General features: G+C 47.6%; 2 protein-coding genes, 1 long non-coding RNA gene and 2 pseudogenes across 3 annotated transcripts in view; 3 read left to right on the forward strand and 2 right to left on the reverse strand.

Moving 5' to 3' along the window:
• Nucleotides 1–14603: 14603 nt before the first annotated feature.
• Nucleotides 14604–15946, forward strand: LOC119403387 (uncharacterized; annotated as a pseudogene).
• Nucleotides 15947–16260: 314 nt separating this feature from the next.
• On the forward strand, nt 16261–20017 carry LOC119402903 (uncharacterized; annotated as a pseudogene).
• A 29319-nt stretch (nt 20018–49336) lies between these two features.
• On the reverse strand, nt 49337–112392 carry LOC119402216 (apoptosis-stimulating of p53 protein 1). The gene is made up of 13 exons (XM_037669347.2): nt 111967–112392; nt 107718–107949; nt 105571–105761; nt 100328–100729; nt 94578–94643; nt 88472–88524; nt 87925–88072; nt 79990–80071; nt 76021–76172; nt 72361–72494; nt 70152–70318; nt 56545–56762; nt 49337–49553 (listed from the first exon to the last, which is right to left on the reverse strand). The coding sequence occupies exons 1-13, from the start codon at nt 111973–111975 to the stop codon at nt 49509–49511; spliced, it is 1899 nt and encodes a 632-aa protein (XP_037525275.1). The 5' UTR covers nt 111976–112392; the 3' UTR covers nt 49337–49508.
• A 23989-nt stretch (nt 112393–136381) lies between these two features.
• On the forward strand, nt 136382–138627 carry LOC125759471 (uncharacterized protein K02A2.6-like). Its single transcript, XM_049418308.1, has 2 exons — nt 136382–138373; nt 138592–138627. The coding sequence occupies exons 1-2, from the start codon at nt 136511–136513 to the stop codon at nt 138625–138627; spliced, it is 1899 nt and encodes a 632-aa protein (XP_049274265.1). The 5' UTR covers nt 136382–136510.
• A 2885-nt stretch (nt 138628–141512) lies between these two features.
• The window catches only part of LOC119402218 (uncharacterized), a 3858-nt gene continuing 1191 nt past the window's right edge, over nt 141513–144179 (reverse strand). The window contains exons 2-3 of the long non-coding RNA XR_007417110.1: nt 142951–142989; nt 141513–141528 (exon numbers count right to left, since the gene is read on the reverse strand). This is a non-coding gene — a long non-coding RNA (uncharacterized LOC119402218). The remainder of the gene's footprint in view (nt 141529–142950; nt 142990–144179) is intronic.

The following is a 144179-nucleotide window of genomic DNA, read 5'->3' on the forward strand; positions in this document are numbered from 1 at the left end:
GGTACTGCAAGTTTTGAAAATAATTTCGCATTTCGCGCTTTGTTCTGCTGACCGCTTGCTGGCAGATAACAGCTGCACAGAACCTACACTAATTACCTTGAATAACGCCCTTATTTTAGAAATCGGGGAAACGAGACCACTCACAAACACGCACAGACTCCTTAGGTGTTAGCGCTTATTTGATTTGTCAGTTCACCGAAGGTTCAAAAGGAAGTCAGTGAAAAGCGAAGCGTGATACAAAATGAAATAAATGAATCTACACGTGAAGAGACATTCGATACAGCCGAGATCCATAACCACCTTGAACTACCAGATAGTTAATCGCCTATTTATTAAATAAAAGGTGACTGCGGCAAGAGCTTGAAAGTCTGCGACAACTTCACCACTAATAAAAATTTGTGTGTTACAAATCCATCATTTCTTTGCGCGAATCGAGCGGCGAAGGGCAAATGAAAAACGGGTGTTAAGCTGACGCACTACCACGCGAGAAGAGGTTCTTGATGGAAAAAGGAAAATAGAAAGGTGGGGGAGTGACACAGTAACTGTCTCTCAGTCGAGGACACCACAACCGCGTCACTTTAGGGGAAGGGGGGTAAAAGGGAAGGAGGAGAAGATGGTGGGAGGAAAGGGAAGGTCAACTACCACGCGAGAAAAGAACAAAACAGCACACGCAAGTGCTGACAACATCGCTAAGGGCGAGAACTTAACCAACCTACTTCGAAGCGCACAATAAAGCCCACCACATCGGTATTCACAAACTAACAAATTTTAAAAAATTACGCGGTAATGTAGACAATAATTAACGCAGCACACATTTCACTTACGAAAAACACGGAAAGTAACATGCGACGAAGGAAAAAATGCCAGGCCTGCGCGGAAAGCGCAGCACAGTCACAGCGAAAGCTGGAAGAGCGGCATTTCTAGAGCCCGTTGTAAACTCTCTTGGGGCTACTAATACAAGTACACTAGCGAGGTACCCACTACGCCATAAATCACAATATTTGTGAAATTGGGAAGCACCTACAACGCCATTATTCGTCATTGTGCGCAGAAGCGAGGTTCCAGCTACACATATGTAAGGCATTATGTGCACTTTGTTTACGTGACGACTGATGACAATGAAGAATGGTGGCTCAGCCCTTTGTAATGGGTTGGAAGCTTTAAACGGCTCACCAGTTACGTAATTCGCATTGGGTGACGCCCGGTCGCTATTTAACTCTCCCACCATGCAATATAACATACATTGACGTGAGAAAGAGAGACAGAGAGAGGGGGGAAGAACTTTATTGAGACCCTGAGGAAATGGATGATGGGCTCATAGGCTTCCTTGGCAACCAATGCAAGTGCACTTGCGAGGAACCCACTACGCTATAAATCATAATTTCTGTGAGGTGGGGAAGCAGCCAATATGCCATTTTTCGTCATTCAACGGAGAGCCATGGTACCCGCTAAAATCATGTAAGGCATTATGCGCACTTTGTTGGTGTTGTGCCTGATGACGATAAAGAATTATTGCAGAGCCCCTTGTAGTGGGTTGGAAGCATCCAACAGCCCACTCGTTGTGCATTTCGCATTGTGTGACGCCTGGTTACAAAATTCGCGTTGTGTGGTGCGTGGTTTTTATTTCACTCTTCTACCACACTAAATTACATATGTTAATGTGGTTCCTTCTGGACATGAAGCCAGTATAGCTTCGTTTTGCAAGGCAGTTCTAAGCACCGGCATGGCTCTGTGGTACAGCACTGGGCTCCCAAGCAGAGGGCCCAGGTTCGAACCTCGTTCCACACTGGAAATTTTTTCTTATTTCGTTTTTTTTTCTTATTTCGAGCGATAGTGGTTACGGACACCGGCGGCGGCGGCGGCGGACAACTACGCCACCAAAAACGGCCGTTGAAATGATCTCATAACAGCTTTCGCTGTAAAAACGACTTACTGAACGCGATACGAACGCAAAAATCCGGCGGAAAGTTTGCGAGTTGTCAGAACACATCGGCGCTCATCTGCGGATCGCTCTTCAAAAGTCAAAACAGTCAGGTTCGATGAAGAACAGGGCAGCTGCCTTCTCACTGTGGCATCGCCGTCGAATCTCGGTATCCGTAGAATCGTGGCATCCTGTCTCGGTATCCGACTCCGTTTTTTCCCGATGACTCTCGACTGAATACTGAGGGGCGGGCGCCCGCCGATGCCGGGAGCCCGAACGAGGGAAAGTAACCGCCAGTGACTGAAAAAGAATAGCCGCCTGGCAGAAGGGGCCGAAGCGCGTACGCATCTTCCGAGGTGCCATCGTCTCCCGCCATCTCCCTCACCCCCCTCCCCCTCGTTTTCAAAGGCATTCAAAGCGTCACCCGTTTGAACCGTCGTGGGCGGAGCAGCCGTCAAGTGACAAGTGTTTTATGACCAGCGACCACCGCGCTGCCCCACTGCCGCGAGGAGAGGATGTGAAATTCCTGAGCAAAACATGGCGCCGCGCTGCTCCTCCGGCCTCCCGATCACCGAGAACATTTATTCAAAGCGAACACGTCTGGTTCTGTGAAGCGTTGAAAGTGCAAACATAACTCATCGATCATTTAAAGATACCGCGGGCGATACCGTAGTCTTGGACAGCACGTCGCTGTAGCGCGCACACGAAGTTATAATCCTGTAATCCAACCAGTCGTGTAGCAAACACGAAAATACATGGCGTGGTTGAAGTCACATCAAATGATTTCATTGTTTGCCGCTAATAAAGCCGTGAGAATAATTTCGGTGCGTGTGCGATGCGCAGAAGGCGCACCAGCGCAGAAGCCCATTGCGAAGCAGACGACTTCTATTCTACTCCATTAACTCATCTACGCTATATACAGCTTCAATCAATGTAAAAGCAGGGTTTTTTTTGGTTGTTTTTATACAGTTGCGATGTATACGCTGGCTGTATCACACAATTAACGTTAACTTTCAACAAGCATTGCAAAGTGAGATTCTGTTTTGTGTTTCCTTTCTCATAGATGTATTTCCAACAGCGCGCAAAACTCAGTTGAGAACTTGGTACTTAGTTTACATTGCTCAACACCTGAAAAACGAATTTTGTCCAACTATTCAGCATATATTGTGTGCCACACTAAATGCCAACTTAAAAATCAAGACCCTGTGTGCGCCATTATTCCCTTTCTTATACATTGGAATTTGCAGTTTTGTTCGTTGGCTGACAACGATGGACTGTTTTTGCCATCTTTATACAGTAAAAGCTCGTTAATTCCACACTTATTAATTCGGAAAGTCGGATAATTAGGACGCGTTCTCTGGTCCCTGCAAGCATGTTTATTGTTTAACGGCATCACACTCTCGTTAATTCGGCCATGTCTGTCCGCAACCCGGTTAATTCGGACGAACCTCTTAGTAGGGTGGGGGGCGCTGCGACGAACATTTGCCCCCCCCCTAATGGGGAACCCTGCGCACGCCTATGGTGATAAGTAACCAGAAATCTTCTTTGAGGTGCGCTGGATGCCGGACAAAGTGATTTTCATAATAGCGTGCGTGCATGTGGTGGCTCGATTCGGGCTAAGCTTCACTCAGTGATGGTAAAAGGGGAAAAAACATTGTTGCCGATATATCATGCATATGCTTGCCAGTGTTTAAGACATTGGAGCGACAACGTGTAAGTCTGGACAATATTGTCCGGCGCGTAGCATTGGCCGTCCAATATTGTTTAACCAGTCAGATTGACTGGACAATATATCCGATCTACTGCCATTACTTAACCAATATTGTTTTACCAACGGATAAGCTGGCCCAATATTGCCATCCATACGGCCTGGTTCTGCCAATATCGTATGTACATCGGCAACCATGGGCCGTTGTTGCCAACCTCAAAGAATGGCACGACCAAAATTGTCACATCCAAAATCATGACACGATCAAATTGGCACGACCAAAATCATGACATGCATGTCATGGTTTTCATGTTACCACTTGTTATTCATGTTCTTGATACAGTCACATTGCGCAATACCAATTTTGGTGTATATCAACCAAGCGAAACGGCCGCGAGTGCGTCATGAGCGTGGCATGTAAATTATGTCGTGCATGACACGCGTGTCATGATTTTCATGTTACCACCTCTAATTCACGTTCGTCATAGAGTCACGTCGCGCAATACCAATTTTGGTGTATTTCAAGCCAGCGAAACGGCCGCGAATGCACCATGAGCGTGGCATGTAAATCATGACATACATGACATGCATGTCATGATTTTCATGTTGCCACCTGTTATTCACGTTCTTCATACAGTCACATCGCGCAATACCAATTTTGGTGTACATCAACCTAGCAAAACGGCCGCGAGTGCGTCATGAGCGTGGCATGTAAATCATGACGTGCATGACACGCGTGTCATGATTTTCATGTTACCACTTGTCAGTTATGTTCGTCATGTCGAAATGTCTCGTCATACCAGCTTTCGTATATATCAATTCATTTAAACGGCCGCGAGCGCCCCTAGACCATTTCATGTAAATCATGCCGCACATGACATGTGTGTCATGATTTGCACGTTAGGACCTGTCATTATGTTCGCCATGAACTCTTGTCACGTCATACCAGTTTTGGCTTATGTGAAATTAACGGAATGGCCGCAAGAGCCCCAAGGCCGTGGAATGTAAATCATGGTGTTCATGACATGCATGTGATGATTTTCATGTTATTTATTTATTATTTATTTATTTATTTATTTATTTATTAGTATACCCTCAAGACCCAGAGGGTGTTACAGAGGGGGTGGGTACAATATGAGCGTGGCAAAAATAATAACAGCGAAGGAAATACAACAAATATCAATAGTTAAAAAAGAGAAAAAACAACAACAAAAAATCACAGCATATCCACGGAGTGAATGATGATGAGTGGGCGAAGCTGCGGAGGTTCATCGGTAAACCGTGAATCTTCCGTGAATTCTGCCCAGGACATCATCACCGACGTGAGATCGGGCGCGCTTATACTAAAGGTTCGATGAGTTATGACGACTTGCAGCTCACTTTAATTTTACATGTACGCTGTGAATTTTCATTGTTTAGAAAACCATTGCTTTAGAAAAATCTGGCGTCTTTCGTTAAGCAGCTGGCGTCTTTTCGTTTTGCTTTAGAAACATCTGGCGTTCTTTCGTTTTGCTTTTACAAAACATCTGGCGTCTTTCGTTGGTTTATTTCATCAATCAACGGCGTTTTGAACAAAATTTTTATTCTTTAATCACGCATAGGAGAAATCTCACCAGGCACTACCTTGGAGGTAAACAATGACTGCTAATGGGAATGAGAGACAGAAGAAGTCGGCTTTTAGCTAACACTTACACTTCTACTTCTCCTAACGTTTCCTACTGGAACATGCCAATGGCTGCTAATGGGGAATGAGAGACAGAAGAATTCGGCTTTTAGTTAACGCGCACGCTGCGATTTTTTATTGTTCAACAACGCACAGGAAAAATCTCCCACCGGCACCACCTTGGAGGTCAAAGCGTAAGACTTGTTACGGACTACGACTACTACTACTACTACGACGACGACGATTACGAGGGACGAACGGGTGCCGCCTTAAGGAGCTTCGCCCCTAAAAGAAAACGAAAAACAATAGTGTGCAGTTACACCATAATATGTCTCGACACTGCGGACTTGAACAGCCCTTGGTCCTTAGTGGCAGCAATAGAGGGGGGAAGGCGGTTCCAGTCCCTGCTCGTTTTCGGAAGATTGCAAAAAATGGTTTGTGCGGCAGAAACGAATGGCTACTTTATTCGGGTGGTCAACACGGGATGAGAGGTAAGCAGGTCCTGAGATTAATTCCTCTCGAAGTACTTGATTATGAAAGAAAATTTTATGAAAGAGTGACAGACGGAAAATTGTTCTTCTAGTGACGAGATCACGGAGTTGAAGAGTAGATTTCATTAAGGTCACAATGGCAGTACGAGCATAGTGGTTATGAATGAAGATCGGTTTTGGACAGCTTCTAAGGCTTCAATTAATGTTGATTGGTTTGGGTCCCATATCGCAGACGCGTACTCGAGTTTTGGTCGGACTATTGTTTGGTAAAGCTGTAATTTAAGGTGTGATGGTGCTTGGCGAAAGTTTCTGCGGAGGTAACCAAGAGAACGGTTAGCGTTGTTGATAATGTAGGCAATGTGAGAATGCCACGATAGGTCATTTGTTATGTAAACGCCAAGGTATTTGTAGCTGCTAACCTGCTCTAATCTAGTTCCATTTAATGTGTAGTCGAAAAGTTTCGGAGTGATGGAAGAACATGTGATGGTCATGCTTTTACACTTAGTAACGTTAAGGTTCATCTGCCACGTATTGCACCAGTCAGAGACGCGATTAAGATCACCTTGAAGAAGTAAGTTGTCATCTTCGTTAGTTATTCTGCGGTACAAAACGCAGTCGTCTGCGAATAGTTTTATAGAGGACTTAATGTTACTTGCTAGGTCATTTATGTAAACTAAAAAGAGTAAAGGACCTAAAACTAAACCTTGCGGCACGCCAGATCTTACTGCACAGGGGTTTGAGGAACAAATATTAGCGGTGACATACTGAGTGCGGTTAGTAAGAAAGCATTCAATCCATTTCAGAGTGTTGGGGTCGATATTCAGTGTGCTAAGCTTAAGTAGTAGTAATTGGTGTGAAACTTTATCAAAGGCTTTCGCGAAATCTAAAAAAAATGCAATCAACCAGTATTTTGTTATCTAGTGCTGAGATGACGTCATGTGTAAAAGATAGAAGCTGAGTTTCGCACGAATGATGCTTACGAAATCCGTGTTGGAACTTGCTGAAGAATGCGTTGGTTTCTAGAAATGCCATGAGATTAGAGTAGATTATGTGCTCGAGCATCTTACAGGGAATGCTTGTTAAAGAAATTGGTCGGTAGTTCAGAGGAGAGTGTTGGTTTCCGGATTTAAAGACGGGAATAACCTTCCCCACCTTCCAGTCAGTTGGCAAAGTGCCACACTGGAGAGACTGTTTAAAAATGTGCGACAATACAATGGAACAGTACACTTCAGTGTTCTTCAGAAATTTCGCGTTTATCTCATCAGTGCCACAGGCAGAAGACAGCTTAAGTCGCCGGATTAAGTTAATAATTCCTTCAAATTCTATAGTTATGTAATCCATTGGAAAAAACCCGCTGCGATATACCTGCGGCACTGAAACAGCACATGAATCTGAAAAACATTGCGAAAAGACGTTGTTAAGAACAGAACAGCACTCTTCGTTGCGCATCGCGCGGCCATTGGAATCAGTAAGTGATATGACGGTTTGTTTTATTGGGTTGACAGTTTTCCAAAATTTCGACGGGTTAGAAGACAACAACAAAGGAAGCGTAGTGTTGAAATATTCATGCCTGGCATTTTTGATGAAAAAGCGATACCCGGAAAGAGCTTCGCGATAAGCCTGCCAGCGAAAAACACTGCTGTCGAGCTTAGCCGAGCGGAAGAGGCGTTTTTTCCTATTAAGAAGCCTTTTCAGGTTTGCTGTGAATCATAGCGATCGCTGCTTTTTTGATATAACGTGAAGCGGCACATGCCTGTCGACCAATGAGGCAATTTTGTCTCTAAAACGACACCAATTTCGCTCGACTGATCGGTCAGAAAAACTAGGCATATAGCTATCAATAAACTGTTCAAGTTCCGTATTTATTGCAGCATAGTCCCCTTTTTTGTAGTTTCTTATGGTCTTGGTAACCTTAGTTCGGGGTGAAATGTCAATATTTAAAGTAAATTGCAAGCAGCAGTGGTTACTAACACCAGGAAAACAAGTCACTGAGTTCACTAAGTTTGTTGTCGTAGTCAGGATTAAATCCAGTACATTAGCAGACGTAACGGCTCTTCTTGTTGGTTCGGTGACCATTTCAGTTAAATTGAAATCTAAACATAGATTAACGAATGATTTATTCTCCGCTGTCGCCTCTGTGAGAGTAGGACTGGTACCTGACCAATCAATTTTAGGAAAGTTAAAGTCTCCCAAAAGGAACAGGTGAGAATGCGGAAATTGTACAACTAGTGAATTCAACACGTCATGCAGTTCGTTACAAAAGTCAGGCGCCGCGTTGGGCGGCCTATAGCACACACAAAATAGAGCACTCTGATGGTGTAAAGGGATATTTGCACAAACAAGTTCTAAGCAAGAATTCACCGGTATCATGTGTGACTCCAGGTTATCGGCTACCGCTATAAGAACACCTCCCCCTTTTCCGCTACTACGATCACAGCGATAGATGGTGTACTTTTTGTCGCAGTCAAATAGTTCACTACTGCCTACATCGGAAGAAAGCCATGTTTCGGTGAGCGCCACGACGTCAGCGCAGCACGAGTCAATGACAGCCGATAAAGTGTCTCGCTTATTAATTATGCTTCTGGCATTTGATAGTAGAAAGGATGTGCCAGCCAGAGCAGGGGTCACAAGACTCCTAACATTTGATGTTCGGGCTAAGATAAGCAAGGGCCTCTACCTGCAGACGTAGAAGCAGACGAAGAATCGTTCCCACTTTCGTCTCTGTCGGATTCCACTACGCAGATGCTATCGGTTGTTCGCGAGTACACGAAGCACTTTTTGTTTATATATAGTCTGTTGTAACGTACTGAAAACTGCTGTTTGCTAGATTTTCCATATTCCAAAAGTTTTTTACGCACACTTCTCGTAGTCGCACAGAAGTCTTCGTTAACCGATACGCCACAAGCTTTGAGTTTGGCTCTAGCGAACAAGATGCTCGCGCGTAGCTTGGAAGATGCGAATTTAATTATGACGGGTCGGCATTTTTCTGGCGCTTACTTCCTTAACCTGTGCGCGCGAGATATGCGTTCGTCATCGTCACCCAGGTTTAGCTTTAACTCTGTATTAAGGATATTGCATACTTTTTTTCACACTGGGTCCATGTTTCGGCTGCAGTGTCTTCAATGCCGTGTAATATCAGATTATCGCGGCGGGAACGATCTTCTAGTTCGTTGAGACGTTCGCTCAACGCTGCCAGTTTTGGCGCTACGCCCACACTCGCGTTTTCACCGCTCAAGCGTATACTGTCCTCTACCAGGGAAAGTCTGCTGTGAATGTCGCAAATTTTTTCTTCAAGTGAACTGTGCGCTTCCTTGACGGCGTTAAGCGAATCCATAACCTCGCAGTGCTTCGTGTCAACGTTTTTATGAAGGGATTTTATCAAAGAAAGAAGTTCTTTGTGCTCTTTGCTTGTTTCCTCCTTCAGCGGCCCAGGATTCAATTCCACATCACCCGCTAGAAACAATAACCCCGCTATATGTACACAGGCGTCCACTGTTAAAGGGAACATCGGAGCGTGTGGCGGCAGCTCGGCGCCACCGCCGGCCAGCGGCTGCAACGAGTTTCGCGCAGGCGCAGTGCGCGCTGTGAGTCGTGCTCTTTCGTCGTCTGCTTCCGCGCTGCGAATCGTCGCGAAGCGAACCGCTGACGCGACGAAAGAGCACCGGGCACGGTGCTCACTGCGTCTGCGCGAACCTCGTTGCAGCCGACGGCCGGCGGTGGCGCCGAGCTGCCGCCACACGCTCCGATGTTCCCTTTAACAGTGGACGCCTGTGTACACATTCGCAACAAAGAGAGAACAACACTTGTGGGCATGGAAGTACTAGCAAACTATCGCTGGACCTTTTACAGTACAACGGAACGGGACAACCCACCTGCACGATAAAGCAGAATGGTGATTGAGGCGGCTGTATCACTGCGGTACTTCCACGCCCACTGAACGGAGGCAGAGGTTTCCAGGTGCTTAAGAGGCGCTCCTGTGATGCGTACGGCGATGTGGAAGACAAGGCTGGTGTGAGCACATGCAGGGATTCTTGAAGAACGGAAGCAGAAGCTTTGCAAGACGCCGAGGGCAACGGAAGCAGTCCGGCGAGAGACGAGCTGTCACATTGGGGCGGTGGTTGCACGGCACTTGCGCTGTTTTGCTGGTTGCACGTCAAGGCGGTTATCAAAACCTGCACGATAAAGCAGAATGGCGATTGAGGCGGCTGCATCACTGCGGTACTTCCACGCCCACCGCCGTGGGCGTGGAAGTCCAGGCATGACCAGGTATTTATGTTCGTAATACGGTCATGTTATTCCATACCAATTTTGGTATACATCCGATTAACGAAACGGCCAGGAGAGCACAAAGTCGTAGGCGGCTAGATAGATAGATAGATAGATAGATAGATAGATAGATAGATAGATAGATAGATAGATAGATAGATAGATAGATAGATAGATAGATAGATAGATAGATAGATAGATAGATAGATAGATAGATAGATAGATAGATAGATAGATAGATACGCTCAAACTCGCAGAAGTTCGCTAAGAAATGCTTCGCATTTAAAAAAAATTGGCCGTGTATCTGCGTGCTTCGCTGCAAAGAGGCGCTGCGTGAGATATGGACGCCATCTGGCAATACGTCGGGAAACATGAGTGCTGTGTTGCGGGCTGGTAGTCCCGGCGCAGCGGCAGGCGAAGACCGGCGGTGACCAACGCGACCGGTGGGGACGCCGGCCAGCCCGAACACTGTTTGGCGCGATGCTCCGAAGGAGAAGAAACGTCCGCACTCAACGAGTACTCTCCACAAACTCTCTTATTTACACGTCGCCAGGGTAAAACAGGAATGCCAGAGCGGCGCCCCCTGTCATTCGTACAATGGAATTGAACCGAAACCGAAACACAACATGAGCTTGTGCAGAGGGCACGGACGAAGACAAGTTTCAGAGCAGTCGCATTTTCAGCGCAGCTTAAGAAACTAGGGTCTTTAAAATTGCGTATCTATGTATTTTCTATTAAAGGAACACACCACCTAATACTTACCTAATGATGTTGCGCCTCAGATATGCGTAATGTTTACTTTTTGATCGATAACGTTCACAAGTATGAACAACCGTACCAGTTCAAGATGGGTGGGCGGTAAGCAACTGGTTCAACTTTGGCCCGGTGGCTGAATCGGGTGACGTGCCGACAAACAGAAAGACAGACCAAAATTTCTGCGTTTAAGTTCCCCAATAAAGACGGTCCTCTTTAAAACGCCAGGCCTGCGCTGAAGCCGCAGCATAGTCACAGCGAAAGCTGGAAGAGCAGCGTTTCTAGAGCCCGTTGTACGCTCTCTTAGGGCTACTAACACAAGTACACTACCAAGGTACCCACTACGCCATAAATCACAATTTTTGTGAAGTTGGGAAGCACCTACTAAGCCATTATTCGTCATTCTGCGGAGAAGGGAGGCACCAGCTACACGTGTGTAAGGCATTATGTGCACTTTGTTGACGCGACGACTGATGACGATGAAGAATTATAGCTCAGCCCTTTTTAATGGGTTGGAAGCTTTAAATGGCCCACCAGTTATGCAATTTGCATTGGGTGACGCCTGGTCGCTATTTCCCTCTCCCGCCATGCTGTATAACGTACGTTGACGTGGGAGAGAGGGGGGGGGGGGGGAGAAGAACTTTACTGAGTCCCCGAGGAAATGGATCATGCGCTTATGGGCATCCTGGGAAAACAATACAAGTGCACTTGCGAGAAACCCAGTACGCTATAAATCATTGTAATTTTTGAGAAGTAGGGAAGCAGGCGCTACGCCATTTTTCGTCATTCTACAGAGAGCCGTGGTACCTACTAAACGCATGTAAGGTATAATGTGCACTTCGTTGACGCTGTGCCTGATGACGATGAAGAATTATCGCTGAGCCCTTTGTAATGGGTTGGAGCATTCAACAACCTACTCATTGCGCCATTCGCATTGTGTGACTCCTGGTTAAAGAATTCGCGTTGTGCGACGCTTGCTGCTTATTTTACTCTTCTACCACGCTATGCTGCATATGTTAATGTGGTTCTTTCCCGACATGAAGCCTGTATAGCGCCTTTCTGCAAAGCAGTTTCAAGCACTGGCATTGCTCAGACGTTGAATACTGGGCTCCCAATCAGAGGGCCCAAGTTCGAACCTCGTTCCATCCTGGAATTTTTTTATTTCGTTTTTTTTTCTTATTTCGAGCGATAGTGGTTACGAACACCGGCGGCGGCGGCGGCGGACAACTACGGCGCCAAAAACGGCCGGTGAAATGATCTCACAACAGCTTTCGCTGTAAAAGACGTGGGCATCCCTTATACGCTGCATCTACAGTGCCGATGACACATCGCAGTTTCCAGCACTTGCTTTTTCAGATTTCGTGAGCGAGAAACGCTATTTTCGAAGCCTGCTTTCTACATAAAACCTTTAGTGGCATCTTCTCTTCCAACATACTATACTATTATTGGTCTGTACGCACGGCCACATTTTGGCTGTGAAATCATTATTAGGACTCAGCCGAGGCCCAGAGGAGCACACGCTCCGGTGGCTGCGAGGAAGTACAAGATTGCCGCGCGCACATACTTCTTTATTTTGACATGATCGTGTTTCAGCCATAAAAAAAATGTTGCCATCGCTGGGCGCCGCAATTTTTTGGAAACTTCTCGATTGTTTTCCACGATTCCAATAAGACTGCACGCACGATACGAGTGGTCGAGTTCAGATAACGCGAGCCTTAGTGATAACGCTAAAATTTTCGTTCATGCGCACATGGAAGGCGACGCGTCACGCAGACTATCAGATCACCTAAGGCTGACGAGTGCGTTCGACGCAGTCAGTTCCTTGCGATTCTTATTCGCTTATATAGTGAGGGTTACTTGATTTTCTGGGCACTAGTTCGCCCAATGAATAGTTTCATCTTTAACAGTCTGAGTGCTACCTTCTTTGCGTCAAAACCACGTGACAATACAGTTCCTGATAAAAATATCTAGCAACACTCGATATAGAAACCTCTATGTAGCCACTGCGGAGAGTTCACTGCGGAGATCAACGCAGTTACTTTGCTGTGCTACATCGTTGACGGCATGTTGCGTAATTGCGGTTATCAAATGATGCGGACTTTATGCCCTGATCCAAACATTCTAGGAATATAAATGTTATGTACGATATTGAAGTGTAGCTTTCCTCACCTATACGTTTGCATTCGGAGTTATGTCTAACCAGCCTAACCGTGACCAGCCACTTAATGTCCACTATAGCAGCTGAACGGACGTAGCGAGGACAAACGGAGACGACGAGAAGGAACGTAGGCGTTGCTGAGCTTTTACTGAATATAAAGGGTGTTTCTTCTAGAATTGACATATTTCATTGGACTGCAGTTTTGTTACAAAGTATCCCATTTAATACGGTTTCTGGCAAAACGATCAGGAAGGATGAAAATTTAATGGGCAATTCCGTTTCTTGATGTGCAAGGCCGAAAAATGAAGAATAAATAAGAAATAACGAAACCAGCGAAATGCTATACAAAAAGGAACGGTTGGGCCTATAAAATGTTGTGAAAAACGCAGTACCATGCAGTTTACCAAGCGTGACTAGTAAAGGTTTGTAAAGGCTATAGAGGTTACAAATTTTTATAATTCCTTACTCTACAGCAAAATTGACCACCCTCCTGGCGTAGGGATCACCAAACTCGCAGCTCCATTTGGCGAAAGCCCTACGCAACGTGTCGACACTTACGTTTTGCAATTTGCCTAGGAATGGTGACCTTTAATTCCTCCAGTATCCGTAGCTTATCGCGATAGACACGACCCTCAAGAAAATTGCACAAGAACTCTGAGCACGATAGATCTCGTGACCTCGGAGGCCCCGAACTTGTGGAAATTATGCGGTTTTCGATAGTTCTTGTTTATTTTTCTTTCTCTGCGCTGCACATATGAAAACGGTACGAGGCATTAAATTTCCACGCATCCTTAATGTTTTGCTACTACTCGCAATAAAATCGGATAATTTGTAACAAAACTACAGCCGAACTAAATAGGTCACTTTAAAAATCACCCTATATAATTTAAAAATTTGCTGAAAACTGCAGCAACACCGCTGGTCTCAGTGCTGAGAAAAGCTACAGTCCCACAATACTGTGATCCGTAAACTGCGTATGTACAGGAATGGTTGAGGCTTCCCAGCCCGCACTGCCATAGAGTTTCATTTTGATAGCGGCCTGGATACTTTTGACCAACCCTGTACGTTGTTTCACATAGCAAATGCTGTGTATCGTCTTAGATTTCCAGAACAAAAAAAAGCTTACATTTATCTGCTAATTCAGCCCCATATGACGTCACACTTTCTTTAAGCGTAAACGCTGACAAAATACATCAAGCTATCTTTGTAGAAAAGAATGCTTGCTTCTAAGCCAAAAGTTCACAGTTGCTGCTCGAGTTACGCCGTCCCTCTCCCCAGACATCCCTTCCTGCTCCTTGGAGGGCGCTGCGATCGCCGAGGCGAGCAGACGTGTTTGCATCGGCTCCGCCGTTGCTGACCAATTACGCAGTGCCAATTACCTCGAACCAAAATTTTTTCCTCCACCAATGTGTTCGTGATGACGAGAGGCATCGACTGATACCAGCTGACCCCTGAGGTACGCTTTTTTTGTCAAATTTCGGGACTTCTTCCACCGCCGCCGTGCGAAGGACTGCTAGGCCTAGGCGTGCTCCGCGGGCGCTAGGCCTGGCACCGTCGCGCCGGTCGCCGTCTGCCGCACTGCTCGGTGGCGGCCGCTCGTCAGCTCTGAGATGGAGGCGTCCGCTCGGACAACAGTGATCGTAGACAACGAAATGTGCGTTCAAGTTCAAGGAGAAGAAATAACACCAGAGGAGTACCACAACGAGACCGGATGGGGATGGACGCTTGCGGGGGAGCGTATGTCGAGGCTGCGCCGGCGGGCCCCCGCCAGTGGCATGCCCGACGGATGCGGCGGGAGTCAAGCAAGACCGAAATCGAAATTCAACAAAAACGTGAGAGCCTCGGTCATCAAGGCCGCACGCATGCCAGCCATGCCGCTGGAAGAGAGCAAGATAGTCGTCAGACCCAGAGGGGGACTGGACATCGTCAAGACCGGCACCACCGCCGTCGCCACGGCCATACTCGCCGCGGCCAAGATCACGAGCGAGGAAAGCGCTGCGGACACCATCTGCCCCAACACGCAACAGAATATTATGGTCGTCAGTACACCGAACGAAAACAGCGCGCAAGGTACGCTACAATCCAGGAAATCTCTATCCAAGGCAAACTCTACGAAGTCAGCGCATATCGCACGGCACCTCACGACACCGTAAAAGGCGTCATCAAAGGCATCCCCACCGACGCAAACGCCGAAGAGCTCGATAGAAATGTTGTCAACGAAAGGAACCCACTAGCAGTGGGCGCAAAGAGGATCGGCAGCACGACCTCCGCGTTCGTGGTGTTCCAGGGACCCAAGGTACCGAACTTCGTCCGATACGGAGTCACCCTGATACCTTGCCACCTCTACAGGAAACAGATCGACGTTTGCCACCAGTGCGGCCGAGTGGGACACCGTAAGGACGTGTGCCCGACACCCACAACCAAGACGTGCCTGGCCTGCGGGCTCGCGAACCCCAAGGAAGACCATAGCTGTACCCCAAAATGTAAGCTGTGCGGGGGCGAACACTCGACCGGAGACCGAACGTGCAAGGCAAAATACAAGATGCCTTACGTTGTGCGCAAGCGACAGTGGGTACGGCGACAGGCCAAACTCCAGCTGCTGCGGGAAAGCGATTTCCCGCCACTCAACAAGCCGTCAGCTGTGCAAAAGTCAAGGACTCCATCGAAGAATCGCGCGCCAAAATCCAGAGACAGCAGCAAGAAAAGGTCACCATCACATGAGCGAGTAGGCTGGGTCGACGCAGCGAAAGGGAACAATACAAGGAGCGCGCAGAAAATCACGGAAGCCACGAAGAAAGACGATATGAACAAGGTGCGAGAAGCCAACGAGACCTTAAGGCAAGAAAACGCGGCGCTGCGAACAACCATTAACAACCTCTCAAGAGAGATTGCTGAGATCCATAAGCTGCTGCTATGCAACAACGAGTCTCCACAGAGACCCACGCCAAGCTCAAGAGAGACAGAGGAAACAAGCACGAAGAACTAGGAGGCAGCCGTAGAGGAACCGGCACAGAAGAAGCGAGCCATCGAGGCCCCACGCAAGCAAAAAGAAAACGACCGCAACGACAACCTCGAAGCCAAATTCGAAGCGAGATTCACCAAACTCGTAGAGCTACTCACGGCAAACATCGCAGCAGTGACAGCAATGAAACAAACAGTGGATAACTACCAAGCCCAGAACATAAACAGATTCGCCTACATCGAAAGGACCCTACAGCCGATCGTGAGCCACCCGACGTTTGCGCCCATCTTCGCGCTACATCCACCCAACCAAGGAACCGCATACGCGCCAACGCAATTATGGCCGCCAACGCAGCAGCAGCAACAGGCGTAACAGTGTGGCAGTGGAACTGTCGCGGCTTCGGAAGGAAGAAGGCAGTCACCCAGCAGCACATTGCACGCGCCGCGCGCAAGCCGGACGTGATACTACTACAAGAGACACTCACTGACGCACCGTCACTCCCCGGCTACAGAGTGCACAAGGGCCCACCCGACGGCAGAGGCCTGTGCACCCTGGTCAGGAAGGGACTCACGTTCGTCGAACACGAGCTCCACAACACTATCAAGATCGAGCACACACTCACCGAAATCATCCCGGGCCAGAAGAGAAAAGGAAGCATATTTCTGCTCAACGTCTACAGCAACCCATCGAAAAGAGAGATTCAAGACACTACTGCACAGAGCCAGCACCGCGGCGGGCCGCAACACGCTGATCGCGTGCGGTGACTTCAACGCGATGAACCCAGCCTGAGGCTACAACAAGCACACAGCAAAGGGCCGCGACCTGTACCAAGACGCCACGGAACTCGAGTTCACCCTCATCACGGACCCGACGCATCCGACGAGAATCGGTAACTCCGTGTCCCGCGACACCACTCCGGACCTCACGTTCGTCAAGAACGACGTCCGGGGGGGGGGCGCGATCACCTGGAGAAACACGGGGGCCGACCTTGGCAGTGACCACACTATCGTGGAAATCAGCGTACCGGAACACAACGACACCAGCAACAGAACACACAGATGGATAGACTGGGATGCCTTCCGACACACCAGAAACCAGAGGGAAGACGGTGACGACGAGATCGAAGACATCAACTCGTGGACGGCCGAAATCACGAAGAACGTACGCGACGCGATGAAAGAAATTAAAACGGACGCGGAGATAGACAAAGTAGACAGCTGGCTAGCGCATCTCATCGAGGCCAAACAATCGATACTCAATCGATGGAAGAAACAACGGCTCAACCGCAGACTCAGAAAGCAGGTGGCGGAGCTCAACCGAGCGATCGAAGATCACTGCCGCGTGCTATGCGCGCAACAGTGGAACGAGATCTGCAACGCAGCAGACGGGCAGATGCACAGCGGGAAGACGTGGAAACTGCTGCGTCATCTCCTCGACGAAACCAAGAACAAGTCACACCAAAGGGACAGACTCGAAAAGCTCATACATAGGGCGGTCTCGGTACACGGCGCCGATGAAGTCACCAGGCGTATCAACGACAAATACCTGCCAACTACAACCACCGAACAACACGCGCCGTACGGCGGCCAACCCAACGCGAACCTCGATCGCGATACTGACGTCGAGGAAGTCCGCGCGGCCCCGCACGGCCTCAACAGCCAGTCGGCGGCCGGCCCGGACCTCGTCACGAACAAGGCGCTGAAGAACCTCGACGACGGCTCCATTGAGAACCTAGCAAAGTACTTCAACAAGTGCTGGAAAGCGGGCGAGCTGCCGAAGCAGTGGAAGACAGCCAAGACCATTCTGATTCCCAAGCCGGCGAAGCCACCGGACACGGACAACCTCCGGCCCATCTCGCTCACGTCCTGCGTGGGCAAGGTGCTGGAGCACGTCCTGCTCAACAGGTGGCAAGATTACCTGGAACGAGAAGGGCTGTACCCGGCCACGGTAATCGGCTTCAGACAGCACCTGAGCACGCAGGACGCGATGCTGCAGCTCAAATACCAAATCATCGACGGCGATGGCAGCGCCCGCGACAACAAGGCAATGCTGGGGCTCGACCTGCAGAGCGCCTTCGACAAGGTGAAACACGCGGCGATCCTGTCCCAAATCTCAAATCTCAACATGTGTGAAAGATCCTACAACTACATTAAGGACTTCCTCACGGACAGGACCGCCGAGCTGCGAGCAGGCGACCTACAGACGCAAGAGAAGAAGCTCGGGAGCACTGGCACACCGCAGGGGTCGGTCATCTCGCCGATGCTGTTCAACCTGGTAATGATCGGAGTGGCAGAGAAGCTCGCGGATGTCGAACACGTCAGGCACACCGTCTACGCGGACGACATGACGCTGTGGATGACCGGTGGCAGCGACGCCCACATTGAGTGCGCGCTGCAAACCGCCATCCACGCGATAGAAGACCGGTTGGAGGGCACCGGACTGATATGTTCGCCGAGCAAATCGGAGCTCCTAATACTCCCACCTACCAACAACGTCAGAGGCAAGACCAAAAAACGCGAATACGGGGAAAAGATCCGAATCATAACCAAATCCGGCAACGTTATCCCAGAGGTCGGTAAAATCAGGATCCTAGGCATGGTCATCGAGAAGCACGGAAGAAACAGCGACATCGTCGCCCGTCTTACGGCGAAGGCGGCCAACGCGACGCGACTCCTCAAACGAGTCACGTCCCGGAAAGCAGGCATGAGAGAGGAGAGCCTATCAGGCTCGTACAATCCTTTATCATCAGCCACGTCACTTACGTCGCAGCCTACCACAGATGGCTGCAACACGAACGCAACAAAATCAATGCCATCATCTGAAGAGCGTACAAAACGGCGTTGGGCCTGTTTGAGTCCACGAGCACGACCCGCCTCTTACAACTCGGGATACACAACACGCTCGAAGAAATAGCCGTAGCACAACGGAGCGCTCAACTGGAGCGGCTGTCCACGACCAACGCCGGGAGGAAAATACTGGATGACCTGGGAATAGGACACTCGAGCGAAGCGGAGACGAAGCTCCCCGTCCCCAAAGAGGTCCGACGCCGGACCAGAACCGACCCCATACCCAAGAACATGAATCGCGACTACAACAAGGGAAGAAGAGCGGCGAGGGCCAAGGCTCTCATCGACCTCCACGCCAACGACGAGCACGCGCGATATGTGGACGCGGCCGAATACCAACAGAACGCTGTCGCAGCGGTCGTCATCGAGGCGTCGACCGGCGCAACAAGGACGGCAGCGAGCGTGAAAAGCATTGGAGCGGAACAAGCGGAGGAGGTGGCCATCGCCCTGGCCATCATCGACCCAGACTGCCACACTGTGCTAAGTGACTCGAGACAGGCGGTGCGAAACTTCGCCAAAGGCCAAGTATGTAGAGAGGCCGAACGAGTAATGCGTGCGGCCAAACTGCAAGACAGAAAAGTGAGAATTAAGTGATTCCCGGCGCACGCGGGTGACGCGTCGGAACGCAGTGCCTAGGGTGCCTTGATGCGCGTTTTACTAGCAATGCCAACCAGAACGAGACGGCACACGCAGCGGCGCGAGCGCTAACTAACCGCGCCCCGGCGACAGACCGTCCGACGTGGTTCGGAGCCAAGGACCGCATGACGGACTATAACGACATCACAAAAGCCTACCGCATGGCTCGCAGGACTTTCCCACTCCCGCACCCGCGGTTGAGTCGAGCGGAGGCGGTACTATTGAGACAGCTCCAGACCGGATTGCTACCGAGTCCGGGACTGATGCATCTCATGTACCCCGAGACATACCCGACCGACAAGTGCAAGGTCTACCGGAGGGAGACGGCGGATCACACGCACATCTTGTGGGACTGCATCAAACACCCAGAGGAAGCGAGATCAAGAACGATCCCGTCGCGGCTCGAGGAAGCCGCGAAGAGCTACGACCAGGATCAACAGCTCTGGGCCGTCCAGCAGGTCCTCGAGGCGCTCGAAAGGCAGGGACCCAGCGAGCCGGCAACGGCGAGCGGAGACCCGCGCCGAGTAACGGCAACCCCGAAGACGACGTAGGCCCTCGTCGGGGCGCGCGAGCGCCCAACTGCAGGCACAAATAAAGTTTGTTCCAATCCAAACCAATTCCTGCTCCTTCGCACAGCAAATGAAGGGCGGGGCGTTTCCTTCTGCTTGAAGAGCAATCGACGGCAGGCTTCGCACGCCGGTTGATGATATTCCGTGTGACGGAGATGGCCAGCTTGTTTCCCCTCTGCTTTAGCCATGTTCCTTGCCAACGCTCGCGAGCTTTTACTCGCGGGTAGAACATACAATGCGCGGAGCGATGTTATCGATTTAGAGTTTATACGGAACGTGACGGCGACGGTGAAAATCTGTCCTGAGTGTCCATACAATTGCTAACGCAATAAAAAATATACAAAAAATTGGCCGCGTATCTGCGTGCTTCGCTGCAAATGTCGTCTAAAGACGATAGAAGAGGGGCTGCGTGAGATATGGACGCAATCTGGCAATACGTCGGGAAACATGAGTGCTGTGTTGCGGGCTGGTAGTCCCGGCGCAGCAGCAGGCCAAGAGCGACGGTGACCAACGCGACCGGCGGGGACGCCAACCAGCCCGAACACGCGGTTTGACGCGAAGCGCTGAAGCAGAAGAAACGACCGCACTAAACGAGTACTCTCCACCCACTTTTTTATTTACACGTCGCCTGGGTAAAATAGGAATGCCAGAGCGGCGCCCCATGGCATTCGTACAGTGCAATACAGAACCGTAACCGAAACACAACAATGAGCTCGTGCAGAGGGCACGGAGGAAGGCAAGTTTCAGCGCAGTCGCATTTTCAGCGCAGCTTAAGAAAGTAGGGTCTTTAGAATTACGTATGTATGCATTTTCTATTAAAGGAACACACCACCTAATACTTACCTAGTGATGTTGCGCCTCAGATATGCGTAATGTTTGCTTTTTGATCGACAATGTACACAAGTATCAACCTAGTCAGCTGTTCAAGATGGCTGGCCCTTGGGCAAGTGGTTCAACTTTGGCCGTGTGGCTGAATCGAGTGACGTGCCGACAAACAGAAAGACAGACAGACCAAAATTTCTGCGTTTAGGTATCCCAAGAAAGACTATCGTCTTTAAAAACAGTCGAAGCGGGCTCGCCTTTTAGATGCGAAGTATCTTAAAGGAGACCTGCAACACCTTTCTTTGTTATATTGGAATAGTCCCATTATTGACGTATGACTCTTCACGAGCCATATGCCGCAAAAATTTTTCGAATCCGTCAAGTCTAAGTGGTGTTACCAAATTATAGAGATCACGTTCCGCAGCTTTCTCTCTCAACTGAACGCAGCGAGCGCGCGGAAAGCTGCGCGCGGCGTGAAGGGAGGGAGGGAGGGCGGAGGTGCGAGGAGGCGACGTCAGCGCCGGCGGCATTTTTTTTCATTTTTTTCTCTCTGGCGTCTCGGCGCAACCACGTGGTCTGTGCCGCCACTTCCGGTCGGCTTGCGTCGTTCTCGTCGAGCGGAGTCGATCGCGCTGTGTATCGCGCGTGCTTGAAAACTGCGCGTCGGTTTGGTAATGTTGGGTGTGCACCTCGAACGCCGTAGTGTTTTCATCGCTCTGCCAACCATGGAAGCAAACGTGCGCGCTCGTTTGGAACGAATGACAGCTGAGGTCGGTTTCGGCCCATACTCCGATACACCGCCTCGTAAGACGGCACTGGCAGACGACCCCGAAGCGCCGCCATTACCGGACGCCAGCATTGTTATCGGAGACACGCTGCGCCCGTGCCTCGGTCGGTCGTGAGAACGTGCCGACGATGCAGTTCTCAGCTGACGAGGCAACACTCGAACGGCTGCCACTCTCAACGGCAACCGGCGATGGTCAAAAGCACAGAAATATTCACGTTTTCGGCACTGCGCATGGCGAAGAAAACGGAAACAACGCAACTACGAGCAGACGAGCTGTCGATGTGACCGGAAGTGCTAACATTAATGTTTGTTCGGTGTTTTTAACGCGATAACATAATATAAACATACATATTATCTACTTATTGAACTCAAAATTAACAACGAAAGTAATAATGAGGGTGTTATCGTGATTATAACATCAGCCAATGGTGGAACTGCCGACAATCGCGTCATATTTTGCGGACTAATACATCATTTGTCGAGAGAAGAGGGAGCGATTTTCAGCTGACTTTGAGAATTTATTGTAAATTCCAGGCCGTGCGCATCGCTATAATATTTCGCTCGCGTGTTCTTGGGAGCCTCGACTACCGATCGGCAGCGCTTTTTGAGCATGCTCGAAAAGTGTTGCAGGGCCCCTTTAAGACGGAGCTCAATCCGGTGGTGGTGATGGTGGTGGTGTGCGGCGTGACCACCCTTACTGCGCATGCGCATACCCTCTCCACACACCTCCTCTCCACTCACCCTCTCCCCTTCCCCTCTCCACTTTCCCTCCCCTCTCCACTTTCCCTCTCCCCCCTCTTCTCTCCCCCTTTCCACTCTTCCTCTGAAACGCGGGCTAGACATGCCGAAATTCTCTCCTGCGCAACGCCGCGATGAGCTCGAGCGCATGCGCGTCCCCTCCCCTTCTCTCTCCTCTCCTACGCTGCCCCCCTCTCGCCCGCCTGTCGACCGCGTTCCCCGCTCGCCCTGTGAGAATTAACGGCCAGGCTAGATGGAAGATACGACGCGCGTAGCATCCCTCTTCGCGTTCCACGACGCGAGGTCGGTAGCATGCCCAACGAACGCCAACGGAACGCCATCGTGCAAGTGCTCCGGCTTCGCATCGCCTCATGGTCCCCTTTAGCGGGAGATGGTTTTCCTGAAGAGCTTCATCGTCTCCGCTGTAAAGAGTGTGTCCGTTGGAAGAATCATATATCAGGCGCCTTTTCTATTGGTTTCGTTCGCGCCTTCAATACCCTTCTTACAGGGGACATCTCCTCGCCACTTATTTCTTCATAAAGCACGCGTATAATGTCAGCACTACGCCTTGAACCTATAATGATTTCGTGCTTGTAGGCTACAGTCTGTTATCTCTGCATGCGCGGTCGCAAACGCAAAAAATGGAGCGACATCAGTTATTCGCGTACGATAGTCGTGCGAGAGAAGCAAGAGCGGGTGGGTGGCTGCATAGCAAATCAGTATGGGAGACAATTCAAAACTGTTATTTCTCGTATACGGACCAGTGGAGAGTATGTACCCTGATGATGTCACGTGAATCACTGTTCTGGCATCACGAAGTGCACCGAAAGACAAGACACGCCAAGAGAGAATAACGCGCTCGTTGTTTTTGTTTTTTGTTGTATTTTCGGAGGTTGTTAGGGGCCCTTTATAAAAACAGGGCATGCAAACACGGACACAGGAGAGTAGTCAAGACACCAGAAACGCCGCTAACAACTGAAAAATCACACAGCGGCGGAACCGAAGGTAGACACAAATATTTATCTGCGCATTCCCACGTAAGAGGCCATACCTATCAATCAAGTTCGAGTAGTGGTCCGAGTAGCTATTCCGAGTCGAGTAGTAGTCCGAGTAGTCCGAGTAGTGGTTCGAGTAGTGGAGTAGTGGTTCGAGTAGCTATTCTCGATGCGTTCATCCAAAGGAGATGTCCACAGTCCATTTCGGCAGAGCGCATTCAGTGATTCGAAAAAGCGGTCAGCCGTGATGTCTACTCGCTCTTGACCACGTTGCCGCACCGAACCCGCCAGCACATTCCTAGCGTAAGAACAGAGTGGACGAAATGCACAGAAACAGGAACTTTTCAAGTCTGAATTTGCATATGAATGTGTCCCAGATGTTTGAGAACGATGCAGGGAATGCGTACCAACCTTACAGCAAAAATGGAATCTCTGAGGGCTGCGTTCGTTGCATTGAAGCGCATTCTGTCCCTATCATTTGTGTCGAGAGTGTTTAAAAGCCTCGTGATGTCATGATGGCGCTGCAGAACAAGAACCGGAAACTGCAGGGGGTGCGCTTCTCACCGAGCTCCCGCTATTCAGTGGCCGCTGAAATGGACAGTTCGTTGCATGGACACATCGAGAAGAGCTCCTCCGGTGAAGTGCTGTATTTTATTTCCAGATTCTCCATTCGAATTAAAGACTAACGGCGGCGCGCCGCAGTTATTGCGCGGCGGCGGCGCGAGCGGCGTGACCAAAAACAGGCGGCGGCCGCGGCGGCGGCACGGGGCGGCGGCGAACACCTCTACTTCGTAATGAGCAATGCCACCAAAATGCTGTGTACAGTTGTGCAGACATAGTGTGGGTACTGCCGACACTCAACTCAACAAGCAGGTACCCGAGATGTTCTCCCATCAAGTATTCCCCGGTCCTTTCACTTCGCACAAAGATCACAGGCCGTGCGAACGTGGAGCAATAGCGAACGCACCGAGGACCATCTAAAGTCTTGACATCAGTGAGATCCATGATCGTCGTACTGTTCCTCACAGATGACAACAAACCATCGCAGTCGCCGTTTCATTTCTAACCTGCATCACAGCCTCCAGGAATCGACGCTTTTCTTCGCGCTTCACAAGAGTTCAGAAGCTCTCGCGTTCGTGCCATCAACGCCTTACAACATCACGAAGATTTCCTTCTTCAGCTAGACGGTTCTGGTGAGATTCCAATGGCCGCGGATGATGATGATGATGAAACGAACTTTATTTGGTCCTGGAGAACCGCGATCAGACAACCTCCGAAAGGGGGTCCGCCGCAGTTGCTGGCCGCGCCCCCGCCAGTATTAGAAGACCGTGGCCCTCCACCCGTTCGCAGGCCTCCTGGACTGCGGACAGCTGGACCGAGAGCTCGCGGCTTTTAAGAGCCCTCTCCCAGTCCTCTTCTGTGCTGAACTTTGCGCTAGATTCCGTCGCTGTCTGCGCCTCACACTGTTCACTTCTTCCTCTATGTTCTGTTGGCTTCATTGCCGACTTCCGCAGAGAAAAACTTCAAGAATTTAAGCCTTCGAGCATTCTCTGCTCGCTACTTTTTCATTTGGTTCATTGTTCGAAGCCGGAGTTCACCCTATGAAGCGATTACCCTTGATTCATATGCACATTTGTCTCAGCTAGAGAAGAGCAGTGGGATGTAGGGTAAAAACACCGCGAAAAAAAATGTTCCCAACCCCTCAAACAGAAACTTAACAAGTCAAACTTAACAATGCCCTGCGATGGAGAACTACAGGGCGTAACAACGGGCATTTTCGTACACATCCTCCACATGTATAGAGCCTCCGAGGCCGGGTTTTAGCCCGCCAAACGGGGTCGAGTAGCGCAATGCCCAAGCCACTCGACCACACAAGCGGTTGGTGATGTAGGGTTTTGGGCCCTTATATGCCCGTTGGTGCTGAAAAGTAAAGAAGAAGAAGTTGATGACAATGATGAATTTGATAAAAACGAAGCACAGATGAAGAAATTGATAGTGACGATGCTAAAGAAGTTGGAAATGAATTCATGGCCAATCCCCCAGAGTGGGTATGAGCCATGGAACAGGTTAAAACAACATATGTAGCTGTTTTGTTAATTTTTTCATTGTTTCTCGCAGTACTTGTTTGGCAAGTGCATATTGTGCAGTTCAGACTAGCAGGATGCTCTTTTCTTCAACAGGGCCAGGGGCATTCTTCTAGTCCGCTTCCATTACTCCGCAGTTGTTGCCAGTTGATCCTTTCTTGTGCAACGGCATCTCATCTGTTCCTCTGGCTCTCGTTCCTACCTGTGACGGCATCATTCGGATGAAGAACCCAAAAGCGATCCAGACGGCATTGCATCGGCGATGGCCCATTTACAGAGCATAACAGAGGACTGCCAGTTCGGCAGAGGGTGTATATATACTCTGCTTTTCCCCATACCAGTCTTGGTTGCGAGATCGTGTAATAATAATAATATCTGGGGTTTAATGTCCCGAAACCACGATATGATTATGAGGGACGCCGTAGTGGACGACTCCGGAAATTTAGACCACCTGGGTTTCTTTAACGTGCTCTTAAATTTAGGTACACGGGCCTCAAGCATTTTCGCCTCCATCTAAAATGCAGCCGACGCGGCCGTGATTCAATCCCGCGACCTTCGGGTAAGCAGTCGAGTGCCATAACGACTAGACCACCACGGCGGGGCGTTGCGAGATCTAAAGTGCTCGATGTTCGCATCCAGCTCGCTAAGCGCGTTCATTCCACCACATTTAGCATGCACCAAAGGTCTAGTCCGTGGTGTCGACGTCAACATGACAACATCTGAAATACTATAATTGTTTTCTTCCTGTTTTCTCCGCTCCGTGCATTTCCGCCAACGCAGCTTGCGTTTTACCCAGTGCTCAAGCTCTGCTGATCCTCCGAACGCAAGAGCAGCCTACCCAGCGCAGCTTGGTAACCCAGTGTCTTGGATCCCCATTTCTAAAACTCTCTAATGGAGAATCAGATGCTCTTAGATATTTCTTTTTCTGTTAAACTGCGACGCGTAGAGTGACTCCCCGCATCTCTTACCACACGGGGGCGTCTGGTGTAAGGCGTGCCCGGCGTTCTTTGTCTTTTTTTTCTTCCACATCACGAGTGGGTACACGCGTCTGAAGGGCAGATTTCAAGTTGAAAGAGAATTAGGAGCGTCACATGATACAGAGAGAGAGAGAGTACAACTTTATTAAGAGTCCAGTGCAGACGCTTAAGTTTCCCCGCGCCACCCGGCTACTCCCACGTTGGGAACGGTACGTCTGGCCTAACGGCCATGTCGCGAATGCACTGGACGACCAGGATTTGGTCCTGTAGGTTTGGGCTGCGCAAAAGGGCATCCCACTCGGCCTTGCCGTAAGTCGGGGCAAGCGACCCGCACTCCCAAAGCATGTGAGCTAATGTAGCGGCCTGCCCGCATGCGGTGCAGGCGGCGTCGGGGAATTTGTGTGGATATATTTCATTTAAGTGTGCTAAGGATGGGTACGAATGGGTTTGAAGTAAGCGCAACGCGCGTGATAGAAAACACGCTCAAGCTCCCCCGAGGTTTGCGTACCACCAGTGGTAAATGGTGTATATAAATAGCTCGCTGTTATTTCGCCGGCGCACAGTTCACGAAAATATCTATATAATGCCATATTAGATGTGTTGTTTCCTGCACCTTTGTACCACTCACTATATGTTGGATTGCCTGGACACGACGTGCTTGTGCGTGTGAAGAAAATACCAACATCCAAGACATTCTTCTACAAAGTGCATACACAGACGCTGCCTGTGAAGACCTGGTTAAGAAGCAAAGGCATCTTTGTATCTTCAGTTAATTGTCGCCTCTGTGAAGTTCCGGAAACTATAGAACATTGCTTCATCAGCTGTAAAGACGCCATACTCTTTTGGGACGTTCTACAAAGAACTTCTAAAAAACAACTCGATTTAAATTCGTATAGCATACGTTATCTCACGCCACCCAAAAGCCATTCTATGCCTGTTGACATGCTATTACTAATGGGTATGCACAGTTTATAGAAAACTCGCATGTTAGACAGGCATGCGGAACCCATGGTATCATCGCGGTTGCATTTCATTCAAATGGCTCTTCAGCTAATAGACTTTTATCAACAATTAGAGTTTCAACCGGACTGGTATCCACTCTTCATGAAATGTATAGCTTTAATACCCTTTTAGGACTTCTGTGTAACGCTTGTACGCTGGTAGAGGCCGCCTTGAGTATTTTGTTCTCTATGTATGCTAATTACACACATTTGTAATAAATACCATGAAAGAAAAAAAAAAGCATGGGGCACGGTTGAGTTGCCTAATGCAGCAGGCTGGGGAGCGAGTGGTCGATGGTTCGAATCCCCGATCAGGTGCTTCGGAATTTCTTTTCTTCTGCTTTATTGTTCTTATATATATTATTGTTATTGTTTATATATGTATATATATATATATATATATATATATATATATATATATATATATATATATATATATATATATATATATATACGTACATATACATATCCAGGGCATGACAGCGACGGCAACAATCAGCCGAGAGTGTCCATATAATTGGTGTCGCAATAAAATCCGCCGAGAGTGTCCATATATTAATATAACTAACGAGCTACATCCCCAATTGCCAGGACATGCAAGGATATGTTTATGCAGATGACATTCTATTCATCACGGCTGATAGTGATATTTATTCTCTACAGGGGCGTAGCCAGAAATTTTTTCGGGGGGAGTTCAACCATACATTATGTATATTCGTGCGTGCGTTTGTATGGGTGCGTGTATATATACCTAAGCAAAACTGAAAAATTTCGGGGGGGGGGGGGTTTGAACCCCCCAACCCCCCCCCCCTTGGCTACGCCCCTGATTCTCTATATGAGAAATTACAAATATGCTACAAGTATGCTAGTAGCCAAGGGGGGGGGTTTGAACCCCCCAACCCCCCCCCCCTTGGCTACGCCCCTGATTCTCTATATGAGAAATTACAAATATGCTACAAGTATGCTAGAGGTATGGCTACAGACACTTTGCATGTCCTCAAATGTAGATAAAAGCGCACTGTTAATATTTCCTGACAGATCCCATCTCAAATTCAGTATTTTAGAAAAAAGAGCTTGTTCCACAGGTTTAGTCACTTAAATAATTGGGAATCATTTATAATGGGACACTAAACTGGACTGCACACATGGAGAGTATTGCATCTAAGGCTCAACGTGCCTTAGGCATATTACGCAGACTGAGCAACATACGATATGGACTACGTAGGGACACACCGGGGATGGTATATGAAATGTACATGCGTCCTATATTAGAATTTGCATCCTTATTGTTCTCAGGTGGCCCTCCTTACAGACTTAAGCTTCTGGTTACGCTGGAGCGAGAAGTCTTGCGATAGTGCCTAGGGCTTCCTAGGTTTGTAGCAATCAATGTTCTGTATCAGGACGCGTGCTTGCCTACATTGCCTCGTCTATTCCGCATTCTGACGGTGCAGTCATAGCATCTTTGTTCAGAAGCAACTAGACAGTCTAAATGTGAAAACTCGAGATGTGCCTGCAGCAAATGTCTAAAATCAGAACCTTAAGATAGAATACGATGAGATTTTCCCCTCTAAGCCTAAATTTCAATCATCCAAGGTGTTCAATAGCCGGCTGCAATATTATCTTGCACACGTGGAAACAAATAATATAGTTGCCACAAATTCTTCAGTAATAGGCGAAAAGGCAGGCGTAGCTATTTACTCCCCTTCGCTTGGTTGGCCATTTTGATTAAGACTACCAGACTTCACCCCCGTTTTGAACGCCCATTGTGCAATAACACTGCCAGACTCCCTGTCAGTTTGTACACTTACAGCTTCATCAACATCAATTGCCTTAAAGACGCTTCTTACGCTAGTTCCTCCACAGTTAAAGCTCTTGAAATTATTATGGATACCTGGCCGCTATGGATTAGAATTAAATGGAATGGCCGACTCACTAGGGCGAGCTGCATTGAATATGGTCAAATACTTTCGGTCCTCTCTGCTGTGACGAGCATAGCTGCGATTAGGTATAGCAAATTTTCACTTCGTGCAGACGCCATTAAATCAATAACACCATGCACAGGATTTTGTCATTTAAAATTGCTGCAGAAAATCCAGTAGTGTCAAACTAGACAACTGCAAGTAATATTAACTAGACTACGATGCCGCGTGCTCCCGTTGAATCTTTTTGCACAAAGGGCTGGTCTGGGGCCCCTCTCTCAGTTTGTTAGAGATTGAATTAATAAAGTACTATTTTTTATCGTGGCGCCGCTATTTATTACTAAGAAAAAGACTTCTTGAAAATCCATGTGCTAACGTGGGGTTAAACTTAACAGTAGATACTATTCTCGCATTCGGCGATTCGGCTCTGGGCTTGAGCCACAGGAATATTTTTGGTGCACTTTATGCTTTCCTTCACGCAAAGAAAAACGAATGCGACTTTAAATTCCCACTTGTATACGTATTCCTACTGTAGCAATGCATCAATAGCAAAAAAAAAAAAATGAATCAATACAAAAGAAACACACGTTCGGTTACACTTTCATTTCATTATTCTTATTTCTCGTCAGGATTAGCAGTCTGGTCTGAATGTACAAATAAATATTGCACTATTTCTTTTATATGTTTGCTTTTCTTTCGTCTTTAATCATTAGTTGTTATTATTCATATTTAAAAATTCATATTAGGAATTCTTGGCCGATTCCTCAGTGTGGGTATGAGCCATATGTAAGGGCATAACAACAACAGCAATATGTTGAAAGAAAGTGGGGTAGGTGAGACACTTGACGCTGCTGCTGCTGCTGATCTTGATGAAGAAGCAGAATGAAAAAACGCCAGGCCTGCGCTGAAACCGCAGCACAGTCACAGCGAAAGCTGGAAGAGCGGCGCTTCTAGAGCCCGTTAAGCTCTCTTGGGGCTACAGTACAAGTACACTAGAAAGGTACCCACTACGCCATAAATCACAATTTTTGTGAAGTTGGGAAGCACCTGCTAAGCCATTATTCGTCATTCTGCGGAGAAGCAAGGCACCAGCTGCACGTCTGTAAGGCATTATGTGCACTTTGTTGACGCGACGACTGATGATGATGAAGAATTATGGCTCAGCCCATTGTAATGGGTTGGAATCTTTAAACGGCCCACCAGTTATGTAATTTGCAGTGGGTGACGCCCGGTCGCTATTTCCCTCTCCCGTCATGCTGTATAACATACGTTGACGTGGGAGAGAGACGGGGGTGGGGCGAAAAACTTTACTGAGACCCCGAGGAAATGGATCATGCGCTTATGGGCTTCCTTGGCAACCAATACAAGTGCACTTGCGAGGAACCCACTACGCTATAAATCATTCTAATTTTACTGAGACCACGAGGAAGTGGATCATGCGCTTATGGGCTTCCTTGGCAACCAATACAAGCGCACTTGCGAGGAACCCACTACGCTATAAATCGTAATTTTTGAGAAGTAGGGCAGCAGGCACTGCGCCATTTTTCGTCATTCTACGGAGAGCGTTGGTTCCTGCTAAACCCATGTAAGGCATTATGCTGTGCCTGATGACGATGAAGAATTATGACAGAGTCCTTGGTAATGGGTTGGAAGCATTCAGCAATCTACTCGTTGCGCAATTCGCATTGTGTGACGCCTGGCTACAGAATTCGCATTGTGCGACACTTGGTGCTTATTTTTCTCTTCTACCACGCTATATTGCATATGCTAATGTGGTTCCTTCCCGACATGAAGCCTGTATATGACCTTTTTGCAGAGCAGTTTCAAGCACCGGCATGGCTCAGAGGTTGAATACTGGGCTCCCACGCAGAGGGCCCAGGTTCGAACCCTGTTCCATCCTGGAATTTTTTTTCGTTTTTTTTTCCTTATTTCGAACGATACTGGTTACGGACACCGGCGGCGGCGGCGGACAACTACGGCACCAAAAACGGCCGGTGAAATGATCTCATAACAGCTTTCGCTGTAAAACAAGTTGATCAAACCGAAGAACAAGAAACAAAAAGAGGAGGACAAGGAATATGTAGATGTTGTTGAGCAGGGGGAGGAGCCACTTCCGCGTTCCTGGGTCGCCTAATAGTAACTATTCTTTTATTTTCTTATTTGTTTGGTACTTTGATGAGTACTTCATCTGGCGCGCATATTGTCGCATGTGTCCTAGCGGATGTAAGCCACAAATGCTTCAAGGTGAAATGGTTAACTAACCAGGCTAGTGTTCCCGAGCAGGTTGGTAATATTCACGAACCGCTGTCCGGAGCCTGCAGCAACATGGGTCAAATCAAGCAAAGAAAGCGCTGCGGCGATGTCTCGCCCGCCGGGCTGTCTGGACAAATCAATGACATCGCAACCGAGTGATTTCACGACATCGTATTCACTATGACTATAGCAGGCTCCGGAAGATGTCCTGTGAGTGCACGCCTCTCAGCAGTTCAAAGACATCTCGAGTGTTTCGATGATCACTCTGAACAGCGGGCTACGACCTTTGAGCTGTCATACGACCTGCTTGCGCAGTTATCCAGCTGCCATACACTAGACCAGGCACGTGCGAGGATATCTGGCGAAGTCTTATTGATTTATAACGGCACCTCGCGGACTTAGTGCACCTAACCGCAGCACTTGATGAAGCAAGCTTCTCAAAACGTAAACTGACAGCACATTCCACCGCGTGCATGTCATTATAGGTCATACAGGGCTGACAGTCGCAAACTTCGGAAGCATGTCTTGGCGTACTTCAGCCGTGCGTATCTGTAAAAACCACCATTTAGCTGTGGTATATCCCATTCTGGCGCGAAGTATGATCGACTGCCTACAAGTGTGTCAAATTCGCCCAAGAGAATTCCCAAAAACAAGTTAATACATTCCACGAAATAAAATGAAGCAGTAGGTTGTTCTGCGCGAGTTTTAATAATTACATAGTTGGCTTGAGATTAAATATTCTCTAGTCACTCATGTTCTGTATCTTTAGAATAAAATAATTAAATTGTAGGCTCGAAATGCGCACGCAGATGTTTTACGGTGCATACAATTAGAGCAATGAAACATAATAGTTCTGATGTTGGCCTTGAAACGCGGCATGTCGACCCAGCCATCTGACATTGTAGTGGCGTCAACAAAAGGGTCAATTTCAGTCATGCCCAGAAGATTGAGCTTAAGGAAAGAAAAAGTTGTTATGCAGAAGGTACAATTCACGCTATTCTCAACGTATCTTGCTCCGCCATGGCCACTAGTCCATAGAACTGGCAAAAACAATGTGTCCACATATCTGGACGTTCCGCCTCAAGGGAATATTGCAGGAAAACTGGGTGAATGACTGATTACAAGCCGGTTTTGTGGGCGTCTTCAGCACAATGTACCTTAAAAACTTATAGTGTAAGTGTACGGCGGAGTCATTGTCGTATTATAACATGTCTCTCACCGTCATGCTGAGTCTGTCAATGGTCCGGCCAGTCGATGGTGTAAACATCATAGCGGTGGCTGCTGCAGTGTGCAACGAGGCACTGGACTGGGCTGGGAAAACTTTGTTCTGCAGGCGAATATTGTGCAATGCCTGGAATGATCGCACAATCTCACGACGAAACTCACTCATCACTACATCGCTCGATTCTGTTCTCTACCACACGGACACTAAAAATGCACGATGCGGCGCGGATACGCGAGAGCACTGGTGCACACAGCAGTCCACTCTTAGAGGTAACATCGGTGCGAGTGGCGGCAAGTCGGCGCCAAAGCCGGCTGGCGGCTGGAATGAGTATCGCGCAGGCGCAATACGCGCCGTGAGGGCGGCTCTTTTCGTCTTCCGCTACCGTTTGCTGCCTGCTGAGCGCTTCGAATCGTCGTGAAGCGAACTGTTTGCGCTATGAAACAGCACCGCGTACGGTGCTCAGTGCGCCTGCGCGAAACTCGTTGGAGCCGCCGGCGCCTGTGGCATCGGAGCGCGTAGCGCCGAGCGGCCGCTACGCACTCCGATGTTCCTTTAACAGTGGACCGCTATGCGTATTGGTGACGTCGTGCATTCTCGTGCATTCTTCATTAAGAACCATTTACATCACTTTCCTCGGCCCGTGGTGCCGATCAGTGTCCTGCTTCACGAGCGCTACCAGAACAGTGTCGCAGGCGTGCGTCCATACGCCCACGAAAAACAATTTTCACTCACAACCAAGGACGCCGACATCATCATTTCTGCGAAATGAGCTCTTTAATGCTGTCGCGTTAAAATGTTAGCACAGCTTGCGCTAAGTCGACGAATCTATTTCTCTCTTTCTCTCAGTCTCTTTCTTTCCCTTTTTATCTCTGTGTGCACTCGGTTTCTCTGCTCATTTCCCACCTCCTACTGTCACTTCCCTTTCCCACCCCTTTGCTATACTATGTAATATAAAGCTATGCTACGCTATGCTAGCGTGCCTGGATAGCCGACTGCTTACGACGCTCGCCTTCGGATCACGGGGACGCGGGTTCAAGTCCAGCCTCCGCAAAAACATTTAGCGCCAAGAATTTCTCTTTGTCTCTATCTATCTTTCTCTCTCTCTCTCTCTGTGTACTCGTTCTCTTGCTTATCAGAATTATTGCATCTCAGGCCGGAAAAATCAGCGCACGTGTTCTGGGACCGAAGCAGAGGAGGAAGGGGATGACGAAGAAGACAAAGAAAGTGCGTGCCGGTTCATGACGATGATAGTTTTCTATCTACGACACATGGACTACATGGACCATAACAGCTCTGCTGCAATATAGTGCTTGAGGGCATTAGATTTATTACGTCGTATTTTATATCAGTTCTATATGCGACAACGACCGCATTGAACAATTGTCCGCGAGATCGAGCGGAGTCGCCGCCTAGCGGCTTCCGGCTGAACCGCGCCTAGTGTGGATTGCTCCGTGCGTCGTCTGCTAGCCCCGTTGTGTTTGCATGTGCGCGTACGTCGTGTAGATCCTCAAAACGCGGTTTGTTTACGTTAGTGCAACTTTAACCTCTCGTACGTATGCCTAACACGATGTAAAGAAGCATTTGGCTTTGATCGGCTGTATATAAATACATAAATACGGCTGTATGTAACACGATGTAAAGAAGCATTTGGCTTTGATCGGCTGTATAAGTAGTTAATTCAGTCGCGCTATACAGCGGTGCGTAGTAGGTGGAACACAAGCTAAACATGTACAAATAAAACAACAAGAAAACGTCACCCATTGCGAAAACGCCGACTGTCGCCGAAGGCGAGCAACCCGTTCGTTGGCAGAATGCGCTTCTCTCACAAGTAATTGTAACGTTCGGCGCGCTTCCCGCATTAATTCGGGAATGAAAAGTGCACATATTACCACAAAGTTGCAGTCAACGCATTTTGTTTGCCGGAAATCGGGTCGCATCACTCACAACGAAGCGCTGTTGTGCACGTTTGTATACGCGCCGACAACCGCCTATCCACACTAGCGCGACGACGGTGCTGCCACCTGTAGCTCAATCTCGCGGCGAATAGCGAAAGCATCGGATCACAGCGTCGGAAATTTGCAGGCGTATTTTGTGCCACGCAATGTTGTGCGTCTTCGATGAAGTCACTATGGCAGCAAGATGAAACTAAAATTCACAGAAATAATACCTGGTTCTATCCCGGCTTTACGCTTCCTAACGTTATCCAAGCCCAATTAAGTGCACCGTTCAGGTAGTTATGTCAGTATTGCGTAGGCAATACTTCGAACTGTGGACTGCACTGAACAAGAAATTTGTCGATATAATGGATCAGCCTGAGGCTTCAGTTCCGAGATTTTCTTGATATACACCGTTATCAACTCGACCAGAAGAGCTGCAATCCAGAATACGTCGCAGCACCCTACCTTGACATGAAGGCTCAACGCATTCATATGGATCATGAAACTTCTTAAAGAGTCGGGACTTTTTATCTGACGTGTATGTTTTCTTATACACGCACCGGAAGCACAATATCAGTGGAATCAGTGCATACCACACACGAGTCTGCTATTGGCTCTTTGATTTCGACGACTCAAGGAAGCGTTTGTATAGCACGCTCGTCACCAAAAATATGTCCTTGTTGTACTCGATGCCACCTAAATACAGCGTAAAATTGTGCAGGCATAGTGTGGTCAATGCGGACAGTGCACTCAACAAGCGGCTACCCCGGATGTTCTCCCATCTCAATTATTTGACGGTCCTTTCACTTCGCACAAGGATGACAGGCTGTGCGAACGTGGAACAATAGCGAACGCACGGAGGACTATCTAAAATTTTGACATAAATGAGATCCATGATCGTCCTCCTGTTCCTCAAAGATCACAACATACCGTCGCAGTTGACGTTCCGTTTCCAACCTGCATCACAGCCTCCAGAAATCGACGCTTTTCTTCGCGCTTCACAAGACTTCGGGAGCTCCTCGCGTTCGTGCCAACAACGCCTTACAACATCACGAAGATTTCCTCCTTCGGCTATACCGTTCTGTAGAGATTCCAATGGGCGTGGTTATTTCGTCGCTGTTGGGGCCTCACATTGTTCATTTCTTCCTCTACGTTCTACTGGCTCCACTGGTGACTTCCGTGGCATAAAAGTTGAAGAATTTAAGCCTTCGAGCATTTTTCACTCACTAACTTTTCATTTGATTCATTATTCAAAGCCAGAGTTCACCCTATGAAGCGATTACCCTTGATTCACATGAATGGTTGGCTCAGGGAGAGTGGAGCAGTGGGATGTAGGGTAAAAACACCGCGAAAAAAAAATGTTCCCAACCCGTCAAACAGAAACTTAACAAGTCAAACTTAACAATGCCCTGCGATGGAGGACTACAGGGCGTAACAACGGGCATTTTCGTATACATCCTCCACATGTATACAGCCTCCGAGGCCGGGTTTTAGCCCGCCAAATGGGGTCGAGCAGCGCAATGCCCAAGCCACTCGACCACCCCGGTGGTTGGTGATGTAGGGTTTTTGGGCCCTTATATCTTTGTTGGTACAGAAAGGTGACGACGACGACGAAGACGAAGTTGATGAAAAAGTAGACGAAGTTGGTAATGATGATGATGATGATGACGAATTTGGTGAAAAAGAAGCAAACACTAAGAATTTGATTATGACTACGCTAAAGCAGTCGATGATTAATCTGTTGATGAAAAAGGGGCTGATGTTGAAGGAAAGAGGTATATGCTGCAGATGATGATGATGGAGATGTAGAAGAAGAAAAGTTGAGAAAAACGAATTAGAAAGGAAGAAGAAATAAGGAAGAGAAGCTGAAGGAACCTGTAGACGTTGTTGAGCACGGGGTGGCTCAACTTTCGCAGTCCGGGGTCGCTTACTAGTCCTTTTTTTTTCATTTTCTAAGTACGTTTACTTGATTATTTTATCTAGCCTGCATATTATCGAATATTATGTAGCGGGTATAAGCCACAAATGTCGCAAGGTAAAAGTGTGAACCAACCAGGCTAGTGTCTAACAAACATTGTAACCTCTTATTCGATCAGCGAAAAGGGAGCGCGGGAACGGACAACGGACGAAGTACCAACTAGTCCACCTATCAATTATTTGCACTGTAACCTCTATTAGCATTTAAAAATCTCTCATTATATGATACGCCCGACTCTTGGCCGATCCCCGTAAGCGGGTAGGTGCCAATCATCCCAGGAGCATCATCATCATTTGGTGTTTGCGGCCACAGTGGTCACATTGACGAACCACTACGGAGAGCGTTAGGCAATATCAGTGACTTCACGCACAGGAAGCGCTGCCCGTAAGAGTTCGCCCGCTGGCCCGTATCGACCAATTGGCGACAACGCAACCAAGCCCATCCATGGGCACTACATTCACAACGACTCAGAGAAGACAAGCTTGATGGGGCCTTAGGCATTCACGCCTTCCCGAAGATGTCCTGTAATCGCACGCCTTTCAGGAATTCGTCTACATGCCAGGAGATTCGTTTGCCGCTGTCGTCAACACGTGGACTAGCTACGCAACCGCTGTGCAACCACTGCGCACCGGGAGCTTCGTAGGGTCTGTTTGCAGTACTCCAACTGTCAGGCAGTAGGCCGGGCATGTCCGAGGATCTCTGGCGAAGCCTTATTGGCTCATAACGGCACTTCGCATCTAACAGCGGTTCTTCATCACGAACCTTTTCAACGGGTAAACTGTCGCCCAGTTCCTGTGCCTGCCCGTCAATATACGTCCTACAGGAGCGACAATCGCCAACATCCGATGCATGGTTCGGCGCACTTTCAACTGAAGTGCGTATATGTACAGTCAACCACAAAAGTTTACGGACCACGCGAGCGCGTGGCCAAGAGCCTCTTCGCGACATTTCCGCTACGTCAGCGGCGATCGACAGCAGCGCAGCGCCCGAGACGCATCCCTCCCTTAATCGGTGGTCTGTCTGTTTTCTGACTGGGCACAAATATTTTTCGCCTTTCACTTTTTCACGAGACGCGCTCTTTGGCAGCCGCGGTCTATCAGTATAACTGTTATCAGTCGCTATCTTTCTCACAAAGTGATACCTACCCAACGGCACGCCGTGATAGCTTCGATCCTGCTGTCAAAGTAGAAGTGTGACGGTCATACTGCAGATAAGCGCTTTGCGTGAAAACTGCGAACTAACAATGCGCTTCGTGGCAGCGGAAAATTGAAAAGCCAGTCAGTAACAATAAGACCCATTTCCGGCCCAGCGCTGCGGTCGGCGGTAGATGGCGCGCCGCTAGGTGGCGCGGACAAGCAGTTTGGCACGCGCTCGCGTGGTCCGCAAACTTTTGTGGTTGACTGTACAAACGCACTTGGCGAAGAAATCGCTATGTCAAGCTTAGCGGCTTCACTCAGTGGTACATTGCAGGAAGACAGCGTGAATGACTGCTGGTATAGGCTAATTTTGTCGACACCGCCAGACGATGGAAGCTTATAATGTGTGCGCACGCCGTAGTCATTGACATATTATGACATGTCCCTCATCGTCATGCATGATCTACCCATGGTCCGGCCTGTCGATGGGATGAGGGACATGTCGGTAGCACGTCAGCAGTGCGTGACGAGGCAAATATTGCGCAAAGGTTGGAATGATCGCGCTAGCTCGCGAAGAAACACTCGCTGTCCACCACGTCACGCGACGACCCTGTACGCCACCATCTCGACGCATAAAACCACGACGCAGCACGAATGTACAAGAAGTGTACTACATCGCCACCGCAGTGCGTACTCCTGTGGCTCCGTGATCGGTATAGCACTTTCGTGACCGCACCTATTCCCATCGATAGTATGTTATCGATGACTTCAAGTTCAAGTTTTGGCACTCTCTTAGCGGTTCTGGACAGCTAACGCAATACAAAGGGTAAAATGACATGTTTTGTATCAGTTTTGTTTGCGAGTTTTCTTTTTCCACCGCGCGGAGATTTTTAAAGCTCGTTCGCAGTCGGGTAGGTGAGCGCTCGTTGTTTCAGACTTCGCGTCGACGTCGCTCGTGGGTGCTCCACAGAAACGGCGAATTTCGACGGATTCCGATAATGTGAGCGGGAATCTCTGGATGATGGTAGCAGCACAGACACGGAAGACGATTTCGATTCGCCAGGCTTCAGTACGGACGGCGAAAGTGCGTCAAACCTCCCCGGAACATCAGCAGCTATCCGCCGGTAAGTTTCGTCTTCTCCTTGGGTCATTTTATCGCTGCCGCGCGTCGATGTAAACGTATCCGGTGCGTACTAAAAATAACAGCTCTTATCTGCAAGGTGTCAACTTCATTCGGGTGGGGGCATTTGGCGCCGGCTGCAGAAAGAGCGCAGTTCTCTCCGCGAAGACGGCGCGGAGTGGACTTTGACTCAACGTTCCGGTGTGCTTAGCGGCGGCGTATTTGTGCTGTTTTTCACCGCAGAAGTCGTCAGAGAGATATGCAACCACACAGATAAGTATGCGTGGATGCATACTTTCGAAAGCCAACATGCAGTGAGAGGGACGGATCCATGGAGGGAGGTTACTGAAGAGAAGATGAGCAAGTTCATCGCACTCCATGTGTACATGTAATACTTGAAGTCCCGCGCTTGCATTGGTGTTGGTGTCGGCGACACATGAATTTCCAGGCCTTCGCCCACCGTCAGTAATGTCACGGATAAGGTTCAAGGCTTCTTGAGTGTCTCTGATCTGAATAAGACGACCGTCGCATCCCACGAGAAGCTTTACCACGTGTCTTCTCTATTGCAACAAACACATGAACGATTCTTCTACGCTATTTTTTAACCCCTTCGGAATCTTCAGTGGATGAAAAAATGATGAAATCCGAAGGTCGGTATGGTATTCGGCAGTATATGAGGGAGAAAGAGGTCAAATGAGGGTACAATTACGGATTTTTGCAGGTTTGGAGCCAGGCTACACTGTTCATTTTAACGAATACACAGAAAAATTGAAAAATACCAGAACTGCAAACTATGTTAGGAAAGTTGAACATACAAAAAAATTTTTTTTTCCGGAAGATGTGCAGCCAGCCTTTGTTTCACCGCGTCGAGAAGCTGCATCGCGCGGTGGCATGATGGGCACTAGTGCCTATATTCTTGTATTTATGTAAAGAATCTTTGTACTTACAGGGCTTAAATTTCCACTATTATTCTACGAGGGCTTTGCGTTCAAAACGTATATTTCGATTTTTTTCTAATGTTTATACCCTTTGCATAGTAGCACTGATGTTTTTATGAATCTTTTTTTCTTCCTGATGCATTTTTTGATAATTTTTTATTATATTAGAAATAAATCCGTTGTTTGGAATTAATACTGTTGGAAAGACCAATTCTTCCTCTATCATTTCATACCCTACACTTAGCATCAATTATTTTCTGTGGCAGGAAAGAAAAAACATTTCCTCGACTAACCAAAAACAACCGATTTTTCCGCGGTCACAAACGTGTTAGGCAGAACCGTTCACGTCACTTGCGTCTGCCCATGGTGACGATAAATGTCCGAGCATCACGCTTCACTAGTGCTAGCGAAAGTTTCAGAGCCATTCTTCCATACGCCAACGAAACAGAACGACGTTCTCAGCGTAATATTAGTGTCATATACTGGGAGGCTGCTAGTAGTTCGTTGGTCGGAAATTTCCTTATTGTCGCCCGTGGACACAAAACATCGATAGTTCATTAGCGCGCTGAATCGCCGAAAATGTAAAAAAAAGGCCTTAGACATAAAACAAGCATGATCCGAGGTCAGAGACAGCAAGACATTCTAGGATACGTGGTTAAGGTTTAACTATGTCTGTGAGGTACAGAAGATATCACGTGAGCGCGCGAGCTCTGCGCCCACCTCATCCTTGCGGCGTTCATGTGAGCAGCAGCCATGGCAGCAGCGTAGTAGGTCTTTAGTATGTCCCCAGAAATAGAAAAAAAAACGAAAAATAAAATGGGGAGGCCCGTTGCACATATGTATGCCGGGCTTAAAGCCAAACAAATAATAAAAGATGGGGGAAATATCCCCAAGAGAACTCTCGAGAATAAAATCCAATTGGTAAAAAAAACATAGTAGGAGGGTAAAGGGCCGTTGAGGCCAAGCGCATTGCAGGCGCTGGGGAGGAGGAGGGAAATGCCAGATGCGCCGTGCGTGTAACTTTCTGGAAATGGCAGCACCACGCTCGCAGTGCGCAAGCGCACCATGTACGTCGCCGCGTAGTCTCGGAGCTTCATTCCACATCGCTATGGGCCCAACTAGGGTTCAACTACACTCTCAATCAGGTCCCGCTTAAAGGCCAACTCCGGCGATTTTTTGAGGTCGATGAATCTCAATGAAATTCGCTGGGTACGTTCATTTGCACGTTTCCGTCGTTTATGTCAAATTACAGGCTTGAGACATGCGCAGATTGTTTGCAAATGAATTTTAAAGATTGTCTGCAAACGCCCTCCTGGCTTCCCACAATTATTGGCAACATTGCGTCTGTGACGTCAGTATTGGGAAGGCGGCGGAAGTGACGCAGCCGAGGGCACCGCTAACTTCGGCGCTTCGGCCGCTACAGCGAGCGTCTGCTGTGCACAAGGCGACAGACAGCGTTGGTTTGGCCGGCGCTTCGCTGGTCGTCCCGGCTATCACAGTTTTCATACTCGGCGCCAGCGTGATCGGCATGCCTTGCACGACTTCCGGTTCGTTCGTAACAACATCTACGTCATACGTAGACAGCACACTCGGTTGGGTTTCGGTGTTGCGCTTTTTTGCTTATTTAAAATTATTCTCCACTTTGCCGAGTATTTCTGCTATCGGGCCCGTAACAGGAGCGTCTCAGGAACATAAAAACACCATTACTTTGACATGGCCAAAAAATCGCCGGAGTTGGCCTTTAAAGTGCTAGATATAGACAGGAAACCGGACATTTTTCGACTGGTTTCGTGGATATAGCCAGCATTCAACCAGGACCTGATTGAGAGTGCAGGGTCGCTATAAGTCCAATTTCATGTTTTTGCTTTATTCACGAAAATACGACTAATAGACCTCTTTCAAGCACACGAGCGCCACCAACGGGCGCGCAAGCGCTCATGGGAAATGTGTGTACGCCGCAGCAGCCGCCGCGACGGGCGCGTGGGCCTCGCGCTGTAGCTGTCCGCTTGCGCCGTGCCAGGACTTCTTAGACGCAGTGAATTTCGCAAGGTGCAACATGTTACTGCGCAATTCAGTCCCGAACTTCAGCGTTTAGCTGCGACGGTCTCTCGACGATGTCTATATCTGTCCCACTGTTGGACCAGTTGAGCGGCTCAGAAGCATCACCTTTTATTTATTCATTTATTTTTTGGCGCCAGTGCGCCTTACGGCATAAAAAAAAAGCTCGGTTGCCTATGAAGTGCAGGAGCGGTCTCTGATTCGCGGATGCATTTGGAATCAACGTCCATCGTCCATCGACACTGTCGACGAGTACAGTGTGAGGTTCTGATATTTAAAGAGTACACTAAAAAAGTCACAGTTTCGCCGCAAGGGCGAAGCAATGAATGCGATAGCAAGAAATTAATGCTATACGAAGTGAGGCTCGCCAATGGATACTCTCAGTTTGAACAGCGTTCCTGTTGCAAAGGCGGCCGAAGCAGCGAAGGAAACTAGCGTGCTTCAACTGTCGAGCTGTGACGCTTGATAGTTCGCGCTCATCTTCTGTTTGTTCGTTTAGCGGCGTCCCTTCAGCTCGAGTGACTTTCGTACGCTCGGTAACATGAGCGCGGACATCACGGTGAAAGCGTGAAACATTCCTCTTCCCCTCACCGCGAGAAAACCGCGCGAGCAGACAACGGAAGGGCAACGTTCTCGCTGCGCAAATATAAGAAGCGAGCGAGCTCGACGACGACTTTTAAATGCGCCCGTCGCGCTGCTAGCGCCATCTCGCTGGTAATGAAGAAACGCTTATTATTGTCTGCCGTCTCTGAGTCCGTCCAGCGGTAAAGGGTATGTATATAACGCTCGCCGTTAGATACGTGGAGGGTCTGCGTTTCGTGGCGTAGTGGATAGCGCCACTCGCTGCGGAGCAAGAGGTCCCTGGTTCGACTCCGCGCGTCGGAAGCATTCTTCTGAAGTATTTTTCTTTGGGGCTTCTATATACATACTTATACATATACGGTGCATGACGGCGGCGACGGCGACGGCAAAATCCAGCCGAGACTGTCCATATAATTGCTATCGCAATAAAAGTGTAGTCGGAATTTGGGGAAATGCGATACATTCATTGCGTCGCTCGCACCCTATATGTAGGGAACGATAAGTGTCTACTAACCTTCGTTGGTGCTATAACTACACGTTGGAATAATACTTAGAACGAAAAAAAAAAAAAAGAGCAGTACAAGGAAGCAAATGCACAAACCAGCGCTCACACACAACTGAAAGTTTATTGCACGCGTGAAAAAAAGCATATATACAAAAATGGGAGTGCGTCGCGCGTGTCATAAAGAGGCACAAGAAGTCAAACAACCAAGGCGCGTGCTTACAGTAGATTAATAAAGTTGAATTCCTTGTCTTGTAACGACTGAGCAGGTTGACTGACACAAAGTGTGGCGTTATTTGTGACATGATATGCCTCCGAAATTTCTCGCGTTGTCCAATTAGGTTGATGGCACAAATTTACTGTGCTTTCGAAGATGGGATTACAATTTCATGACTGACATAGCGATGCGAGATGAGACGGCTCCATTCAATGAATTTCGATGCTCGCTGAGGCGCGTATTAATACGTCGACCAGTCTGGCCGATGGACATGTGGACACAAGAGAAATTTGCGGTTAACTCCTACACAATCTACAAAACAATTGGCGTGTCCCTTATCGCATTTTTCTTTGCCCACCACAGACCCGTGCGACCTTAATGCGATTAAGCTTATTTGGGGCGGCAAACACAACCTTCACCAACACATCGCTTCCCTACATTCCTCAGGCCGTGCAACTTCTTATACATCAGAAGCGTGAAAAGTTGGGCCGGTTGGTTCATGTTCATATTTAGGTGCGAGGAAACCAGCGAAACTCAAAAACAAGGACGAAGAAGAAGGCACATTCAAGCACACACCATCGCCGGACTTACAACCAAATTTATTGACGCATCCACGTATATTTATACACCTCTTCCCGCGCACGCGCTACAACATGAAGCCTATCATCCACCCGCTAATCAGTCACACCCTGAAAGAAACAGCCACTCTTTTTCTGTGATATGCACAGAAGGTTCGCTAATACACACGTGTCCAGTCTTTTCGATATAGTACGCCTCAAGCAGTTCGCGTTCAAGCTTTGATTTACCCCTGCCTAGAATGCAGGTCTGGCGATACAAAGGCTCGCAACCGTTACAATCCTTCACATGCACCGCTAAGTTGCTCCCTGTGCCCGATCGCACAAAATAAGAATGCTCTGCTGTGCGTAATCATGACATCACAACTCCTCGTTTAACAATATTCGAATGCGCCGACGCGAAATTAAACACCGATGTCGCTGAACGCGGGCTATAGTCCTCGTGCGCTCAGTTGATGGCGCCACCGCTCTCCCGAGTGCGCAGCGCCAATGCGGCCACTTCGCGCATTTTGTCCCTGTTCTCCTCCCGGCGCGTACCTCGAAGTTGTGTGTGGCAAACGTTGATGCGTGAAAATGTGAACGCAAAACAAGCCCTGCTTGCTTTTTTGCGGCTACGGACGGATAGCAAACGTTCAGGAATACTTCAAACAAAGTAGTTCGCTTCGGCGTGGCGACTTGTACGCCGCTAATCACGTTTACTGCGTGAGGTAAGAACTCCAAGTGCCGTCGGTCCGTCGAAAATATTCGGAAAATGCGTCGCACAAATAAAAAGCGTGGAGTACGACGAGCGTTTAGAAGCGAGTAAACTTTTTTCTTGGCGTACGATAGAGAATACTTCTTATCGGCAGCCTCGCGCGTCGCTTGTCCTGTGACCGGCGCGCATTAGCAGAAAGCGGGGATAGTTGAAATGACATATTAGCAACGATAAAAAGATAGAGACCGCATGAAGTTCCCGTCTTTTAGTTTTCTAGCGTTGTTGGTACGTCAAACACTTTGCTAAATTATATTTTTGAACATGTGCAACTGTGTTTTTTGTCTAGGTCGTGCGATCATGAAGCCGATCCTGAGGCCCCTCAGATACAGTCGTGCACAGCCGACAAATTGGGCACTGCAGAGGAGTGTCTTGCGCCGCAATCGTTGCCACAAATCTCCATTCGGGCGAACAGTAAATAAGAGGATCAAGGGAACCAACAATGTGTCAATATTACCTGGGGCAGTAGCGCAGGCAGAACTTTTTTTTTCGGTGGGGGTTAAATCATACTTTATGTATCTTCGTCCGTGCGCGTTTCAATGTGTGCGTGTATACATAATATACATACACATGCAAAATTTAAAAAAAATTCGTGAGTAAGGGCGAGGAAGGGTGTCAATAGCCAGTGACTTGGATAGAAATCGAAAGAAACTGTGCCAAGACAGGACCAGTTTGCTTATCGGGCGCGCCGAACGGCTGCGATCCAACGTTTTTGCCGATCAGCCTCGTACGAATTCCATGGAAAATGATAAAATTGCACCTTCAGCAGTTTCCCGGCCATGTTCTCGTAGCTGTTATGACATGCGAACTCGCAAGAGCAGATAGAAGTCGACTTTTTTCGCCGCGTAAACAAGCTTGCGCTGCTAGGGGTCATTGCCAACCTGCTGCGGCCAAGCGCGGCGGTACGGGGGGAACAGGGACATTTTGCCAGCAGCCGCCGCAGTGGCGCTGCATATCCGATTTGAAACAGCAGCGCACGAACGTGCTCCGCAGTGAAACTTAAAAGCATGTATCAAGAAACTGCAAATTATCAGAGCAAGCTTAATCTCGCAAGTGAATTCCAGTCCCATATCCTTTTTTCTTTAAGCACGTTTAGAATGTGCTCACTTCTTTGTACAGCAATAATCATCTGTATACCTGAACACTGTAACAACTCTCTACAGTTTGGTTAATTAAACCCGATCACGAGCCGCTATGGCATTAAATGCCATAGTGGCTTGTGAACAAGTAATCATTGAATAAATACGAATTCTGTGTTCCAGCTCACATTGCTCACGATAGCACATTTTGACTGCATGTATCGGCACATTATAACTCGCATGCTCGCATGATAACTCCAATTTTAGCTTGTGCGATGCTGCCATCATTAAATGAAGGAACAGCATCCAATGTTGCAATCCTTAAAACTCTGAAGCCTAAACAAAGCCAGGAAAGACTCTGTGACGCAACGCTGATTATCTGAACACTTGCACCGCACAGTTTACACGCGGATTTCTGTCTAATTGCATCACAAATAATATTCTTGTCCATTAGATCATATCCGTTGTCACCCTGCACGCGATTCGCCTCGAAGGACGCTGAAAAGACTGAGACGTTTGACGATGAAGAGCTTGCTGGTGGAGGCTCGGCACCTCAGTACGTCGCTAGCATTTATTGGCATTTACGAGAAAACTATATTGGTTGCCGCGAAATGTACGCTTGCTGAAGACCTTCTTTACCCTGTCAGCATCTCAACTTATCGACAGGCACGACAGACACAAGGTGTAGTGAAGCTAGGAGCTGAAAGTCTTCAAACAGGCGTACTCCGAAGAACCAGTGCGAATAACAAGGCGCACAGCGTCTTCGGACTGCCTTAGAAGTTACCCGACAATTTATTACATGCAGCTAACTCAGGACAGGCATTTTGGCTTTCGTACACGAAGCTCGAGCCTTTTCTGAAAAATGGAGCGTAAGCACGGAGGCTTGTCCTGGGATGCGTGTTCATTCACCACTTGCTTTGGCAAAACTGGTATTCAGCCACAAAAAAGAGTTTATAAAAAGCACGAATGTGGAAAGTCTGCACAAAGGGACGCACTTCCGAAATTGCAAAGAAAAAATTTGATCTCTTTTTTATTTTGCCCTATTATGTGCCTTTAACTACTTGCCGGTAAAACACGCACTAACTCCACGAAAACACAAGAAGCGACTGGAAAATTCTTCAATCGACTTTGGGAAACAGAAAAAGCCCAAACCTGCAGGCAACTCTGGCACACTGGATTGTTGCCACCATCATCATCGACGCTGAGTGACGAAGAGTGACAGACAGTTCCACGCCATGAAAACCGTTGGTCAGCAAAGCTGTAGGTTCACGAGTGTAGGTGAGCATAGACTAAAAGAGCTCAGTCCCATTTCAACTTTTCAAGCATCACAGTGATGGAAGCAACGTTTTACTTTTCGGAGCAGAAAAAAATTGGCGAAGCTTGCACTAAGCTGCACAAGGCTTGAAACAGCGAAACTGGACTATTCTGAAGACTAATCTTGTTGCTTCTAGGTTGTTTCTAGGCCTCAGCTAGGTGATGCAGGTTGTTCCTAGGTCATATTGCTAGGCTTTAGCTAGGTGATGCTAGGTTGTTTCTACGTTGATTTTCAGCCCAGGGACGTTCGAGTTAAACCACAGACAGTCACAGACACAGCACGGATGTCCAAGCTCCAGAGACAAAAACTCGTGCTGAAACCAAGTGTTCGCACCTCTCATAGATCTACGGGCACGTCGTCGTTGGCCTTCCATCGCTTCGGGGTCTTCTCACAGCCGCCGTTGCCTTTCCCGTTCTCTCGTATACTCTCGTACGTACTCGGGGTCTTCGGCTCGCCGCCATCACTTAGCAGCCATTTGTTATTAAGCTAACTGTTGCCTTCTTCAATTTTAGCAGACCAGTAATGAGTAGTGGGATTTTACCCAGTTTCTGAGGCACATTTGTTGGTCTAACTTTTGCCTTCATTTTTAGCAGACCAGCGGAGAGTAGTGGGATTTACCCAATTTCTATAGCACATACCAGTTTATGATGATGATAGTTTTTGGTTCGTCGGACAAGGAACGATTTGCTAAATAACTTTGCTATTAAAAGCGCTGTTTTGCAAAAGCCATAAGCATTTTCGGAGCAGGAAAAATGGTAGTTTGGAGCAGCTATTCGGTGTTTTAGGAGTAGATGGTAAAATATGTCATACAGGTCTTCGAGTTAAAAGCATTGCCGAAGTGTCTCATAAATAATATTTATTACGAAAATATTTCATAATAATCATCAATGTAAATTGCAGGAATCAACAATTGGTTGGTTATCGAATGCACTGTGAAATGAGCTATACACTTAAGGTAGCAGTACTTATGGCAGAAATGAGATCAAACCGGTAAAGCCGAGTACCACATTATAGATGTAAGCACAGACACATATAACTGTTACCAAAGCAGCAGTTGATAAAACAGTGCGAGATCAAAGCAATCTCGGTCATTTTCACATTTCACCAAAATAGCTTGCATGTCAAGTTGAAAAAGAAAAAGAAACGGCTAAATTGGCTATATGCTTGATATGCAAGTTCTTGGTGTCTAAATGAGATCAGAGCCATTAAAGCCGCATACCAGGATTATAGCATACAGATTCCTTTCGGCTTCGTTAGGGCTAGTGAGTTGGCCACACAGTTAATGTTCCTCGTCCTCATTTTCTCAGTGACGTTTTGGAGAAGGTTTGGAGCAGTTACTAACAAAAATCACAGTTCGGAGCAGCATTTCTCTTTTGGAGCAGTTTAGAGCAATTGGAGCAGCATTTTCATCATTGCATCATCATCATTTAGCATCGTCATCATTTTACTTATTTATTTATTCATTCCCCCCCCCCCCCTCCAGTCACGTGACCTGCATAACCGCTGGGAGGCGCAGGCTCGACGAAGAACAGCTCCGCTGATAGAATTATGGATCAGGAGCAAACACTCAAGCTGGGGCTGACTTGTGCAGCCACTCAGGGTGCGGATACCAACACTGTCAAAAAGTACAGTGCAGTGGAGCCAGCTAACAGAGCAGTGTGCATAACGTTGATTCCTCCAGTGTGTGCGATGCACGGAACATTTCTTGCTTCATTTTATTGCTGCCTAAGGAGCACTGACACGATTTTGACACATCCCAAAAGGGACATTTTTCATTTCCATTGAGTGCACATCAACGCTCTCCACACACCGGAGCCACACAACACGTATAAAATATTTTACTTTGATTTAATGTTTTCTTCACCTAGCGTCTGCAAGCCAGCCCCACTGCAATGGACATTATCACGACAAGTCAACACAGTTCACTGGGTTTGTGAAATCTGTGTCCTGCATGCAGCCTAAATCGCAGGTATCGCTGTCAGAGTCTCTGGACGACAGTTCACTCTTCATCGATTACGTGAACCAGGTGCAACTGACAGCAAAGTGACAGCTGTTGCTAGTATGTCGCGAGTTGAAGTCTTCCCGTGATGTCAGACTTGTGTTGACACGTCACTGCGATGCAGCCCCCTCTATACCGAAACTGAAATTGCTGTTTTAAGGTAGCGGTATTAAAGATATAGTATTCAATGCATTCGCGAGAACTACGACACTCTTTCCAGGGTTCTCGACACCCGTGCTTTTATTTAAAGCAACAACCCAAGAATATTTAAAATTCGTGTCAGTACTCCTTTAAGGTTCGATGCAGGCAGGACTAGCTTGATTCACATTTGTTCAGAAAAACACAACACAGCAGATAAGTGAATTCATGCTCACACTTTATTGCGCTTGCATCCTGGTCCCTGTTTATACTGTTCCACGAGTGGCTACAATGCACACTCTGCTGCTTCAGCGGGTCCCAACACTTGTGTCCACAACAAGGTGCGACAAAGGCACACTGTTGTTAAAGGCAGAATACTTTTTTGGCGTGGAAACTAATGGCGAGTAGCTCACTCCTCTGGACTTGGACGGCACGGCTGCACTCTCGGGTAAAGCTGCACACAACAAAGAGAAACGAAAACGCGAGGGTTCAGAACTCAACAAACATAAGCTCTGGCCATGCGCCTCAAGACCACACGCAAAAAAACAAAATATCAGCCAGTTCCACACCATCAGACAGGGAAGCTGTAAACACGCGAGTGTGTGTGATTGGCTAGCGAGATCATGTGATGTCGTTGATTGGGCAAAGCCTGTGGGCTCAGGTAATGGTGCTTCAGCAAACGCCTCGAGTCTAGTGATGCAGAACTATCGATCGTACTATCGATACTATCGATAGCCGAGTCACTATCGAGCTATCGATGGTAAAAAATACTATTGACAGCACTATCAATAGCAAATTCGATGGTACTATCGATAGGATAAAATGAACAGCGCAAACTCATTGCAGAATAAACTTGGTTCCCTGCACGTCAGGGTCAATGTACGGGGCAGATTTTGCGCACCCCCCCCCCCCTTCTGTGCACGCCTATGGGCACAGGGTAGACTAAGACAGCATCACTGTAAAAAATTTTTACTCGTCCTATCTCTGTAGTTCCATGCAATGAAGTTAAACCTTTCAATTCATGTGAAAACTTCACTTGCTTGAACTAACAACTGAACGAAGTACAGGTAATTTCACGACTGTTTGTCAGTGGTCTCTGTGTGCAGGACATGAGCTGAATTGGAGACTCAAAGGTGGAACCATATCTGCTTGTGCTAAACCCGCAATTTATTTTTCCAAAGCATGACCTATAAATGAGCCGGGCATGTCACTACATGTTAAAAGTGCAGATGATGCTATGAATGATATGTAGAAAGCTGTGGACATCCTACACACGTATCATTCAAAAGTCTGTACCAATTAGTAAGCTCTGCTTCATCATTGATTGGTTGTGCCTTTGGCGTCACTCCCTTTGTCACCACAGCTTTATTACCTCCAAGACACACACTCAAAAGACTTGGTCTAAGCGCTGCCCACCCATTAGGCACTCTAGCACCTTTCAAACTGTTAACACTAGCACTCAAATAATACCAAGCACCATGTATTCAAAATACAATCTTGGATTACATTTTCTTTTAAGGAAATGTTTTGCCTTGAAAGTGCATGGTGGTGGGAGAATTCTGGAAGTAGAAGAGGGTGGACCTTACACAAGTAAATATGGTAATAAAACTTCATAGATGAGGTCTTCTCTAGCTCAGGCTTTCTGCAGATCAGAAGAACTCTCTTTCTTTTCATACGTATATCTATGCAGTGAGTTGTACGGCCAGGGTTAAGGATGCATGTGAATACTGCCACACGTGCCTATTTCTTGACAACTATGTGATCGGCCTTCACACGCAAAAAAAATTAAAGCCAGTTCTATGCCTGTGTAATCTGAGTAAACAGAGGAGCTGGGAAGCAAGCAAACAAGCAAGAACTTATTGGTTATTGATCGATAACGTATTGATTAGCTATCGATTGGCTATCACGTGGTGCACTAAACCTCGTTAACCCGGATCTCATGGGACCGGCCAAAATGTCTGAGTTAACCGAATTCCGGATTATCTAATGGACCATGAAAACAAAAGGAAAATGTACTAGGCACAGACAAACCTTTATTTCATGAAAAGCTGCATTATTTTTGTCTGCCTCGTCGTCGGAATTTGTGCTAGAACGATCTTCTTCAACCCCATCAGGTGGTGGTGCGCACGCTCACTGACGCGAGAACCGACACAGAACTCCTTGAGGACAGCAAGGGCTTCGGCGGCCTCTTCCACGGTGCGATGTCGCGTCGGCTCATCTTGAGTGTCATCATCGGAACAGTGATTTTGATCCTCTCCAAGCACTTCCGATAATATGTCATCATCAGTCAACAGACCGGCAACGGCAACATCATCGTCTATAGCGACGTTGTCTACAAGCTGGACGCCACAAGGAAGGAGAGACTCAAAAAATGTGTCATTCACCTCCGGGTGGTGACTAGCGCCACCTAGCTACTTCACCTTCATTCACTATCATCATGATTGCTGAAGTTGTTCATTCGGTTTCGGTTTCTCCAAAAGTCCATTTCCACCGTTGGTAACGGCAAGCAGTGCTTGAGTCTCCAAGCCGCCTAGATCGTGCGACTCAAAGCACGAAGTCCCGATAGCCCTCTTTGGAGTTGCCCGAGTGAACCGGTGCGTAGCTAAATCCCTCCAAATTAACAAGCAATTGACACCATTGAAGTATACACAGTTTTGCCGGGACCATGCCGGGAGTCCGAGCTATCCGGATATCCGAGTTAACGAGATCCAGATGAACGAGGTTTTACTGTATTAGCTTGTATTGAGGCTAGGTTAAGCACTACCAAGTCATTTCCAGCGTCTTATAAAATTTGACTAGTTAATGATGGATCATCGATTAGCTGTCGATCGGCTATCACATGGTATCAATAGCTTTGGGGTTAGGCTAAGCGCTACCAAGTCATTCCCAGCATATTCTAGAATTTATTGGTTATTGATTATCGATTAGCTATCGATAGGCTATCACTTGGTATGGGTATGTATTGGGGATAGGCAAGCACTACCAAGCCATTCCCAGCACTTTCTAGAGTTTATTGGTCATTGATCGATTATCGATTAGCTATCTATTGACTATCACGCTGTATCAATGACCCAAATAAGCTTGGCTAGCATCAGCCATGCCTAACTGTGCTCATCCGAGATCAACTAGGCGTAACTTAAAGGGACACTAAAGAGCAAAACGATTTTTCTCATATTAGTACAACACTCTTTCACAATCCCCAAAACACCACGCTTGCTGCGAGAAGACCCTTAGTAAGCGAGAAAACGCGCAAAGACAAAATGTGGGTGGCGACGCCACCTTGAAGTTTCTGCACCATTCGCCGCGACGTCACATGTTTTGACGGTGCCTACAAGGGACTACGTAGTTCCTAATCAATAAAAATGAAGTACATTGTCTTCTGAGGGGGCCATAGACTTAACATACCAAGTTTGGGGCAATTTTGTTGAGCGAATGGCGCCAAAATAAGATAAATACACTTTGAAATCCGTGACGTCACGCGGGGAGATTTCGGCGCGAAATTTTAAAATGAAACTTTGAACTTGATTTTCTCCTGTATTAATAAACCTATGAGGGTGAAATTAACATTAGAATTCTCAGAGCACAATTTATCGATCTAAACCGATTCATTGTTTCTCTTTAGTGTCCCTTTAAAGGGGTACTGACACAAAATTTCACGGTCGAGATAGCCTGCGGGATCAATTCCCGTGAATATGCGCACATTATCTGCAAGATATCAACAGCGAACATAGCTTGGAAGGTATTTTACATGAATTTTGAAGCTTGTGTGCGTGATTGAGCACCGCCCCTTCAAAAGTGACCCACGGTGACCCGCCTACTTCCCTCACGTCACCACACTGCAGTCAATACAACAAGTTATGATGACATCACAGCTGCCATTTTTCTTTTTGCCGCATTTGCTACAGCATACTACGTGGTGGCTGCTCGCGAGTCCATGGCCGCGGCGCACGCATTGAAGGTTTTGTGTTTGGCGACACTGCTGTCCCGTTTCCTGTACAAACAGACTTCTTGATGCGTACCGTGCAGAAGTGCGTGACAGTTCTGTGTGCTGACGCGGTCGAGCGAGCGTTGCACACGCTAGGTGGTGACAGTTGCACCTTGGCGACTTGTCATTTTCAGAGCTCTATCAAAACCGAAACTTAGACTGGTTGGTTATGAGGAGCCTCTAATTAATTATCTGTCACGCATGGCAGCAAAAGATGTGCCGTGTTACGACTAACAGACCCCAAGCAACACATTGCAGCAAAAAAACGCGAGGCCAAAATTTCTGTGTAAGTGCCCCTTTAACATCTGCAAGCCAGGCCGAGTTTTTGCGAACGCCGGACAAACTATGTCAAGCTTAAACAGCTCTGCTGTTAAAACTGTTACCGCTGCTCAGCATAGGCCACGCCACAAAGTTTGGGAAACTTCGAAACTGTTTTAGACGGTTTTTATAAGATTGCGCGCACAACACAAGCAGCATAGTTTATTCTGGAGTTAAAGCGAGCCCCAGCGATAACGCTAGAATTTTCGTTCGTTCATGTATAAAAGACGACGCGTTCCGCCAAGATCAGATTACCGATGACTGAAGCCTGTGCTTGCCACTTCCGCTGCACTTCGAGTGTCACTTCTGTTACTGGGCACAAGTTTGCCCAATGAAGCGTGTCGTCTGAACTGGCTGCGTTTTGCTTTCTTCTCCGTCACAACCACATGACAATACTCTTTACACTGTACGGCAATACTAAATAGGGCATTCCAATTACAGTCGATCCCGGATATATCGAACTCGAAGGGGACTGCGAAATAGTTCGATATATCGATCATTCGAAACACGAAATATGCGTATTTAGGGCTTTAATTAAAGCACTGCAGGCCTCGACACAGTTTTCCGAAATCCTAAAAAGCGCGAACATAACGATTCGCTCATATATGCTAAAGAACAAGGCGAGAACTACTTCTTTTGCAAGTTAGCGCACTTTATTTCGCATGCAAATAGTCCATAAACTTGTCTTGCTTCTTACGCGCTGTGAATTTATCAAGCCATCGTCAATATCATTGAAGCTTTCCAGATAAGTAAATTCAACACCTTCGGCCACAACAGCGGTGATCGACGCTGAACGCTGATGCGAGCTCTGTAGCGCGGTAAAGGGTTTAGCGGTGGCAGCGGCGGCTGGCATCTTCAAACCGCACGGGTCCATTTCCGCAGCACCGGCAACGTTAGCTATGACCTCGGCATCGACGCAATCAGAAACAGCTACATCGTTATCTGCACCGATAAAGTCACTCGCTGTGCTCCCGTCCGATACGGCACCCGGAAACGCTAATAAGTCGCAAAATTCACTGACGCACCGTACGCCGTAGTCGGCGGTCATGACGCGCTCAATGTCGTCACCTGGCACCAAGGCCCGTAAAGAAACAGTGCACGACGGTGCTTTACTTGACGATGTTCCAAGCACCAGTCATCATTTTTATCGCTACGAGCGGGACAATACTCCCGAATGACGATTTATCAAGAACGGAGCGTTGCACGACGAAGCATTTCTCCACCATCGACATGTTGGCGATACTGATGGCACTTGTGGCTTTGTAGAAGGCAGCCGCTACATTGGCGAGAAATGCGAAAAAAAGCGCAGCCTCTGAGATCTGCATTTTAAAACCGAAAACACTAGAAATACGTGACGAGTTTGCGGATCTCGAAGGCCATGCTTTGCGGGCCCGCATGCCATCGTGCGTGAACAGACAAGAAAGGGAATGCAAACATTACAACAAGGCTGCCAAGTCACTTCGAATTCTCATTTTGGTGCCCTCGGCAATCAGCCTCTTTGAAAAAAACGCCAGGCCTGCGCTCTGACACCGCAGCACAGTCACAGCGAAAGCTGGAAGAGCGGCGTTTCTAGTGCCCGTTGTAAGCTCTCTTGGGGCTACAATACAAGTACACTAGAACGGTACCCACTACGCCATAAATCACAATTTTTGTGAAGATGGGAAGCACCTACTAAGCCATTATTCGTCATCCGGCGGAGAGGTGAGGCACCAGCTACAGGTCTGTAAGGCATTATGTGCACTTTGTTGACGCGACGACTGACGACGATGAAGAATTATGGCTCAGCCCTGTGTAATGGGTTGGAAGGTTTAAACGGCCCACCAGTTATGTAATTTGCATGCGGTGACGCCCGGTCGCTATTTCCCTCGCCCGTCATGCTGTATAACATACGTTGACGTGGGAGAGAGACGGAGGGGGGGTGGGGAAGAACTTTACTGAGACCCCGAGGAAATGGATCATGCGCTTATGGGCTTCCTTGGCAACCAATACAAGTGCACTTGCGAAGAACCCACTACGCTATAAATCATTGCAATTTTACTGAGACCCCGAGGAAATGGATCATGCGCTTATGGGCTTCCTTGGCAAACAATACAAGTGCACTTGCGAGGAACCCACTACGCTATAAATCATTGTAATTTTTGAGAAGTAGGGCACCAGGCACTGTGCCATTTTTCGTCATTCTACAAAGAGCCGTGGTACCTGCTAAACGCATGTAAGGCATTATGCGCACTTTGTTGATACTGTGCCTGATGACGATGAAGAATTATGGCAGAGCTCTTTGTAATGGGTTAGAAGCATTCAACAACCTACTCGTTGCGCAATTCGCATTGTTTGACGCCTGGTTACAGAAATCGCGTTGTGCGACGCTTGGTGCTTATTTTACTCTTCTACCACGCCATATTGCATATGCTAATGTGGTTCCTTCCCGACATGAAGGCTGTATAGCACCTTTTTGCAAAGCAGTTTCAAGCACCGGCATGGCTCAGAGGTTGAATACTGGGCTCCCACGCAGAGGGCCCAGGTTCGAACCTCGTTCCATCCTGGAATTTTTTCTTATTTCGTTTTTTTTCTTATTTCGAGCGATACTGGTTACGGACACCGGCGGCGGCGGCGGCGGCGGACAACTACGGCACCAAAAACGGCCGGTGAAATGATCTCATAACAGCTTTCGCTGTAAAACACTAGCCCATGCGTTAAAACCTGCGGACCGCGCGTCAGATATACCGGTGAACTGACAAGCGCTGCGCAACGAACTAGAGCAACGCAATTTCGTTACCTACGCGCGACGAGGAATTGGAACTTGCAAGAACGCGGCCGAAAATTTATCAATAGTTGTTAGGAAAAATGCACTTTCTGGGCTTCGGCGCGGGGCAGCGTTCGGTATAGCGGATGTTTCGCTGTGCGGGAGTTCGATATACGTGCACACCAGCCCCATACTTTTGCATGGGAAATTCAAGGGGATTTCTCAACTGTTCGATATAGCCAATAATTCGATATATCCGAGTTCGATATATCCGGGATCGACTGTACATAAAAACATAGAAGATTATCACAGTGTTTTTTTTTAAGTGTGCGTAACAGACAGCAATGCAATAAGCAAGCAGTGGGAAAGTTCAACACCACAAGTACGCGAAGCGCTCACCCCGAGCAGGTTCCGTGGTAGGTACCCCTCGCGGCCGTCGCGGAGCCGTGCCCACCACCATCCGCAAGGTTGTTCCGTATCACCTTCGGCTCCTCCGCGGCGGAGGATCTGCACCATGTCTCCCTGTGCAAAGCTCAGCTCATCCGGCTGTCGCGCCTCGTAGTCGAACACGGCGTATGCCACACCTCCATTGGTTACACCAAGTTTCTCTTGGACACCTGCGCAACAAGCACGCGCCGTGAATGGGAAATGATGCAACACAATGTCGGACAGCCACGAGCAAAAGTCTAGACACCTGCGTATCATCAAGCAAATAAGATTTCTTACACCACAACAGCGTGTTGTCTCAATGAATCACACTGGTTGAACAGGCACCATTGCATTCGATATGACACGCAATGCACGAGCCATGGCCATAGCGTCTCTCTTGAGAAGGAAATTTTGTGAGAACAGCAATTCCAGCAATACATACAACCTTCGTTCCTTCTTAATGGAATCGTGACATGCTGGCCTGCCGAGCAACACGACAGGTCACGGCCTCTGTTGCAGTGTTCTTTGTCATTACAGATCACTTAGCGTCCGCAAAAAATTGGGGGACCCTTAAGCTTCGCCTTTAAGAGTTGAACGCAATAGCGAAATCCGGCCCCTAGTGCGCACTTCAACCACTAAGTGCATACTTATTAATGTGTTTTGTTACACGCACACGCACGCACACACACACACACACACACACACGCGCGCGCGAATGGCACAGGTTTTCGATCTAAAGCAAGATTCGCATGGCCTCCAAGATACACGCCGCGCGCTTGCCATCTCGGAGGCCATGAAGAGTCTCACAATGCCTCACAGACGACAGCACATTATCTAGCATTTGCTGTTTGCTTGTTGATATGTTTTCCGCTAGATGGACATAGTTGTCCATTTTTAGAGCTGTTTGAAAGTTTGTGTGTGTTTTTAGCGGCGATGGCTGCACTATCTTGGCCTTTTTCGACGTAATTTGATGGTCTCCCAAATGCGCCTACAAACAGCCGAATGGGCTCGTTTTCGTCGTGACACCTGTCGAACAAAATGCGTTAAGGAGACTCCTTCCACTACATAGCATTTATGTAGTGTTTTTTTCCGAAGTAGCTGCAAGTAACCTCGTGGCTTCGTGGTAGGACACCTGCTTGCCACGCGAACGGCCCGGGTTCGATCCTCAATGAAACCGAAATTGTTATTCTTTATTTTATTTGCTTCTTTCTCGATTTTTCGCTCACGGTCGATTTTTCGCTCACAACCAACGGTGCCGACACCGACACCGGAATTTCTGCGACACGAGCTCTCTAACGCTATCGCGTTAATATATTATTTATTGCGATTGTCGTGAAACAGCTCCAAGGCAAGCCAGTGTGAAAAACACGTGACGGAAAGCAGAGGTCATGTGCGATGCCAGAATGATGAAACACTCCAGGTTTTGTCACACGAACTACACTCAAACCTCGTTCTAACAAAGTCACACCTGCGATGAAAATAACTTCGTTATATCCAAAAATTCGTTATAAACGTTTATTTTTAACACTGTATCTATGACAAAACTATTCTTCATTTACTTCGTTATAACCAATAATTCGTTATATCTGTGTTCGTTATATTGAGGTTAGAGTGTACTCCGCTACGGCTTGTGCCTTGCAACTCTTACTGAACGCTATACTAGTACAGGCAAGCTGCATTACTAGTATTTGATTTAATCAAGCATGTCAACAAGGTTGTGAAAAAATGTACATATACACTTTAAGGAGTTACATTTCTCAAGTGTTTCCAGTGTTGAGGTTTTCAGATATCCAGAACTCCATGTCAAAATATTTTGAGATATTATGTGAAAAATACATGAACTTGGCACTATGGGCCCAAAAAAAATTAACTTAATAATAATTGATCGGGTTTAACATCCCAAAACCATGATATGATTATGAGAGATACCGCAGTGGAGGGCTCCGAAAATTTTGACCACCTGGGGTTCTTTAACATGCACATAAATCTACGTATACGGGCCTCAAGCATTTTCGCCTCAATCGAAAATCTTCACGGATGTTTCAAGACATCAGAGTTTGAGCTCGACTTTACCTGCCAGTCAGCACTCTAATGCGAATCCTGCATCTTCGTCCTCATGTTGTGGTAGTTTTTAAGACGAAAGTGTGTTATGCCGGGGCCCACCAAGGCTTCACTGACATCATTTTGCATCACGGAAGTGAAGTTGGTAAAATCTACACGAACAGATGACAAAGAAAAACCAGGAGAAAAAGTTTCGTTGACATGGATGACCTGGGAATCAAACCCACGACCTCTCAGTCCGCAATGAAAGGTGCCCATGGCTGTACCCACTGCGCCACCAACTCACATGCACGAGGATTCACAAGTGTGCCTTATTCTCCCTTTCACAGTAAATTTGGTTGGTTGGGGGTAGTGTCGCCGTCTAGAAGCTGTGAAGTGACATCATGACAATGAGTGATGACAGGGAGCGGTTCGGTTGTTTCAGCGCCAGGGAGGCTTTCAGTGCATTATTGTAGGAAACTCTATGGTCGGTGCAATGCGCTGTACGCGATGATTCGGTTTGGTGACGACACACTATGTGTTTTGCGTTTCGCACCGTATTAGCGTGACGACTCGTTGACATAGTTAAGCTCCCACATGCACCACCGCCTACTGCTTCGAGTGCAACAGCACCGGCTAACAAAACTGCTGCAATGAGCGGCACAGACAGGCAATGATGTCAACGAGTGACTGTCGTGCAATAAGTGATTTGGTGCAGCAAGAGAGACGCCAGCGGTTAGTGGAATGCCTTACCGCGCTCATGGTTCAAGCTACGAGCTCTGCCTCTCGCGTTCCTAAAGTGCTGTCTGGTACATGCGTGAGCACAGGCATAGGTTACCGTATTACTGCGGAGCGCATGCCTTCGCATTTGTGTTGTCAGATGACAGATTTTAAATCGGTGCATAACGAGCACCAGTGTTCATTACGCGCTTGATGCTGCCATCTTTGCGCAGGGTTCACCCTACACTGTGCCTGGGTGTATGTTAACTACTTCAGCTAACACAGAGGTTTGGTTATGATCATTGACGTTAGTCGTCTGGATGGAGATGTGCTACTAGGCATCAGCGTGGGTGAATCCACGTCCAACGGTGCTATTGGCCTCGAGGAGTTATGGAGTCGCCCTCTGTCGGACGCGCCTCGATTGCGTGCTAGGCAGGATACCGCCGGTGCGCTCCCCATAGGTTTTGCTGTCGGCGCTCTACAAAAACACCTCGCGGAAGCCTTCCAGGGTATTTACTTTCGGAAGTACTTCCAGGAAGTACTTTCGAAATGAACAGTGTTCATTACCGTCAAAATAATAATTTTCGACGAACTGAAAGCACAAGATAGTCTACAGTCGCTGTCTCTTTGCAGAAAACCGAGCACCCGCGTCACTCTGTCACCGCGTTGGAGACCACTGAACCGGCTTCTTGCGTGAAAGGTAGTCACTCGCTGAGTGCAAACCGTGAAATATCTCGTTTGAGTAGACTGCCTGTATAACCAAACGGAGCATAACAGAAAGAAGCCTCAAGCCAGCGATCGCACGGGTTCGCGACGGCTGACGGTGCCTCTGCATGTATGTTTGTACTGATGGTTTCGCTTTTGCTACGAGCGCGTTTTGGCACCGCGCTGTGAACTTTAGGCCGCAAAATATGAGAATTTGTGATTAAACAAACAACTGCTGTTGCGCGGGCGCTATCAGAGCAGTTCAAAAACAATTTCCTTACAACTGCGGCTTCGGTGCGCATGGCAACTTTGTGATCTGCCGTCCCGACGATTCAGTGTTTTTTTTTTCTTTTTCAGTCTAAATTCGGGTACGTTTCAATGTCATTTGACAAGTTGTCTCGCACTGCGTATTGATCGGTCTTCTCAGCGGGCAAATGCCGCTGCTTCTGTTTCTTTATTCAGCGCATTCGTTTCGTTTGGTGCTCACACAAAACGTGAGCAAATGCGACGCCTTTTTTTAATGCTCCTTAATTATCCTTCCGTTTGCATTCCAGTGAACTTGCCACTATCTGTCATCAACAAATTCATAGACCAAAGCTTCACCACTTCGAGATTGCTGGTGGAAGAAGAACCAGTCTACGAGACCGAGCATGTAGTAGCATGCGACGCCTAGGAAAAGAAAGAAAATACAGTAACGTTTGCCGGACTTGTTCTGCAAACGTCGGCTGTGAACTAGGACCCACATGAACTTGAAATAGCGGTGAATAAAATAGAAGGTATAGCAGCAACCAGCAGCCGCAAAACAGGATAGTAATTATTTGGCGTGTACCAGAGCAATTTTGGCAGCAGTGTCGTGTCTAAACGCCAACAGGGTGGCATCGTTCCCACGTAAATAAATGAGGCTCCAAGAAAATACATGGGGTTGGCCGGTGGGCTGATCATCGGTGGGCCGATCATGGAGGCAATGCAAAATTTATGTAGCTTATGAAGCAATGCATGCCTCATCAAATGGGAAGGTTGCCCGTCGTCGTCCCGCGTCGGCGGCGTCAACACGAGTGATGCAAAAAATAATCGTCACGTGATGGTGTCACCATATGACGTCATCATGACGTCACAGATCGCCAATATATGTAGCGTCATTATGACGTCACATGATGACGTCTTCATACGTCATGGTCGCTTTGCATTGCCTCCGTGATCGGTCACGGAGGCCGTGCAAAACCGCGTTAGGTGCAGAATGCTTTAGGAGGGGGGCGCGGGAGAATCAGTACATCGACTGACAAGAAGAAGATGGCTTTCGCCTTCTAGTCATCTTTAACGAATGCATAAGGGACGCTGTGCGTTTTTTTTTAATTTAACGTATCTAAACAATGACTTGCGCATCTGCAGCCGATTTTGTGGACGCTCAGCACGGGGCCAACGATCAAGAGGTCGCATTGGAGGGTTCTGAGATGGCATCGCACGTGGCAAAAGGTAGCGCTTTTACCATCGTGTGGCAGATAAGCATCATTTGCCGGCGGGAAGCGCGCGCGAGCCATCGTCTCAGTGCGCGCTGTCTGCTACTCACCGAACATCGCAGGCCCGACGCAGTAACAAAAGTCTTCGTCGCGGAAGTGCTTGTTGCACACAAGACTCGTAGCCCATGGCTACTTGCCGGTTCTTAGCTTTACAACCCATGCTTCACGCTGTTTCTTGCCCCGCGGTTACCAGTGCAGGCTGACACTGGGCTCCGTTGCGTAAACGCGGCACTGCGGCACCGAGCGGTAGAGCCCCATGTTCGTTGCCTTCGGAGGCAGCCACTCTATTACAATGGTTTCAATTGAGTAGAAAATGAGAGAAAACTTCCGAATTTGAACAGACCGCAGCGCATGTGGGACTTGAAACTCGTTTTCAAAGCACGCGGCAGTGCGCCACAAGCAGCCGACGCGGCCGCTGAGACCACGTGATCCTGCCAAGCACGTCACGCCGACGGTGGCGCCGGCGTTTCCAGTGGTGGGCCCCGAGGCCAATAGCTGCCAAACAATAGTCATTGAGCAAGCTCTCATACATCAATGTGAAATAAACAGTCAACTACTCATGTGAAAACACGGTTCACGTTCGTGTTACAGTCAAATCCCACTATAACGAATACCGCTACAACAAAATTTCCACCACAAAGAATAATTTTCGATTCCCTGTCAGCCACCCATAGAAAACAATGCGAAAAATGTCTCGTCACAACGAATACTTTTTCTGGGTATTTCCGCTTGAACGAAGTTTTCACGAGTGCTGCTAGATAAGGAAAAGGAGCTTGCCTAGGATTGCTGCGAAATTCTGCAAGAAACTCGACCATTTCTCGTTGCCAGAGCCGTGTGGCCGCATCGCAAGACCCGTGTCTTCATCGGAGACATGCTTTCTGCCACCACACGCACATCCCGGTAAATTATTCGCCATTGAGATGCTAGGCAACAAATGGTCCATCCGCCATAATGCTGCCGGTGGGTTTGATGCGCGTGCGGGCTGCAGAATTGTTTTTCGAGAACTCCCGCCATTGTTTTCGCGTAGCACTTGAAACAAAACTACTGCTCATCGTCACAAGCTCTGTGATCATGACATCCATGGCGTATTGAAGGTATACGCGCGGCCAGCGTGCACCTTGTACAAGCGTAACTACCGTATTTACTCAAATCTAACGCGCACCTTTTTTCCGGTAAAACGAGTCCAAAAATCGCATGCGCGTTAGAATCGAGTACCGAAAAAAAAAAAAAAAGAAACTCGGTTATCATATTGCCATCGGCATTTCAAAATGGCCGCCTCCTACGTGCCTCGGCCATTTCTGCTTATTGTTTCAGTTCGTACATGTGCCGAGAAGATTGTCATCCCGTTCTGCGTTCGCATCGGCGGTATGGAAGTGCAGACTCCAAATACTCGACGTGTGCACCACGATGCCGCATTTAAAAGAATAGTTATTACATGTTCCGAGACTGCCATGTCTAACAGTGGACACTGGAGACAACCGCGAATACCCGCTTCACGGCCAGCTGCAAAGACGCGCCGGCCGGCCTCCCGCAGCCCCCCCTCTCGCTTTGTGCTGACACCCGACGCCTGCGCCTTGCTCCTCGCCCCCTGCCTGGCTCGGGCGGACTCGGCTTCGAGCGCTCGCACGAACTAGACCGTTCGCGCCGCGCTGCGAAACAGTGCTTTCTATGCAAGTAAATAAACCCATTCTTCTTGTCACGTACGCCTGTATTCCGGTTATTGTAGACATAACAGTGGCGACGAGGTAGTGGAATTGAAGCTCACGTGGATATTCACCGGTGCTACGCAATGGCAACGCACGCATCAGGCCGAATACCGGAGTTTAATGGCTCATCCTGGACATCGTGGTTCGGACGCCTCCAGTTCTACTTCGAGGCCAACAGCATCACAGACTCCAGCAAGAAGAGGGCACACCTGCTGACGCTGTGCGGTGGGCAGACGTACGACACCGTCTGCGCATTGGTTCAGCCAAGCAATCCAGCTGAAGTGGCTTACGACGACATCGTTGCGGCACTTCAGAAGCACTATGACCCCAGGCCAGCCGAGGTCTTCAGCCGAGCCCGCTTCCAACGACGCAACCAGTTGGAGGGAGAAACGGTAAGCGCCTACGTCGCGGCGCTAAAGACGCTGGCAGCCGACTGCAACTTCGGAACGCTGCGCCAAACACAGGCAGCAGCAGCAGCAGCTACCGGACAGCAGACGACAACAACGCCACCGTCCAAAGCAACGATGCTACCCTTGGACATTATGTTGCGCGACAGGTTCGTGTGTGGACTACGGGACGATCTCCTGCAACAAAGACTCTTTGCTGAGAGTGACCTAACGTTCACGAAAGCTTACGACATCGCTGTTCGAGCGGAAAGTGCTAGCCAACAGCAGCGAGACATACGAGGGACCATCGAGCCGGTTCACCATGCAGCGGCTCACAGAGGTCATCACAACCAGGCAAGTGCAGGAAAACCGTCTAAACCACAACGCTGCTGGCGTTGCGATGAGCAACACAGCCCCCAGACGTGCAAATTCCAAGCAGCTATGTGCAATTTCTGCAACAAACGCGGTCACATTGAGAAGGCCTGCATCTCAAAGAAGAAGCTCGCGAAAGGGCCACCTCAACGACACAAAAGCGGGAACGCCCCGAGATCGATAACGCAAGTTGAAACTCAGCACAGCCTACCAGCACCAACATCGCTGTACGACTTGCATAATGTCAACCTCGGCACGCAACCAAAGATAATGGTCACCCTTGCTGTGAACCGCCAGCCCATCGAATTTGAGGTTGACTCGGGAGCAGCTTGCACGCTCATCAGCGAGGAGACGTACCGCAACACATGGCCACGAAACGCTCCACCCCTTCTCAATGAAGATACGCACCTGAGAACATGGTCAGGACAAGACCTGCCAATTCTAGGCAGCGCCAACGTAGAGGTTGCTTACAACGGAACGTTGACCAAACTGCCTATCGTGATTGCGAAGGGCACTGGATCCAGCCTTTTGGGCAGAAACTGGTTCCACGCTCTCAATATCGCGATCTGCGGCATCAACCAGGCAGCCGAAGGAAGCTCAACTGAGCGACAAGAGCTCGTCGAGCGGCTGCAGAAGAAGTACGGGACGGTCTTTTCTGAAGAAATTTCTGGACACAATGGGCCACCTGTTGACCTAGAGCTTCACCCAGAGGCCCGTCCGAAGTTTCTAAAGGCCAGATCGATACCGTTTGCTTTGCAACCTGCCTACGAGAAGGAGCTTGACAAGCTGGAACAACAGGGCATTATTGCACCCACACAGCACTCAGACTGGGCCACACCTCTGGTTGCAGTGAGGAAGAACAACGGAAGCCTACGTCTCTGTGGGGACTACCGGTTCACAGTGAACTTGGCAACAAAATCGTCTTCATACCCTCTGCCAACACCACAGGAGGTGTTCAGCACGCTACGGCGCGGGAAAATATTCAGCACCCTGGACCTCACGCAGGCATATCAACAGCTGAAGGTGAGCGACGAAACTTCTGAGGTGCTCACGCTTAATACAACAAGAGGACTGTACAGGGTAAAGCGACTTCCATTCGGGATAGCGGCAGCCCCAGCCATTTTTCAAAGGTACATGGAATCGCAGCTTCAAGGAATTCCTGGTGTGTGCGTCTACTTAGACGATGTAATCATCAGTGGCGCAACCAGCGAGGACCATGATACACGCCTAGAACTGGTACTGAAACGGCTCGCAAGTGCAAACCTACGCTTGAGCATCGATAAGTGCTGCTTCGCGGTACCTGAAGTGAAATTCTTAGGTCATCTGATCGATGCCGAGGGCATTCACCCCACCAGCGACAAGGTGCGCGCCATCACGGAGGCACGCGCCCCAACGAGCAAGCAAGAGCTCCAATCATTCCTGGGTCTCCTAACGTTCTATGACCGTTTCCTAGAACACCGAGCAACGGTGGCCAACGACCTCTACAACCTGTTGAAAAACGACGTCCCCTGGACTTGGTCGCCACGCCATCAGGAAGCATTTGAAGCCCTTAAGGAGCTGCTCCGTGACAGTGTGGTGCTTAGGCACTATGACGAGACAAAGCCTTTGCTTCTGGCATGTGATGCTTCACCCTACGGCGTCGGTGCAGTGCTTTCACAAATTGACGATCAAGGCAGAGAAGCAGCGATCGCCTTCGCTTCCCGCACGCTATCACCTGCGGAACGCAATTATTCTCAGCTTGATCGTGAGGGACTCGCCGTCGTCTATGGTGCCACGCATTTTCATCAGTACATCGCGGGCAGACATGTGACTGTTCTCACGGATCACAGACCACTTCTGGGTATCCTGGGGCCCCAAAAGCAGATTCCACAGAAACTATCGCCTTGCATGATCCGATGGTGTATTAAGATGTCAGCTTATGACTACGACCTTGTGTACCGTCCCGGAAACAAACACCAAAACGCCGACGCACTGAGCCGCTTACCCCTCAGTGAAACCATTGAGGACCCGCCTCAGGTTGGCTGCGTGCTCATGCTCGAAGCACTACCAAAGCCCCCACTAACAGCAGACGAAGTCGCAACGGCCACGCAAGATGACCCGACATTGTCCAAGCTGTACAAAGCCCTACAGGCCGGCAGCGTTCAAAAGCTCAAGGATGAAAATTTCAACGCTTTTCGCAAGAGAGCAACGGAGTTGAGCTGTCATCGTGGTTGCATCACACTTGGATCACGAGTTGTCATTCCAGGCCCACTTCGACAACAAGCCACGGCTCTCATTCATGCCGGACACCGAGGCGTAGTCGCAATGAAGAAGTGCGCCTGCAGCTACATGTGGTGGCCGGGAATCGACAAGGATATCGAGACACTAGCGGCAGAGTGCACAGCCTGCCAATCCAATCAACGTGCCCCGCCGCGAGCTCCAGTACCGGACTGGGACAGACCGAGCACACCTTGGCACACAGTGCACCTCGACTTTGCAGGCCCAATTGACGGGTCCACATTCCTGGTAATTGTGGATGCCTACAGTAAATGGGTTGAAGTTCGCCTTATGAACAAAACAACATCGACAGCTGTCATCGAGGCACTGCGCTCGTTGTTCGCAACCTTCGGATTGCCCCACAAGGTGGTTTCGGACAACGGAACAGCATTCGTGTCGGCAGAAATACAGAAATTCTACAGTGACAACGGCATCACAGCGGTAACATCTGCTCCGTACCACCCAGCCACAAACGGACAGGCCGAACGCTACGTGGGAGAGCTAAAACGAGCTCTTGCAAGAGACTCTACGGGGCCCTTGCAGCGCCGCATTGCACGCTTTCTTTTCAAGCAACACACAACAGTGCAGAATACGACGGGCCAGACACCGGCGAAGCGCGTGTTTTCTCGCGAGCTGCGCACACACATCTCAGCCGTTCTACCGGAACCGCCTTCAAGTGTCAACCGAGATAATGAAGACGCCCCGCGTTGCCGGAAATTCCACGAAGGACAAGCAGTTCTCGCCCACCAGTTTCACCGTAAGCCCGAGTGGGTCCTGGCCATCGTCAAAAAACGTATCGGCCTGAGATCTTGGCTCGTGGAAGTGAACGGGACTGTTTCCCGCCGGCACTTAAACCAGCTACGCCACGTGAACGTACACTACTCGCCCGGCGGACACGCCCAAGTCAGCAGCCCTCCTGCGCCTTTCAATGCGGCTTGGCTGCTGACAAAGGAACAGGACGTCAGTGAACGGACACTTCCCGCTCACCCAGCAGCTTCCGGGGAGAAAACGAGCAGCTGCGCCCCGGTCCACACGGCGCCCGCCCAGCGACAGTCAACAAGGCAGCGATGCCCCCCAGACCGCTACCAGGCGCAAAACTAAGGGGGAAGGAATTGCCATGTCTAACAGTGGACACTGGAGACAACCGCGAATACCCGCTTCACGGCCAGCTGCAAAGACGCGCCGGCCGGCCTCCCGCAGCCCCCCCTCTCGCTTTGTGCTGACACCCGACGCCTGCGCCTTGCTCCTCGCCCCCTGCCTGGCTCGGGCGGACTCGGCTTCGAGCGCTCGCACGAACTAGACCGTTCGCGCCGCGCTGCGAAACAGTGCTTTCTATGCAAGTAAATAAACCCATTCTTCTTGTCACGTACGCCTGTATTCCGGTTATTGTAGACATAACAGAGACAGACGGAAATCGGGCCGCATTGCGGTCGTTCGGAGTTCCCGAAATGTGCGTGCGAGACTGGCGCGAACAGAAGCAGAAGATTTTTTACAGCAAAGCTTCACGAAAAGGTTTCAGTGGACTAAAGCAGGGCCGGTTTCCCGAAATCAAAGAGCGTTGACAGTGACGAGGACTGATCCATTACACGACTCGTATCGCCGCCGTAGTGGTGGTGACAGCTTTAGCGGCAAGGCCCGTTTTTTGACTAAGTTTTACTTTTTCGAAACTTTAGTTCTTTAAAACCCAAATACTTGTTCTTCTGAATGTGTGATGTTTGACTCCTACGGACTTTTTTACAGTGAAAGCTGTTATGAGATCATTTCACCGGCCGTTTTTGGCGCCGTAGTTGTCCGCCGCCGCCGCCGGTGTCCGTAACCAGTATCGCTCGAAATAAGAAAAAAAAACGAAATAAGAAAAAAATTCCAGGATGGAACGAGGTTCGAACCTGGGCCCTCTGCGTGGGAGCCCAGTATTCAACCTCTGAGCCATACCGGTGCTTGAAACTGCTTTGCAAAAAGGTCCTATACAGGGTTCATGTCGGGAAGGAACCACATTAGCATATGCAATATAGCGTCGTAGAAGAGTAAAATAAGCACCAAGCGTCGCACAACGCGAATTCTGTAACCAGGCGTCACACAATGCGAATTGCGCAACGAGTAAGTTGTTGAATGCTTCCAACCCATTACAAAGAGCTCTGCCATAATTCTTCATCGTCATCACGCACAGCATCAACAAAGTGCGCATAATGCCTTACATGCATTTGGCAGGTACCACGGGTGTCTGTAGAATGACGAAAAATGGCACAGTGCCTACTGCCCTACTTCTCAAAAATTACAATGATTTATAGCGTAGTGGGTTCCTCGCAAGTGCACTTTTGTTGGTTGCCAAGGAAGCCCATAAGGCTTCCATGATCCATTTCCTCAGAGTCTCAATAAAGTCAATTCTCTCTGTCTATCGCTCTACGTTTCTCCGGTTAAAGTGTGTTATAAAGCGTGGTGGGACAGTTAAATAACGACCGGGCGTCACACAATATGCATTACGTAACTAGTGGGTCGTTTAAAGCTTCCAACCCATTACAAAGGGCGCAACCATAATTATTCATCGTCATCAACCGCCGCATCAACAAACTGCACATAATCGCTTACATATAGTACCTCGCTTCTCCGCAGAACGACGAATAATGTCGTGCTGGGTGCTTCCCAACTTCCCAAAAATTACGCTTTGTGGCGTAGTGGGTACGTTGCTAATGTACCTGTATTAGTAGCCACAGGAGGCTCTAGAAATGCTGCTCTTCCAGCTTTCGCTGTGACTGTGCTGCGCTTTCCGCGCAGGCCTGGCGTTTTTTTTATTTGTTCTTTTCTGTCACGAAAAATGCGTGTGCGTTACAATCGATGTATTACTTTTTTTTTTGGTCGCCAAAAACGGGTGCGCGTTACAATCGAGGGCGCGGTAGAATCGAGTAAATACGGTACATTCTTGGCCGCAACCGCTGCGAATACAAATGCGGTTGTGTCGATGCGATCATGGGCGAGCACGAAAGTATGCGCAATGACTCAAAGCAATGCTGTGGTCAAAACAGCGGTAGATGCTCTCACAGATAGCAGCGACGCAGTTCTGAAGGCACGCACTTGGCCAGCGCGCACAGACTGAAAACGGCAACTACCGTTTGCCGCAACTGCTGCGCAGAAATCCGCGGTCGCTATCGTCGCGATCATCGATAGCGAATATGCTCAAGTACGCAGCTAAGACACCGGGAGAAAGAATAAAGGTAATAAAGTCGTAAAACGGTATGAAGCGTTCCGGCTTTCCTTTTGTTCGCTTATGACTGTGGTAGTGTGGAGCTTCGGCACTTCGTTGGCACGCTCCTTCATGGCGCTACGCGCTCGGCACGATTTGAGGGTAGCCTGCATATAGTATTTGCTCGTGTATAACCCCCGTGTATAAATCGCGTACTGACGCAAAGATGCCTTCCTTGCATTACCGTGAAGCCAACTTGCGCACCGAAATTAGCGTATAACCCGCACACCGAGTTTAGTGCTAAATTTTCTGTATATTTCGTGCGTGTTATACGCGAGAAAACACATTCACTTGGTGGGCGGCCAAGTACGTCCGAGTTAGCAAGAGTTAAATGCAAAGGACAATGCATGCACTTGCCGGGACCAAAGGACGAGTCATGATCATCAGATCTTCCTAACTTTTGAGGTCTATAGATAAAATTTCGCTGCAATGAAATTTCATGACAATGAACTTTTTCGCGCGTCCCGTCAATTTTATTGTAGCGGGGTTTGACTGTATACCAATTCCTCTGACAGAGGGATCAACCATGTTGTGTTTTTTTCGTGACGATTTCAAACATGCGTCTTTTCCAACTAGCCCAACATCATGCCTTACTGACAGCGTAAAGGAGGGAAATAAAGGATTCACATGCACGTACCGTAGAGGTACTCAGAGCAGCTGTCGAATCCTTCCTCGTCCTCCTCGCACTTGTCAGCAGCCGTCTCATGGTCGCTCAGTGTGGCCGCAAATACGCACGCGCCGTGCTCCACCAGAAAGCGCACCATTGCCAGGTTGTTGCAAGATGCTGCACAGTGCAGGGGCGTCCTGCACAGACAGGGACGATCATCGGGTTACCACTATCGCCCTCACAAAACATCCTTCCATTCTCAACATTTCCATCTGTGTATATACAAGGGGTGTTCAAATGAAAAGGTACGAAACGTCGTAACATGACCGTTTACACAGATGCCCATGCCACTATGGGAGACTGTAGCGAAACATCTAGGGATGCGATTGGAGTCTCTGCCGTGGATCAGAGCATGCGGGGGCGCCCGCATGCGCAGTACAGAGCAGAGCCTCTTATAAAATGCGCTGTCCAATTGATGCGGCAGTGCGTGTGAGGGCAGGACGGCGTTCACATTGCAAAATTCGACAACTGAGGTGTAGCAGGGCATTAGATTTCTGACTGTAGAAGGTGTTAAACCAGTCACCATTCATAGCCTGGGATTTCCATGCGTCTGGTCCCCTGAAAAAAACACCGGAAAGGGAAGTGCTTCCACTAGGATGACGAACTCAAAAACGCTGTGGAGGATTGGGTCTCGTCATGGCCACAGGAATTCTGGGAACAAGGAATTCTTCGGCTTGTTCATCACTGGGATCATTGCGATCAGGCACATAGTGTATACAGTCAAACCCCGCTACAACGAAATTAACGGTGCTCGGAAAAATGTTCGTTGAAGCAAACATTTCGTTGTAGTGAAATCGAAAAAAATATGGCTGACCTGAGCTAGTAGAACAGTGAACCTTTTTTTCCAATATTCAAAAAGCGTCTGCTGCTTCCTTTGCGTCCCCAGCATCATTACGACGCGATTCTTACATGTGCATAACGATGCCACGTTGAAAAGCACGCAGAAACAACGGCTTCCGTGAACGAATCAAACAGGCACGGGCGCGCAGCACGAACTGCACAGTTGCACCAATACGCTAACACTAGCTATTCGCCGACAACGGCGACATGCAGGCGTGCATCGCGGAGCGATGACTTACGCCTTATTCTATGCTATTCTTATCCACCACTCGCGGTTGGCTGATCCCGTTGATAACGCGGACGAATTGTTGCTCCGACCACCGGTCGCACTGGCCAAGCAGGAAAAGCATTGGCATTGGAAAAGGCACCATTCCGCGACTGCACCCCAGGGCTGCTCGCGTTGATAACGCGGATGTGGCGGATGTACCGTCGCTCTGACCACTAGCGAAGCGCGAAAAGCACGAAAAGGCATCGGAAAAGCTATCGTTTCGCGATTGCACCCCAGTGTCGACAACTGAGCTTTGGCTTCGGATTGTCTGCGACTCGGAAGCAACTCAAGCCAGTTGCGAAAGCAGGGCAGTCTGATCGCCGTCGCTATCGAGCAATGGCGGCCCCCATGCTCAGTCAACAGTGGCGGTTTCTGGTGGTTCCAACGCGCGATTCAGACTTTGAATTCGTATTTTGATGTTCTGAAATGCATCAAAATGTCCAAGATTGTGTTTATTGCACGGTAAATTAAATTTTTGAGCCCGGAATGGCATCGTCAAATTTCGTTGAAACGGAACGGCAGCAGAAAAAGTGTTCATTGTGGTGAGCATATTTATGCATTGACTCCTATGGACTGTTGACGGGGAACGAAAATTTTTCGTTGTACCTGAAATTTCTTTGAAGCGGAGTTCGTTGTAGCGGAGTTCGACTGTACTTCATTTACACCCAGTGTCATTTTGTACGTTTTCATTTGAACACCCTAGTATATATCGTGTCGAAGCATGTAAATAAAGACGTTAGGAAAAAGTATGAGCAGAACCTGAAAAAAATATCTGAAAATAAACGTACACATGATTAACAAAGAAAAAAATTTGTTCACTAATGACGTGACCGGGAGCCCAGCCTACATCAGAGTGAAAGCCAGTCTGTCGGTTCTTCACTGTCACAGCTTGAGTACCAGCTCTGTTGAAGGCCGGTCCCCGAGTGGCAAAATTAGTAAAGAAATTGCCCACATTGGGCACCAAAAGAGGACTCAGGGGCAGAAGTTGGCCGGAGCTCATGGCGCGTGGCTCATGACAGACACATACATGCACGCACACACACACACAAAGAGATAGAAAATTCTACCTACCAGCCGTCACTGTCCTGCGCATTGACATCACAGCCGAATTCAACCAGGAACTTGACAATGTCTAAGTGGCCCGCACAGATGGCGTTGTGCAGTGCTGTGATGCCCTCATCATTGGCTGCACTTGGGTTGGGAACCTGCGTGCATTAACAGGTGCACAATGCATTTGCCACCACTGCCAATGACATTCACGTAACTTTACACTAAAACTCTGTTTTGAGCAATTCATCATGGAGTAACGCTACGGCTAGTCACATCTTACTAAGTACAGTATTCACGGCATTAAACGCGAACATTTAGGGCTATGTAATGTACATACTTTCGTTTTCAATGTCTACATGTCCTATTGGCATAATTTTGACTCGAATACTTACATCGGAGCCAATATTACCGTATTTATTCGAATCTAAGCCGATGTTTTTTTCGAAAAAACGATGTGCGAAAGTGGAGGGGTCGGCTTAGATTCGAGTACAATGATTAAGTTTTTTTTTTTCTGGACTTACGAATTTCGGGGGTCAGCTTAGAATTGAGGCCGGCCTAGATTCGAGTAAATACGGTACTTGTAGCAGCCAGATTTGCAGCTTCATGATGTGGTTATCATGAGCAATTGCTCACAGCAGTCGTTATGCTAAAAAAAACGTCGTGTTTCAAACCACAGCACTTACAAATTGAAACGCAACATCAAAACTTTTAGCACAGTGTCACATGGTTGTGATGGTGAAGCAAGCAGAACTCCAGCAGGCAAGGATGAAACACTTTATAGGGCGAACTTGTGCCCAGAAAGAAAAGAAGTGACACACTCAGTGCAACAATAGCCTCGAGCACAATCATTGGCCGGCGAATAATCTGATCATCGGTGGAACGTGTCGTCTTTTATGCATCTGTCATCGAACCTTCTAGCATTATCGCTGGTGCTCGCGTAAGCTCTCAGACAAACTTGACTATTTGCAGTAAGTTTAACAGAACTTGATGCAAATCTTAACGGAACGATTTTAATAATAATAATAATAGTAATAATATCTGAAGTTTAACGTCCCAGAACCACAATATGATTACGAGAGACGCCATAGTGGAGGGCTCGGGAAATTTCGACCACCAGGGGTTCTTTAACGTGCACCTAAATCTAAGTACCCGGGCCTCAACATTTTTGCCTCCATCGAAAATGCAGCCGCCGCGGCCGGGATTCGATCCCGCGACCTTCGGGTCAGCAGTCAAGTGCCATAACCACTAGACCACAGTGGCGGGGCACGGAACGATCTCAAACAATTGCGAAGCTTCCAAAACACTGCGGCGTGGTATGCGCTCAGCGTTGCTAAGTTTCTGCGAGTGAAACCTGAATACATCAAAATAAAGCAATAAACGCATGTGGTAATAGCGAGAGGTAGGCGCAATTGCTTCAGAAGGCTGTGTCACTGGTTCGTGGATCTCGTCACTAAACAATGTTGGCTCTAATGTAAGACTTCAAGTTGAACTTATGCCGATATTATATGAAATGACAACAGCGGAAACACATTACTTTGTGCTAAATTTTCGCGCTTCAATATGTCAGCACTGGACATCATCAGCACACCTGCAGAGGGAAACATTAACAACACAATAAATTTAATTAATAATTAACTTTAATTATCTGGGTTTAACATCCCAATACCAAAATACGATTATCAGAGATGCCACAGTGGAGGGCTCCGGAAATTTCGACCACCTGGGGTTCTTTAACGAGCACCTAAATCTAAGTACACAGGACTCGAGCATTTTTTGCCTCCATCGAAAATACACATAATAAATTTAATCTTGCAATTAATTTTGCAGTACTGTATCAGAATAAGCTGGACATGTTACCTTAACACTTTCGTGACCGCGGAAAAATCGGTTGTTTTTGGCTAGTCCAGGAAATATTTTTTTTTCCTGCCACAGAATATACTTGATGCTAAAGTGTAGGGTATCAAACGATAGCGGAAGAGTTGGTCTTTCCAACAGTATTAATTTCAAACAACGGATTTATTTCGAATATAATAAAAAAATTCTCAAACAAAGAAAAATGCATCAAAAAGAAAGAAAGATTCATAAAAACATCAATGCTAGTCTGCAAAGGTTAAACATTAAAAAAAAATCGAAATATATGCTTTGAATGCAAAGCCCTCATAGAATAATAGTGGAAATATAAGCTCTGTAAGTACAAAGGGTATTTACATAAATACAAGAATATAGGCACTAGTGCTTATCATGCCACCGCGCGATGCAGGTTCTCGACGCGGTGAAACAAAGGCTGGCTGCGCATGTTTCGGGAAAAAAAAACTTCTTTTTCTGTTCAACTTTCCTAGCATAGTTTGCAGTTCTGGTATTCTTCAATTTTTCTGTGTATTTGTTGAAATGAACAGTGTAGCCTGTTCCAAATCTGCAAAAATCCGTAATTGTACCCTCATTTGACCTCTTTATTGCTCATATACTGCCGAATACCATACCGACCTTCACATTTCACCATTTTCTCATCCACTGAAAGGTTCCGACGGGGTTAAAAGATAGCGTAGAAAAATCGTTCATGAGTTGCAACAGAGTAGACACGTGGTGAAAATTTTCGTGGGATGCGACGGTCGTCTTCTTCAGATCAGAGACACTCAAGAAGCCTTGAACCTTTTCCGTGGCATCACTGACGGTAGACGAAGGGCTCGAAATATGTGTCGTCGACACCAACACCAATGCAAGTGCGGGACTTCAACGATTACCATGTACACATGGAGTGCTACCATCATCCAGAGATTCCCACTCATATTAATCGGATTCATCGAAATTCGCCGTTTCTGTGGAGCACCCGCGAGCGGCGTTGACGCGAGGTCTGAAACAACGAGCGCTCACCTACCCGACTGCGAACGAGCTTTAAAAATCTCCCCGCGATGGAAAAAACAAACTCGCAAACAAAACTGATAAAAAACATGTTATTTTATGCTTTGTATTGCGTTAGCTGTCCAGAACCGCTCAGAGAGTGCCAAAACTTGATCTTGAAGTCATCGATAACACACTATCGATGGGAATACGTGCGGTCACGAAAGTGTTACACTACTGCTTAGAACATAAACTTAATTTAATACATGGCTGGACCATGCCGCTTAAGGTTCAATTACTGAAGAATTCCAGCTCTCCCGTGACATGAGCATTCATAATAAAAGTGGCAAGTCACCAATTCTGCTTCACTCAGAATAAATGCGTTGCGCGCTGCTCCATTGCGCATGAAACATCTACATGTGCTCTGTGGACATTTTATGACCAAACCATTTAAGATGGTTTTGGTCTTGTTTTCACATGCTGGCAATTTTCGAACCCGTTTTATCGGAGATTTGTTATATTTTTTTTTATAACTGTGAGATTTGATTTTTTTTTAAATGATGAGAATAATGATTCGCTGACACCTCCTTCAATTAAATGCTTAATTGTCACTTTTAAAAATAATTTAATCTGCCTTTCTGGGAGAATGGCAGGATTGTGCCGGGCGCTTATTCAAGTGGTTTGCACCCGTCTTTTGGGCAAGACTGGGCGTTACTGCCTATATTATTATATTTTTATTATTATACGGCAGTTTGGCGTGGGCCTCTCAAAGTCGTATTTTTGGAGTTCCACTGTATCTTTTTTTTTTCTTTGAGACACAGTTAAGTAGTAAGCATCACGCACCTGAGCAGCCGTGGTACGCACAAGGTCAAGCTCTCCCTCGAGGGCAGCGTCCAGTAGCAGGGCCAAGGGGTCAAAGCTCACTCGTTGGGGTCCCTTCTTTCGGCGACCCCCGTTGGCACCCGTACTGCCCGAAGAGCGCAGGTTACCCCGTGCTGCACAGGTAACGTGGTAAAGTCAAGTCAAGAGACAGGAACGACAAAACCACAACATGTCAGGGTGTGCCCGTCTTTAAAGGGAAGCTGAAGTGGTTTTAGAATAGACCAGTGGTTCTCCAAAGGGCGTCCACGGACCCCAGGGTGTCTGCGAAGCCACTTCTGGGGGTCCGTGAAACCCTTCCTCGAAAAAAAAAGGAATAAAAAGTCGTTTCTGGAGGCACATTATGTCCCGTGACAGCAGCCCCTTCTGATTTTTAGTACGCTTCACAGCATAACACTCTTGCATTAAGGCGGAGCTGACTTATGTTTCGCCTTCTCCGTGAGAAGGCTGTAAAGCTTTTGCTGCAGTTGTCTACAATATAAGCATGTGGGCACACTTTTTCTACGCTTGCATATTTGGAGAGGAAGCATAGCTAGAAACAGGTTGAATGTGGTTGCAGACTGCACAACTTATTGGCAAACTGTTGAGATCGAATGAGCATGGCACTACAATTTGACCATTCTTTCCAAATAAAATTACAGCACATCCACGGGTGAATGATGAAGAGCTTGGGCAAAGCTCCTGAAGCAATCATGGTAACACCGTGAAATGTTCAGTAGTTTCGCCCAGCAGTAATCAGGGCGATACGCCGCTTTGATTACTGCACGCCATCTAATGTGCAGGGTGCCGCTGCTTTTTTTTGCACACATATTGCACACATCTCTATGGGACAGCGCCATCTAGTATATCGTCACCCAACTGCAGTTTTCATGCATCTCTATGGGACAGCCCCATCTATTGAATGATACGGGAGACGCGACGGCAGGGGCACGCCGGATGGAGCGACGACCGACCAGGTGATGCTATAAGGAGCTTCGCCCCTAAAAGGCACCTATTTCACGCTGCATGTTGTGTTAATTTATAATCCCCTCTCCTCTTTTCTCTCACTACAAGGGGTCCCCCTTACGTCGACTGGTCCACAAGGTGTCCCCGAAACATCCATGGCTGATAACCACTGCAGTATACCCTTTTCATAATCCACAAGTGCATTTCCTTGCACTGCATATTCACCAAACTAATGGCGGCACCTGTCGTGCTTCAAGTGGAGTGAAGGTCGTAGTTTCAGGTGCTGCGGTTTGTCGATTATGTGTGTTTCTATCAAGACAGCCGACTCTCCACTTCCCGCATCATTGCACAAGCAAACTAGGCTTGAACACACTGTTTACAGAAGTGACTAGCTGCCACTAGTTGGGCTAAGTGCATCGCAGGAAAGTTAGCTTTCCAATTATGAAAGGGTCTAGTTGGTAAAACTGCGGCTAACAAGAACAGACATTACTGTCGACGATGGTGCAACTTTTTTCTGCAGTTGTTGCAGCAGAAGCTTAAAAGCATACGACAGAAAAGTTTGCCTTGCTCAGCCCATGCAAGTGCGCTCAAGTGTGCGCGTGGAAACATACCAACCGGAACTATGTCATTTTCAGTTCCACTGGCGGAGCTACGCTCCACTCCGACGGAAGGCTCCCGCCGCTCCTTGATCCGAACTTACTGTGACAGCGCTGTTTCTGTACTGGAGGCTCAAGTAAGTATAGAGATGCTGAAACTTCCGCAGCTGGATTACATCTGCCATAACGACAAATGGCCAAGCGCAGTGTGAACAACCATCTCTCGTATCTTTAACCATGGCCTCCGTGATTAGCTCCGGCTGCACGCCATTGCAGGAGGTAATCGTGGAGGTGACACTTCAACAGTGCTGCTGTTGCAGATGGCACGGCATACCGAAGATAACGTCACTACGGCTACTCGAGTCTCAAGACACCCGGCTGCTGCAGCCGCTGTTTTATGCCAAGAAGTGCTACTTGTGTTCACTCTTGAGCACTCTCACATTGATATTCAAATTCAGTAGTTAACAAACTATGATTACACACTCCAAACTGATATTTCTTTAAAAGTGCTCCAGCTTCCCTTTAAATGCGTGAAGCGGTTGCTCTGGTCGCCACATGTTTCTTGATGCTATAGCATTCCCTGCGCTAATAATTTCATTGGCACCAGTTCATGTTAAGCCATAAAAGATGAGCATCTAAGCAAACAGCTAAAGAAAACTGTTCCCATAATTACTTTATGGTAAGGCATGAATGATCTTAAAGAAGTCAAACAGGCATGGCAGTTGTTCTCTGCTAAACCTCTGGTTGAATATAAGTGCTAGAGTAAAGCATGAGAGAAGAATTGGCATTAAGCTGCTCTCTGCTGACCAGCGATACATGCAATATTGCGCCAAAGCAATGAATAGCTGCATTTATTCACATACAGTCGAATCTGCTTATAATGGCACTGGTATTAACAACACATGGGATGCAACAATGAGCGGCCCCCCCACACCATGAACTTTTGTCTCTGTCATGGTGAAATAGGCCGCTTAATATAATGTACCCGTGGTGCATTATCGGTTACAGCAATTAAATCTGGCCACAGGGTGCCTCTGCGGATTGAAAAAGGAATCCCATAAATGGCAGAAAAGAAAAAAAGGTGCCAGCCAGCACGCCTATACGAGTTCCATAAGTGCCACACCAACGCCTCCTCAAAAAACTATGCCTGGAACGTCGCTCTCTTTTCAATAGAGAGCCTCCTGCAGCGTGTTGTGACCAGACGCCGTGGGCGAGCGCTCGTCACCGTACTGCTCAGTGACGTCACACAACGTTGGCAGCTGCGAGAGCTGTGCATGTTTACAAGGAGGGACTGCCAAAGGCGCTCCCCTTCATACAGGAGGGGAAGGGTAAAATTCGAGGGTAGGGCAGTGTGTTCGAGGGTAGGGCAGTGTGCCTGGAGTGTGAGCAGGCTCATACTCCAGGTGTAGTGAGGAAGAGAAAGAAGAGCTTCCGCTTCTGTTGTTGCTGTGCGCCGAAGAACGAAGTTCCGCAAAATGAAGAATGCGACTTCGCGCGAAGTAGCGGCTGGAAGTGCTGCGGTCTCGGCGTAGCGCGTGAGGTGATCGACTCCTACAATTATCCATCGGTTACCCGAGGAGCTGCAGGGAAGAGGACCATATAGGTCTATGCCGACGCGATCAAAGGGACGAGCCGGACAGGGCAGCGGTTGTAACTCGGCAGTAGGCCGTTGGTGAACTTTTCGTCGTTGACATGCTGTACACAGGCAGTTTTTTTTAGGTGGCGTTGGCCACACAGTCATAGAGTACCGTAATATCCCGAGCAAGCACCCCCTTCACCTTTTCGGGAGGCTTGAAATATGCGCCAATGACCGAGCAAGCACACCCCCTCCCCCCTCATTTCCCACCATCTTATTTTTCAACCTGTTTTCCATCGCAGAATCCTGCAGCAGCGGTTCCTAGGAACCCAAGTTCTGAGTAGATAAGTGCACAATTTCTTAGTACTTTTACGGAGTGGTTCCTCGGGTTGCATTCCGAGTTGTCACAAATTAGCAGAACATTTGAAGATGTCTTTTCCCCCTTGTCATAACGCATGAACTTACATGAAATTTGACAAGAGGACTCCCTCCAGTTCACTAAGAACAGTAAACACATGCATATTCAATAAAGCATTTCATTAGACGCACAGGCGTTCATTTTTCTTAGAGGCTCTTCCGCCACCATCTTGAATTTTGGTCCATGGCCAAGCAAGCCCCTCCCCCTCCAGATCTTGTCCAATTATGTTTCACCGTGGGGGGGGGGGGGGGCTTGCTTGAAATTTTACGGAAGACCTAGCTTTCTAACCTTCCCTAACTTTCTATCTGCTAGGCTAGACACAGCTTTCTAATCGCTGCTTCATTTAGGCAGCAATTCTGCTTGCCCGTTTACTGTAATCCTACAGTGGTGAGACTGACCTGGACGTTGCTGTGGTTCTGGCAGTGCAACCGGCTGAGTTTGTGACCCATCTGTCTCACTTGCAGATCCTTCAGCAGATGCCTGCAGGGAAACGGAGCAGTTGTTCAGGAGTAATTCGACCATCTCTGACGGCACTATGGCTACCGAAAGGTTAAGAAGTGACCGACTGATTCATACATTGATTCACAAACAAGCCTTCACATGCCGTATTACTCGACTGTTCTGTGCCACTTAATCTATAACAATAATTGTTAAAGTTTAACGTCTCAAACCCACAATGTGATTATGAGGGACGCCATAGTGGAGGGCTCCGGAAATTTTGACCACCTGGGGTTCTTTAATGTGCACCTAAATCCAAGTACACAAGCCTCTAGCATTTTCACCTGCATCGAAAATCCAGCCGCCGCGGTCGGGATTCGATCCCGTGACCTTCAGGTCAGTAGTCAGCCGCCGTAACCCCTAGACCATCGTGGACGGTGTGCCATCGAATTGAACACACACCAATTTTCATCGATTGAAAATAGAAATGCACCTGAATGAATTGTTACCAGATTTAAAAAATAAACCTACAGCATGACCCTAGGTTAATAACTAGAAAGAAAAAAGTGCCATGTGATTTAGTTTTGATGGCATAAGGATCACTTCAGAATACACCTTGATTGCATGCTAATTAGAGGACTTATCTCGGCAAGCTATGTGTACACGGAGTTCCTTAAGATAGTCTACAAGCTTGTCATCGAGGTTTGGATATGTCTCAGTTTTCAGCCCGTAGAAACCAGCAAAAGCGTGACATTTTTACTAGTCACCACGTTGTTTGGGAAATCATCGTGCCTTCACTGGCCTTGCATTATACTTTCACGGTTTCATTTTTATATTTGCTGGATGCAATGAAACGTCACCCCTCGCTTATAAGGCCCGTCGTGTTGTAAGGAAGTAAATATGGCAGTTTAATTTTGCCTAACTTTTCCAATAACAAACCGATATAAAAAAAAAATTCTTCCTTTAAAACTGACCCTAGAAAGAGCCCTAAGAATTTCAAAGTGAAATCCAAATTTTTACTGTGGCCTGGTGAAAGCACTGAGCGAGGATTATTTACGCCCTAGGATGCAGTACATACGGATGACTGATGTTACATCTAACCGACAAACTGTCACTTGCACAGTCCCTCAGGGCTCTATATTAGGACCACTACTATTCCAAACTACCAGGTTCTCATGACATGATTATGTACGCTAGTGATACAAACACATTCTTTACAGCTAAATTTCTTGTACAAGCTGAGGCTATGGCAAACAGGTACTTAGGTAACTTACAATCACGGCTACAAAGCAACACGTTTTCCTTACGTTTATCCAAAACTAGCTATATTATTTGTAGGGTAATTAAGACTGCTGATTTCTATAAGGTCAACGTTCAATTTGGATGTGTAAGAATTAGGCTTGTGCGTAGAGTAAATTTTAGGTTTGAAGCGAATAGTGATTTGGTCAAATAATTTCTAATCGAATTCAAATAGTATATATCCCACATTATGAAGAAAAATGAGCATATTTGTCATGACCCAACTAACCTGCACAATATTTTTTTAAATTGAAACAAGGCATGTGCAAATGTCATTCTTTTTGGTTCAAAGAGAAGTGGAAGCAACTTTGAATAGTAGCAGGATTTGACTTTTGGTAGAATGCAAGTGATAACCTGTAAAATACGTTATGTTTTAAAATGCTCTATACTTAGAGCATAAAGGCCAGTATAAACTTAAAATATTATGAATCTATGTGAGGGTAATTCGTTCATTTAACCTTGAAGTGGGGCTTCGCGGCAAGGCAGGTTTCCCGTGGATAGGTGTATTCATGGTATAGCACCACACCACTGCAGTGAAACCACCTTTACAGGGGATTACATGCGGTTTATGTATGTCTATTCGTTCATTTCGAATACTTTGAAATTTAGAATAATTTAAATTCATTTTAAAGCGAACTTGAAGACTGCAATATTTGTTCGAATATCCAAACTGCTCGAATATTCACAAAAGCCCAGTAAGAATACATAAGGTTGATTGTATTAAATTTCTCTATGTCTGGTTCCACCAGAACCTCTCCTGGAACACACATATATCAAAATTAGCATCTAAAATGAGTAAGAGTGTTGGCTATCTCTACAAAGTAGCTAGTCTGGTACCCATGTGGTTGAGACTGGGGATGTATTATGAGCGCGTATATTTAAAGTTAAACTACAGCTCAGACCACTTATAACGTAACCGCTTACAGTGCAGTACTGGCTATAATGCGGTTTTTTCTGACTCCCGTTTACCCTCCCATCGAACTCCATGTATACGCATACCGCTTATCGTGCAGTCCCCCGAGATGAAAGACCGGTTATAATGCGGCTGCCGGAGCGTTCTCAGAGATGCGAGGGAGCAAGCGTGCTTCTCAGCGGAGATGCGCCGGCGGGGGAGAGAGCGGCGACGGCGTTACGAAGGAGGAGTGGACGCGGAACGAACGAACAAGGAGCGGGGGGTGAAGAAAAAAGGGGATGGCAGTGGGGGACAGCAGCCCGGCACGGGTGCATGGTGTGAGGGGGAGCGGTTGCGTGGCCGACGGAGAAGCCTTTGCCCCCTCGACATGCGCGCTTTGCCCCGGCTGCATGACATGCGCGCGTCCGCTACGTACGGGCACCCGCGTCCGCATCAAGAGCGCATTACCGCTATTTGTCTCTGTCGGGAAAATAGCTGCTTCGTCGTAGAGCGCAGATATCACGCGTGCAACCTCGATTCCCCCGCAACTAACAATGCTCTGAGACGCGATTGAGCTTTCGCCTTTGCCACCAATTGACAGGCAGACTTACAAGCTTGAGATACTTTTTCAGGATAATTGCCGCGGCTGTTCTCCCAACCGCGAACCGAAACTGTGTTTCATGCGTGATGCCCTCGGTTTAGCTCGTGAGTACGATCTTTTCTACGCCCGATCTCCATGTTGCCTAGGGCAAGCTTCTCGCAGCTGCATGCCAAGTTGCAACGCGCCCGCTAGGCCTATGATGATGACAAGCTTTATTTATGTACAGGCAAAGCTCCTGTGGATTGCCCCGTAGGGGCCTTGCTGATGGTCGGGGCCCTTAGTCCAGGGCTCCGCTGGCTCTTGCCATCCGCTCTGCTCTCTGAACGAGCCTGATCTGGTCGTCGAGGGCCGGGCTGGACAGCAGTGCCTCCCATTGCTCACATGAGGTGTTCATGTTGTGGTGTTTGAGGTCGTGTAGTGTGCACTCCCACGTAATGTGGTACAGGGTTGGTGTGGCCCCGCACCATGGGCATTCATCCCTGTAAGATGTGGGGTGCATGCGGTGTAGTGTGTGTAGGTTTTTGTAGGTTCCGGTTTGGAGTCTACGCCATGCAGTGGCCCCCTTCGTCACAAGCTTTTGATGAGGTGGTGGATACCGTAGGCGTCGCCCTCTGTGGTAATTCAGTATTGTGGCATACTGGAGGTCAACTGGCTCCGGGTCCGCTGCAGTCAACGTAAGGAGCGCTCGGTTGTGTACGAAGCCTCGAGCTGCCCGGTCGGCGTGCAGGTTACCCGTGATGCCAGAGTGGCCTGGTATCCATATGACGGTCTGTATGTAGGAGTCATCCTTGCCTTCCCTTGGTATTTGTGCAAGGATATGTGCCGCAGGCACACCAATTCTGCCCTGCAGGAAGTTCCTGCAGGCCTGCTGGGAGTCTGTCAGTATTGTCAGCGGCTTGTTTGCATGCAGGCCTTTGCGGATGGCAAGTGCGATGGCCAGCTCTTCGGCTTCTGTGATCTTGCAAGGGCGGACAGATGCTCCAGAGGTTATGTGGCCTCGGTGGTCGCATACCACTGCCACTGCTCCTTTAGTCGTCGTCCCATACATGGCAGCGTCCGTAAAACGGGCTGTAGTTTGGAATCGATAGGTTTTCTGGAAGTATTGGGCCCTTGCTCTCCTTCTGCAGCTATGTAGGTTGGGGTCCACGTTGCGTGGAATTGGGGCAACGTGATAGCCCTCCCGGACATGACGAGGTATCTTGCAGGTTTCCTGGGCTCTCGTTGTCGAGGCTTGGAATCCTAGGGTTTTTAGGACCTGTTGGCCCGTGCGAGTACGCAAGTCTCTGTTGTGAGACGTGAAGGGCTTCAACAAGTTCGCTGAGGGTGTTATGAAGTCCCAGTGCCATCAATTTCTCAGTGGATGTACTCGTTGGCAGACGGAGAGCAGTCTTGAATGCCATTCTCAAGAGGGTGTCAGCCCGTCTGGTCTCAGATTGTGTGAGATTATAATAAGGTAGGCTATATGTTATGCGGCTTACCACCAGGCTTCGAACAAGTCGAAGGGTGTCTCCTTCCTTCATCCCTCTTTTCTTAGATGTCACCCGAGATATCATGCGTGATATAGCCTTGACGCTGGTTTGGAGGAGCATAAGAGTGTGGGTGGCTCGTTGGTTACTCTGCAGCCACATGCCCAGGATCCTGGTCAATGGTTTCTCTGGTATGAGGTTTCCATTGAGGTATACCTCAAGTTTTTGTGATGGGTCTGTGGAGGCTGCGCGGTTACGTCTGCTTCGCCATACACGTAAGATTTCACATTTCTCTGGGGAGCACTGTAGACCCTGCTGGCTGACATACCGTATTTACTCGATCCTACCGCGCCCTCGATTGTAACGCGCACCCGTTCTCCGTGACCAAAAAAAAAAAAAGTAATACGTCGATTGTAACGCGCACCCATTTTTCGTGAGAGAAAAGAACAAAAAAGTCCGTAGGAGTCAAACTTCGCACATTCAGAAGAACAAGTATTTGGGTTTTAAAGAATTGAAGTTTCAAAAAAGTAAAACACAAAAAGTCAAAAAGCGGGCATTGCGGCTAAAACTGTCACCACTACGGCGGCGATACGAGTCGCATAATGGATCAGTCCTCGTCGCTGTCGGACAACTCCTTGTCGCTGTCAACACTCTTCGATTTCGGGAAACTGGCCCTGCTTTGGTCCACTGAAACCTTTTCGTGAAGCTTTGCTGTAAAAAATCTGCTTCTGTATGCGCCAGTCTCGCACACACGTTTCGGGAACTCCGAACTATATCCGAACGACCGCGATGCGGCCCGATTTCCGTCCGTCTCTCTGCACATGTAATAACTATTCTTTTAAATGCGGCATTGTGGTACACTCGTCGAGTATTTGGAGTCGGCACTTCCATGCCGTCGATGCGAACGCAGAACGGGATGACAATCTCCTCAGCACACGTACGAACTGAAAAAATGGCAGAAATGGTCAAGGCGTGTAGGAGGCGGCCATTTTGAAATGTCTATGGCAATACGATAACCGAGTTTCTTTTTTTTTCGGTACTCGATTCTAACGGGCATGCGATTTTTGGACTCGTTTTTCCGGAAAAAAGGTGCGCGTTAGATTCGAGTAAATACGGTATTCTTGGATGATGTGAGCTGCAGTTTGCAGGCGCTCTTCCTTTTCAGCAAGTGATCCTTTTGTGGTCCAGAGTGTCATGTCGTCTGCATAGAAGGCGTGTCGGAGCCCTTCTACCTCCTGCAGTTTTCTGGCAAGGCCGACCATGGCTACGTTGAAGAGCGTGGGTGATATTACTGCTCCTTGCGGCGTGCCTTTGTTGGGAGGTTGGTATGCAGGAGTCTGGAGCTCTCTGATCTTCAACTCCGCTGTGCGTTGGCTTAAGAAGCTCTGAATGTACTTGTATGTTCTTTCACCACAGTTGGTGTTTGCGAGCCCCTCCAGTATTCCTTGGTGGCTGATGTTGTCGAAAGCCCCTTTAATGTCGATGGCTAAGAGGACGTGTTCACCGTTGCGGGGAACGTTGCTGAGAACCTCTTCCTTGAGTTGTAGTAGTACGTCCTGCGACGACAGGCCAGCACGGAAACCGAACATGGTGTCGGGCAGGTGCTTATTATCTTCCAAGTGCTTCTGCAGTCTTGTGTTTATGATTCTTTCGTACACCTTGCCGAGGCAGGATGTCAGCGAAATGGGTCTGAGGTTTTCGATTGCCAACTTCTTGCCTGGTTTGGAGATCATCATTATTCTTGCGTGTTTCCACATCGCTGGCACCGTGCCTTGTTCCCAATGTTGGTTGATGAAGGCCGTGAGTGCAGAGATAGACTTGTCGCTGAGATTTCTTATCATGGCGTTTGTGATGCGGTCTGTGCCCGCCGCCGTGTTACGGGTAGTAGCTGCGATGGCTGCTCTCATTTCATTTTCAGTTATAGGTTCATCCATTGTTGGGTTCGGTTGTCCCACGTATGATGTTGTGCATGGCTCTGAGGGAGCAGGATCTCCATAGCATTTGGCCTTGATGGCGTCGACGAGGTCTTGTTGGCTGCCTGGGTAGGTGTGTAGTAAGCGCTCCAGGGGCTTGTGTCCCTCTCCTTTGGTCTTGGTGGGGTCGAGGATGGCTTTGAGGATGTGCCATGTCTTGGCTGTACCCAGGGTGCCGTCCAGGGAGTCACAGAATTTATACCAGTTCGCCGACGCGAGTTGCATGGCGTATTCTTCCGCTTCCGCTGTTATTTTCACTATGCGTGTCCTCAGTTTCCTATTGTTCTTCTGCTTTTTCCAGCGGCGGGTAAGCCCTTGTCTGGCGTCCCACAGATGTAGTAAATGGGAATCCACCTCCGGGATTTCTGTTGTTCTGACTATTTCTTTTGTGTGGTGTTCTTTTTGTCGACAAAGTTTGTTGCACCAGTCTTCCAAGTTTGTGACTGTCTCTTCATCCTGTTCTTGGGCTTCCCTCATTTTTTGCCAGTCAGTTCATTTGGCTGTGCCAATATCCCTGTAGGCAACGAGCGCTAGCTGCCATGTCGGTGGCCGCGGACTACAGAAGTTGCGGTTCGGTGCCGAGTCAATGAAACATTTTGCAGTTGTTGCAATTAGAAGGGGTGACTTACATCTTTAACGAAAACGCGGGCGTGCGTGTGAAACACTCGAGTGGTGGTTTGTGGTCGCCACCGTTTTCGACATGGTGCACGCGCAGTGTGCTACCACGGTGACTTCCCGTGACGGCGCATTTTTTCCGCGTTCGTTATGTCGGCACCGCAGGTCCGCGGACGCTAGCCGTTCAACATTTCCAAACGTAAGCAGACGCAAACTTACGTCCCAGTCGCATGCCTTGATAGTCGGAATCATGTGCCTACCCGTTGGTCATGTTTTGCACACGTGCAACCTTTCAAAAATGTTGTTTTGGTTATAGTGCGGTACCGCTTATAGTGCGGATATTCGCGACTCCGGCGACTTACGTTATAAGCAGTCTATGCTGTATTGTACCCTAGTATGGGGGACAACCATCGACTACTAGCTATCAGAAGCTACTAGTACTACTTCAAAAGAGAGCTTTGTGGTGCATTCATGGTTACTGTGACAGACCCAAAGATTTTTCTGCGTTGCCATTATTTCGTAGCTACGATTTGCTCAAAGCAAAGCAAGTCTACCTTTTTCTTCTGTTGCAGCATATTAAATCAATTACACACTCAAAACAATACTTTTTCTAATGACACATACCATTTTCGAAAACAAATCCATCAGGTCCCTAAGACGCGTACTAACTATGGCAAACAAAAGTTAAATTATCGGGTAACTGTGGCTATTAGTAAAATGCCGACAAATGCTGATACTGATGTATCACTGAAAATGTTTAAAAAGGAAATAAAGAAATATTAACTCGACTCCAGCTTGTGTTTTGTATAACACCATTTTTCACTGCTGCGTGCTTAATAACTACATTATGTCACACTTGCAAGTGCAGCTGATTTTGCATTTACTGTCATATATTCGGTTATGTGTTTGTGTTTGCTGACGTTAAGACTGCATAAGGCGGCCAAGGCCTTCGTCAGGCCTTCCAACCTTTAGCCCCGGCTTCCTTTTTCGTATGAAAGGAAAATAAAAACTTCACAACAATTCACACGGGGTGAGCACCAGGTACACACCATGTGGTGCTGCGACTGTTGTTCATCCTTCACTGGTTCTTGGTCCCTGTCAGGTGTGTGCCTCTCCTCCTCTTCCTCGTTGCCATCGCTGCTCTCGGGTGGGCTGGGAGGAGCGCCGTCCATGGCGACGGAACGTGGTTCGGAGCGGCTGCACCAGGAAGCACCACAACCATGCTCTGTCACAATGTTGACAACATTAATGTTGACAGAACATTTATGGTGGTACTCTTGAAGAACAGTAAACCGGATGCATTGCTAGTGATTCACGTTTGAAGGGCGGCGCTAGAATTGACCGAGAATGGAAGGAAGACGCGAGACAAGGAAGTGGATTGCATTTTCTCAACTGTCTTGCGTGCTTCTCTTGTTGTGTCATTTCTGTACAAAAGTGAACTTTTTTTAAAGAATTTCAACTGTTCAACACCTTTTGTCACTCCGGTTTTAAAGAATGGGTTGGCAACTTCTCTCGCAACACAAGAAAGCATGCCAACCGAACACACAGAGCCGGTAGCTACCCTAAATGCGTGAGCTTTTGGCAACGTCAACATACCAAATGAGTGGCGGAGGGTCGTCGGCCACTGCTTCCACCATGGCCTCTGGAGCCTGCACAGATTTGCATCTTGCTAAAGCGAAACTGTTGTTCTTATTGCATTGGCGGTGTATTAGTGTACCAATAGTACGATGTGCCAACAGAAGTGCAATGAACATGCCAAGAGTGCCAACCACCATCACAGTGCAACACCTTTTAAACATAAATGCCATATATTTAAAGCAAAATTTGCTTTGGCCTTTAAGGGGGGACGCGGCTTTCGTATCGCGAAAAATGGCAAAAAAATCGATTTTTTGAAAATCACATTTTCAATTTCCTTAGCCCTTCTTATATCCGATTTCAAAATATCTTCACCGAAAACCGCGTAGAAGTGCTATAAAAAATTGTTGCGCCTGCCGAGGTGGCGAAAATTATTGGGGAAATCGCAAAAAAAAACACTGATTTTCAAAAAATCATAGCTACGCAACGACGCCACCGGGCGCCGATATCTTGGGCTCATTGGAAAGCACATTTCTCCGTCTTCGAATTCCCCGCCGCAGCTGGCTCCTCCCTTCGAAAACAAGCGCACAAAAAGCAAATGTTCGAAGGTCGTTTCGAGCCCTCCGATTGGCCGCGTCCGCCATGTTGCCCCAGCGCGCCTCGCCATTGGTCCGATGCTCGCTCCGGGAGATCGTCGTCTGCAGTACGTGCGTCTGCAGGTCACGGCTGTCGAAAGTCGCGCTACTTCGTGACGTATTCGCACTCGCTCTGTGTTCACGGCTCGACGATCACTTTGAATAGAACTACGTTTTAGTTTGGAGCTGCTAGCTGAAGCTCGGTGGGATTACGATGGCGCGCCGCACTCGTAGCGAACATCGCAAACGCGCGTCTCGGACCGACTCTCTAGCGTTGACTCGTCGGATCCATGGTTGGAGGTTCTGCTTATGAGCACTTCGGACGTCGTGACGAAGATGATCGCAGGACGACTCTGTACTCGTGACCACGCATTACCTACTTTGAAACATCGCGCGCCGCGGCCGGCGCGTCTACTGCTCGGAGTCGTCAGTAGGCCTAACTCCGCTTAGGGCGCCGGCACGCGAGACGAACCTCGAACTTTGCAGGCAAGAACAACGCGTTAGCGGACTCGCGGCAGTGTGCTTCTTCGCAAGCAACGAAGCGCTTCGCCCGCCGGCTGCTCGGTACAGCGGATGGTCGTTTTACGCATCGGCAGCGGACCCCACGGCCAAGCTCGTCGCGCAGCGGGCGCGCGTCGGCGTCCTGAAATGCGAGGCCAAAACACGTTGCGCGCCTATTTTTCGTCGCCGCACCTAGGCATCGCGTGCCAACTTCCCGGACTATGCGGCCGAGCACTTTGAGGTGAAATAAAGCACTGGTGGTGCAATTTAGGCGCGCTTGGGGCCGTGCTTGGTATCGCCGTAAGCGCTCATGAATCATCTGAAAAAATAAAAGCCTCGCAGATAACCGTGTCCGCCACCGGGTGAATGATGAAGCGCATCGCAGGCGAGGTTTACAAATTAGCTTGAGTGAAACAGGGAGATGAATTCATATCTTTCCAATTCGCGTCTTGAATAAACTGCTAAGGAATTCCTATTCCTCCAATGTCTTGGCCATAACTGCCTGTTATTTAGCAGGAAGGGATAGGTTGTCATGATGAGAGCCACTCTTAGTATCCTATAAAAATGATTCAATGATCAATTGCAATCAAGACTATTAATTATGTTAGTGATAGCATGAATACAAGAAAGGTGGCAAATCATCATAGTACATGGCCTAATTGCATTACAATATCTTGTTTTTTGTCATGTTTATTACACCACTTCATAACTTCGTTTAAAATCCATGCTACATGTTCTTTGTATATCAGAAAAGGATTTTAAGAAAAAAGAAAGAAAACAAAGGCACAACAGATGAAAGGCCACTTGTGCAGGAGGTCCAATGTTATAAAACACACCAAAGATCACAATCTTCTTGTGTTTTAGAGAAGCAAGGCACCTCAAACTAAAGGCAGGGCACTCAAGAAACTGCACATTACGAAGGACTCGAAAGATTACGACCCGAGTGCCTTTTGGTGAAGTAATATCGTTGCTAAAACTTTAAAAGCCGTTTTCTCAAAATGACTTTTCTTGCTTCGTGCTTCGCTTGTTCCGCTGATTTCTCAGTGACTGCTGGGTAGTGATGCAGAACTATCGATGGTACTATCGATACTATCGATAGCGGAGTCACTATCGAACTATCGATGGTAAAAAATACTATCGATAGCGTTATCGATAGTAAGTGCTATCAATGGTATAAAATCAACAGCGCGAACTCATTGCAGCATAAAATTGGTTCCTCGCGCGCGCGGTACACAGTGGAGCCGGAGGAGCAGGCTGAAGGGCAAGAAAGTTGAAATGCTTATGTTCTTCACCAGAGTGCTTCGCTGACACATGATCGTAAAGTCAAACTATTCAGCTGTAGCGGAAAGGAGGCCGTTACATGTGGTGGTACTGCGCGGCTTCAAATTTATATTGCATTTTATGCTTCCAAAATACAAAAAATTTTCAAGAACAAAGATTGTTAATGGTAAAGTGTAACTGGTTGCTTTTCAATACGAATTTGTTAATTGACATATTCCGCCATTTTCACTGAGGATATAATTTATTTCCCTCGCCGAAAACTGCTCATAAATTAAGCGAAGCTGATCGTAGACTATCGCAAATATTTTGGCAATATGGCCATCCAGCAACAGCATCATTATTCGCACCACTATGGATTGTTTGTCACGTGGCTGTGAGGGTAAAGAATGCTGCCGAAAGACTGGGAAATACGAAGCTCCTTGTTTGGGTGAACCTGTGTACAGAAAATCAAAACTCAACTTACAAGCGGTACACGCTGCACACTGATAGCGGCTAGAACAGCCGCCGGCCGTCGAGTAATCTGATAATCGGTGGAACGCTTCGTCTTTTATACATCAGTCATCGAACCTTCCAGCGTTATCGCTGGTTCTCGCGTAAGCTCTCGAATAAACTTGACTATTCGTGTCCAGCGCGTAATCTTAACAAAATTATGAGCAGTATTTGTTGGTGAAACCCGAAAACATCAAGACAAAGCAATAAACACGCGTGCCAGTAACATCGCTAGTAATATTACTGATGGCACTACGGACTGGACTATCGATGGTTTGTTGATAGTAGTACTATAGATAGTTTGTTTACACTATCGATAGTTTCAAAAAAAGTATCGATACTATCGATAGTCAATTTACCGATAGTTCTGCATCACTACTGCTGGGTCTATTTCAGTTCCGTTTTTTGTTCTATATTCCTTGAAGCACAGTTCAGGGCGTGACATTCTTGCTTTTTCAGTATGGCCTTTTGATAATTAGCTATTTGACGAGTTGCACAAAGCCTCGATGCCCGTTGCACAGTCACCTCATGAAAAATGAAAACTAAAAAAATTTTTGTTGCAAATAAAAAAATCTAGAAATGTCACGCCCGCAATCAGACATCTTAGAATGCATAGCACTTTGAACGAGTTTCCTATCGCATTTTTTAAGCGAGTGAGACTCGGAACAAGAGCAGAAGGTGAAATATATTGTACATCAAAAAGTTGTAAAGATATATTCATGAAATTTCTGCAGTAGCATTAAAAAAACATTTCAAATAAGTGTGCCAATTTTCATCAAAATCCATGAAGAAATAAGAAAGTTGGTACCGAAAGCCACGTGGGGATGGGTGCTGAAATTTTTTATTTTTGTAGTGGAGCAATGAAATTTGGCATGCTTATTGCGAAGTGCACCGAATGACTGTTTACAAAGTTTCATTAAGATATTTGTAATAGTTCTGACATTATAAATTTTTACTTGCAGAAAGCCTGGCATGACAAAAAAAACATGGTAAAAGCCCAAACTCGCCCTTATATTTTAGCCATAGGAATGGCTCATGCTGTGACATTCCCCAAATATTTTTATTACCCCGATTTTTTTTACACGATACATCACATCAATGTTTGCATAATGCATTCGTTATCATCATGTCAAATTAGCTAAAGAGTAAAAAAACGAGAGAGTAACACAGAAACATAGGAGTGTCACAGCATAGAGAATTGCATAGAGAATACATTGCAACAGATCTCATAAAAATACATCGTGCCATGCAGTGCTATGCTTTCTGCAAGCGGGACAGTCGGGTCAAAACACACTTCTGAGAAAACAGGCACTAAAGTTGCACAGCCACTACATGTAAATTAAAATGCCCTGGGATGTAATATTTAGTGTCCTTGCTTGCAGGGGCTTTCTTATGTCCTTGATCTCTCATTCTTTCTGCACTACGTGCTTTTTTTTTCTTTATTGGTTATTTTTGTCAGCTCTTTGAAGGGCGAGCCTATCAGCTTTGATGCCCAGACTTGCATATTACAAGTCTGCGGGCATGCCAATTTAGAAGTGCTGTGGCAGTTATGGCCGACACATTGGTGGCACAGGAATTTCTGAGCAGTACTTAATAAAGCGAGTTTGGCAGATAAAAATTCGTCTCCTCCTTTAGACAAGTTGATTGTCACCCCCGCATTGATACGCTTCATCATTCACCCGGTCTTGGTAATGGTAGTCGGCGAGGCTTTCATTATTTCAGTACATTAATAAAAGCTTGCTATGATACTATGCACGGCTTGAAGCGCGCCTAAATTACATCACCACTGAGTGCTTATTTCTCCGCCAAGTGCTCGGCCACGGGGTCCAGGAAGTCGGTGCCCGAAATGCTGGACGGCGGTATTTGGTGACGATGCGCAATATGCTTAGCTGCGGCGACGATACATCGGCGTGCAATATGCTTGGCCTCGCATTTTAGGGCGCCGACACGCGAAATTGTCGCGGTGCTTCGAGCGATCGCTGTGCGACGAGCTTGGCCGTGGAGTTCACGGTGCTGCTGATTCGTAAAAATGCCGATCCGCGATTTCGAGGTGCCAGCTGGCGATGTGATTGGTTGCTTGCAACAAAGCACATTGCGGTTTGTTCACTTTCGCATGTCTGCTAGCACAATGTTCTTCCCCGCAAAGTTCAGTTTCGTCAGCGCCGTGAGCGTAGTTAGGCCTAGCCACGACTCCGAGCAGTAAGCACGCTCGTGGTGTGCGCTGCCGCGGTGCCCGATGTTTCAAAGTTAGCCATGTTCGATCACGAGCACAAAAAGTCATCCCGTGGTGGTCTTTGTCTCTAGTTCCGAGATGCGGACGGGCTGAACTTTCAACTGCGTCCGACGAGTGAACGCAATATAGGTCCGAGACGTGCTTCTGCGATGTTTCCGACGAGCGCGCTGCGCTATCACAGTCTGATGATTGAGCTGCCGGGTGCAGCTGCTAACGTGTAATTGTCGTTGAGCAGCGAACAAAGAAAGAGTGCGAACGCTTCGCTAAGTAGCGTGATTTTCGACAGGCGTGACCTCGTGACGCAGAAGCTGCAGACGATGCACACCCGGAGCGACCATCGGACCAATGGCAAGGCGCGCTGAAGCATCATGGGGGCCGCGGCCAATCGGGGGCCTCGAAACGACCTTTAAACATTTGCTTTTTGTGCACTTGTTTTAAAATGGAGAAGCCAGCTGAGGCGCGGAATTTGAAGGCGGAGAAATGCTCATTCAGACGAGCCCTTGATGGTGGTTCCTGGTCGCGCTGTCGCAGAGCTATAAGTTTTTGAAAAACGCGTTCTTTTGGGGGATTTCCGCTAAAATTTTCGCTACTTCAGCGGGCGCAACAATTTTCAATAGCACTTCTACGTGGTTTTCAGCAAAGATATGTTGGAATTAGATAGAAAAAGTACTACAGAACCTGAAAATGTGATTTTCAGAAAATCGATTTCCTTGCCATTTTTCCCAACTTGATCCCCGCGTCCCCCCTTAAAGCCCTCTCCTGTCCCATGGACGACACCTTGGGTAGGTCAAAGGGAAGGGGCTCCAAGGGATGTAAAACGTGGCACCTTGATGGGCCTATCTTTGCTGCTAAAGTCTTCACTGCCACAACAACGTGACAGTATTACTGCATGCTTAAGATTGAAGTAAGAACCCTTGGAATTTCTGTATGGCACCCAGAAACCAACGAAGCACAGGTATAAAAAAATAATGAATCCGAGATCACTCACTGAGTCTGCCTCTTTGGCCTTCTTTTGGTCTGGAGGGCTGTTTTCCTCAATAGCTGCTGCAGAACCCTGTTGAACAAACACACAGCATGGACTTAGAAAACATGGACTCAAGACACGCATTACCGTTGTAGTTTCGAAAGGCGTCGCATACAGAAAAATGTACTCTGAAATCTTGCAGGTCACTTCGCAGGCCCTGAGGTCACTAAAGATATGTTCTGCATGCCAGCTATAGGTTGTTGTCTACTGAAGGGAATCTTCTGATGCTTGCTGGAGATTCTGAAACCTTCAATATGACAATGTGTGACCGCAGGTTTTGTTTGAAGCTGAGAGGTTTGGGTATACGGGCATCATCTGTCACAGTTTTAGCTTTGAACTGGGTTGTGATCAGTCTATCACATCTGAGTGAAGTTTTCTGGTGAAATAAACAACAAAAGTGCCAATTCGGTGAGTGGTGGCCAAACTTGCAACGCAAACACCACTTTCTTTGGTGTCAAAGCCATCACTCTCAAACGCTATGGTTTCTTTGGTATTGTGAGCATTGCATCCAATCACGAGAGCTGGAAATACACTATGGCACTCCTAACATCATAACAAGCACAAAGAAACACTAGCACAAAGAATAAACGCATAGATAGGATGGCTGCTGGGCATCAAGGAAAGGGTTTCTGGTTAAAAATGGCAATGCAATTACTTGCAAAATGTAGGTTTTTGTGCAAGTACATGCGTTGTCATTTTTCGTCATTAACTCGTTGATATGCTTCGTACACAATTGTGTACACCACTTGTTTTTGATAGTTGCGTTGACTGGTGGCTAAGAAACAGCAAGATACATTGCTGTATGGATGAACCGAATCTCCTGCGTAATAAATGTGTCTTCATTTACCGTATTTACTCGAATCTAACGCGCACCTTTTTTCCGGGAAAACGAGTCCAAAAATCGTATGCACGTTAGAATCGAGTACCGAAAAAAAAGAAACTCGGTTATCGTATTGCCATCGACATTTCAAAATGGCCGCCTCCTACGCGCCTTGGCCATTTCTGCTATTTTTTCAATTCGTACGTGTGCTGAGGAGATTGTCATCCCGTTCTGTGTTCGCATCGACGGCATGGAAGTGCCGACTCCAAATACTCGACTAGTGTACCACGATGCCGCATTTAAGAGAATAGTTATTACATGTGCAGAGAGACGGACAGAAATCGGGCCGCATCGCGGTCGTTCGGAGTTCCTGAAACATGCGCGCGAGACTGGCGCAAACAGAAGCAGAGTTTTTACAGCAAAGCTTCACGAAAAAGTTTCTGTGGACAAAAGCAGGGCCGGTTTTCCGAAAGCGAAGAGTGTTGACAGCGACAAGGAGTTGTCCGACAGCGACGAGGACTGATCCATTACGCGACTCTTATCGCCGCCGTAGTGGTGACAGTTTTAGCGGCAAGGCCCGCTTTTTGACTTGGTGTTTTACTTTTTTGAAACATTAGTTCTTTAAAACCCAAATACTTGTTCTTCTGATTGTGCGAAGTTTGACTCCTACGGACTTTTTTTGTTCTTTTCTCTCATGAAAAATGGGTGCGCGTTACAATCGATGTATTACGTTTTTTTTTTGGTCGCGGAAAACGGGTGCGCGTTACAATCGAGGGCGCGGTAGAATCGAGTAAATACGGTAACTTCATTTTGCGGTGTACTGTGGCATATGATCACTTTGCTGAAGGCACTACCATGTTCGACAAGTTGTTTGACGTGCTGCTTTCCGCGAGGCACTTAAAAAGTACAATTTTTCTTTGCTCAAAATGAACGTAACCGAAAACGCAACTGCACTAAATGTCTAGCCTGACATTTGATTCTATTTATGAAAAAACAAAACATGAATGACCTCCGGATAAACAGCGCAGCGGCAACATCAAAACAGGGCAGTTGCCACCTTGAAGAAGACAAGTCCACGTGTCGAAACGTTAGTTCCAGCGACACCCCACGTTAACAAATTTTTCACCTCTTCAGTTGGTTAGTTTGCTAATTTGGTTTTGATGGTGCAAAAGGAGCTTATTTAAAAAACCACATTCTTTTTAAGAAGTTTAGCACAGAAGACAAGGGTACGATTGGATCATCTCCAAGAAGCAGAGGAGGGTGGATGGGCGTGTGATGTTTGTATAGCTGGCCGAAACATTTTCATCTCTGCGTATCATTATGGCGTCATGTTATGAAGATGTGTATAACTGTTTATGGTTCTTGAAATTTTTCACATGTTGGTTTCATCGTTTGTAAGGAAAAAGTTGTGGGTGAGGGGTGTGCGCCCAATACGGAGTCGGGATAATATAACTTCAACAAACCGTGCTCGGTGACGACAGGTCTTCCATTCTCCAAGTATGGGCTTTACTAGATGGAGCTTGTTGTTTGTACACGAGTCCCACTGCTGCTGCCATTTAGTTAACGGTGCTTACCACAATCAGTACTTATCAGTGTTAACAGTGCTCTTCAGGATAAACAGATATTTACTGAGAGTTTAGTGAATTTCTATGAAACACAGAAATTAATGTACAGTCGAACACAGATATATTGAACCCACGTACAGTCTAACCCACTTATAACGATCCCACATATAACGATCTATCGGTTATAACAACCGTATTCGGGTGCACTTACGATTTTCCTATGCGAACCATTGAAGCTGCGTCCAGATATAGCGAACATTTTTCAAAGCCTCCTACTTTTACAACGAACACTTCAGACACGGTCGCGGTAAAAATATGGGGCATACGAAGCGAAAAAAAGTTAAAACATGCCTTCTAAAGCATGACAGGGGCGCGCGCTTGCGCGTGCCCCGCTCTAGTTTACTCGCGCCTAAGATACCCACGATCGGCGAGCACCGCACGCAGATTTCGGACGTTGCGAGCGACGTCACACACTTTCCATGCGTTTCGTCAGTGGTAGAATGGCAGTGAGGGAAAAAAAATACTAGGCAGCATGAAGCCTTGCGGTCAGCTTTCGCACAGTAACCTTTCCTGACGCCGTTGTCTGCAGCTACGACCGCCTGCGATGAGGAACGCAAGAAGGCATAAATGCAAGAAGTGATAACCCCGATAACTTTCTATCGCAAAAAGGTTCACTGCGTCCCTAATCTCATCGACGCCACAATGTGCCGCGAAAAGTCGTCCGTCTTTTCGGTAACGGGAGAGACCGGTCGATCGGTGATTACGACTTCCGCGCGATTGCGGCGATGCCTTCGCGGATAAGCATCAGAAAAGAGCGAAGGCGAGGTGGCGGCCGTCGATGAACGTGCCATTATGCCTTATAGCCGACAACCTTATCACAGTCATCTGTAGATATCTGCTCAGCTGCGTGTGTGGCGTACACTGCGGATTGACGGCGGTACGGGCGCGCCATGCTTACCGCCACGTCGTGCGAGACCGCTTTAAAGTGCGCGTCACTTCGTAGAAACGAAAGTAGCTCGCTGTTGTTGAGCGGCGCGGGCACCGAGAACCGTCGATGCACTGACAGCAAGCGTATACTGCGTGTTTGACTAGGTGACAACTGAAGTGCGCCGCGCATCGTCGTGCAGGGCAGCGAGAGCACCGTGGAGAAGTAGAGTGCGAGTTGCTTGGAAAATGCTTGTTTTCGCTGCGTTGAACGAAGAGGCTACTCGCCGCACCCGTGCACGGTCCTGAGTGAAGCTGGCACGAAGAACGTACAAACGCGCGCATACGGCATCAGCAAGCGGCCTGGCAGAGACTCCGCGACCCTAGTAGGCGACACGCTGCACGCAACTAGCCAGGGATGATCGGCTCCACGTCGCGGTACCGCGCTTCGGTGAAACGATGTCAGCTCATTGCAAAGGCGGTTAATTCACTCGTGAGCACGCAGCCGGCGTCACTTCACGACGCGAAAAGGCTTAGCTCGTCACCGAAGGGGTTGTTAGCACTTTATTAAAAGTGCACAAAGGAAAAAAAAAAAAAACGGCTTGGCCGCTAAGCGCACGTTTTTAAGGGCGAGTCCATATACAACGAACTGCTGATATAACGACCACTTTTCACGACACTTTCGAGTTCGTTATAAACGGGTTCGACTGTAATCGAATTTTCGGCTATATCGAACTCGTAAATTATCCCCTTGAAAATCCTTTGTAAAAGTATAGAAATTTCCACGTCTATATCGAATGGTATTTTTACCCACCATCGGATATATCGAACACCGCGCAAGCTGGAAGGCGCGCTTCCGCACTCGCTGAGCCCCGCGACCTTCATGGCACCGTGCCTGAGCCGACACCCGAAACGCTCGAAAAACGTGACGGCGAGAGGGCTCGGACTGTACTCCTGCTGGGCACGTTCTCCAACTTGTGGAACGTTTTTTTTTCCTTTTTTCTCTCTCTTTCTCCTACGCTCTCCGCGTTACCGTCGGCTCGGAGAGCAGGAACGAAGGAGCCGGCGGCCTCCTCCTATCACCTTTTCTTTCTTTTTTTTGTTGCTGTTTTGTGAGTTTTGATCAGCCAACCACAGCCCACCCCTTTCGTATTTGCCCAGCCAACCACAGCTCGCGCCTTTCGTACATCGCTGCTGCCCTCGCAGGTAGCCCGGGCGCCTGGGTAGCCATCACCGCCATCGTGACTGATCGCGAGTGCTTTGTTGGCGGAGTTTACTTCCGTGAGTTGTCGCATACCACCGCATTCCTCTTTTGCGTGCGTGCTCCCCTGCGAGCTCAAAAACACTGAGCTGAAGTTGCTGAAGTGGCCAACACGACAGCGAAGCTGCAACTGTTCGACCAGGGCATCATCAAGTCCAAGGTGGGCTGAAGGTTGACCTGCTTGATGCCATTCAAATGGTGATGGGCGCCTGGCGAGACGTGAAGACGGACACAGTGGCCAACTGCTTCCGGAAGGCAGGCTTCGTGACGGCGGAACTTGCAGAAACCAGTGAAGACGGCGACGACAAGCGCATAGACGCATTTCACGAGTCGTCTCTCTTCCCGGCTGCCGTTCTACCCAAAGTGTGTGCGGACGATTTTGAGGAAGCGGACTGCAATGTTCAGGCTGTTGCGAGCCTCGCTGATGAGGACATCGTAGCTGCTGTCGCAGGGACCCAGGATGCCCAGGCCGACAGCTCAAGTGGCGACGAAGATCGTCTGGACGAGGCGGCGGCTACACGCGCGTACTCCGCCGCTGAAGTGGCGGCAGCGTTCGGCTTGATTCGCCATTTTTGCGGCGACATGGAGTGAACCAGGCTGTCACACCTGGACAGCCTTGATAAGAACGAGGCCAGCGTCTTCAACTTCATTTCGAAGACGAAGAAGCAGGCCAAGATAAGTGATTTTTTTTCGCGCAAATAAAACATTCTGTTGCATCGTGTGTGTGTGGAATTAGTTGTCATTCTTGAATGCGCCAATAGTAGGTGATCGTCCGCCACTGGTAAGGTCTCGGGGCCTGTATTTTTTTACATCGATTTTTTCATATATCAAACTAATGCGCGATGCCCTTAGAGTTCGATATATCCGTGTTCGACTGTGTTATGACATTATTTCTGTTGCAATGGTATACATAGACTCTCAGTAAACAGCAATCGCTTAAACAAAATTGCTGCTTAAATGGAACAACCACATCTAATAAGATTGATTTCATGCTTGAATTCTCCACCCCTGCTCATCTCTCAGTAAACAGAACTCCCGTTAAGGGTGGAGGCTGAAAGGGTTAATTAAACTCTTCAGCTGATATCGAGTCATCGCCACATTTTGACACTTATCCAATGGAGAAAATACAAAACCTGCAACTTACCTCCGGCTGCCTGTTTGGTGGAGGAAGAGGAGGCGGAGGGGGCGGAGGCTGCAGAGGCGGAGCCGGGCGGAACTTGGTGTTGTACGGCAGTGTCTGGTACTTGGGATCTGAGCGGGGCCGGGGCTCCACTGCAGCCACGTTGGCGGCGAGCAGGAGTGGGGGCGGCGGACCACTGCCGCCGCAGCCTCCGGGTCGAGCATTTGTGGGAGCCACCACTGTCAGCTGCTGTGCTGGATGCTGCTGCTGTTGTTGCTGCGCCAACTGCTGCTGCTGCTGGCTGTTGTGCAGGCGCTTCTTGTGCAGCCGCTGACGCAGCTCCGCAATGCGACGGTCCAGGGCCTGCACCTCCGCCTGGCGCTGCGCTAGCTGTTCGCGCTGCTGCCCCGCACGCTGAGCCCGTGCCTGGAATGGGACAGACTTGCGCTGGTAAGCAAGCCGCTTTGTTCCCATTTACATGTACAGTAAAACCTCGTTATAACGAAGTTGAAGGGGGAGTCGTAATTACTTCGTTATAACCATTAGTTCCTTATAGCCAATATCCATTTCTACCGACAATTAGCACGCAAGAGAGGATGTACTGACGGTACTGACCACCAAATCCCACAGCACCCCACCACGCAAACGAAAAACGGCCGTCGCACGGAGAAAAACTAGCAAAAGAAAAAAAAGAAAAAACAGCAAAGAACTGCTACTTTATTCACGCCAAACTCGGCACACCAGCTAGCGGCTCACTTAGAAAAATAGTCCTTAATAGACTTCTGCCGTGTCCTCCTCAGACGGATGATGGTTTTTTCGGCCGCTGCCGCTATGTCGAGTCCGTCCTCGCCGTCATCGTGAGCGCCGAAGAAGCGGCGCAGCAGGTCTGCCGCATCCAGCGCTTGCGCGGACGTCGGAACATCGAGTTCACCAACTCCGGGCTGTCGTCGACACATTCGTCACTGTCGTCATTCACCACCCCTGTCACCGCGCGCACAATTTCAGCCTCTGTCAGCTCTTCGGTTGTCACCGCGTCAGCATCGGCACTGACGTACGTGCAGAAGGTGTCGCAGTCGGGCACAACTCCGGCGTCAAGGAAAGCGTCCCACGACGCCAGGTCTTGGTCACCCGCGGCACCCTCATTGGCGGCAGCACCGATATCTTCGCTGTCACCGCCGCTGTTGACGCCAAATGAGGCATGCCGGAAGCAGTTGGCGATCGTGCTTGCTGTTACAGACATCCAAGCAGCCTGTAGTATCTCGATCGCCATGTAGAGGTCGATTGTAGTCTCGCGCTTCACGCTCATATTGAGTAGAATTCGGTCGATTACATGCTTGCGGTACCGTGCTCAATGCTACGCTGAAATCTTCGGTAACTTTTTTCTTCTTGACGCCGGACTCAACGGCTTTCAACATAGCCGCCTTCTGCTCGATTGTAATCGTTTTGCGCTTTCGTTTGCCGTTGCCGTCGTCCATCTCCTGTCTAGCGGCGGGAACCGAGAGAGGCGCTGTTCTGATGCACACGCAGCGAACGACAAGGAAAAAGACCCGCGCACACACCGCGCGGTCGCCGTGTCGCCGTCCATGCGCGCAACAGGAGAGCGGGCGGGTCCACGAGTTCCGCGGGAGAGGGGAGGCCGGGTGACGTGTGCGAGTGGGTCCACGAGTTTCAGTGGAAGGGGAGGCAGGCAGACGCGCACCCTCGCGCGTGTTGGCAGGCGGCTCCTGGGGAGCGCGAGGCGCGAGTTTTGAATTACCGCATCCGTGATGGGACGTAAACCGTCGCGCGCTATAAGACATTGACTTGCCGGCTACCAAAATGATCAGTAAATGCTCGGTGGGGAAAAAAAAAGGTTCGTTATATCCATTGCGAGGAAATTTTAGCTTTGTTAAAACGAGGTTTTAAATACATGGGCGTCTATGGGAATTTCAAGGGGAATTACGATTGCTTCGTTATATCCATTAGTTCGTTATATCCCGCTTCGTTATAACGAGCTTCTACTGTATACAACTTGGCTGCCAAGCACACAAGTTCAGTCACGTGTGATGATACAGGCCTTCAACATAAGAAAAAGGGAAAGGCACCTGTATAATTAACGCACTTCTAATTCAAAGAAAAATAAACATAAATGGACTGTATAGTTCTAAGTTGAAATGTTGCACAGCTCAATCCCGCAATAACAAATTCAGCTGGGAAACGTAAAAATTTCACTATTGAGAGAATTTCGTTACTAAGAAACAATACAGTACAAATGGGGAAATGGTCAGCACAATGAAAATTAAAAAAAAAAAATTCAGTTCGCTACCCTTCTCAACTGTCTCCATGTGGTACAGCACATGGATCTTCCTAGCACAGATCTTCCTTCGCAATGCAACAAGTTGTATTATGTGACATCGTCATCATGTGTTCCTAGAAATGCCCACATCATTTCGAAAGCGTCCAATTCACATGCGCCGACCTAACCATGCCAATCACTGCTCCATCGCTGTGCGGCTGCCACAGCACATAGCTAAAATGGGTCCTGGGTCCATTCTTTGAATGGCAAAAAAAACTTTACGTGCGCGAGTAAAACCACTTGTGCGACGGGAGCCCGACATCAGCAAATAGCAAGCCGCCGTGCCACTAGTATGAACAGCGATACAGCTCTGCACATACCGTATTTACTCGATTCTACCGCGCCCTCGATTGTAACGCGCACCCATTTTTCGTGAGAGAAAAGAACAAAAAAAGTCCATAGGAGTCAAACTTCGCACATTCAGAAGAACAAGTATTTGGGTTTTAAAGAACTGAAGTTTCAAAAAAGTAAAACACAAAGTCAAAAAGCGGGCCTTGCCGCTAAAACTGTCACCACTACGGCGGCGATACGAGTCGCGTAATGGATCAGTCCTCGTCGCTGTTGGACAACTCCTTGTCGCTGTCAACACTCTTCGATTTCGGGAAACCGGCCCTGCTTTGGTCCACTGAAACCTTTTCGTGAAGCTTTGCTGTAAAAAAATCTGCTTCTGTTTGCGCCAGTCTCGCACGCACGTTTCGGGAACTCCGAACGACCGCAATGCGGACCGATTTCCGTCTGTCTCGGCACATGTTATAACTATTCTTTTAAATGCGGCATCGTGGTGCACTCGTCGAATATTTGGAGTCTGCACTTCCATGCCGTCGATGCGAACGCAGAACGGGATGACAATCTCCTCAGCACACGTACGAACTGAAAAAATGGCAGAAATGGGCAAGGCGCGTAGGAGGCGGCCATTTTGAAATGTCGATGGCAATACGATAACCGAGTTTCTTATTTTTTTCGGTACTCGATTCTAACGCGCATGCGATTTTTGGACTCGTTTTTCCGGAAAAAAGATGCGCGTTAGATTCGAGTAAATACTACACACATGCATACAGACACACACACGCACACACAGGATAAGGAAACGACATGGTGGCAAAGGCAATGTCTGGTGCGTGAGATTGTTTCTGGCACCTTGCCAATATTGTAAAGAAAGATGGCGGCACCCACGCAAGCGCAATGTGGTGGGACTTAACGCCATGTGTGAAGCAGAAGTTTGAGCACAATCTGGAGTATGCTGGCAGAAAATGTGTGAGGAAACATCCCCTCAATATTACCGTATATTGCCGATTATAAGTCGACCCCCCAACTAGCAACCCCTTCTAGGGGGAAAAAAAGTTGACTCCGAAGACAGCCTCATGCTACAGCCATAGCTCACCAATAAGTTTTTCAGAAGAGGGAGTGATGCAAAGAAACATTTATTTGCTCGTGAAACGTTGCTTACGACTCGTCGTCGCTTGAGAGAAGGACGCAGTCACGGTCATTGCCATCGTGTGAGCCACTGCTGCAGCTCGCCGTAAACGCCGCGCGGACCATGTCGGTTGGCGGTCCATACCAGGCATCGTTGACAGTACGTGCTTTTGCTTCAATATGATCGTAGCAAACACTCAGGCTCTTGCTTCTCTGGTCGTCAACCCAATCTTGAACCGCCTCCTTAACGGGGTATCGTCCAGACTTCCGTCAGCAAAAAGAACGGCACGTAGCAGCGCACGCAAAGATCTTGTTCCTTTGTTTTCTCCATTCCCTCACGCACTTTTCAGACACATCAAACTTGCGCCCTGCTTCAACGTTGCTTTCCAACTCTGTGTAGGGAATCGCTTGCTTTTTGACAGCAGCGCTGTACTGTTGCCGGCTTAGCGATGGCATCTTGGCGCCTGTTTGGCAGCGTCGCAAATCGTGCACACCACTGCTCGCAAGCGAAGCGAAATGCAGAAACAGGCATGAGTGCAAAAAGACGCGAAGACGCTTGTGGACGCATGTGAGTGGTCATGTGGTTTAGTTCCCCGCGAAGTGTTGCCAGCCCACACGGCGCTGCCACCTCTTCTGTGGAATGCCGATGGTTTGTCAACGAATCGTTTCTATTGTATGAAAACAAAACTGCAGGGCGCATCGCAAGATAAATTCCTCTTTATTCATAGAGCATCGTTCACCTTGTATCAAAGGTTTAAAATGCTGCTTTCGAGACCGAGTTTCCCAAGCAGTTCGCTTTAATGACGCGTGGCGGTGATTTTTAAACGCACTCCGTAGTTTCACCTTGCATGGTTTCGCTATAGTTTCGCGATCGTCGTGGCAGATCACAAAAATGTCGGGCTCCTGAAGCGGCACGCACGCGTTGGGAGATAGCTGTTGCCACGACTCCACTGCCTCTGCGGCCGATGTTATCGATGCGTCGAATAGCAGGAAATCCGAGGACGACGACCTTTCGTCGGACCCAACAGACGAGTCGACTTCACGATTCCGCGTATAGGTCGACTTTGATTATAGGTCGACCCCCGAACTTTGGAAGGTCATTTTATGAAAAAAAAACATCGACTTATAATTGGCAATATACGGTAGTTGTTGCGGGATTGCAGCTTAGCAACATTTCGTTGCCGAGAAATACGAGACGCATGGAATCCTATGGGCGTTTGCCGGGAACAGGAAATTATTTCATTGCCACAAGAATTTCGGTGTTGCACGATTTCGTTTTTGTGAGTTTCAACTGTATCACAAATACGAATGGGGTGAATTGAACAGCCTAAAATATATTTAAGCTATGCTGAAGCAACGTGCAGAAGATTATTTGGTGTATTTCATATGGCAATGAGTGCTTAACTAGTCCTAAGAGAAACGGACCATCCTGCAATGTAGAAGAGGGCAAAGGTGTGATCAAGCAGCCTGGTTAGGCCTAACATGTTCGTGCGTGCAGGGCTCAAGAAGTGTCCCTCACCATAAGCATCTCGTGCCGTGCCCTGTCCGTTCCAGTTGTAGCGGCGGTGACACCAGCATTGCCGTTGGAGCCACTGGAGTTCCGCCGCAGTTCCTCCAGCTGCCGGGTGAGCTCCTCCACCTTGGCAGCCGCCACTGACAGCTCCTTCTCCTTCGCCGAGAAGAGCGCCCGCACGGCTTCCAGCTCAGCCGCTGCATTGATATTGTTGATACACCATAATTATTTTGTATAAAAGCGTACATGACATACACCAAATCAGTCTTGCGAAAAGCTGCAGCATGGAGGAAAGTCCGCAAAGCGAGAAAAATTCATTCACCAGTTTGCCAAGCGATGCTTTAAGAAAATCCGTAAGAGTGATTCCGTTAAGTTGAACAACTCCATAAGAAAGAAATCTGCAACATTCATCTTTCATTTCCACGTGAAAGCAAGACTTTCGGCAGCCTTAATGTTCTGTTTAAGAGTCTTTGATGGCGTTGGCCCCTAACATTCAGTGAACTTTTCGTTCAGTTGGGTAGACATCAGGTTAACTCTTGGTTCTCGACATCCACAGCTCCAGTGTACAGACAATCCACGCGGACTGGCTTGCTCACTGCACTCTACTTCAATGAGTCAACTGATGAGTGAAAGAAGACTTCTGTAGTGCTTATGTGTCATCTTGACGGCACATACCCACTAGAAAAGCATCTGCTCATTCAATGAACTCATTCAAGTTTCATGAATTACCCTGATAGTTATTTGACCCCTATCTTGACTAATATTGTGCTCTGATATCATATGTATCCTATACAACTTTCAAATTGAACCACTACCTTCTTTTTATATAAGTTTTTATTCTTTATATGGGTTTTTATAACCTTCAAGCCAACCCTCAACTTCCGACTGGCTGGGATTGAGTTCTGGTGTGCTCCTTGAGAAGCATGATGTCACTAAGTGCTAGCGCCATAAAACATGGAATATGGCGCACTGTAAGGCGGGCCATATTCAGTGCTCTTTCTTCAAGTTGTTGATCAATTCGCCCTGGTACTACGATTTGACAGCATTCTGGTAAGCTCAGATGGTAGAATGATTGACCCAGAAAGGCCATTGGTCCCGGATTCGAATCTCCGACCAGGATTTTTCTTCAAGTGAGAAGTTGACTTTATGAGAGGCCCATCCATCTTGGATGACAGATCTAAAACTTCAAGACGAGCCTGAGTGAATAGTCACATACAGTAGTCAAGTACAACATTGGCCTTTCTATCTCAATGGTGGATGCACACAAGTCTGTACCAATGAGTGCATGCTACACCATAAGACACATGGTCGATAAACCTGCCGCCAGAGAACATTGGCGAGTACATGAGAGGGACTATTTTTTCCAGTTGCAAAGGCAGTTGAATGTCACACTTCGTTCAACTGGGTCGGGCCTCTCCTGCCTTCCTAAAAGGGTACCGACATGAAAATTTTCAGCTGTCGTTTTTTTGCGTCAAATCAAAGACCAATTCCTCAAGAGCTTAGAAAATGCATAGGCAAGCGTAAGTGCACCCTGAAAAATGAATTACACGTTTTTAAAAGCTCCTTTCGGTTCCTAACGTACCCTGACGACACGGTATGAGCTTCTTGTCACATGCTCATGCAAGCTATCGTGCCGTTCCCATGGCCGCTCCACTGCATGGCTTCGTTGGTGATGCACAAGCGGCGATTTTGAATGTTTTTGGTGATGCGCAAGAGGCCATATTGTACATTTGGGCAACCGACGCAATTTCAACTAGCCATACTGGTGCGTGATGTCACCAGAATTAACACTGTAGCCTGACGTCATGCTAGTGTCGATGTCAGTAGTAGGTGCGCCATGCAAAAATTGGCTTCAATATCAAAATAAAATATCTTATCACCATTTACTGAGCTTCACACTTGCTCAGAGTGGTCTCTGTAAACAAGAGATTGTAAACTCAGCTTCGAAAATTGGTGTCAGGACCCCTTTAAGTTGTATCAGGCTATCGGTAACAAATGCAGTAAAGGCAGAAGAATGGCTGAATTTGAACATGTCAGTGAGTGCATAGCAGGGTGTCACCCTTATTTTGGGAAGTCTGGTTGAGGACCCTGGTGCAAAGCGATTAGTTCAACAAGAATAGACTAAGACAACCGTTCTTAGTGAGAACACCTACCGAGACTGGCATTTCCAGCCTGCTGCTGGTCCAGCTGGGCCCTCAGACGTCGCAGCTTGAGTTCCTGAGGCTCATGTGGTGCCTGCCGAAGGAACCGCAACCGTTGCTCACGGGCCACCAGCTGCTGCTGTTGCCATGCCAACTGTTGTTGCTGCCTTAGAGCCACTGCACGCAGCTCGGCCACGCTCAGGCCTCCGGCGGCTGGCCCATCACCAGCTGCGGGAGGCGGAAGCTGCACCAGGTGACACCAGATGGTGCTGCTTTTAGAGGTGGACCAGAACTATTCTATATGCTACATTTAGGTAGCAGAGTTGCACGCAGGTCTGGCTAGCAACCACAGCTATGCGGCGAAGCCACAATTCATTTTTGCAGGCCACACGCCTACCGTGTCGCTGATCAACATATTTGGCGTGTCGAAGACCGGTGACTAACTTGAATGTCGATGACTAGTGTTAGTCCAGTTCACTGCAGGGGCAGCGTCGAGAAATACAAAAACTGGCCCGAGCGTCAGCTTCTCTGCAACACATGGCCGCTTGCGGTATTTGGAAGACAGATGCGCAACTCTGATACCTTAAGGTAGCATACACAGTCACTATAAGGTTGACGGGATCCAGCAAAATATACTAAACAAGACACGTGTGCAAGCTTCAAAGATTGAAACGCGACATCATAACTTTAAGTATGACAGCTGGTGTGCGCAGTTGCTTGAAATATCCACATCCTGCCACTACGAACCTGACCACTAAAGTTAAAGGAACAGTAAACTGAAACAAGGAATCAGTTTGGATTGATAAACTGTACTCTGAAAACTCTAATGTCATTAATTTCACCATCATAGATTTATTAATAGAAAAGAAAATCAAGGTCAAAACTTCATCTGCACATGACGTCACAGCTTTCAAAGTGTTATCTTCATATTTTGGCAAGATTCGCCAAACAAAACTTCCTGAAACTTCGTAATTTAAGTTTATGGCACCCTCAGAGGACAGTGTACTTCATTTTTACCAGTTAAGAACTACGCAGGATCTTCTAGACGGCGTGAATATCTATGACATCACGGCGTTTGGTGAGGAAATTTTCAAGGTGGCATTGCCACCTGCATTATCTTTTCGAGCGTTTTCTCGCTCACCAAGTAACCATCTTTTCGCCAAAAGCGTAGCAATGTTGGCATTGTAAAATAGTAATTATTGTAAAATAGTAATTTACCGATATGAGAAAAATCGTTTTTATCTTTAGTGTCCCTTTATTGTTGGCTCTGACGCAAGTGTTTGAGTGGAAATTACGCCGATATGACACAAACTGAAGACCATGGGAACGAGAATATGTGCATTAGTCGGCCCTAAACGGTCGTTGTTTCAATTTGTGAGCACAGTACTTATGCGAACGCTAGGGAAATGACGGAATGCACTTCACAGGAATGTGAAGATATCCACCCAGGTATTTATTTAGTGTTTGTGAAACCCCCAGCTTTAGGGAAAGCATGGGAGTAACGAGCATGTCTGCAACAGATATCAGGAAAAGACAGTTGGAGGATCGTTGGAAGAAAAGAAGGGAGGAAGAACAAAAACTATGTAGCATGAAAAGAAATGCTATGCTACACATGGTAAACAAAGCAACTCAAGGAAGCCTGGGGCGGTGAACGTTTCAAGTGCCAGAAGCAAAAAGGAAGTCTGAATGTGAAGAATGGATCAGGCAAATGAAACAGAGGTGACAGACATATTTCAGCTATTCATAATGCTTTAGGATGATTAGCTACTGAAAAAAAAAAAGAAAGAACACAGTACCGTGTGTTCAACCATGTATGCTAGGGTAGAAAGTCATTACGAAGAGAAAGTGACACATTTAAAGAAGATTCAGAGAAGTAAAATGCTCTACAAGTTTGGTGCCACTGTATGGAAGCCAGAAAAACACTAAAGCATGTTACAACAGGCTGGGAAAGACAAAGATTAACCTGAGCATGACGATGATCTTTAAAGTCATTGTAACTTTAACATAAATATATCGTCCTCCTCTTCTCATTACATTTTATGACAGTGTAATATCCTTCAGACCCGAATGATGTGTATATTTTCGACCAATGACTTTTCGAGATAACATACTAGGGGCATTGGTCAAGCAAGCAGATAGGAAAGGATAACTGCCGCACCAATTAGCCGTGATGACGCGGCCATAAACCTACTGCCGAAAGTCTGAAAGCCAGTGTCTGATAATATTGTGCTATCTGAAACAAGCACGGATATTAAAAGCAATACTGGGACCCTGCAGCAGAAAACTTGGACGCAGAAAACTGAGGACACCGTTCTAAGCATTACATGGTTTTCAATGAGCATATTCCATCCAAACTTTATGAAGTGTACATAATAATAAAAGGCTGGCTACAGAAACAAAAAAGTTTACTTTTTCCAGTTCTATCTTAAACACATTTCCTTTTGGGTGATGTTATGATGATAACAGCATCCTGCTTATCAGTCCTCATCTATGTTCTCTGCTTTCATTGCTGTATTACAAAGCTCTTCAAAGTTAGCATCTGATGATAGACACATCTTCAACTTATTGCAACGTTGGAAAGGTTGCAAAGGAGGTTTGCTCATCGCAAATCGTGGGATCAAGCGATAAGCATCACAAGTATATCAAGTGAAATGGTCAGTTTGCCTAGTGTAGGAACGCTAATGAAGATATGCCACTTCTAATCATATTACCAAGCCTCTATAATACCATCCATTCAGGAGACCTCAGGATTATGGGATGCCTATTCTAGGGCACAAAGTAGTAATGGCGGCCAAATTGAATGTTGGTGTTGATTTGGTAGTGTGAACTGCGACATCGACCTGTAGTCAGAGGTGGGCATGAAAATACTTTGACACCCCAGTGACAGTTAAAAATGGAACTGTCAACAGTGGTAGATCAAAAGTAAAGTCTTTGCTAGGCAAGCTTTCACAACACGTGGTCAAGAACATAACATAATAGTAGTCCCGTCTTTTATGTCAAAACAGGGGTAGACAACATCAAGTTGGAGGTCATTAAGAGGACATCGTGCATGTGATGCCATGTCAATTCTATAGCTGTCGCAAAGGCCTCGAAAATTAGCCCCGACTGCAGAGAAGCTTTGCAGTAGTTCATTGTTGAAGAAGCATTATTGACCATGTTCTTGCAGTAATTGCAATCACAGTGAAAGGCAAAGCACTGCTACAGTTTTAATACAGTTGTAAGCCTCCCTCACATATGGTAATGTCTCTCATTATGTAATGAGCCTTGAGAGAATAGCTTGTTACTTTGATAACAGTTGCTAGTTTCAGCGACTGAAACAATATCAAAAATGAATGAGACTGCGGTGCAGGTTACAGATGTGCTTAGTGCCTGCGAAAATTGCACTTTTGTGATCAAACTCTGCTACGGCCAAGAGCAAAGCCATTATATACATATATTCGGTCAATGTGGCACCAGTATATGCATGGTTTGTTTACATGCATGTCATCGGAACAATCAGCAAAGGTGAGTTCTAACCTCGAATTTAGTAAACTTTGCAACAACAGTTGCCTTCTACAGGCTTACAACGAAGCAATCAATGAATGATACATTGGACCTTGGTTCAGACATTTCGGTTGTCGTGGAAAGTAGGAAACGTTAAGCCCCTCATACGCTCGTTTGGCACATTATCAAAGCGTTGACGGTTCTTCGAAGGCCGAACGCTGCGCGGAACTACCTCACTTTGACACTACTCCAAAAAGCGCCTACGACGGAGCGCTTTACAAACACCGTCACGGAAAAGCTACGCGCGAGAGCTTGAGAATCGGCTTCTCTAACGCCACACGGAGTCAATTCAAACGTCAGGTACCACACCTGTTCGCAGCACCCAATGCAACAAATGTTTGCAACAGGCCCGGCAAACACGAAATCGCGTGCTGTGAAGTGGAGCAAGTTTGTGTAATTCCTCGAACCAGCCGTAGGAATTCGCCATCACTCCGAACTGCTCGCGGGTCTGAGAAGGTCGCTTTGCTGCCAGCGATCGCGGTTGAGTGAGTTCCGTGTTCGCGCGGTTCAGTGGAACACTTGTAACATCAAAACCAACGCATCTACGCTACGAGCTCGCAGCTGCCACCTCTGACCACGACGCGCGGAAAACCACATAGCAGCATTTTCACGCAAGACCGCGATGCAGGCTGGCGCGTCGAAGTAGAGCACGGCCGTTGAAAGGCTTCAGGGCCACAGCGCGTCAACAGGTTGTTCGGCGACGATGGTTTACACTCACCAGAACCATGGCTGGCTTTTCTTCACGTCCGAGACGCTGGCACGGCGGCGGCGTCGTCTAATAACCGCCGCATTCCCGAGCGTCGTGCGAGATGGTGCACCGCCTCGGAGGGCCAGGAAAACGGCGCCGCAGTACACGCTCCTTCTCCGGCCGTGGGCTTCCCTTTGCTCCTTCTCGCTCGCTCTATTTATGTTTTTGTTTCTTCATCGTTACGTGAGGGGAGTGCTTATTTTATTGTTTTTGTTTGGTACACCCTCGATCGTCCTTCGTTCTTTTCTAGCTACTTGACAGCTCAGACAACTGCTTGAACTAGCGTGAATAATAAAGCGTTTGGCTTAAGGTTGAGTCGGGTTACAATGCTCGAATTACTACTCTGTTTCCGCGCTGGTTTAGTTTACGATCTCTAGAACTCAGCACCCTATCAGCACCTTCGCGTTTGCGCCATCTTGCAAAGTTGCGCTGTCTATGGCCTCCAAGATTGCGCGCCGGCAGAAAAACCTGCATGCGCGCTGTCTCGGAGGCCATGCACCATCTTTTTAGATGTTTGGCCGCGCCGCATTGCGGCGCCGGCGGCGCCTCAGACGGCGGCACTAAACGAGAAGGCACTGACCACGGTGTTAGAAGTATAGGTGGACCGACGGCGCCTCCGGAAGCGGCGAACTTTTGTCCGCAGGGCCCTAGATGGCGCTACACTACTGGTGGCTCAAGAGCGGTATCAGGCGTGGTCGCTTCGGAGCCGCGACCGCCCCTCGAAATGAATAAAAAAACTGTGCGTTCGCGCTATAACGAGCGCAAAAATAAATAAATAAATAATAGCTTCGAATAAATCGAAATTTGGACGATACAGCCGCTACCTGTTGAATATGTTGAATTTGCCACCGCGAAGGTTGGCGGTGGCAAATTCAACATATGCTTTCCTCATTCGGACAATTAAAGATATGACAGTGACGTCACGCTGAAATATGACAAAAATTAGTTCTATTTGTAGAAGTATAGTTTAGATAGTTAGAAAAAATACCGCATTAGCCGTAGTATTACAACAGAAAATGCACAGTGTCTTTGCTGTCGCGAACATTCGAAGTAATTTGCGGTCGTTGATCGCGGATAAAAAAATGTGTCACGAATACGACTGTTTAGCTGGTCGTGCATAAAATACTGAATTTTAGCGAATGCCAGAAGCTAAGTTTGAGGCACCGACGAAGGATATGAAAAAGCATCCTGGTTTGGCACTGCGAGAAGGGGAGACATTATGAATGGTGGATATATGTTTCCGATTCTTCTCTGTTGCCAACTGAGGAATATATTTCATTGTTTATGTCTCGCATAGTCACCCGAAGACAGCGTTACTACTTCGTCTTTCAAGGAACACGTCGATCGCGGTGTGCGGAGTCTTTACGAGCGTAGCCTGTCAACCGCGATGGTACACCGATTACGGTACTCGGCTGCTGACCGAAGTTCCCTAGTTCGATCCCAGCCGCGGCGGTCGCATTTTGATGGAGGCGGCGTGCTAGAGACCCGTGTACTCTACGATGTCAGTGCATGTTAAATAACACCACATTGCCGAAATTTGTGGAGCTCTGCTACGGCGTCCCTCATAATCATAACGTGGTTTCAGCACGTAAAACCCCATATATTCTCATTGTTAACAAGCGTAGCTTTCGCACAGAGAGAGAAAGACTGCAAACGCACGTAGGTGTTAAAAAAAAAAACGGGCCAACTCACGGCGTGGATGAACTCAAGACGATGAACTCAAAACGAACTCAATACTTCGTCGGCACGGCGTCATTAGCCAGAGCCGCCTTTCGTGATGTGCTCACAAGAACGTGCCCATTGTACACTGCTTCCCACGTCTTCGTTATGTACCTCGGCTTGAAGTGCTTCTCGCACACGTAATCAGTCGACTGCAGCACGCGGTCCTTGCGCGGAATCGCATGGCGCCAAACATTCAGGCGTTCCGCATCTCAGGGTGCAGAAAAATCGACTTTTCAGTGCAGGTCTTGTACACAGAGTTGCACCGCGGCACAAAACACTTTTTGCCCATTTCACGGCTTTCTCACTCGAATAGCATGACCTGCCATCGCACAACAAGAATTAAACGAGGAAGCAATGTGGCCACAACTGCTTCGTCACCGTGGCTTGGTCGGAAGAGAGGCCGGCGCGCGCCGCTGTGAGCCTCTTGACTGCTCCTGCCACCTCGCGGCGTGACGGCGCGGAGGAACCGAAGTTCGACGCAGCGAGCGCACGGCGCCGGTGCTGACTGCTGCGTCGTTCCACCTGTACTTCTAAAAACGAGAAATTAATCAACGCAAGAGAGTCATAACTTGTGTAAGTTTCAAAACATAGATTCTGAGATGGGGTTCTCCAAAATAATTGGTTTCTGAAGCTTCATCGACCATTGCATGAGCCGCACCCAACGAGCACCTCAAGATCTGTGTAGTTATTTTTCCTAGAGGCCGCTGTTGTCGAGGCGGGAGTTTGAAGTACGCTGTAGTTTGAAGTCCGAACACCAAGTATTGGTTAATAAATGTACAAAATTACGTGCATTGCAGATGCCGACTGAAGCGTAGTATCTCCAGCTTCACTTTTCTTATTCTTAATGCAAGATTTGAGAAAATGTATTGTATAATTGTGTTCACCATCAAAGCAATTTCCCGCGCGATTTTCAACCTTCCCGCCGCAACAACAGTCGCAGAAGTTCTGTGACCACATGTTAGGCGACTCAAGGTCATCTTAAATTCTCGCTCTAGTAGGGAACGTCTTGCTTGAAATCGATTCACAGCACCTTCAGCAAAGTGAGTTGTGCTCAATGCTCAAGCTCTTGCAATCAGATTTATTGCTTCAGGGTTGCGAGACGTATTCCACATCTACTGCCGTTTGCAAAGTGACACGGAATACAGCAAGTAGGCATAGCACGAGGCACAAGCACCAACCGCCTCCGTATTAAATTTGAAGTATTTTTTTAGCGAACCAAGTGCATATTCACACTATCTATCAGGGGCGTAGCCAAGGGGGGGGTTGGGGGGGTTCAAACCCCCCCCCGAAATTTTTCAGTTTCGCTTGCGTATATAGGCACGCACACATACAAACGCACGCACGAACATACTTAAAGTATGGTTGAACCCCCCCCGAAAAAAATTTCTGGCTACGCCCCTGCTATCTATCTATCTATCTATCTATCTATCTATCTATCTATCTATCTAGCCGCGTACGACTTTATCAGGGGCGTAGCCAAGGGGGGGGGGTTGGGGGGTTCAACCCCCCCCCCCCCCGAAATTTTTCAGTTTTAACGCGATAGCGTTAAAGAGCTCGTATAGCAGAAATTCCGCCGTCGGCGTCGGTGCCGTTGGTTGTGAGCGAAAAATCATCATCTTGTCCGTGACTGAAAAATCGAAAACGCTGCAAATAAAATAAATAATAAAAATGTTGGGTCCGAGTGAGAATCGAACCCAGGCCGCCTGCGTGGCAAGCAGGTGTTCTACCACACAGCTACGCCTCTGCTTGGAGCTGCACTGAAAGTAACTTTCATGCTTGCCAAAAATACGCGTCCTGTATACAGTTGTCAGAGTACGAGATGTAATATCGCAGTAATATTGCGTGTTACAAGCGTACATTGCCATAGGGCGTCACACCATGTCAATATCATAACGACTTGGTGGTTTAAAGACAGCCACCCATTACAAAAGGCACACACATTATTGCGCGTATTCCCTTAAGACCACGTAGTGGGTGCATCGCAACTTCGAAAAAGTTTCTCGCGCATAATTGATCCTGGTTTAAAGCATGCTACCCATTACATAAGGCACACACCTTAGTGCGCGCATTCTGTTAAACACTCGTAGTGTTCGAAGTGCGCACTAGAGACAGGATATCGCTATCGCGTTCAACTCTTAAAGACGAAGCTTAAGCGTCCCCCAATTTTTTTTGCTTACGTATATAGGCACGCACACATACAAACGCACGCACGAACATACATAAAGTATGGTTGAACCCCCCCCCCCCCGAAAAAAATTTCTGGCTACGCCCCTGGACTTTATCCTCTCCTGGACGTTTCGTTAATGGGATGTATACCAAAATTGGTATGACATAACACGACTGTATAACGAACATAAATCACTGGTCATAACATGAAAATGATGGCATGCATGTCATGAACGGTATGATTTACATGCCACGATGTTGGTGCTCTTGCGGCAGTTTCGTTAATTCCAAAATAGCTATGGCATGACAAGAGTGTATGACAAGCATAAGTGACAGGTCCTATTGTGCAAATCATGTACAGCATGATTTACATGACATGGTCTCGGGGTGCTCGCGGCTGTTTAGACGGATATATACCAACATTGGTACGACGAGACGTTTCTGTATGGCGAACATACGTGACAAGTGGTAAGATGAAAATCATGACATACATGTCAGTACGCCATGATATATACATGCCCCACTCATGGTGCACTTGATACAATTTCGCTACCTTGACATGTACCGAATTTAATATTGCATGACGTGACTCTGTGACGAATATAAATCACATGTGTTAACATGAAAATCATGATCGTGCATGTGATCTACGGCGCATGATTTACATGCCACGCACATGATGCGCTCGCGACCGGTTCGCTAGCATGGTATACCCAAAATTGGTATTTCGTGACGTGACTGCATGGCGAACATAAAGGGCAGGCGGTAGTATGAAAATCATAAACATGCACGTCGTGTAGGGCATGGTTTACTTGCCAAGTTCGTGGTCTGTTCGCGGCCATTGCGTTAGGATGACATACAGCAACATTGGTATTGCGCGACGCGACTGTGTGATGAACACAAATCGCAGGTGGTAACATGACAATCATGGCATGCATTTCATGCGCAGAATGATTTACATGCCACGCTCATGGTCCGCTCACGGCCGGTTCGCTAGCTTGGTGTACCCCAAAATTGGTATTTCGTGATGTGACTGTATGATGAACATAAATGACAGGTGGTAGTATGAAAAGCATGACATACATGTCGTGGGATGATTTACATGCCTCGCTCATGGTGCGCTCGCAGCCGTTTCGCTAGCTTGGTATAGCCCAAAATTGGTATTTCGTGACGACTGTATGACGAACATAAATGGCAGGTGGTAACACATGAAAATCATGACATGCATGTCGTGTAGAGCATGATTTTCTTGCCAAGCTCATGGTCTGCTCGCAGGTGGTAACATGACAATCATGACATGCATTTCATGTACGGCATGATTTACATGCCACGCTCATGGTCCGCTCGCGGCCGGTTCGCTAGCTTGGTGTACCACAAAACTGATATTTCGTGACGTGACTGTATGATGAACACAAATGACAGGTGGTAGCATGAAAAGCACGACATGCATGTCGTTAGGGGTTGATTTACATGCCATGCTCATGGTATGCTCGCGGCCGTTTTGTTAACTGGATATGCACCAAAATCAGTATGTCATGACATGGGTGCGTGACGAACATAAATGACGGGTCATACACTGTATATATCAGAATATACGTTTCATTATATAAAATATTGTACATGCATGCATGCATGACAAGCGTGGGATATATATAGTGAACTAAATGTCATGACATAAGTGACTTCATTTTCCTCGATGTATTCAGCTCTCTGCTGGCTGCTTCGCATTACATCGATTCCCACAGTGCGTCGGATCTTCCGAATTTTTTTGAATAATTAGGACGAATATATGTGATGTGCGATGTTTACTTTTCTCACTTATGAACTCATCGGCTTCTTAGCGCTCGACAAGAAAAGTGTCATAGGCTTCCGGCTGCAGGTCAACGCATAGGCTGAAACACGTCACACGGCAACTTCTTCAAACCACGCGTCTTATGGCGGGAGTTACAGAAAGAGTGAGAGGACTCGAGGAGCATAAGGCATTTCGAATTATTAAAGGCGTGGCGATCTCGAAGGTGGTGTAGCAATACCCCAGATATTTATAGGACCAAAACAGCTCTAGGTGAAGTGGAAGTCAGAAGACCTGCGTGTGTGTTTGCTCGCGCAACGACGAGCACTTGGACGAAGCAGATTGAATAAAGGGCACAAATCTACAATCTTTCCTGATACTAGGCACTATACTGATACATATGCACGCCAGTGGTGTCTTTTTTTAACACGATGTTTTATGCCGGGGTCCACCAAGACTTCACTGACGTATTTCCGTCACGGAAATGATGTCGAAAAAATTTACACGATCAGATGGCAAAGAAAAAAGTTCCGTCAACGGGCATCGGACCCACGACAGCTCGGTCCGCAACAACAGATGCCGGGCACGCTATCCACTGCGCTACGGTCACAGACTCTAGAGGCTTTACAAACGCGCCTTTTATATCTACCACTCTCCCGGTCGGCGGGGTGGTGTTGCCCTCTGGGAGCGGTAAAGTAGAGTAATTCGTCATTACTGTGGCCTCCGCGATTAGCACCTGCAACGCGTTACACGTCCGTCCCATTCGGCGCGTTTTCAATAGAAGTTCAATTTTGTCAATGCCTTAACACACCGCGAGGTGGCGATCTTCGGCCAAGCGTCGTAAGCGTCGTAAAAGCGTCAGGCCAGCGTCAGGCTCGGTTATAGCCTCGCACTAATCCAAACCAAAAATAGCTCTGCGACGCGCGTCTGCCTCACCTGGTTGTCACACCGCGTTCCCCGCGTACGCGCTCGCCCCGAGAAAAATCGCGGCCGGGCTACCGGGGCGGCACGACGCGCTTTGCGTTTCCCTCTAGTCCGGCCGTGGTGTTCAATCACATTTTAACATGCCGCGGGATGGCGACCAAGGGTGCAATCGCGGAACGATGCTATTTCCGATTCTATGCCATATTCTATGCTTTTCTTATCATCCACCACTCGCGGCTGGCTGATCGCGTTGATAACGCGGACGGACCGTCGTTCTGACCAATGGCCAAGCACGAAAAGCACGAAAAGCATTGGAATAAAAAATAGAATCGTTCCGCGATAGCACCCCAAGTTCTGCGTCCAATATGCGACACTCTTCTGGCTATCACACCTCGTTCTCTGATTACGCTTTCACCGTTAACTACTACAGCTACCACAAGGGTTTGTTTAATCATTTAACATGGACGTTAGTCGTCCGGATGGAGATGTACCACCAATAATCAAAGTGGGTGCATCCACGTTAAACGGTGCTATAGATGCCAGACATCAATATACATTGTACAAACTCTGTTATATCAATGTACAGTAAACATTCAGTTACTTCTGTAAGGGCACGCTTTACTTCCGTGTTGTTCCGACCCGCCGTGGTGGTCTAGTGGTTATGGCGCTCGACTGCTGACCCGCAGGTCGCGGGATCGAATCCCGGCCGCGGCGGCTGCATTTTCGATGGAGGCGAAAATGTTTGAGGCCCGTGTACTTACATTTAGGTGCACGTTAAAGAACCCCAGGCGGTCTAAATTTCCGGAGCCCTCCACTACGGCGTCTCTCATAATCATATCGTGGTTTTGGGACGTTAAACCCCAGATATTATTATTATTATATTCCGTGTTGTTCCGATTCCTATGACGGAGGGATCAACCATCTTTTTTCTTTCTTGTCCTCTACGCGTCTAACCAAGGGGTTTCAAGTTCACCTCAGCTAGCCGGCCGCAGTCACGAAACTATTAGCCTTACGCAAGGGCCGGGTCAGTGAAGCCTGAACAATATGTCAGCTAACACTGCCATTTGCAAGAAGGACCCTCCGGTATCTCGTATATGGGTCATTTCTGAAGTGGTTTTGACGTCAGGATTCGAGACACATATGTCAATACTGAATTGCTGACATCTAGAATTAATAAAATTTTGGACGCCGATTGTGCGTTATATAGTTCTTGTCACTGGTAATGTCACGTCCAGTCAGGTCTGTGTAGCATATGGACATAGTTATCTTTTAAAAAGTGCGACGAAGACAGTCATTTGTGGAGCAGGCCGTGTGCTTGAGTCCCCTGCGCTAACTAGTGGTCGTGGATTAAAATATCAACTACGTGAAAAGGTTCAATGCCTCATTCAGCTGGCGCGCTCACCAAGGGCGTCCGCATAACTTATTGCAGGGGGGTGCAAGGGGGGGGGGGGGATCCAGCACTGACAGCTTTCACTGCCGTGACATGACCTGCAAGATTAATCAGTAGTGTGCAACGTGCGAAATTGTTTGGAAATAGAGAAGGTCGGGACCTTAGTGTGCTAATCAAGCTGTGTAAGTCATTGCTAACGCATAGAAAAATATTATCCGAAATTCCAGAGAGGGGCAGCTGCCCCCCTTTGCACCCCCTCAGGACGCCCATGGCGCTCACCTACCTGAGTCTCCACTGCAGTCGTGCGATGTTTTTCCATCTTCGAGACAGTAGAGTTATATCTCTCTTCTCGGTCGTTTCTTTAAAACTCGGTCATAGAAAAGTTCTGTTGCGCACGTCCTTACATGGCGCAAGCTTGGTACGAAAAGAAAGGATCCGTGACGGACCGTCGAGGAGCGAGCAGGTGCGAGGTGCGCAACACGAAACGCGATGCGGTTCGTTGCATCAATGAAACGGGAGCTGCGGGAAGTCGAGCGCCCTTTGGTTTGTCGACCCGATATGTGCACTTGTGCACCTCTGGCGTCGTCATGGAACGGCGGCAGCGCGATTTCCACATGTCACTCAAACCTTGTAGAAGGCCCGTAGCCAGAGTGGGGGGGAGGGGGGGGGAGCCCCCTTCCAAATAAAATTTTGATGACACATGGTGTTTTATTGAAAATAAATCATGGAAGTAGGCGTTTTTCTCAAATAGTCAAGGCTTTCATCAAGTGCCCCCCCCCCCCCCCACGAAAAAAATTCCTGGCTATACGGGCCTGCTTTGTATGCAACAAGGCATGCAACAAGGGCGGCACCAGTGGGTGACAGCTGCCCTCCCTTCCCCCCCCCCCCAATTTCTGTCTGCCTCCCCCCCCCCCTTCAAGTAACACAATCTAGGCGCCGCCCCAACAAGCATGCATGCAGGGTTCCTGCGCATCACTCGGAAACGCATGTCTCTGCCAATTATGAAGCGCCTGTGAGGACTCAAAGACGGTCGAATATTTAGGACAAAATATGTCGCGTGCCTTTCTTTTCGCGGCATGCAGCCGCACTTCAAATGATCGAGTAATAATAAAGAAGTATACGATTTAAAAGCAGCTATATAGGACATATACGTCCTGCTTAAAGCGCAGATGCCGCCAATAGCATTCTGCTGCTGCACAGGTTTGCGCATAATGAAAGATACTTGCATAGTATTTGGGCATCTTGCATCTGTGTCTTCATCGTGAGATGGCGTAACAGTACATGTATTTCCAGCACATCGTACGAAGTATCGTGTATTTTAAGATACAAGATACACCTTTGGCACAAGTGACTGATGCTTTATAGCAGTTTAGGGCGGTTCCAGTTTAATGCAGAAGATCGCACATTAACGCCATTTCTGGCCTGAATAACTTGACTGCACCCTGCCCATTTTGGTTTACCCAAGCAGAAGTACTGGTCAGTGCCGTAAATCTAGAAAAATCTCGAGGGGAACACATCTTGGCATGGCGGTGATGCAGTTTTTTTTATAAACCTTGCTTCTATATTTAACTATATAAAAATTAAAGCAATGCTTTTAAATGAAATAGAAAAAAACGAACGTGGGTTCAGAGTACATCACGCAATGGAATTGTGATATTGAGTCTTCTGGGAAACCGTCCGAATGGCAGTTGAAATTCCAATAGTTTTATTGAACAAAGTTGCAACTAGAAAATGAACAGGCGCTAAAAAAGGGTTAAATAACAGGTATTCTGAACGATATGAGTAACAACCACTTAGGAGATCGAAATATGCATTCGACTAGCATGCCCCTTAGATTTCCTACCTTTAGACTTTTTCATGGGGTCTAAAAACGACAGCGCGGTTCTTGCACGCGCTGACAAAGTTTATCAATTCTGCCCACTTCATGAGGTCTACAGTATCTCGACCAACATGTGCCAGAGCCATGCACTTCAAGCACTCCTCTCCCATTGCACTAGACAGCCATGTCTTCAGTCTTCTCAGGGCACTAAACGATCGCTCCACTTCACAGGAAGAGACCGAGATCACTAATATGATCCTAACAACACTTTCCACTTCCTTGAAATGCTCGCCTACTGACCCGAAAGTCGCGGGTTCGATCCCGCCCGAGGCGGTCGCATTTTTATAGAGTCGAAATGCTTGAGACCCGTGTCATAGATTTAGGTGCACCCCAGGTTGTCGGAATTTACCGAGCCCTCCACTGCGTGCCTCAAAATAGTATCATAGTTTAGGCACGTAAAACCCCATAATTTATATTCTACTCCCTGGAAATACCAGCGGTGAGCGTGTGCATGTTCCAGTGCTTCGCTGCCACGTCGTCGATGGACTCATTTAGGTTGTAGCCAGTGGCGTAGCCAGAGGGGTGGGGGGTTCAAACCTGCCCGAAATTTTTGAATTTCACATCTCTATATATATACGCGCGCACACACAAATGCAAGTATGAATGTACATAGTGTGATTGAACCCCCCTTCCCTCGCAAAAAAAAAAAAAGTCACAGTATCGTCGCAAGGGCGAAGCAATGAATGCGATAGCAAGAAAAGCCACCCGTGATGGACGCGCTGCTACGCTGCAGAAACATCTGCCCCCCGGCAGCAACTACCGCAGGAGCAGACAGCGGAATGGTAAGGTTCTCCCTGCGCAAATATTAGAAGCGAGCGAGCTGGCCGACGACTTTTAAATGCGCACGTTGCGTTCCTCGCGCCATCTCGCTGGTAATGGAGGAACGCTTGAAGCGCCTGCCGTCTCTCAGTCCTGCCAGCGGTAAAGAGTGTGTATATAACGCTCGCCGTTAGCCAGCTGAAGGATCTGCGTTTTGTGTGGTTAGCGCCACGCGCTGCAGAGCGAGAGGTCGCTGGTTCGATTCCGCGCTTCGGAAGCATTTTTCTGAATTATTTTTCTTTGGGACTTTTATATCTTTATATACATACTTATACATATACGGTGCATGACGGCGGCGACGGCGACGGCAAATACCAGCCGAGACTGTCCATATAATTGCTATCGCAATAAAATTTCTGGCTATGTTAATGGTGGCGGTTCGGACCGTGGAAAGGAAGATGCCGGGACGGATGCCGAGTAGGAAGGAGGATGCTGGTATAGCCTTGCCCAAGCGCGTTTGCCTTTATTATCAACATGACCCACCGTCACGGCGCCAGGTCAGGGAGCCTAACCTAAGAGTATTGAACAACGAATAGCACAAACGTGCGTTGGCAAAATTAGTTTCTATGTGTAACTCGTACGTAGGCCACAGCGCACTTCTAGCTCACATTTCCAGCTAGTTCACCCAAATGGCATTCTATAGAATGCCATTCGGTTGAAACGATCAATTGAAAACGCCAGCGCCTTTTTGTTAGAGCTTAAAATCGCAGCTTCTCTTTAAAACTAAAACCGCATTCCCCATCGTGTATATACCTGTCAGAAATAGCCTCCCACGATTTCCCCCGGAACTTTCTTGTAAAGCTTGCTTAGGCTCACCGGAGATTTTTTTTTAAATAACACAGTCATAGTCGAGCATTCCGATTCATGCATCGTTGTTCATGACTTCCACCAAATCGTCGACATTATTAATAAAAACATGGAGGAAGCTTGAGTTTCACCTTCAAGAGTAGAAGGCGATAGCGTAATCGGGACCCGTGTGCATCGCCTGCTGAACTGCTAGCCTGGCTTCGGTTCTCGGTGGATGCCTCAACCACGCCACAAGGAAGCGAATGTCTGTGCGCGCAACATTGGCCGTTTCAAACTATCCAGGGACGGCTACTGCAAGTGCAGCTGCGAGGTGCCCACTACGCCATAATCATCCTTTTTGCGAATCAGCGAAGGGCCCATCACTACGCGTCCGTAGACAACGCAGCTGCTGTGTTGATGCTTTTGCTGCTGATGATGATTAAACATGCCATAGCGATTTGTGATTGGGGGGGGGGGGGATTTTAAAACAGCCGCTCGTTGCGCAATTCCACATTTTTGACGCCTGGTGCGATTGTACACTTCTGTCACATAATATTACATGCCTTAAGGAGACGCCTCCCCCTGCATGGTCATATATAGCGTTTTTTTTTTTCGACGCAGTTTCAAGCGATGGCGTTTGTTTGTGGCAGAACACCTGTTTGCCACGACGCAAGCATGGGTTCGATTCTCGAACCGAAGATATTTATTATTTTTTTATTTGCGTATTTCTTGATTTTTCGGTCACGGACAGGCTGATCTTTCGCTCAGAACCAACGACGCCGACGCCCGAATTTCTGCGGAACGAGCTATTTAACGCTATGGCGTTAATTGTTGGTGTTTAAAGGGTCCCTCAATACCCCGTGTCCAAAGACCAGGGAGTGGTTCCTTACTCGCCTTAACTACCTTTCCTTCAGGCGATATCTCCTCCTCGCCACTTATTTCTTCGTGAAGCACGTGTACAATGTCAGCAATAAGCGTGGAGCCTATCAAGATTTCGCGCTTGTCGGCTACACGCTGTCATCTCCGCTTGCGCAGTCGAAAAGAGACAAAACGAAGTGAAATCAGTTGATCGTCCACGACAGTTATGCGAGACAAGGAAGAACGGGTGGGCGGCTGCGTGGTAAAGCAGTCTAGGAGACAATTCACAACTGAGATTTCGCGTACACTCTTAAAAAAAAGGTTGTAGTACTTACTAACTTCGGTTTACTAACTACTTGTCACATATGTTACTACCGTGTTAGTAAGTGCGGTTAGTAACAGGGAGGTTAGTAACCGTTACTACCCTCGCCGTTACAAACGCACTTGTAGCAGTTACTACCCTTCTCGTTGCTAGCTAGTAAAATAGGTAGTAACGGTTACTACAAAAAAAATTAGTAACCGTGATCCTTTCGCATCACGAGTCTCTTGTTTTTATAACGGTCAAATTCGCGAGCATCAACATTGCAGTATATCATTAGGTAATTATGCACAGTATGTCATGAATCAGAACAGCACACATACACAACGACAAGGCTACACGGCACGTGTAATGCATAAGCGGTTCCAGGAGCATATATAGCCCTACCTCTGGGGTACGCAGCTGGTGCCGGTGAGCAGCTAGGCTTTAGGAGAAATAGTTAAAGTTACGCAACTATATTTATATAGCGTACAATTTTATTAGGTGCACGAGGTAACGTAGCGTAGGACTTTTAATCAAGTATATTAAGACAATCAATATGTTATGTATATTTTGGGTAATATCACCTCAACATTGCCTAATATACAAGACCCAACACGGGGTACTCAGCTTACTAATATCGTCTCAATGATCTTGAATGGATCCCCGTGCTAGTGAATAGGTTGTAAAGAGCTCGTAATAATAACTTCTATGATTCGTTTAACAATTTCATTTAACAGGTGCATCGCAAAAAGTTAGTAACGGTACGCAAGTGGTAGTAACCGTTGCAACTTTTAAGTGTCTGCTAACGTGGGTAGTAAAAAGGTAGCAAAACGTTAGTAATGGTCCAAGAAAGCTAGTAACAGCTGTTGTTACTATTTGCTCGTGGTTACAAGCTTTTCCCTAACTTTTTTTTAAGAGTGCACGACAGCATAAAATTTCGGGCGACATGCAATCAGACTCAAATATCAATTCCTCTAAAAATGTTGGCCGTACAAATTATATGTCTTCAAGCCATGATCAAAAAAAAGTGAATACGAGAAGGGTTTGAGAAAATATATTAAAATATATTAAAAACTTTCACTCAGTGAGTGAATGCATGTTTTTGCAGCACTGTGAAGGGTTATAAGCAAAGTAGCTTTTTGTTACTAACTCGAGTTAGTAACTTGGCTGTTTGGGTAGTAACAACACGCCTGTTGCTTTCGAGTTTGTAAATGGTTAGTAACTGTCTCAGAAAGTTAGCAACAGTGGCTGTTACTAACATTTTCCTTCCAGTTACTACCTTTTTACGAACTTTTTTTTTAAGAGTGTATATGGAGCAATCGAGAGTATGTACCGTAATGACGTCATGTGAATCACTGTTCTTACGTCACGAAGTGCGCCAGAGAGACGAGAAACGCCTGGAGAGAATGACGCGCTCGTTTTTTGTATTTTCACAGGCTGGTTAGGGGCCCTGAATTCAACGTCCCAATACCACGATACGGTTATGGGGAATGTCGATGTTAGTAAATGATGGCAGATGATCAGGGATTCTTTACAGACTTTGCATTTTAAAGCCTGCAGCATACTAAACATTGACGGCACGTCAGAAGTATCGATCCCGCAGTATTTCGCAGAGTTCGTGCGCTGCATGCAGTACCTTTCGAAAAGAAAAGCAGTTTTCACTTTTGTACTTCGCTTGTGCTCCTCGGAAGGGTTCAGATCTCATAGCGAATTTTACGAAGTGTGCGCAGTAATAAACTGTCAAGCAATTCAAATATGACGCTTAAACGTACATCTCAAGGGGGGGGGGGGGCACTTGCAAAGCCCCCACCCCCCCTTGACTTCCACTAAAGGACTTACACTCACGAATGCCCCAACCTGCAGCACCCCTGCACGACACCCGTTACGGGAGAAACGGAAGCCGCGTGCGTCCTAGAAACGCTTTCGCCGGACCGGCTCTTCGTGCGACACCTGTCAGTCCCATCTTCGCCGCCGCTGTCACAACATCCGCCGTCTCTGGACGTTACGCGGAAGCGCGTCCCCCAAGACAGCGTCGTGCGCGTCACGAAGGGCGAACAAATCAAGGTCTCGTTTCCGTGGCGCTTCCGGCGCACGATTCCACGTTCGACCGTCCTGCCCTGCCACTTGCTTGCAGGGTCAGCGGAATCAAGATTACTGCTGGTTGTGCTTTACGGCTGTCTAGCTTCGCTTAAGGGTTGATGCGTTGATGCTGTCTATGCGCAGAAAAGTGCGCGTTTGGTCAGGTTAAAGTCCCTAGATTTTTCCTTTTTACTTAAGTACCGACAACTGCCTCCTTTCCCGGCCCTCTCTCACGCGCAGCTGGCGTTTGCCGCCATTTTCTTCCTAACTTGGAAGATTTACAAAGCCATGTGCGTCTAAGTACATTAGCCACACATCTTTCAGCGGACAATATGCTAACGCGACGCGTCTTTCTCCTCCCGTCAACCCCCTGTCATTAGTGAAAGGGGGACGCGTTTCACCGAGTGCTGAAAAAATGTTAGGAAGAACATGGCTGCCGAAAACGAGTGTTAGCCAATGAGATTCGTCGGCGGCGCTTCAATGCTTGTCGGTACTTAAGAAAGAACAGGGAAAAATCTAGGGACTTTAGGTCAGGTCGGTTCATAACTTGCCGGGAAAGCAGCGCGAAGAGCAGGACACAAGAGAATGAGGGACAAACCAACGTTGGGACAAACCACAGCGCTGGCTTGTCCCTTCTTTCTTAGTGGTGTGTTCGCGCTGTTTGCTGTTTCCCTAGCAATCTGTGGAGCTTTATATATAAATTCTTTATTACGAGTCATAAAAGAACCTCGCTGTTAGTTGTAATAATAATAATAATAATAATAATAATAATAATAATAATAATAATAATAATAATAATAATAATAATAATAATAATAATAATAATAATAATGATAATAATAATAATAATAATAATACGTGCGAGGACACAGAAGATAGGGAAAACTGGCTGACAACTGCCACCGAGAGGGGCACTACGTCTACCTAACACTATTTCGTGAGGAAGGACTGGAGATGAGAGATAGGAAGATCGGAAGAACGAAGTAGGATAGAAATAAAGGAGTAAACAATTGACCAGAGACACAGACGAAAGCATGCAGTGACTAGTATACATAAGACAGTCGCGAAACGAACATGTAAAAACTCTGGAGGCCTAGTCAGTTTCGCGCAAGAAAGTGAGCCCGGCAGGTACGACGCGCCTGGTCTCCTCGAGCATGCAGAACACCCTCTCCGAAGCAGGCAATAGTCGGAATCTGTATTCCCTCATTAGCGATGTGTACGCTGCGTAAGAAGTGGGGGATACTGAGTAAAGGTGTGGCAATAACCAGATCGAATGTAAGTACAGTTCACCATCGGGGAGCACAAATTTGCCAAGTCCACTTGTTGACTTTCAGTGCGTTAGGCCCACGTTACCTGCGGTGGGAAAATACTATCCATATTAGGGTAACGTAGCGCTGTAGTTTTCGTTATGTTCTCGGTAAGTTACTGGTGATTACCGGAGAGTAGGTTTCAGCAACGCCATCTTATTGTGATGACCTATCAGAATTTACATCTTTTGTTAGGTCGTCTCATATTCGAAACGCTTTTACGTACTTCTTTACTTACACTAACTCATTCGTTTCTATTATCAATTCGGACCGACACACCGCTCATGACGTCGTGTAATCAGAATTGGTTTAGAGCATATACCGATGACAATGGATCAATTGATATCTCGAAGCTTGCGTGAAGATTTGAAAGTGAGCTTACATATGGACAGGTTTATTTTTCGTTTTAAGCGAGAAGTTTGGAAGTGTGTGCTTTGTGTCACTTCGTTTCTCTTTTATACAGACTAAGAAGATATAGTGACAAAGATTGCTGGACGTTACAGAAAGGGCTTATTTATAGTAAAAAATATAAGAAAGAAACAACTGAAACAAGGCGCGTGATAACGCAGTGACACGTTGATGATTCGTGTACATGAGTTTTATTCCACTCACGAAAGCAATTAATTGCCAATGTTTCGCTCGAAGAAAAGGCCACCAGACCAAACTTTCTCATTTTGATCACGTCACGAGGGCGGGCTCGCAAACCAGCAAAAATTAATAGTTAAAGTGGAACGTTAGGAAGAACAATGTCACATTCACACGAGGTAGCTAGATGTGGTTTTCTTGAGGCCAAAGTCAACATTTCGTTGAGTTTAACAAACTTTTGCATAATAGCTCTAACGGCGTTCGTATACGCATGGTGTCGCCGGGAGTCGTCAGCAACTAACCTGACCTGACAGCAACACGCTCGGCACCGGGTCAGTCCATAACGCAAGAATCGAATCTATCTGTGATCTACCACAGTGCACACAGGAAATGCGTTTGAGAAGGATTTATTGAAACAGGTGAAGCTTCTGGCTTGCAAACCCTTGATGCTCACAGGGAAAATTTTCACGCACCTGAAATTCAGACAAAAGTTATTGCCACGATTGCAACGCTTCTTCAGGTATTGCTGTGGAGAAAAGCATGCCCTCGTACTGAATGCCTGAAAGCATGATCCATTGCAAGAGCAAATTAGAAATATTATATTTGTATTAAAAACATGTCAAGTTTATTCAAACTTATTTCGAAGTTTCCAAGCCAGAACGATCTTTTTTTGATAACTGCTGACTATATAAACGTTCGTTTAGCGCATGTCATACGACTTATATTATTATTTTGTTTCTGCTCTTGTTTACTGATACCGGCGTTGACTTAAGTCATTCGACCCCAATCAGCAGAGCTGCCTATGAAGCTTTGGGATATATTTTATTCGAACCTGCATGGTAGCGTATGAATACGCGAACTTAAAAAAAAGACAATTATTTCATTCCATAATTTTCAGTATACAAAATAGCCGAGGGGGCTCTCCCCGCGATGTTCTTTCCCCTGGAGCATTTCTATTTTATATTTACGATGTATTCGACAAGTATATTCGACCAATGTAAGATGTATTAGTCCGGCCAGCGCTCATCCCGTGTTGTTCTCCCCTTTTGTCTGTAGTTTTTACGCGCTGTTTATTACTATATATGTACACCAGTATGCCGTAGAAATACGTGGCATCACGCATCATTAGAAGAAATCCAGCATCAGAGTTCCAGGTAGCTGTTATGTTTGATGTAAATTTTTCAAGTCAGCTCGTTAAAACTCCTCGCTGTTCAAATGGTCGCAGCCCTGCATTCTTTCAATGCTGCGAAACAGGTCTGTCACAATGAATGGACTTTTACGTAAAATCGACATGACGCTCAGCGATGGTTACTCTAGAGCATCAAGTAGAAGCACTGAGTTCATCGTTGTTGTGTGTGATATACATTAGTGGGCTGTGATAAACCGAAACTCGCCAAATATAGTATATATATTTCTTTCTCAGAAATTTTGTTTTATTTTAACAAGCAAGTGCCAAGGGGTATCCATCGCCAAGAAATGGCGACAACAGGCCCTTCATTTACTTTTTTATCTCAATAAAAAAACTGCTTATGAGCCCATAACGGGGAACGGCGTTGTAAACTGGCTCAAATAAGATTTTTAGGTTCTAGCGTGAAATATTGGACTATGCCAAGGAAAAAGGGCGCAGCACCGAGCGTCGACGACTACTCGAACCACTTTGAAAATAACACCGAAATCACGCATTCTGGCATCTTAAAGCGAGAACTCTGTGGTAGCACTTGCTGTTGGGCTTATTGGTGCCTCTTTTGGTATCAATAGACTGCGCCATAAACACGGTCACAAAATGACGCAGGTAGAGCGTCCCGTCTGCGTACATTATTTATACTTTAGTATCTGTACTTACGTTCCATTTTAGAATTTTTTATCGTTATGAACGTTTCGTGCGATTGAATAAAAAGTCTGTCCATATATCCCAGGGGTCTCAAACTCACCTCAGCTAGCGCGCCGCAGTCAAGAAATTTATTCCCACAAGGCCCGGGGCATTGAAGAAGGTTGTCAAGGCGGGGTGCAAGGGGGGGGGGGGGGGGGCTGAACAAAATGTCACCTAAAGCTGTTATTTGAAAGAACGCATTTCCCATATTTAATATATGGATCACTTCTGAAGGGGAGATAGCGTCAGGATACGACAAACGTTTCCATACTGATTGACCTCAAGACTGGTCAGGTCTGGACGCTGATGGTGAAATGTAGCGATTTTGTTCCGCGGTTATGTATCAACATATAGTGACCGCATGGGGTATCTTACGAAAAAAATGCCTAAAACCAATTCCGTATCTGTAGCTTACCCGAACAAAGCGCGATTAATCGCAACAGGCGAGTAAATAATGCGAGTAACGTTCAGCAATGATACATAATTTTATTCACTGTGAAGCCGCGGGCCACTAGCAAAACGTCCGCGGGCCACGTGTTTGAGACCCCTGATATATGTAGTAGATGTTTTCTTTACAATAAGGTCGTCCATTTTAACTGCAAATTTTTACAGCGAGAGGTCTGTGGTACAGTGTACTATGTCCTGAAAGTGACTGTTTTTTAGCATCTGCACAATTTCATTAGCGTATTTATTTTGAGTATTTTGCCCTAGTATGATGACAGCGCGTATCATGTGTGGACAACGCAAAGAAAGGCTTTGAGAATGACGGAAAGAAAACAAGAAGTTTGCGGAACAACGAATGAATTTTATGGTAAGCGGACAAAGATACTGCACTTGTCCTAAACATGTAACGCTAGCATTTTTTTTTTAAAGATTTTGATGTAACTTTCAAGCAAACTTCTTGATAGAGCATACTTAAGCTTCTACAGCATGTGGCAAATTGTGTTCCTGACATTCGAAATCGAAGATAATCAAAATCTCATGGGGCGACGCTGGCAAAAAAAAATAAAAAAAATAATTGAGATTATGAAAATCTATCTGTGTTCCTAAAGCTCGTAAAATATGTGACTGACATTACTTTCATTGTGTAGTGCTACCACAAACCAAATAGTTTAACATTTTGTTTAGATACTGTAGCAAAGCAACTACTTATAGTAGTATAAATCCTGTTACAAGGTTGGAAGAGTAGGACATTGAAATGCCAAAATGATGATAAAATTTGGCACACCATAACAGAAAAAGACAAAGGCGTCTCAACAGCAAGATGTTAAAAATTAGCACGTTACACTAGATTTACTTCTCTTTTCTGAAATATGCAAAAACCGCAGAAAAAAGCGCAAAAGAGATAATTACATCTTAGGACTGATGCGCGAAAGGTATAATTAAATCAGTTATTCGAACGAACGAACTGGTACTTGACGACATTCTGCTTAAGGAATGGCATCATAGGACACCAGAAATAGCTATATATGGTTGTATGAGTGTCATAAGGGGAAGAGCCAAATGGTTTTGCATGTAAACAACAATTTCACTTTTATTAGCGATGTATGGAGGGCGCGCCACTACATCGCTAATAAAAGTCAGCGATAGAAATAAGCAATTGACGGCTAGAGGATTGGTTGTGCCAAAGTAGGGAGAAAGGACAAAAATAAATAGCGAGAAGAAAAAGGTCACTTTGTCGTAACAGGACAGAAAGTTAGGCTGTAAATATGTGGTCTGTTTTTTTTTTTCTATAGGAAGATCGATTTCATTGAAGTAAACGAGGCATTAGGCAGGCTTAAAGCACAAAAAAGGTGTCTTTTTTTTTTCGAGCTTGGTGGCGCACAGGTCACCGCCCCGTTATAAATGGCACACTCATAGCATCCTTCCAGCGTATAACTCACAGAGAACATTGTCGATGTCCCTGATGGCCGCAGCGAGGTACGATCCACGCATGGCCGAAACGTCGGTACGTTTGACGAGGTCGCAGACGAGCGCGACAATATTGTCTTGAGATGCGTTGGGCAGAGCGTTCCTAACCAGGCACTAGATAAGAGAGAAGTTAGGCAAGTAAATGAGGATTAAGAGATACGGTCAGTACGTCAAATGCTTCAAAGCATTGTTAGCGTGCCTAGTGCAAGTCGTTCTTTCTTTTGCGTGCCGATTACACGCTTGCTCAAAGGGATTAAAGTGCTGTGTAAAACAAATGTTAGCGATACGCAATATTCCATAGAACTACACCTAAATTTTCGTAACCTGTACTGTAGGGTTAGCGCCTTCAGTCGCGTTGCAAGTACTGCAATGCACAATGCCGCATTCACAGACTCTGATCGCCTTAAAAAAATTGAAGAAGTTAACACTAGCCATGTAAAGCCGAAGAAGCAGCGAAGCTGGTCGACCTTAGGGGCTTAACGTGGCCTTCTTGGCTGATGCTAGGCCTTATTTTTGGCGTAGACAGAGTCGAACCACAGCCTGTCACAGACCTCGCAAGAATCATCCGAACCCCATCGCCAGAAACCAACGTGCAAACATGGTTGTGTCATCCCCGGTGTAAGCGCGGGCCTTTCGTCGCTCGTACTCGGTTGGCGGTAAAATCCCTCTATCTTTCAAAAGTAGCGAAAGGTCTTGATCCAGCCGCCGCGCCCTGCGATAGGCCGGTTGGCGACACGTGACCTTTTCGCCTTCGAGCCCCGCCCAAAGGGTCCAGCTGCGGCAGCGCTGTGCCGGCCATAGGTAAGGATCACTGTGATTTCAAGCGTGGAGTTGGCCGATTTTAGCAAGTACCTCACGCGCCTCTGTCGCACTGTTGTTGCAAACTAGAAGCGTTTATGCACCTGAAGCTGAGTGGATGCACGAATGCTGCGTTTGAATTGAATGCGTTTGAATTGAGTGTGATGTGCTAGTATGTCGAGTCTCTATCTATGCCTTCGGCTGCCTGAAGACGCGGAGGACAAAAAAAAAAAAAGGTTTTTTTTTCGTTCCTCGCGGTGACAAAAATATACGCTGAAGGAAGGTATGGCCCAACAAAATCAGTCGCAAGAAATTTGTGCCCACAGAAAACACCCGGCTATGCGAAGTAAGTGATTTCGTAATGGTTATAACTTCACGCAGCCTTTCGCCTGGCCGGCGTGCTTTTGTTCGTGCATATGTATGAGGATTATCTCAGCAACGCTATTATTGCTTCGGCATTCTTTATGCCGTAGATTTGTGCGTAGTAGTCAGTGTAGAGTCACACCCCGTATCTCTAACATTAAATAGCTCTGAACCCAATACAGCTACCTTTGTTTTTCTCACCAGTGTGGCTTCAACACTACAAGCTCACAGGAAAATGACCATTTGGGATTAGTTTTTTTGATACACCTTGCCGCGTTTTGCCGCACTGCTGTGTGCGAGATCTATCAAGGCTTCTTCGTTGATTAACGTACGTTTTCCGTAGAGGACCACAGAGCTTCTGACAAGTTCGAATAAATAACACTGCAAGACACTGGGAGGAAAAAACTGAAACCATATACGCAGCACCGAGCATCTTTGCTAATTTGCCAAGGCAGAAGGAACGGAATCCACCCTGCGAGCGAATGAGGGGGGATCAGTGCTCACAACAAAACTTCCCAAGAAACAATTTGTTATGAATTCATGAAATGAAACCCAGTTTTTGAATACGTGCTGCACCTTTATTCTCTTATATCTCTACAAAAAGCCACCTAACTCAGCTTTTCTGGTCGTAGTCTGGTTTTAGGGCCTGTAGGTGCATACATACCCCAAATTTATTTGAAATTGCATTGAGTAACATTGCAACATACCTTTATATCGGCGGGACAAGGAGGTTGCGGGCGTAGTAAAAGGGGGACGACTTCGGATAAATGCACGTCGTTAAAAACAGTTAAACAATAAAATGGGCGAGACACTAGTGGGCATGCTATATTTTCTAGAATTTAAAAGGCACTCAAGTTGCTGATATTCCTCAAATGGAGTGCAACTGCATTTGTGAAATATCTCCCCTTCTCCTAAGTTAATCTCTTAAGAGTATAAACAAAATAAGCTTAGTTAAAAATACCGTGTAACAGAGGGATTATTTCTGAACGCTGACAAACACAGCCAAACAAATAATAGAGCGTATTTTGCGCTACGCACTACCAGAGCGCTAGGTGACCGATGAATTTTCTGAAAGTAGCAGTACGCTCACCACCTGCCTATCTTATTCGAACAAGAAAACAAGCACTTATAGCTCACCCAAGTACCACCTGTAATTCAAGTTGCACTGAATGTCAAAATATGCAAAGAAAAAAAAATAAATGCCCGCATGACAGCTGCTGTGGGGAACCCGCTCTGAACCTGCTTCAGAAACCCACACGTTTTGTTTTCAACGTTTAACGTGCTCCGTGCTCGTTAAAGTTGTTGTCCCTGTAGTTTGATAATTTATGAGCATCTTAGGCCACAAATGTTAATATTTTAACGGTTCAAGCGAGCACCGAGCTCGGTTTCAGGCGCCCGCAATATGCATGGGAGTGAGCGGCACTTCCTCTGCTATCGCTGCTCCTTGGACCCTCGAGAGGGCGCTCGTGTAGTTGTCGCTACCTTAAAAATACACCCCTCAATGTATAAGTTAATGGAACCCCAATTCAAGAGGATGAAACCGTTCGAATTCTCGGGGCCCACTTCAATATTTGGGGCAACAACTCATTTGCTATATAGGAACTAAAGACGTCCTGTCTTCAAATTTCTCGCATCATTAGTCGGGTGGCCAACCGACGACGGGGGATGAAAAAAACACATAATGCGACTCATTCAGGCATTTGTCATCAGTCGCATAACCTATAGCTTTCCTTATCTGAGGATTTTGAAAGCAGACGAGCATAAAATAGACAGAGTCATACGTGTTACTCTCAAGGAGGCTCTGAACCTTCCCCCGTACACACTCACGGAACGTCTGCTTCAAATGGGACTTCACAATACCGCATCCAAACTATTCTAAGCACACCACACGAATCAAGTCATGCGCCTGGCCGTAACTAAAAAGGGACGGAAAACACTATCAGAACTTGAAATCGAAGCCCCCATTCAGAGGAGGGGGGAAACAACGTATTCCATATGATTGGAAGCAGGACTTCACCATCAAACCACTACCACTCAACGTGCATCCACAGTTCCACGAACATCGACGTCAGGCACGGGCCAAGGCTCACGGCAAATACTCAGACACTCAGGGCGCCTTCTTTGTCGGTGCAGCTGGATCAGTAAAAGGCAAATACACGGCAAGCGTCATTCATCAGGGAAAACAGATTGACTGTACATCAGCCCAGGACACAGACGCAACTAGCATGGAAAAAGCAGGAATTTCCCTCGCCCTACGAAACCCCAGGTCCACCTTCGTTCTGACAGACTCACAAGCAGCCTACCGAAATTTCTGCAAAGACCACATTGGCCCCATTGCGCACCGAATCCTCACACAGCTATCGTCCCCACGCTCAGAGGGAGAATAGAAACAGCTGATATGGATACCCGGCCACTGCGGAGTTAGAGGCAATAAGCTCGCCCACGCCTCGGCCCGAGGATTACTCTTCCGGGCCTCCGACACCGGCATATGGCACCCACCCTCGGCTATGCGTATGGACCCGCTTCTCACGTATACAGAAATTCCACAACACCAAAGACTTGAAAGACCGAAACTTCCGCCGCCGGGGCCCAACCTCAGTAAGGAATCGCAGGTAGCGTGGCGTCGCCTGCAGACACTGTCCTACCTGTTGTGTCGGCTGGCGCTCCATTGATAAGAGCACTCTGCGAAGTGCGCATGCGCCGCTAGGTGTTAAAAAGCGGAGTGCCGCTTGCTATCGGCGCTCTTTCTTGCCGTAGCCACGAACCCACAAGCATGGGTCAATAAACGTCGTTCACCCGGAACTTGTCTGGTCTTTTCGGCACGTCTGTTGCAAACGTAACACTTGGCGACGAGGGTGGGACTTTGAAGAGTTGCACAGCGTCAAGGAAGGCAAGTGTTCTCGGCATTCAGCCTCTGTTCAGTATCGACGATTGAAGAGTGCTGCATTTTATTCGCTGACTGATATCATGAACGAAGAAGCCAGTGCAGGTTCGACGCAGTTTGCTGCTCAACTGGGCCAGATGGAACCATTCGACGTTTCCACGAATGACTGGGCGTCGTACGAAGAGCGGCTAACGTCGTTTCTAATCGTCAACCGTGTTCCCGAAGGTGACAGAGTACATGCATTTCTGAGCATCATCGGTCCCAGAACCTACAGTCTTCTGAAATCGCTGGTCGCCCCGGAGCTGCCTTCAACGAAGAGCTTCGAGGTACTGAAGAAGACCCTGGGGGACCATCTGTCGCCGAAACCTTCGGTCATAGGCGAGCGAGCGAAGTTCCACAGGAGACAGCAAGTCGAAGGCGAGTCCATTTCTGATTACGTTGCCGAGCTACGGAAGCTAGCACGAACCTGTGATTTTGGAAGCTCGTTAGACGAATCCCTCCGGGATCGCTTCGTATGCGGTTTGTTAAGAGAGGATATGCAGCGAGTGTTGTTCACTGAGGACAGCAAACTCACGTTTCAGAGAGCAGTAGAGCGCGCTCTGGCTATGGAGGCGGCAACTAAAAGCACGGCTGAAGCCCGCACGGGTGTGCCTGCAGCCAACGCCATACATAAAGTAGAGGCGGCTTCGAGTGTCCAGTCGCAGGCATGTTTTCGCTGCGGGTCGCCGAAACATTTCGGCAAAGCGTGTCCCCACTTAAACGACAAATGCTATAAGTGCAACAAAAGGGGGCACCTTCAACGAGTCTGCCGTAGCGCCTCCGGCACGGCGCGGGGGAAACGCCCCATCAAGAGCCCCGTAAAAACATTAGCGGTGGTATCCCACTCAGAAGTGGTAGCCGTAAAGGGTGTATCTGCTCCCAGTATTGAGCCTATCATGGTACCGATGAAAGTAAATGATGTGGCAGTGTCTATGGAGCTAGACACAGGTGCCGCCGTCACAGTCATGCCTTTCAAACAATACCGCCAATTTTTTTCATCAACCAGACTCGAGCCTACAGAAGTCAAGTTGCGCACCTACACAGGAGCCCTGGTGATACCAAAAGGCGTCCTACAGGTCAAGGTGCAGCACGGCGGCAACGAGGCGCGCCTGCCTTTATACGTCGTCGACCAGGAGGGACCGGCATTGCTAGGTCGGGAATGGCTTCAGGCAATTAGGCTGGAGTGGAGCAAAATCTGGAACGTCCACCATCTGCCAAGGTCTGAGCTGCCCATTTCTTGTCGTTTAGAAGAAAGGCTACACGCTTTGATCAGAAAGTACGACTCTCTTTTTAAAGATGAGCTAGGCATGATTACCGAAGAAAAGGCCGAGCTGCATTTCAAGCCCAATCAGGCACCGAAGTTTCTCAAAGCAAGAAACGTGCCGTTCGCGCTGCAAAAGGCGGTCGAGGCTGAGCTTTCCAAGATGGAAAAAATGGGCATCATAACAGCCGTTGCGACATCAGATTACGCTACGCCAGTGGTACCTGTTATCAAGAAAGACGGTGGCATACGCCTCTGTGGCGATTATAAGGTGACAGTGAATCCGTGCCTTGACGTCACCCGTTATCCGCTACCGAAGGTCGATGACTTGTTCGCGGCTCTGTCCGGAGGCACACATTTTTCAAAGATCGACCTGAACCGCGCTTACCAGCAAGTGGTGATGTCCGATGCCTCAAAGCAATTCCTAACCTTGAATACGCACAAGGGATTGTTCGTTGTCAACAGATTACCTTTTGGAATCTCTTCCGCGCCGGGAATTTTCCAAAGGATAATGGACACTATGTTGAAGGGCCTCAAGGGTGTTTGCTGCTACCTAGATGATATTCTGGTGACGGGGAAAACAACAGAGGACCACTTAGCCAATCTCGAAGCGCTGCTAGAGCGTCTTCAAAACCGAGGCGTCAGAGTAAAGAAAGAGAAGTGCTTGTTTTTCCGAAGCGAACTTCACTACCTTGGCCACAAAATCAGCGCTGAAGGCATATACCCGTTGTCTGATAAAGTTGACGCACTTCTCCAGGCACCAGAGCCGAAGTCTAAGAAGCAGCTTCAATCTTTGTTGGGCGTTATCAACTACTACAGCAAGTTCGTGCCCCAGTTAGCTACGATAGCTAAACCATTTTACAGGCTTCTGCAGAAAAAGGTAGCGTGGCACTGGGATGAGCATGCTCGAAAAGCGTTCAACCAAGTGAAAACTATGCTGGCGCAACCACCTACGCTCGCCCATTATGAGCCTGAAAGACAACTTAGGCTGGCATGCGACGCGTCACAGTATGGTGTAGGAGCTGTCCTATTTCATGTCTACGATGACGGCAGCGCACGACCCATTGCTTACGCTTCAAGAACGCTATCCGAAGCGGAAAAGAAATACAGTCAACTGGAGAAGGAAGCGTTAGCCATCATTTTTGGTGTAAAGAAGTTCCACTTCTATCTTTATGGGCGCTCATTCACCTTGGTCACAGACCATAAGCCTCTTCAAACAATATTGGGCCCGACAACTGGAATTCCCACCATCGCGGCTGCTCGTTTGCAACGCTGGGCCGTGACGTTGGCAGCGTACTCGTACAATCTTATCTTCAAGAAATCAAGCGAGAACGCGGAAGCCGATTTCTGCTCGCGTCTGCCGCTGCCAGATCGTGAAGCGGAAACCAAAGAAACAGAAGAAGCGTTTTATTCGTTGCGCTTGGACTCGTTGCCTGTTTCTAGTCGAGATGTCGCGGTTGCCACGAGTAAAGACCGAATTCTTTGTCAAGTGAAGGAATTCACAAATGTTGGATGGCCCACGTCGATCACAGATGAGCACTTGAAGCCTTTTTTTCGCAGGTGCAACGAGCTGACGGTGCATCAGGGATGTGTCATGCTGGGCACAAGAGTAGTCGTCCCTGCAAAGCTGCAAGGGTTCGTTCTGGACGAACTCCATGACGGCCATCCCGGCATCGTGCGCAGCAAAGAACTAGCGCGCAGCTACGTATGGTGGCCAACGCTGGAGGCGGACCTCGAACGTCGCATCAAAAGCTGCGCTAGTTGTCAAGAGCAACGTAACGCGCCAATCAGCGCACCTCTGCACCCGTGGTCATGGCCGACTTCACCGTGGCAGCGTGTTCACGTAGACTTTGCAGGACCCTTTCAGAATACCATGCTTTTAGTAGTGGTCGACGCACATTCCAAATGGCCAGAGGTTTTCGAAATGCGCTCGACAACTGCAGAAAGCACGATTCGTTGTTTGACCGAGCTCTTCGCACGTTTTGGTTTCCCTGAAACAATTGTTTCCGATAATGGACCTCAATTTGTTTCGCAGGAGTTCAAGCACTTCGTGCAGGCAATGGGGGCACGGCACGTCCTCACGGCTCCCTACCACCCCAGCTCCAATGGGCTGGCAGAGCGTTTCATTCAGACCTTAAAGAACGCCCTCCGCAAAGACGGCACAGGAGAGACACTGCAGGTAAAGCTGCATAAATTTTTGCTGTCGTATCGCAACACGCCGCATGCGACGACGCGTGAATCACCAGCCACACTGCTCCTGGGACGACGCTTACGCAGTCGGCTAGATGCCGTAAAGCCCTCCGTGGGGGAAAGAGTAGCCCACAGACAGTGCACTCAGGCACTAAGTCGTCCGTGTCGCGAACGTCATTTCTTGGTAGGCGACAACGTGTTAGCACGTAATTATTGTGGAAAAACAAAGTGGACTCCCCGCTGTGATTGTTGCTCAAACAGGTCCTGTCTCTTTCAAAGTGCGTGCAACCACACAGAGGGGCACCTTCACCTGGCGTCGCCACCAGGATCAACTGCTGCACAGACCTGCAGAGGACGTTAACCCTACGCATGGAACAGCTGGCGAAGCTACGACCAGCGAGTTCCTGGTTTTTCCTGAGACTGGCGACGCACCAGTTCCTCCGACTCCACAACCGTCCAGGGCGACTCCGGTTACGCCACAGGCAACACCAGCACCCGCCGATGCAAGACGCTACCCCATGCGAAATCGTCGCCCACCAGATAGATTCCAAGCTGGACTCTGAATGACTTGGTGTGCGTTATTAAAAAGGAGGGGAGGTGGTGTTGTGTCGGCTGGCGCTCCATTGATAAGAGCACTCTGCGAAGTGCGCATGCGCCGCTAGGTGTTAAAAAGCGGAGTGCCGCTTGCTATCGGCGCTCTTTCTTGCCGTAGCCACGAACCCACAAGCATGGGTCAATAAACGTCGTTCACCCGGAACTTGTCTGGTCTTTTCGGCACGTCTGTTGCAAACGTAACACTACCCTAACCCATACATACTATCTAAGACAGAACATACGCACCACAGTGCAGGTTCTGCGACAATAAAACAGCCGCCTTATGCTACGTGGAATGGGAATGCCCACACAATCCACCCATGCAACCCAGGACACACCTAAACATAAAAGGGTGGGAGGCAGCTCTGTCCAGCTCGGATCCGAAGACCCAAGAGGCCCCCGTGAAACGTGCGAGGACAGCGGCCCGCGCCAATGGGATACCAGACTAAGGATCCCACTCACCGATCTTCTCGAGAACATCAAATACACGTTTTATTCTCTCTCTTTAAAAATACAGAGGCCTTAGTTCGCTCCACGCCGGGCGAACTCGGCGCGGTGGCTGCGCGGACTGCCTCCGTCGGTGGGAGTGGAATTGCGGTTCGTTGCTCCTCGCCAAATAGGCGAGGAGTGTATTTTGCAGACGGCGGATGTTTTACCTCGAGCTTTAAGATAGTCGCTCTTAAAAGCGACTGTGTGGCGACAAACATAAAATATTTTATGCTGCTTACATTTGAAAAATACTGTCACCCAAAGCAAAAATTGCACGAAGCAATAGCACACCTCATAATTCTCGCAATAGTACACGTCGTTTACGTAGCCCATATGGCCTCCAATATCATATTTATGATTTTCCACTCCTCTAAGTAAGGCTGTCTATCAATAATTGTGAGAAATCTAACGTTTCACCGAGCGAGTCTTCTGCACCAAGGGGCAGCACTTCTCATTAAAAACACAAAAGGAGAAAGGTCGGTTCAAACTTACCAGTACGAACTTTACAAGCGGTGACACGAGAGCGGTCTGTAAGGAATGAAGTATCTAATTAGAAAAAGTAATATTAATTATCTATTTCAAGACAAGTGACGGCGTTCTTTGTTTCTAAGATTGAACACTTTATCTTTGGAGGTTTGTGCTACTATATGTGTACCATATAAATGTTTACTATATAAATGCTCAGATGACCAAATTTTGGCCTATCCCCCCAGAGTGGTTATCTACCATCTGGATGGGAAAACAGTGCAACAAGCACACAAAAAGGCAGAGTGAATTTGACGAGAGGGGCTTTCCTACAACGCTTGGATCAGTGGGAGATCACTGAAGAGGGAATACCACTGGAGGCAACGCTTCTACAAAAGGACTTGTCTTCCTGAGGGCGGAACTGCTCGGGAACTTTCAGGGACCAAACCAGCTTGCTGCAGGATTGCTGCTCTTACCTCTCGTGCGAATCCGCCTATGAACAACGGGCCGGGTCCACAAAGACTGCAGTTCGTAAACGTTCTTTTTAACCATTGGCCTTACCGCTTCTCTAATGATCTGCCCAACTCCTACTTTCTCTTACGAAAGCATGCTAACATCAGGCGTTTTTGTGAATACGGGCCCTCATTCTTTCTCTCGGACCCGCGTTGAGATGAAACATGTATGATCTCCACCCCGGTTGTGTGTCGGCGCTGCCAGCTCATGTACTGTTGGTTTGGTGATATAACAGCTAACGGAGAGCCAACATTGGTGGAAAGCGTGCGATAAGCAAAGGGCGAACCCTGTCGTGGTCGTTCTTTCCACGTGACCCGGCGCGAAGCGTAGCTGCCCCCAACAAGCAATGGCAATTCTGGTCAATATAGACAAAGTAGCCAGATGGAAATTTTCTCATAGCAGTTTTTACTCATTGTTTTTGTTATATTTTCTTCTGTATTCTTACCCACTTTCTCATTTTGATGGTCTTGTCCTTGAGGGTACATAAGTGAAATGAAATGTGGCTTGCTCGCTGGGTGAAATTGTGCCGTCCATCGTTAAGCCTATAGCACATATTTTCCAGCTCATTTCACTGATGGAATTTCGTAATCCACGCTTCTGTAACTATACTCAAGGTTGTGAGATGAACAGCTTCTACATTCGCCGTACGCCGTATCCTGGCGCACTCCGCAATCAGTAGCAGGTACCTTTAGTTCTTCCCTCTAGGCAAGCAGGTAATGTTTTTAAGAATGGTGAAGGACACGGACGGTGAAGAGGCTGAGACATCCAACTGAAAGTAGAGATTTGTATGGCTGCTCGGTCTCTTCGCCATGCGTGTCTTTCGCGCATTAGCTGCCCTAATATGTTACTGTACCAACTATAGCTGGAATTGAGGCCCTAGTTCAGGGGATGTTTTGCGTAACGATTCCTACAAGGTTCCTAGGGGACTAACAGATATATGTATTTTAGTGATAGCAGGAAGTGTGTACTTACGCTTGATTTTTGACACTCGGAGCCGAAGTCACTGCTGCACTGTGGAAAAAAAAAACATAGGCAGAAATCAATACCAAGATGCAGCTTGCAGATACACGAAAGTTTAAAGACTTCAGCTCTTTAGCAGAATTCGCTGCACATTCTTGTTTTATTGCGCTTTGAAGCATGTGTGAACTACGCAAGACGCCCTGACGTCGCCATCCTACGCATACACGCACAGAGATGGCACTGACATAGTACACATACATAGAGATGCCTACGGTCAGTCTCAAAAAAGCAATGTATGTATGTAATCCAGAGATCGCTTGCTATTTTTTTTAAGTACAGGTATACGTAACTCCACGCGCCTGTTCATGTTTGGAAGAGACTTATACCAACGCATATAAACGATAAAGAAAATCGCAGAAAGGATTGAACATTTCAATTGGGCAGAAACTACAGCAACACATCTGTCATATCTCATGAGCCACCCCACGAAAATAGGTTTAGTCTTCACATACATGTGCCATAAATCTTCCCTTAGCCTAGATTTTCAGTTTGAACCGTCACCGATTATTCGGCCTGCTGCCGCGTCAGTGGTGTAACTAACAACGCTCTCTTTAACGGCAGTGGAGGCTAACTGTCCTAGTCCTCAGCCTGAATGAAATGCCATATTGCTATGGACTCTGAGACGGTAGAAACCTAGCTGCGTGGTACGTTGTCTGGGAAAGCTACATCGACGCGTCTATATTATCAGACTCTTTGAGCGCCTTGTTCTCTCCTCTAGGCGGTCATTAGCTTTTCGCGCTGCCCCGCCACGGTGGCCTAGTGGTTATGGTGCTCGACTGCTGACCCGAAGGTCGCGGGATCGAATCCCGGCCGCAGCGGCTACATTTTCGATGGAGGAGAAAATGTTTGAGGACCGTGTGCTTAGATTTCGGTGCACGTTAAAGAACCCCAGGCAGTCGAAATTTCCGGAGCCCTCCACTACGTCGTCTCTCATAATCATATCGTGGTTTTGGGATGTTAAACCCCAGATATTATTATTAATATAGATTTTCGCGCTGGTCGTTCAGCGCGTTGATCTATAGTGTCTATAGTTCAACGGCGCCCAGAACGGCTGCTCGTTTTCCCACAGCGCGCCTGATGCAGACCCGACAAACGTGGCTTATCTCGGCGAGTGATAACATAAGTTTCTATGCGCACTACCTGCGTCCCATCTTCTTCCCTGTACTATGCAGCATCTAGGG

The sequence above is a fragment of the Rhipicephalus sanguineus genome, chromosome 8, assembly GCF_013339695.2.
Source record: "Rhipicephalus sanguineus isolate Rsan-2018 chromosome 8, BIME_Rsan_1.4, whole genome shotgun sequence".
NCBI classification, from domain to species: Eukaryota; Metazoa; Arthropoda; class Arachnida; order Ixodida; family Ixodidae; genus Rhipicephalus; species Rhipicephalus sanguineus.

Bases quoted from the DNA above. Each gene is read 5' to 3' on its own strand.
- LOC119402216 (XM_037669347.2), bottom strand. The intron at 88,073-88,471 runs GTATGTTGACGT...TTCCTGGTGCAG, and splicing joins GACCCTCCGCCACTCATTTG to CCGCTCCGAACCACGTTCCG. The intron at 49,554-56,544 runs GTGAGCGCTTCG...TGTTGTGTGCAG, and splicing joins TACCACGGAACCTGCTCGGG to CTTTACCCGAGAGTGCAGCC.
- LOC125759471 (XM_049418308.1), top strand. From the start codon at position 136,511: ATGAACGAAGAAGCCAGTGCAGGTTCGACGCAGTTTGCTGCTCAACTG. The intron at 138,374-138,591 runs GTAAAGAAAGAG...ACCATTTTACAG, and splicing joins TTCAAAACCGAGGCGTCAGA to GCTTCTGCAGAAAAAGGTAG.